The 143,582-nt window shown below is 39.4% G+C and overlaps 14 protein-coding genes across 14 annotated transcripts in view; 8 read left to right on the top strand and 6 right to left on the bottom strand.

Moving 5' to 3' along the window:
• K441DRAFT_707997 (putative mRNA-nucleus export ATPase) overlaps nt 1–2,579 on the bottom strand; it is an 8,794-nt gene extending 6,215 nt beyond the window's left edge. Inside the window, exons 1-5 of the mRNA XM_067653755.1 lie at nt 1,876–2,579; nt 1,513–1,801; nt 1,046–1,458; nt 564–987; nt 228–481 (exon numbers count right to left, since the gene is read on the bottom strand). Coding sequence (XP_067499520.1) covers nt 228–481; nt 564–987; nt 1,046–1,458; nt 1,513–1,801; nt 1,876–2,290 — 1,795 coding nt within the window. The 5' untranslated portion in view covers nt 2,291–2,579. The remainder of the gene's footprint in view (nt 1–227; nt 482–563; nt 988–1,045; nt 1,459–1,512; nt 1,802–1,875) is intronic.
• Nucleotides 2,580–2,592: 13 nt separating this feature from the next.
• K441DRAFT_666928 (citrate synthase-like protein) lies at nt 2,593–4,615 on the top strand. The gene is made up of 5 exons (XM_067649735.1): nt 2,593–2,916; nt 2,973–3,000; nt 3,064–3,220; nt 3,272–4,250; nt 4,353–4,615. The coding sequence occupies exons 1-5, from the start codon at nt 2,869–2,871 to the stop codon at nt 4,566–4,568; spliced, it is 1,428 nt and encodes a 475-aa protein (XP_067499519.1). The 5' UTR covers nt 2,593–2,868; the 3' UTR covers nt 4,569–4,615.
• Nucleotides 4,616–7,053: 2,438 nt separating this feature from the next.
• On the top strand, nt 7,054–10,362 carry K441DRAFT_666927 (glycoside hydrolase family 3 protein). Its single transcript, XM_067649734.1, has one exon. The coding sequence runs from the start codon at nt 7,197–7,199 to the stop codon at nt 10,164–10,166; it is 2,970 nt and encodes a 989-aa protein (XP_067499518.1). The 5' UTR covers nt 7,054–7,196; the 3' UTR covers nt 10,167–10,362.
• A 2,420-nt stretch (nt 10,363–12,782) lies between these two features.
• K441DRAFT_644035 (uncharacterized protein) lies at nt 12,783–14,363 on the top strand. The gene is made up of 5 exons (XM_067646742.1): nt 12,783–13,062; nt 13,127–13,273; nt 13,335–13,910; nt 13,964–14,091; nt 14,165–14,363. The coding sequence occupies exons 1-4, from the start codon at nt 12,884–12,886 to the stop codon at nt 14,013–14,015; spliced, it is 954 nt and encodes a 317-aa protein (XP_067499517.1). The 5' UTR covers nt 12,783–12,883; the 3' UTR covers nt 14,016–14,091; nt 14,165–14,363.
• Nucleotides 14,364–36,888: 22,525 nt separating this feature from the next.
• Nucleotides 36,889–38,788, top strand: K441DRAFT_699465 (HET-domain-containing protein). Its single transcript, XM_067653161.1, has 3 exons — nt 36,889–37,096; nt 37,264–37,396; nt 37,444–38,788. Exons 1-3 carry the CDS (start codon nt 36,898–36,900, stop codon nt 38,696–38,698), a joined length of 1,587 nt encoding a protein of 528 aa, XP_067499516.1. The 5' UTR covers nt 36,889–36,897; the 3' UTR covers nt 38,699–38,788.
• Nucleotides 38,789–40,450: 1,662 nt separating this feature from the next.
• K441DRAFT_644027 (isopropanol dehydrogenase) lies at nt 40,451–42,024 on the bottom strand. Its single transcript, XM_067646741.1, has one exon. It carries the CDS (start codon nt 41,868–41,870, stop codon nt 40,713–40,715), a length of 1,158 nt encoding a protein of 385 aa, XP_067499515.1. The 5' UTR covers nt 41,871–42,024; the 3' UTR covers nt 40,451–40,712.
• A 660-nt stretch (nt 42,025–42,684) lies between these two features.
• On the bottom strand, nt 42,685–44,582 carry K441DRAFT_265502 (uncharacterized protein). The gene is made up of 3 exons (XM_067640842.1): nt 44,157–44,582; nt 42,886–44,102; nt 42,685–42,808 (listed from the first exon to the last, which is right to left on the bottom strand). The coding sequence occupies exons 1-2, from the start codon at nt 44,475–44,477 to the stop codon at nt 42,993–42,995; spliced, it is 1,431 nt and encodes a 476-aa protein (XP_067499514.1). The 5' UTR covers nt 44,478–44,582; the 3' UTR covers nt 42,685–42,808; nt 42,886–42,992.
• A 1,975-nt stretch (nt 44,583–46,557) lies between these two features.
• On the top strand, nt 46,558–47,864 carry K441DRAFT_666922 (uncharacterized protein; the record flags this gene model as incomplete). Its single annotated transcript, XM_067649733.1, has 3 exons — nt 46,558–47,196; nt 47,251–47,316; nt 47,368–47,864. Coding segments are annotated over exons 1-3 (509 nt in total), but the record flags the coding sequence as incomplete, so codon positions are not given.
• A 474-nt stretch (nt 47,865–48,338) lies between these two features.
• K441DRAFT_666920 (uncharacterized protein) lies at nt 48,339–49,293 on the bottom strand. Its single transcript, XM_067649732.1, has 2 exons — nt 48,981–49,293; nt 48,339–48,924 (listed from the first exon to the last, which is right to left on the bottom strand). The coding sequence occupies exon 2, from the start codon at nt 48,821–48,823 to the stop codon at nt 48,668–48,670; it is 156 nt and encodes a 51-aa protein (XP_067499512.1). The 5' UTR covers nt 48,824–48,924; nt 48,981–49,293; the 3' UTR covers nt 48,339–48,667.
• An 8,308-nt stretch (nt 49,294–57,601) lies between these two features.
• Nucleotides 57,602–60,503, top strand: K441DRAFT_699461 (GMC oxidoreductase). Its single transcript, XM_067653160.1, has 2 exons — nt 57,602–58,147; nt 58,207–60,503. Exons 1-2 carry the CDS (start codon nt 58,083–58,085, stop codon nt 60,158–60,160), a joined length of 2,019 nt encoding a protein of 672 aa, XP_067499511.1. The 5' UTR covers nt 57,602–58,082; the 3' UTR covers nt 60,161–60,503.
• A 2,066-nt stretch (nt 60,504–62,569) lies between these two features.
• K441DRAFT_689716 (putative dynamin) lies at nt 62,570–64,876 on the bottom strand (the record flags this gene model as incomplete). The annotated part of the gene is made up of 3 exons (XM_067652326.1): nt 62,570–64,393; nt 64,465–64,728; nt 64,784–64,876. The coding sequence occupies 3 exons, from the start codon at nt 64,874–64,876 to the stop codon at nt 62,570–62,572; spliced, it is 2,181 nt and encodes a 726-aa protein (XP_067499510.1).
• A 25,475-nt stretch (nt 64,877–90,351) lies between these two features.
• K441DRAFT_581494 (uncharacterized protein) lies at nt 90,352–90,537 on the top strand (the record flags this gene model as incomplete). The annotated part of the gene is made up of 1 exon (XM_067644413.1): nt 90,352–90,537. A coding segment is annotated over one exon (186 nt), but the record flags the coding sequence as incomplete, so codon positions are not given.
• A 36,947-nt stretch (nt 90,538–127,484) lies between these two features.
• Nucleotides 127,485–128,848, top strand: K441DRAFT_707991 (uncharacterized protein; the record flags this gene model as incomplete). Its single annotated transcript, XM_067653754.1, has 2 exons — nt 127,485–128,679; nt 128,823–128,848. 2 exons carry the CDS (start codon nt 127,485–127,487, stop codon nt 128,846–128,848), a joined length of 1,221 nt encoding a protein of 406 aa, XP_067499508.1.
• Nucleotides 128,849–130,660: 1,812 nt separating this feature from the next.
• K441DRAFT_581541 (uncharacterized protein) lies at nt 130,661–132,733 on the bottom strand (the record flags this gene model as incomplete). Its single annotated transcript, XM_067644416.1, has 1 exon — nt 130,661–132,733. The coding sequence occupies one exon, from the start codon at nt 132,731–132,733 to the stop codon at nt 130,661–130,663; it is 2,073 nt and encodes a 690-aa protein (XP_067499507.1).
• Nucleotides 132,734–143,582: the final 10,849 nt, after the last annotated feature.

Below are 143,582 nucleotides of genomic sequence, written 5' to 3'. Positions count from 1 at the left end.
GGTGGGGCTGGCGGTGAATGAGAAGACTTCATCGATAAAGTTTCGGGTTGGTGCGGGAGTCAGACTATGTTTTCATGTGATTGGGTCTCCAGTGTTGCGAATGATACTTTATATGTACAAGTCTATTTAAAAGCCTGCAGTGTGCCACATGTTAGTGAGTGGCTTTTATTAAAAAATCCTATAGCGTGAGGTGCACATCGTGACGGATTTATATGGATTTGACGTACCAGCCTCAGTATTCCCCTCACCCATACTCTTACTGCCATTGCTCCCGCTCTGGATGGAGCCTAGGATACCGTCGATGTAACCTGCACCGCTCCATTTTTGGTGCGTTAAAACATCGCAACCAATTTCCTTCTCTCTCCGTTGGACTAAGTTTACGTATGCTAGCATACCATCCTCCTTGAATGCTTTAGAAAGCTCGCAGGAAATGGTCGCGGTAGAATGTAAGCCGGCCAATGAAATGAGCTGCAAGACAAATCTAAGATAATGTCAGCTCTTGGCAAAATATCATCCGTTGGAGAAGAAACACCTCTCAGTGTATTAATAATTGTGGTACTTACCCATGTTTGGCTAGATCCCAAACAAAGCTCTTCAGTGTTTGCTCTGAGAAACCTTGGCCCATCCAATTGAAGCTTGGGCTCAAATTATACACAAGCTTCTTGCCGGGCCATTTCTGTCTGATCTCGCCAGCAAACCCAGCTGCTTTCTCAACGCTTGGATCGGCCGTTTCGAGCCAAAGAAGATCTGCGTATGGCGCAAATTCTTTGGCTCGCTTTGTTGCTGCAGGGATACCCGCCTTGTAATGGTAAAATCCTTCGCGAGTGCGTGGTATATCCCAGTTGAAGTAAACAGGCTTCATCGTGTAGTTGTCAGCGATCTTTCGGCGCTTTAGCAGAGATAAATCCGGGTTCTGCTTAACAGTTGAAAGGTATGAATTAATGGACGATTGCGGTGCACCTTCAGCTTCGAGGTGTTTTACAACGGCTGCGCAGTGCGCGTAAGCCTAAGTCCTTGATATTTGTAATATGAGATAGATACTCACCTTCGTCAAAGGTGACAAGCTTATGCTTCTTTACCCATGCAGCCTCAAATTGGTCGACCTCCTTTCCTGGGGCTCCCTGCATCTCCATGTTCTGGAGTGTTTCGGCCAGCGGTTCCGTCTCTTCTGTTACGCCTGTAATAAACTCGTGGTCCCGGACATCAATGGCGCTGCTAATGAGTTTACCGCTTTCTGAGTCTGTTCGGGCAATGACTAGGTTCTCGCAGCCCATCAGGTCCCATTGAAATCGGGCCGCTACGAGGCGGTTAATATGGTCACCAACCGGTACCAGAACTTTCCCGGCAAGATGGCCGCATTTCTTGCCGCCGTGTAGTTGATCCTCAAAATGAACGGCTGCTGCGCCGTTTTCTGCGAAGAGTTTTGCGAGCTTGATGACTGCGGAGAGACCCCCATGGCTATGAAAATTTATTAATCACCAATTTGTCGAGAGTCACTAGTGTTAGACTTACCCAGTGTCACCATCTGCAATTATTGGTCGCATGTAGTCAATATATGGAGCCTTGGCACGCTCCTCTGCGCTTATCTTTCTCCGATTGTCCCAATTCTTGCGATCATGGAGCTGTTGTGCCTTGAAAAGTCGTTGTACTTGATTTGGTACTGTATTATATGGGTAATCACCGAAATCAGCAGACACCTCGTTCGTTGTAGTCAATACTGATGAGCAGGCCCAGCCGGACACATATAACACCTCCTGGTTCGGAGCCTGCTGGGTCATTTGCACAGGATCAATCGCACCCACTACAGCGAGAAAAGTATTGAATTAGTTTTTGGATATTCTACTGGACTAGCATCGGAGAAAACAAGAGACGCACTTGTATGAACGGGCTCCATCTTCGCTGCCCGCTCCTCAAACAAGTTGAACAGCTTCCGTGCCATCAGCGAGCTAGGGTATGTTTGTTGTAAAGATCCTCGCTTGCTGACAACGCCTTCCGCAGAGTATGGCCTTTTAATTCCATTATACCGCGCAGATGCCCACCATTCCTTCACCTGTTGTACCTGCGCATCGAAAAGGGCGTCTTCGGCTTCACCAGCTTTCGAAGCGGTTGGGAGGAGCTGGTAGGAGTCGGCTGGAAGAGCTGAGGACACGGGAGGATCTACTGGTTTAAGGGAGGAGCTCGACATGCGGTATGCTGTGGTAGAGAGGGGTCGTAGGAGTGCCGGTGTTGCATTCGCGATCTTCAATGACCGACTTTGCCAGGCGACTGCTCGTGATACTGTTCGTAACATAACGCCTAAAACCTGAGAATAGCGGATCTAGAGTGTCAGAGGAGAAAGTCGAAGACTAATATGCAATAAATATGAAGGCAAATATTTGTAACCCTTAAGATTATTAGCTCTCAATTGCAGCTTTCACGCCGGGTATCTCTCGGGACTAGGAATTGCCGCTTCACTGATCACGTTTCCCAGACCGACGAAGTCTGGCTCGTGTCTCCAAAACCCCGAAACGTCGGTAGGCGTGGGATGGCGGAGTTTTGATGAGAACTCGGAGGTCTCAGTCGACTCCCACATGTTGTCACGATGGCTTTTGGCGAGGATAACTTTCTCTTCCGCCTGGCCGCCATCGGACCGAGGGTAGTTATCTGCCTTAGCCCGTTTGCGAATTACCGAGCTTGTTGGCGCTGTTCGCGCATCAGCGGACCGTTCAGTCGATTGTGAAATCCTATGCCTGAGTCTGCTATCTCTGTCTTATAAGCAATTGGCTATCTGGTAGCTTCGTTGAGACCTCTGCTTCTGCATAGAGCGAAAGAGAGCTTCCTACTCGCGAAAGAAATCCCACCGCTTCTACCCCACAATAAGATTCGGTCATGGCATTGAATGCGCGAATAGCTTCGAGAGCTCTCAGAGCTCTCAGGGTAGGTTTTGCAGATGCAAAAAATTTATATATATTTGGAGCTAACAGCATTAACAGCCTTCTGCCGTGGGGCCTCGAGCTTCTGGTACGTTGGTTGGAATGGTACCTGCCTGTGGCAATGCACCGCTAATCTGATTCGGTTTTGCAGTTCAAGCTTGCAGTTACTCATCGTCTTCCGAACCAGACCTCAAGGAGACCTTCAAAAAGGCCATTCCTGCGAAGCGGGAGCTGCTGAAGAAGGTCAAAAGTCATGTCAACAAGCCACTTGGTGAAGTAAAGGTTGAGAACACGCTGGGCGGTATGAGGTGCGGACGTCAAGGTTCTTAAGCTTCAATTCAGCATTAACTCAATTGCAGAGGTCTGAAAGCTATGGTCTGGGAAGGCTCAGTGTTAGACGCCAATGAAGGTATTCGCTTCCAAGGCCGTACTATCAAGGATTGCCAGAAAGAACTTCCCAAGGGTACCTCTGGCACTGAAATGCTGCCGGAGGCAATGTTCTGGCTTCTCCTCACCGGAAAGGTTCCCTCAGTTGCACAGACGCGAGCTTTCTCGCGAGAACTCGCTGAGAAGGCGGGTATTCCAAAGTTTGTCGAGAAGATGTTGGACGATTTTCCAAAGGACCTTCATCCTATGACACAGTTCGCCTGTGCTGTCTCCGCTCTCAATTACGAGTCCAAGTTCGCCAAGGCATACGAAAAAGGCATGAACAAGGCCGATTACTGGGAACCTACCTTCGATGACTGTATTAGCCTGCTCGCGAAGCTTCCTACAATCGCTGCCAAGATCTACCAAAACGCTTACCGTGGCGGTGGTGCTCTCCCTGCTGAGGTTGACCTCAACCAGGATTGGGCATACAACTTCGCTGCTATGTTGGGCAAGCCAGGAAAGGAGAACGAAGGTTTCCAAGATCTTCTCCGTCTTTACCTTGCCCTTCACGGAGATCACGAAGGTGGAAATGTCTCTGCTCACGCAACGCACTTGGTTGGAAGTGCGCTCAGCGACCCCTTCCTCAGCTACAGTGCCGGTCTACAAGGTCTGGCTGGGCCTCTTCACGGTCTCGCTGCTCAGGAGGTACTCCGATTTATCCTTCAGATGCAGGAGGCTGTTGGCAACAACTTCTCTGAGTCGGATGTCAATGACTACCTCTGGAGAACCCTCAAATCTGGTCGTGTCATCCCCGGTTATGGTCATGCAGTGCTGAGGAAACCTGATCCCCGCTTCGAGGCCCTAATGGACTTTGCAAATGCCAGGCCCGAGATTGCAAAGAACCCGGTCTACCAGCTTGTCAAGAAGAACTCGGAAGTTGCCCCTAGTGTGCTTACAGAGCACGGAAAGGTAAGATATACTCCGTTCATCTAATCACCACCCCACTCCGTTCATCCACCATCAGTTCCTATCCATTACAACTACTTCCAATGCTAATCCCTTCTCCTTTAGACCAAGAACCCGTTTCCCAATGTAGATAGTTCGTCCGGTGTGCTCTTCCACCACTACGGTTTCAGGGAGACACTCTACTACACTGCAACATTTGGTGTCAGCCGTGGTCTTGGTCCTTTGGCACAGCTTATTTGGGATAGGGCGTTGGGTCTGCCAATTGAGAGACCTAAAAGCATCAATCTTGCTGGTATCCTGAAGCAGGTCGGGGGTGCGTGAGACATGAAGCGAATGATATCAATTTGTACATATACATAGAGCGTTGGATTCTTCAAAAGACTTGGATCAATGAGATATGATGAACTCTCTCGAACAAACATGGAATATACGGTGAGACGGTAGCCTGCCTAGTGTACGGAGGACGGCCCAGAAAGAAATTTCCCCTTCCTATTTGGGAAAAGCGCGGTTTTAGTGCCAAGACCCCACTAAAATATACTGAATTTTTGACTTTGAGCTTTGTAAAAGCAACTCTATGCTAACTTTTTAATAGAATCTACTCACTTAATTACTTATAATATCCTCTACATACCTTCTACTGTTTTCCCTACTGTTTTTAAGCCTAAAATGCCTTACTACGGCCTTGTAATGAGGGCGCAGGCCGTAGTAATAAAGGCTTTGGGTATACCCCTAAAACTAATTACTTAAATTACTGGGATTAGCGGTAGGCACATCCGTAACCTAGCAAAAAAGGCAGTAGAGAATAGTTGGAACGCAAATTGGGTCCTCCTTAATGACTACCTTAAAGATAAGCCCCGCATAGGGCGTACTAAAAAGATTACCCCCGATATTGAGCAGAGAGTCGTTAACGCCGTCACATACGATTATTACGGGCGTGAAAAAAGCAGTAAAAAAATCGCTCGCGAAATAGGTATCTCTGCGGCGTCCGTTTAAATTATACTTAAAAAGCACGGCTTCCGTAAAATAAAGCTAATAAGGAAGCCTGGATTAACTGCAGCTATCCCTTAACCCGTTAGCGTCCAACGAGAAGTGGTCCATGCGCGAACACCAGTTTTAAAACAACGCGTGCACCTAATTAAAAGCTTTGTATTTCTCAGTACGGGCGTTAAATTCAACTCGATTGATTGGCTAGCTCTTATCAATAACCGTTGGACGCGAATTAACGGGTTAAGGGATAAAGAATAAACGATATAGATTTGCACTGGCTTATTATTATTGGACGTTAGAAAATTGGAAGGCTGTAATTTGGTTAGATAAGACGAGCGTTGTTTTAGGCTACCGTTAAGGGGGCTATTAAGTATAGCGACGATTGAATGAGGCCTGTGTACGTAGCTGCGTATAAAAACGGTAGAAGGGGTACTCTAAGTTTATGTTTTGGGGTTGCTTTATATATAACTTTAAAGGCCCTTACTATATTTAGAAGCCCCAAATAAAGAAGAAATTTAATAAATTAAAATCTATTATTAAGATCTGGAATTAAGCTCTAGAGCTAGAGGTATATAAGGCCTAAAAGAAGAATTAAGTAGCTAAAAGGAGTTTATATAAACTATGTTATAAAAGGCAAATAGGCGGCGCTCCTACTAAATAGAAATTTACGGTGTTATATAGAGCTTTAACTTAATTAGATGGAGGTAAAATTAACTAGTAGCAATATTTAACGAATATTTTAATACTAAAACTTCTTCTGTTTACCTAGAGTCTTATATACTTAAATCCTAATATAATTATATAGGAAGATAAGGCTACTGCTTATATTATAAAGATTTACCAAACTTACTTTAACGCCTGTGAGATTTAACGTCTTCTTTAGCTAGGTAATTCGCCTAATCTAAATATAATTAAGCCCTGTTAGGGCTACCTAAAACGGATTACTATAAAAAGAGGCCTATTTATCTCCTACGCAGCTATAGAGAAGGCTTAGCTTAGAGCTTAGCAAGATCTTAAGCAGTAGCGAATTCAGCAGTAGATTAAGAGGATCCCTTACTATATTAAGAAGATTATAGAACTTAAAGGAGGTAATAATTATAGAGAGGGAGCAGATAAAAAGTAGCGAAGCCGGAAGCAGCTCCGTAAGGAAGCCAATTGTAAGCTCTCTATGATTGTTGAGGTGCTTAAAACGGGCTATGAGATATTGCGTAATTACTGTGGTCTACCTAACGCCTATTTATAATTCTTCTTACCTATATAGAGCCGTGAGGAAATTAAGGAGATTACTGAGGAAGACTGGTAAAAATTAGCTGATTTGGTTGTCCTAAATTAACGTCAGAACACTTAAGGCTTTGGCTTAATTATAGATCGACAGCTCTATAACCAGAGACTCCAAAGAAATGATCGTAATTAGGTAATTGAATGGGTAGAGAGCTAGGTAGTGAGCTAAGAACAATAGAGGCAACTAAGGCCTTAAAAACCTTGAAAGCCTATAGAATATAAGGTGCGGTGGAACGAGGTCAATTAGGTAAATGCTAGATACTAAAACACCACGTTTTGGAAGCTATATAGACAATATACTGGTATCAAAAGCTTCAATCAAGCTGATTGAGTTGATTTTGGTGGGGTCTTGGCACCAAAACCGCGCTTTTCCCAAATAGGAAGGGGAAATTTCTTTCTGGGCGGTCCTCCGTACCGAAAACTTCAACCATCTATTTTCAGATTTCAGCCAAGCCTCGCTTAGGGCTAGCGTAGATCCTCCAGGTTGATCCAGGGGCTGGAAAGCGCCAGCTGGATATCATTGGAGCTTGGACGTCTCAGACCACACGCAACTCCTGCTCCTGCTCTGGGTCTTCGACTCTGCTCCTCACGCTAGCTCATCATTACCACCGCTATCTCCTCCATCTTCCTTAATTGGTGCTGATTTCCCTCTCTGGTGAGATACCGTAGCAGGGAGGAAAGATGGCCGAGAGTTACGAGCTGCGAGGGAAATACTCAAAACTCGACGACCCAGAGCCCGACTCCCCCCTCCGCCGCTCCCTCGAGGACGCGTACCGATCCTCATCCGAAGAGGATCTCGACGAGTTCGACCCCCTAAACTACGATGCCGGGACGCTGAAACGCAAGAAGACACGCCGGTCACGCGGCGAGTCGTTGCGAGGAAAAGACACATATCCTTCGGAGAAAGCGAGCCAGAGGAGCGGCTGGAGAAGATGCTGTGTCCCGACCCGCCTGTGCTGCAGCCTCGTCCTACTGTTTGTGGCCGCCGTCGTGCTGCTGCTGAGTGCCGGCGGCATCTGGGTGTGGAAGACGGCGCCCTTGGACGGCCAGAGCCCGCCGTGGTATCCATCGCCGAAGGGCGGCATGGATGCCGCGTGGGAAGAGAGCTACAAGAAGGCGGCGGACCTGGTGCGGCAGATGACGTTGGTGGAGAAGGTCAATGTTACCACGGGCACTGGATGGAGCATGCAATTGTGCGTGGGTAATACAGGACCCGTGGCTAGATTGGGCTTTCCGAGCCTGTGTCTCCAGGATGGGCCGCTGGGTATCAGATTTGCGGATAACATTACAGCATTCCCGGCGGGTGTTACGGTGGGTGCGACGTGGAATAAAGAGTTGATGTATCAACGGGGCAAAGCACATGGACTGGAAGCTAGGTTAAAGGGCGTCAACATTATCCTAGGCCCCGCGATGGGCCCGATAGGTAGGATGCCTGCTGGCGGCAGGAATTGGGAAGGATTTGGTTCCGATCCCTATCTACAGGGCATCGCCGCCGCTCAAACGATTAAAGGCATCCAGGACGAGGGCGTCATGGCTACGGCAAAGCATTTCGTGGGCAATGAGCAAGAGCACTTCCGCCAGAGCTTGGAGTGGGGAACACCGAACGCCATATCGAGCAATATAGATGATCGCACCCTACACGAGCTTTACGCGTGGCCGTTTGCGGAGAGCGTCAGGGCTGGTGTAGCCAGTGTCATGTGCTCATACAACCAGGTCAACAATTCATATGCTTGTGGGAATAGCAAGCTCTTGAACGGCATCTTGAAAGACGAACTGGGATTCCAAGGATTCGTGCAGTCGGATTGGCTTGCACAAAGGAGTGGCGTTGCAAGTGCTCTAGCGGGACTCGACATGTCCATGCCTGGAGATGGACTGAAATGGGCTGATGGCAAGTCACTCTGGGGACCTCAGCTTACCAAGGCTGTCCTCAATAGTTCGGTTCCGATGGATCGACTCAATGATATGGTTACCCGTATTGTGGCTGCATGGTATCAAGTTGGGCAGGATGACAAAGAAACATGGCCAATGCCACCACCTGAGGGTGATGGAGGGCCAAACTTCTCTTCGTGGACCAATGAAAGGATTGGTCTCTTGCATCATGGCAGCGACGACAAGGCAACTGGGGTAGTCAATAAGTTCATCAACGTCCAGGGCGAAGGCGATGATTTCCATGGCAATATTGCACGAAAAATTGCTGCTGAAGGCACAGTCGTGGTCAAGAACGAGGACAACGTTCTACCGTTAAACCGTAACGGCTGGAGCGACAATGAGAAAGAGGGCAAAGAAATGAAATACCGCGTGGGTATTTTTGGTGAGGATGCACGCCCAAACCAGAACGGTCCCAACAGCTGCATAGACCGTGGTTGTAATGTTGGCACTCTCGCCTCAGGCTGGGGATCTGGAGCTGTTGAATTCCCATATCTCGTTGCACCTGTCGACGCTATCAGGAAAGCATTCAACGAGAACAGCACCTATGTGACGGATTGGCCTGCCAACAAGCTCCCTACCGAGCAAGAAGGGCTCCTTTATGATCAAGATTTGTGTATTGTCTTCGCGAATTCCGACTCTGGCGAAGGCTACATGCAGTCCGACGGGGTTCGTGGCGACCGCAACAATCTGTTCACGCAAAAAGGCGGTGACTACCTGATCAAGAAGGTTGCAGATGGTTGCGGCAACGGCACCGGCAGCACCATTGTCGTGATCCATGCAGTAGGACCAGTCATCCTCGAAGACTTTATCGAACTCCCTACCGTTAAAGCTGTCGTCTTAGCCCATCTTCCAGGCCAAGAAAGTGGAAATGCTCTCGTCGATATCCTCTTTGGCGACGTAAACCCCAGCGGCCGACTACCCTACACGATCGCGAAGAAAGAAGAAGACTATGGCCCAACTTCAAAGATTCTCACGTTTCCAAATGGCATGGCTCCTCAGCAAAACTTCACCGAAGGTATCTACATCGACTACCGTTACTTCGATAAATACAACGTCACCCCCCGGTACGAATTCGGCTACGGACTAAGCTACACAACCTTCCACCTCTCTTCCCTCCTCGTCAACCCTAAGTCCTTTAGAAAGACCCTTCTCCCAGCGCCCCGACCCCAAACCATCGACCCACCCAACTTCGACAACACGATTCCTGACCCGAAGACTGCGCTCGCGCCCAAGGGATTCCGCAAACTGACCAAATACATCTACCCCTACATCTCCTCTGTCTCTGACGTCAAAGTCGGCAAATACCCTTATCCACCGTCCTACGACTCTCCCGCCCCGCTCTCTCCCGCCGGTGGCGCTCAGGGCGGGAACCCGGACCTGTACACCATCCAAGCCGTTGTCACTTGCACTCTCACAAACACCGGGCCTGTCGATGGCGACGCTGTCGTCCAATTGTACATCTCCTACCCGGAGAACTACGTCGACGAGGAGACGGGCGAGCTGGTCGATTTCCCGGTTAGGGTGCTACGCGGGTTCCATAAGGTGCATGCGCAGGGCGAAAATGCTAGGAACCATAGAGCAGAGGTGAGGTTTGAGCTGACGAGGAAGGATCTTAGCTACTGGTGCTCCAGGAGGGGGAACTGGGTCATGCCGACGAAAGGGCAGTTCGTGATTGGTGTTGGGTTTTCGAGCAGGGATTTACCGCTTGTAGGGAAGTTTTAGTAGTTTTGCAGAGATGATAGTGGTGTAATATTGATTAAGAGAGGAAAAATGGATTGGGGGAGGTGGCGTTCTTGGTGTCTGCAAGGAGAAGGATACATTGGTATTCGGGCTCTTAATTCTAAGTTTTGCAAGGCGTTCTTGACAGTTCTTGTTGAAGAGATACACAGATATAGTAATACCGAACCCCTGGCCCCCCTTAACAACTTCGCCTGTCTCACGGTAACTGATCCTCCACCCTGCTTAATAGCGGCGTGGTTTCAGCATTCGGCTCACCGCCATACGGCAGCTTTGTTAAAACCCCTCCCTCGACCTTGTTCACCCGCCACGTCCCTGCTTCCTTAGCATCGTCAAAGAACCCTTGATTTTCCTCGAAGCTCCGTCCGCCGCTCTCGGGAGCCGTCTTTTTACTATAGGCAGAGGTTCTAGGACTAAACATATAGCTAGTAAGTATCTATATCCCAAATACCATACTATACTATACGTACGGATAGCCTACGTAGTTAGTATACTATATAATACTCTTCTATAACTACCGCACGGCAAGGAACTAACTATTTACTAAAGCGGGTATAAATAATTTTACCTAAATAATTTTTATAAGTAGGGGTCTATATATAGCAGTATAATGGCTTAGAGGTTAAGGAGTTCTTTAGTAGTTTTAGATAGTATATAAGATCTAATAGGAGGATATAGGAGGATATGCCCCTTTTTAGCCCCTTAGGGACTAAATACTCCCGCTATACTAAAGGCGGTATATAAGCAAATTACTAGATTCTTCTACTACCTCTTAGACCTTTTAAGATACTTTAAAAGTATAGTATAAAAGGTAGATATACTATAAAGGTAAATAGGTTAGGCGAAGGCGAAGCGCGTAAGACTAGCCAGAAGGTTATATTTAGGTTTTTCCCTTACTAGGGATTTTTCCTATAAATAGAAGGTAAAAACCTGTATAGACCTAGAAAAGGGACTAAATTGGGCAATAAATAGAACTAATAATAATAATAATATATTAGCCTTTTAATTAAGGGATAATTTAAATGGAAGCAACGATGGAAGGAGGCAGCGAAAACACAAGACGCAGCCACATGGAACACCCCATGGTCGATACCGACTCTCCCCCTATACAAAGGACTAATGAAGGCAGAATCTACAGCTGCCTTCCTACTACGGACGGAGATCCTAGGCCTAAACGCATGGCTAGCAAGCATCCACGTTCCAAATACTACACCTCAATGTACATGCGGATGGCCCGTTCAGTCAGTACGCCACATACTGCTATTCTGTAGCCACCGCTCAGCAAGGGACCAGTTACTCGCCAGCGCAGGCACAAACAATATTACCCAGATGCTCTCTACAAGTAGGGGCCTACAGGCAGCAGCAAAATGGCTTATAGGCCAAGGAATCCTCCAGCAGTTCCAAACAGCACACGAAATCCAACAGGAGGACACCAAAGGATACGCCCCATTCCAGCCCCTAAGGACTGGACACCCCCGCCTAGCCACAGGCGGCTCACTGGCGAATCGCCAGACCCTCTACCCCCCCTAGATCTTCCGACATACCCAGGAAGCATGGTACGCAAGGCAGACTTAAAAGACATAAAGCTATACTAGCTGGGCGAAGGCGGAACGCGTAGGACCAGCTAAAAGGAAATACTTAGGTTTTTCCCCTTACGGGGCTTTTTCCTATATAGAAAGGTAGCAGCCTGCATGGACCTGAAAAGGGACCGAATCGGGCAATAAATAGAATCAATAATAATAATTAAGGGATAATTATAAATTTTAAGCTGCTTTATAAGTAGTATTAGCTATAATTTATAATAAAAATATTATATACCTTAGCCTAACTAAACTAACAGACTTAGCTTGTATAAAATCTTATTTAATATTAATTTTAAAGCCTAACAAGTTAAGCAGTAAATTAACTTATTAAAGGATATTAAATAATAATAATTTCAATTATTATATTTATAAAGGTAAATAAAAAGCTTTATGTAAAAGTAATAATATAATTTAAGTATATTATATAAGGAGGCATTTTATAGGCTTAATAAGGTTAAAATTTTAATTTGAGGATTTTTTTTATAAAGTTAAATAGTTATATAATAATATACGCTAAAAAAATTATATTTAAGGCCATATAATTCAGTAATGCCTTAGTATTATTTAAAGAAATTATTAAATGGATTTTTAGTTAAATTTAAAGCGTTATAGTTAAATACTTGTACGAAGACGCGTCTTGGTGTTGGTGGTGTGCGGCGTTAAGTGTGCGGCGTTAAGTGTGCGGCGTTGAGTGGTGAAACACGTTAAAGAGATTTGACTGTGCACCATCCTGGCGCGTCCGGCTGAAAGGGCGTGTCGATCTTGGTTATCAAACGGCGGAGTTTATACCTTTTGAAGTAATACGCACGGCCATTTTAACATATATTTACCTTTTTTTAGATATACAGTAAATCTACCAATTTTGATTAACGTGATTAACGTGCAACCGGATGCACTAGGGTGGCTCGAGCCGGGGCTTATTACGATCGGGGGGGCTTAGTACGATTGAGGGGCTGTTACGTTACGCGCTAGTCGCAAACGCCACAGCCACCAAGCCATGGTCATGCTGCCGTCCTTTACTACTTCTATATTACTTCTCCTACGAGGCAATATGGATAAATCGGGTCGTGCTTGGACCTTAGAATACTGAGTCCTTGGCAACTTTAAGCTTTCAGTGATATGATTACTTTACGCCGAAAGGCGTTCGCTTCGTCGATTGCGCTCACCTTCTTCCTCCTTGTGATTCAGTTCAACTTTCGGCCTTTCACTGCTGACAGCTTTCGCTCCTTTATTAACGCAAGTTATTATGCAGAGGAGTTATTTCAAAATCAGCCAGTTTCCTCCATAACAACTCTCAGGTCTGCGATACGAAGACTATTTGCCCCTTCCCTTATGTTCACGTTAGTATTAATAAAATATCAGGCCTGAAATTGAGCCTGAACCTACCGCCACCGAAACACTTCTGGACATCGCTTTAGAAACCTCTCCGGCAATCGTCCCAGACAAGATTCTCGTAGTGGCGAGATTAAGACAGGAAAATACGAGTTGGGTCGACGAAAACTTCCCCGAGTAAGCTTTAAAGCTACATTCTCCTTTCTTTAACAACTTCTAACTAACCGGGCCACTGAAGCTGGCAGACTGCCATCTATACTGTCGATGATCCAGATGCGGCACTTCACACGAGCATGAACAAAGGCCATGAAGCAAACGCCTACCTTACTTATATTATAGACAACTACTTTAATCTCCCATCCACAATTGTATTCTTGCACAGTCATCAAAAACATAATCACGGATCACGCAATGTTAAAGACTTGGACTTTAATAACGTCGCAACTATTAAAGCTCTTAAGATTGATTTCATCCAGCGAACCGGCTATGCGAATCTACGATGTATTCTGAGTCCGGGATGTCCCGCAGAAATCCAACCGTTCCGACCGATTGAGGAATTAGATCCGCTGAGGCCACAGGAACGTGCCATGGTGGGTGCGTGGGCCGAACTCTTTGGGAATAATGATGTACCTAAGGTTATTGCTACGCCGTGCTGTGCGCAATTCGCTGTCTCAAGAGATCAAGTAATAAAGAGGTCGAGGGACGAGTATAAGAGGTTTTTAAAGTGGTTGCTGGATACGCCGCTAGATGACTTTACCTCTGGCAGAGTATTTGAGTATCTTTGGCATGTTATTTTCGGGAGAGAGCCTATATAGTAAGTCAAAAGTTATTAACTAGCGAAAAGAGTTTTGCTAATAGTTTTCAAAGCTGTCCTGATATGGAGCAATGCTATCAGGATGTATATGGGATGTTAACCTGAATGCTGTTGGACTGCATGAAGTTGTATTGTGGGCGAAAAGAGGCTTATATGCACGAGGGGGACCCCCTAACTAGAGGTAATCTCGATTATTTCCAACCTTTACACACCCCCTTCAGGTTTAACGAAGTTGGATCTGACAAAAAATGAAGCCGTAGGCCTTGCTTAAAAAAGGAAATATGTGTACAAAAGAGGGTGTAACAGAGTGCTAAAATGCGTGTGACCCGTGTTCTAAAGACAAAGGCTGTCTACCTATCCAAAGGCTCTGCCTAACCCGGTCCTCTTGTGCCAATGTGTCCACAAAGATCCTCCAAATCAAATTGTCCTTGTCGTAGTGTAGTCAATCCTCGTGTCTGCTGGTCGTATCGGTTCGTCGGTTTGCCTCGTTCGATGTAATGGATCTTCCAATTGCCCGGTTGCACAGCACTTCGTCTATATCAGTAATCTTTTTAGACTGGAGTGGAGTGGATCTGGCCTTGAATCCACTCCATCCAGCTAGTAAATTATTTTACTCCAAGAGCTCCTTGGAGCTCCAGTATATTTATATACTAAAAATAGCAATGCTTAACGTTAATATAATATTATAAAAGAATATAATAAAGGTAATATTAAGAAGAAATGACTAGAGAAGGCTAAAAGAGAAGAAAGAAAGAGGTAAGCAGAAGTAGATAAGTAGAGTGCCTTTATATAAACTAAGTCTGTTATTTACGGCTCTCTATAACTAATAGAAGTTAAAGGACTTTCGTTTATCTGGATTAGCTCCCGGTTTAGCTATAGCGTATTTTTAATATTTAAATGGAAGTCCCTTTGCAAACTAGTATCCTTACTAACCGTTTTTTAGATTGCCTACCTCTGTAACTCTTTAGGAGATTAATATAAACTACTTATACTACTTACGTATACTACTTAGCGGATTGTCCCTATACTACCGTATATAGGCTTCTAAGAATTTTATCGTTTCTATTTATTAAAATTGGTCACTTTCTTAGTATTTTACCTTAAGCTTCCTTATAAGCTCCGCCTAATTACTAGCTATAAATCTAGGCAGACTTCGGATCTATATCCCTATTTAGTAATTATAGTATTTTAAAAGACCTAATACTTCTCCTTACTTATTATATAATATTAAGTATATAGCTATTTATACTATCTAATAAACTATAACATATTTTATCTTATAAAGTAAGGAGTTTTAATAGTTCTTAGGGCTAGTATAATAATAATAATAATAATAATTCATTGCTTAACGTCCGATTTAGATCCCTATTAGGCCTACGCGGACTACTCCTTATATATATATAGGGAGAAAACTCTATTTAAGAAAACCCCGTAATCCATCTCCCTGCCTTTTAAGACTTGCCTATATAGCGCCTGCGAGGCGCCTATAAGTTACCTATAGTGCTCCTACTACCTTACTTTTTAACCTTTTTAGGAACTACTGCTGCCGTAATAAGCCTACGGACGCGCTAGTATTATAAACTTTACTCTACTACTATAGAGTTATTAGGGGGCGCCCGTTGCTCGCCCCCCTACCCTCTATTACTATTTCCCTTATAACCTAAAACTAGTTTAGTATATTTTAGCTAATAAGCCACTAGGTAACCGCCTTAAGGCCTTTTTATATTAAGAGTAGTGTATTATAGTTCTCTATACTAGCTACTAAAAGTATTACTTCTTAGTTGGTGTGTAAGGGGTATAATAGTATTATATACTTTAGTGTCTGTTTTAGCTAGCTATATTTATATCTTAGGCTACCTACTAGGACACCTACCTAGTAGAGCCAGTCTTTTAGTCCTATTATTTCTGTTCTTAAGAGTGTCGCTATTATATTTTCTGCCTTTATTAGGCCTTTTTAGAGCCCTAAAGTGTTTACCCCCTATAACGTTAACTATACTACGGCTTAGGTTCCTCTTACCTTAGTTAGCCTCTGTACCTTTAACTCCTATATACCTCTCTAGCGTTAGTCTAACCAGTATTATATTGCGGTAAATAGTTTCCTAGCGTTTTTTTATACTCTGCTTTAGCTCCTTTCTTTTTTTTACTATTATCTTTACTAGCCTCTTATACGTCTCCCTTCCTCCTCTATATAGGCCTAGGCCCTAAAGTAGCACTATTCTTCTTTTACTTTTTTTTACCTGTTTCTCTAATATATCTTCCCTACTTTAGGGTTATTAGTTTATTCTCCTATAGGGCGCCCTAGGGTCCCTCTATAGTTTATTTAGGCGTATCTTAATATACTTTATAACATTAAAGTTATGTTTATTTTAAGCCCTTTATATTGCAGCGGCTTTAATATATAGTTATAGGGGGGGAATATTAGCTTCCTTCTTAAGCAGTGCTATGGCCATTCTGTAACCGACTACCGGTACTATGCCAAAACGCCTGCGTATCACCTGCGTATCGACTGCGTATCACCTGCGTATTGACTGCGTATCACTTACATATCACGCTGTTTTAGTTACGAAGTAGTCTCCCCTTTCATCTTATTACCAACACCTTCCTTATGTATTTATATCACTTGATTTCCATAGAATTACAATTAAGTCGTTCTTGCAATTCTTCCACACTGCAAAGCTTATAGTTATGAGCCCGGATTAATCTACCTATTGCATCATCTGTTAAGCAGTCAATTTGCTACCTTATTTAAGAAGTCACTACTTCTACTACCTTTGCAAGTGTCTTAAGCTTCTTTATCTACTAAACGAACGGACGATCGACCTCGAACGACGACCGTACCCAATCGACGAACGAACTGACGAATCAAATCAAAAGTTCAAAACGTCAAAATAAGGTTCTGCCAAGACGCCAATTGGACCCTACCTGACCTGTCAAAATCCTAAAAATGACGACCACCAACGAATCAAAAGTTAACTTAATCCTCAACTAGCTATCTAACTGGATTTAATGGTTCTTTATTATCTAAGACACTGCTAAGACTAATAAGGTATGGCAGTACATCGACCCATCTAAGAAGAAAGATAAGCTTCTAACCCTGGAACTACTAAAACGACCTACACCTGCGAACGTACTACCCATTGCCACATCAATAGCTCAGCTAGACCAACGCCAGCTTACCGCCTACAATTAGCTTTACGCTAAATATAAGGACGACCTACGAATATACGAGAAGCAAGAACAGGCAATAAACGGTATTAATAACTACATCGTTTAATTGACATCGGTTGCCTACCTTCCTCTTATTAACGGCCTTAAAACGGTACACGAACGGTTACAAGCACTTAAGACTGCACTAGCCCCTACCACCTTAGGTTAAAAACATAAGGTCCTTAATTAATACACGGCTTTAAAATCCTATAATAAAAAGCAGAGTATTAAAAAATGGTTAAACAACTAGCGGAACGTCTATAAGCTTGCGGAGTAATTAGAGCTTCTAGACGTTTAGGGATTTAGGGCATACTACGATTTCGTTTAAGCAATTAAGCTAATCTCTTCTAGTTTTGTAGGAGCACTAGAAGTAGATCTTATTCGGAAGGAACGGAAGAACAAAGACGCCCCATTTATTATTAAACTAATTAAGGAATTTAAGGAGCACTACCGCATGTAGTAAGTATCTTCTACTGCTGCTGCTAATAGCTTTGTATTTATAACCCTATAAGGCAATTCAAATCCCAATTTAGACTCTAACGTTAATTCCAATTCTAATAGCAATCCAAATTCAAATTCGAGATTGTATAGGGAATGTATATGCGGCCTCAAACATTGATTTGGTGACTGCTACTATATTATTAAGCAGAAGCGCCCTTAAGGATAGAGACTAAGGCCAGATATCCAAAAGATAGTAGATAAGAAGATCTCGTCTATATCCTTAATTAGACGCGCAGTTAATCGGAATTGAAAAGAAGTATAGGAAGTAAAGGAGAATAATTAAAAGGACGTAGAATCTATAATTAATTTTGATTCTAAAGCCCTACCTTCTAAGACACCAACTAGTTATGCTGCCGTGTTTAGTACTAGTTAAATTCCGTTCGAGCTCCAGAACACCTAGATACTTAACCCTAGTGCAGATACCCACGTCTGCAATAACAAAGAAGACTTTACCTTCTCCTACCTAGCAGCAGAAGACGACTACCTAATTGCTAGCGGAAATTTTGAGAAAATATAAGCTTACGGAATAGTAACGATTACTGTTAATACACCTACTGGGAGCTCAAAAATGAAGCTATCCCATATAGCATTGGTACCCACCATATTTATAAATATCATAGCACTATTAAGAGCTACTGATAACGACATCTATTTCGACTTAGGACGAAACTTGCTATACCGTCTAGTAACTAGCAAGATAGTATGCTATGCGAAACGACTAGGGGGCCATTGGGCACTGATGTATAGAGAGCCTACGCCTTTAAATTCCCTAGACTTGACTCAATCAACCTTCTTAATAAGAAGATATTAACTAAGCAGAATGGCCCGTAAACCAGTCGGAGCTACAGCTACTAAATAGCATAAAATACTTGGCCATACAGGACCTGACGCTATTAAGCAGCTTCCTAAGTACGTTAATGGCGCAGAGCTTAAAGAGCTAATCGACGAATAAGTACCGCTTAAAGTTAAATGCGAAGTTTGCTTATTAGCAAAGCACACGCAGCAGATCTCTTAAAGACGAGAATATGAATTTCCAGCCACTCGACCATTCGAACGGCTCGCATTTGATATTATTAGCCTTGGAGAACCAGGCTATAACAGCAATAGATACGTGATGCACTTCTACTGCACGTATTCCAAATTTAATTTTGTATTTACCGCCAAAAATAAGGATAAAGCTACCATCCTACCTACCATCCGTAAGACCCACCGTTTAATTAAAATACGATTTTACTAGGACGTTATCTTCTTCTAGAGCGATGATAAACGAGCTTTTAGATAGACAGGAGACACCCTATAGACATGGTGCGTAGATAAAGGCATCACTTTCGAATGCCGAGCACTATATACTAAGGAACAAAATGGTGGAGCAGAACGATCTGGACGAACCCTTATGGAAAGGTCTAGAGCTATGCAGCTAGAAGCTTCCTTACCCCCATCTCTAGGACTAGAAGCCTTTCTTACTGCTGGCTACGCACTTAATCGAACCCCAAATAAGTAACTAGGGTGGAAAACTCCGTACGAGATCGCCTACAGCAAGACACTATTACTTACCTATATGCATGTATACGGTTGTAAGACCTATACGCTCGACAAACGAGTCAAAAAGGGAGATAAGCTAGGTCCTTGTGTAACGATTGGACACCTAGTCGGCTATAATTTGACTAATATCTATCAAATCTGGATTCTAAGTCTCTATAAAGTCATTTGAACCAGAGACGTTATATTTAATGAGACCTCGTTCTATAACCCTAAGGGTCAAGATATTGACTACCTACTAAGGGAAGCCTTAGAAGACACTATCCAGACGATCAGTCTACCAGAACCTCTCCACGAGGATAAATCTAAGGACGAATCTACCCTATATATAGTCAATCAAAGATCTACCTCGAATGCAGATTAAACGACTACACCTAAATCGAACGATTCGGTAGAGCCTCCTATAAAGGATACTAAGCAGTTACCAACTCCTAGCAGAACGGTATCTCTAGATCTGCTAGAAATAAACACTACACCGGGAGGACTTTAAGACGATATCTTGGATATAATTGAAACAGGTCCTACCTAGCTAAGCAGTTTAACAGAACCGTTAAATATAGCTTTATGAGCTAACGAAGTCTCGGCCAAACCTTTTGCCGACCTTATCCTACCAGAAGGATTAAAAAGAATTTAACGTTAAGCGTATGTAGCATCACTAGCTAATCTATCTACCCTATTTAGTTACTACGCTGGCTTTACCACAGGACTAGTAAAGGACATCGACCGAACTAGATCCTTATATCTATATCGGGACAATCTTCCTCCTAAACTAAAGAACCTTAAAGAACTAAGAAAGCATTCTTTAACTACTGGCTTTTAAAAGGCTATGGAAAAAGAATACAACGACCTGAAGCGCCGAGGGATATTTAAGACTGTACTAAAAGCAGAAGCAAGCAATAAGCAGATCCTTCTACTAAAATAGGTCTTTAAATATAAGCTTAATAGCGACGGTTATCTTTAAAAGCTAAAGGCTTGACTGTGTGTCCGCGGAGACTTATAGATTACTAAAGAAGAGACCTATGTAGCAACCCTAGCTACTCAAATATTCCGTGCCCTTATGGCTATAGCAGCCGCATTCGATTTGGAAATTTAATAGTATAACGCTATAAACGTATTTACAAATGCTAAGCTTAGTAAGCTAGTTTACTGCTACTGCCTAGAAGGATTTAAAGAAGACAGATATGTCCTAGAGCTACTTATAGCGCTATATAGATTAAAAATCTTACTACTACTTTAGTATAAAGAGCTCACCAGTACCCTAGCTAAATTTGGATTAAAATTAGTACTAGGTACCAACTGCCTATTTACTAATAAACGACTTATTGTCTTTTTCTACGTAGACAATATCGCCGTTCTATTTGCCAAAAAGGACCTTTAAAGACTTGAAGAATTTAAAGCCAAACTACTACACTAATACAAGATCCGTGCACTAGGAGACCTATAGTAGTTCCTAGGAATTTAAATCGAACGAGATCGACTAAGTTAAAAGCTCTGGCTTTGCCAAGATTCCTATATTAAAAAGATAGCCAATCGATTCAATATCTAACCAGGCAGATTTCCTAAGTTACTACTTCTTGCCGAAGAACTGATTCCGTCTAACTAGCAGGCGAACCCTTAAAGGACACTAGCCTACCAGTAACGAGTAGGGTCGCTTATATACCTTGCCGTATTTAGAAGACCTAATATTACTAAGATGCATTCTAAGCTGGCCGAATTCCTTACTAATCCAAATTAAAAGTACCTTGATGCAGCAAACTAAGCAATTGCCTACTGCCTTAGAACAAAATCTACAGCTATTAAATACTTAGGCGAAGTATTTGGAGCATATATATACTTTAGAAACCCCAAAGGAGAAGATGTTACCTTTTACGGAGCATCTAACGCAGCATTTGCGGACTATAAGGAGACTAGACGGAGCTCTTAAGGATATCTTTTTATGCTATTCGGAGGTCTAATTAATTGGAAAGCGACCCTATAGCGATCTGTTACTCGCTTAACTACTAAAGCAGAGCTTCTCTCCCTATCTACTACCGCAGTTAAAATCATTTGATAGCAACGATTCTTTAAGGCAATTGGCTTTAACTTAGAACGCGAATTTACCGTACTCTGCGATAATATGCCGACCGTATAACTCCTAAGACAGGATACACCAAAGCTTGACACCAAGCTTCGACATATTGACGTCCATCAGCACTGGCTGAGACAGGAAGTCCAAGATAAAAAGATCGATGTTTAATAGGTTCCTACGGCTAAAATGCCTGCCGACGGTCTTACTAAAATCTTACCTCATCAAAAGCACGAAGCATGGATAAAGTAGTTGAATTTGGTGGATATTTAACATTAGATCAATTAATTCGCAATATCCGCAATATCCGCGATATTCGCAATATCCGTCACAGTTACCCCATTCTTTTACTACTCCCAAATTGTATCTAAATTTCCTATTTTGGTATAGTTTTAACCTTTATTTTTCTACAGCTTTAACTGCACCGTTAAATCTGGGGGGGTGTGTAACCGACTACCGGTACTATGCCAAAACGCCTGCGTATTACCTGCGTATCGACTGCGTATCACCTGCGTATTAACTGCGTATCACTTACATATCACGCTGTTTTAGTTACAAAGTAGTCTCCCCTTTCATCTTATTACCAACACCTTCCTTATGTATTTATATCACTTGATTTCCATAGAATTACAATCAAGTCGTTCTTGCAATTCTTCCACACTGTAAAGCTTACACATTCGCTTATATCCGCCTATTATACTCTAAAGGCAGGCTGTTTAGACCTTTTAGAGTAGTTTAAGGAGTAACTTAGGGGGGCCTTTTTTAGATTCTCTAATGGCCCAAATACTAAACCTATACGTTATGGTTAGCTAGACAACTGCTATATATAATAGGCGTAACCTCTAAAAGTATAGGCCCTATATAGAGTTAACGATCCTAGATAATACGATGTACTATACTTAGCCCTTATAGGCCGCTCGCGTCGCATATACGCTCTACTAGAGCTTACTATCTACTTATACTCCTAATACCCTTAGGCCCTAAACTGGTTAACTCCTAAAGCCTTAGATACGGATTATATGCTAAAGATCTATAAATTGGTTATGTTTTTTTATAAAATGGATTAGCTAGTATTTCTCTAGTAAGAATTAGACTTTATATTGTTTTACCTATTCTATATAGGTATTATAAGCTTTCTCTAGCATTCTATAATTCTCTACGGCTAATAGCCCGTATATAATTAGGTTTATATTATTAATAAAGCCTATCCCCTAGGTCGCCCCTTCCTTAAAGGAGTTAAGTAGGTTGCTTATAAAGAAAAGGAAAAGTATAGGTAAGAGGGGTAATCCTTATAGTATTTCTGTTATAACTATAATAGGGGGGCTTTAGTATCCGCTAAAGACTAGTAATATTTCTTTCTAACCTATAAACCCTTAGATAAATTATATAATCTATTTTAAGAAGCCTTTTGCCCTAAGGATATATAGGAGACGTTTATAGGGTATATTATTATAGGCGCCATTAATGTCTAGGCTAAGCATTAATACTATAAAGTCCCTTCGCATCGCCTATATAGATTTAATAGTAGTAGCGAGTAGCGTAAGTGCTAATAGTGTTAAGCGGTTCTTTCTTGCCCCTATTTGGTTTTATAGTAGTAGGGCGTATTCCTTAGCCGTATCTACTATACGGTCCGCTATTACCTTTTTTAAGATCTTGCTAAGGGTGTTTTCTAAAGTAATAGGGCGGTAGCTTTTTAGGATTAAGTAATCTACTTTACCTTCTTTTTATAGGATAACCGTTGTTATAGATCTCCTAAGTCGTAGTTAGTAGTCTATAGTAGAGTATGCTCTAGCTATATCTATAAGCTAGGGTACTATAAGTAGTCTATAGGTCTTTAAGGCCTTATTTAGAATCCTATCTAGACCTAGTACTATATTATTTAAAAGGCGGCTAATAGTTCTAGCTATTTCCTCTATTGTTATATCGCTGTTGACCCATAGGCGAGTTACTAGTACTTTACCTATAATGTTACTAAGGTCTACTAGAGCCGGTTAGAGGAAGAACCTTTTTATAAAGATCTTTACCTTCTTATTATTATTATTAGTGGCCTATAATTCCCCTACTCTTTATAGGGGTAGTAGGTATAGGTCTTCTGCTAATTACCCTACCTTTTTCTTTACTTATTTTATTATAGCCTATAGGCCCTTATTATAGGGGAGGCTTAGGTTAAAAGTATACTTATTTATAAATCGTCTCTAGTTATTCCTTACTTCTTTTTTTAGGGTATTCTTTAACTAGTTTCTTATGTCTTTATATTGTCTTTTATCTTTAGGGTTATAGCTACTTAAGTATTTCCTTCTTACTTATTATTGGCTAGCTATAAGAACTGCGTATTATACGGACTATGCGTATTATATATAGGGGCCTAGTTTTAAGACCGGGCAGTGCTCTTTTAGTCTATTTTTAATTGCTGCCTAGATCCTTTCTAGTCTTTAGTTAATTTCCTTAGGGGTAGCTAGTAAGCCTTACTTATTAGTATTAGGTAGATTTCTTCTAGGTCTTAAAGTTGTTATTTAACTATATTAAGGAAACTATTTACCTTAACGTGTTCCACCACCGAGCGTATCACACCACCGGGCGCATCACTTCAAAGAACACCAAAAAGCCTAAATTTCAATCTTAAATATCTCAACCACTACTTAATAATATTTTCTAAAAATTTAAATATGGGCTTTTATATATATTAAAGTGTATATTATAATATTAAAGTATATAACTTAATTGTTATTATAATATAGAGTCTAGGGGCTAAAAATAGAGATATTTCGAAATATCTTAACAACTACTAAACTATATATTTTTATATTATAATAGGCACTAAAATAGGCATATTAGAGCCTATATTTAAATTTTTAGAAAATATTATTAAGTAGTGGTTGAGATATTTAAGTTTGAAATTTAGGCTTTTTGGTGTTCTTTAAAGTGATGCGCCCGGTGGTGTAATGCGCTCGGTAGTGGAACACGTTAAGCATCCTTATTATATATCTTTTACTATTTAGTTATACATTAATATCTAAATCTAGCTATATTTAGATAGGAATATAGTCTAAGGTAAGTACCTATTCTTTTTTAGGGTTATACCTTTTAAGTCTCTAGTATAGGCCTTCGTTTATAAATATAAGGTTAATTATACTTTTAGCGAATCCTTATTGCCATATAATTGCTCTAGGGGGAATAGCTAGCTTAAGGCCCTAGGTATCTATAGCTTTTAGTAGGCACTCTGCCTATTATTTAGTAGCGACGTAAATACCCCTCTACCGTAGGTAGTGGAGGTTTATATCTCCTAATAGGATAAACTCTATACCTTTAGTTTTAAGTAAGCTTATTACTAATATAATATTCTCTATTTATAGGACCCTTTTAACCCTAGGGTTATACATATTAATAATTTATACTAGTCCTCTATATATCTAAATTATTATAACTATAAGAGCCGCAATAGTAGCGAAACTAGCCTAAAAACCACTTAATAAAGCAACCCAATATCGGAATCCTATTCCCCGCACTAAGAAACCCTATAAAACCACGTCGCCCCTATCTAGAGTATAGGGGACGACGAAGGGGCGCAGGCTTCCCGCTAAAGTCACGAGAGTTATAACGCGCGGGAGCCAAACTATAAACTAGGTAGGTAATAACGCGAAAAGGACAGCTGCTAGCAATAGCAAAAACTAAAGGAAACACTTAAATAAATTAAAGACAATCTTATAAAAGAGGAGAAAAAAACTCTATAGCACTAGATACTTGCCTCTATTTAAGAGGCAATATAGTATATTAAAGCCCTTTTAACGCGTCTAGTTCCCCAGATAACCTAAGAATAAGAAACTAAGGCCTAGCTTAACCGAATTAAAGCGGGTATTAAGAAAATCTAAATAAAAAAACGCGTAAAGGAGGACCCCTAGGCCTAGGAGTTCCCCTAGTATAGGTTTAAACCTAGGCAGCTATTACTATATAGGCGGCCCGCACGGTAAACGCAGTTGCAGCACTATAGAGAGCGAGTATACGCGTCCGGCTTAAAGAGCCCCAGGGCTATAAACTAGGGGAGCTTTTTAAGACTATTTAGAGAATAATACTAAGCGTATACGCCGTACGCACCCTTAATAGTAGGGATATAGATGTCTATATCCCTTCCTAAATAATAAAGGACTAAATCCTAAATAGGCTAGACGCGCCAGGACTTAGAATACTAAGGAAAAATTACCTCCTAGAAATACTAGGAGTCCCGCTTAAGACCCTAATTAATAGTAAAAGGGATACAGATAATTTAGAATTAACTTAATCTATTTATAAAGCTATAAAGCGCCTTATATCTAGAATAGCTATTAACCGGATCTAATAGCTATACGACCCTAAAGCGTAGGTAAAACGCTAGGTAAACTCTAGTAGCGCCTAGAGAGAACCGGAGAAGACTAGGGGAATAATTATAATTAGCGTCCTAACCTAAGCAATTTAGCAAAAGATTATAAAAAGCGGGATAGTTATTAAATCCTAGCTTTTTAAGACTAGGCTATTTAAGAATAGCGTAATTATAAAGTAATACTACCGCTATAATTAATAGGGGCATATATAAAGCGTATGCGGAAAGTAAATAAAATATAGGCAATATATAGGACTATATAACACCACAGATTGCCCTAAGAAAAGGGTATCCTATATTAACTACGGTAAAGCCTATAAAGCATAGTAAAGAAAAGAGTATAGGACCTTTTAAAGCTACCTTAAAGGTATCCAAATAAAAAGGATAGCCCTCTTAACGCAGTTGCTCCGTATATAAGAAGCCGCAGAAATAATATACCAACCCTTAATACCAGGAAACCTTACAATTAGCACTAATAAGAAAAGAGGATAGGAAATATCTTATCTAGGAACCTAAGAATAACTACTTAAACGGGGACCAGGCAAACTATCTTTTATTAAAATAGTAAATAGAAACAGATTATAATTAAGGCTCCGGCTTTACGCTAATAGAGTAATAATAGTTAATAGCGAAAACAATAAGAAATAGAATATAGATATAAATAAGCCCACATCCACTTTAAATAAGTAAGTATATAATTATCTAGTATAACTATGGAAATGCAAACCAAGGGGCATATTGCCCCTTCTTTAACAGCGTTATACTGGCGGACTACTAGGTCCTTATAATCTAGGAGCCGGTATATAATAGATATACTAAATTAATATACTACCCTAGGGGATTTACACTTATATATAACGCTCTCCCTATAATAAAGGTCTGCTTTATAATTAGCCGGAATATTAATACCGCGTATTAGAAGCGTAGATAGTACGGCCCCTTTACTATAGCCCTTTAGGTACGCCTAAAGGGGCTAAAGGCTATAATTATTAATATTTATAACCCGCGCGAAGATAGCCCTTAGATTAGGGCATGGCCTAAGGTTAAAATAGCTATTAAAAAAGCTAAGGGAGAAATTATACTCTTAGGTAACTTTAACGCCCACTACCTAATATAGGGCGGAAAGTATATAGCTAATAAAGAGTAGGTAGAACGCCTTTTAGCCAAAACTAATGCTAAAGGCCTAGTACTCGCCACACTAAAAGAAGAGCCTATATAGAAAAGAGGGTAATAGGAGAGTATAATAGACCTTACGTTTATATCACTAGATCTATATAGAAAAGTTAACTTTTATAGTATAGTTAAGGAATAGGCCCTTATAAGAGACTATATACCAATCTACATCCAAATTAATAACGCTAGTTATCCGCTAGCGGAACGCTAGCGCCTTACCCTTAAGAAGCTAAACTTATAGGGCTTTCTCTAAAGCATTTAGGAGCTTAACTGGACCATATCTAAAGACCCCTTTTAAGCCCTTTAGGAAGGGATTAAGCAAGCACTTAAAAAAACACTGCCTATAAGCACAGCCTAGCCAGCAGGCCTATTAAGAATGGTCGCTATAAGCTATATAGCTCTACGCCAGCGCCTAATAGGCGCAATAACAGCTCTAAGCTTATAACAACCCCAAGGACTACTAAAGATATTTAGTATTAAACAATTAACTATAAAAAGAGACTAGGAGAGTTAGTTATAATAACTAAAAACGCTTTATTTATAAACTTACTAAAGATTAATTAAAACTATATAATAAGGGACTTTAGACTCTATTAAAATAGAGCAGAAAAGTAAGCGTAGTAAAGGCGGACCCCTATTTACTAGACCTTAGAAGGTCTACTAAGGATCCTTTAATAGATAATAATATTATAAAGGCTAATATCCTTACAGCTAAGTTCTTTTCTAAAACTAGAATAGCAGACCTTAGCGATATAGAGACAATAAGGGAATAAAATATGCTTAATATTAGCCCTACTATCTTAATAGAAGAAATCGGTAAGCTTATTAGGAGTCTTCTAAATAAAAAAGCCCTAGGGCTAGATAGTATACCAAATAAGGTCCTTAAAGTAGCTACCCTAGTTATTATAAAAGATTTAGCAGAAGTAGCTAGTCATTACTTTACCAGCGGAATAATACCAAAAAGCCTTAAAAAATCTATAACTATAGTGTTATATAAAGAAGGAAAGAAAGACTACTCTCTCCTAGGCAGCTATAGACTAATTACCCTTAAAAATACGCTAGTAAAAGTCCTAGAAAAGTATATAGCTAATATTATATCTAAGGCTGCGGAGGAGTATAGGCTACTTCTTTAAAACCAGATGGGAGCAAGGCGTAAATAATCTACACTATTAGCGGTAGGACTACTTAGCTCTTGCGTATAGATAGTATAGCAAACGTGTCGCGGGTATGTGGTGTTAATGCTAAGCCTAGACTTAGTAGGGGTATTTAACAACATCTCCCATAAAAGGCTCCTCTATATTCTAAAAAAAAAGGCTTTTTAAAGTAGCATATAGACTTTATATAAAGCTTCCTAATAGTATATAAAACCTATATTAAGTTTATAGAATATAAAAGTAACTAGATTTAGACATAGACAGGTATCCCCTAAGGGTCACCCTTATTACTAATCTTATTCCTCTTTTTTATATTAAAGCTATTAGAGGAATTCCAGCACCTTAACAATAGCATACTAGGGTTTGGCTTTATAGATAATACAAACCTTATTACCTAGGGGGACTCCATAGTAGAGAACTGTTAACAATTAAAGGCCGCCTATAACTACTGCACTATATAGGCAAATTGATATAGGGCGGCGTTCGCCCCTAAGAAGTACTAGCTTATACACTTTATAAGGTAATAGCGCCACGCCACCGTAGACCTTACGTCTACTATACGTATTACCAGCTATAAGACAGCCCCCTAGAAAACCAGCATATAAGTTCTAGGGATCTAAGTAAACCCTAAGCTCTAATAGAAAGAATAGGTTAAAAAGGCCGCGAGTAAGGGCTTAGTAGCCTTTAAAGCAATATTAAGGATCACCGCGTCTATATAGGGCCTATTAATACGCCGCTCACGCCTCCTATATATAGCCACCGTCTAACTAGCGATACTATATAGTACCTAAGTATAGGAAGTACAGGATGGCGGAACGCTAGCAAAAAGCTTACTTAAACTACTATAGAAAGTTTAGAACTAGTATCTCTATAGGGTTATAGGGGTATACCGGCAAATACTAATAGCTATAATAGAGAAGGAAGCGGCTATTCCCCTAATCTAACTCTATATTAAAACGACAGCCCTCTAAAGAGCTATTAAGACGGCCTCTAATAGGGTAAAAAAGGAATTAGTAGAGGCACTTAATAGTATCTGAAATATATTAGTAAAGCGCTAGTAAAAAACAAAACGGCTACTAGTACTATTAGAAGCGCTTAGGAAACGCGTAAAGGACCATAAAAATAAGATATAAGGCTTCCTCGCGTACTAGAAGGACTATATAGAGCGGGAAGCTATAATAAACCCCTATAAGCGTAGCCAGCGGAACGCCAGCAAAGCGTAGGCGGAGCGCCACTACCGTATAGGAGGTTACCAGCACCAAAGGCAGGTAACTACCTTTATCGCGAAATGGGCAGATTTAAAATAGCGATAACGGTAGTAGGTAAAGGCTAAAGACCGCACAGAAACTACGTAGAAGACCCTATAGGGGAAACCTATAATCCCATTATATAAAGGCCTAATAAAAGTAGAGGCTATAGCACTATTTCTTCTTTATATAGAGGTAATAGGGCTTAATATATAGCTTGTATCCGTTGGTGTACCAGCGGTTCTCCCACGGTGCGAATATAGCTAGATAAAATAAATAGTCCACTATATGCTGTTCCAGTGTCCACACTACTAAAGGGCGGACTTTATAGCAAAATACGCCTCTAAACGCCTTTAGGATGTTTTAAATAATAAAGAAAGCGCCTAAGCGGCAGCAAAATAGCTAGTATAATTAGGTACTTTACCCTAGTTTTAGGCAGTAAAGGTAATAGATATAGAGGATATAAGTAGATACTAGCCCTTTTAAAGCCTAAAGGACTAGTAAAAGAATAAGGGTAAAAGGATAAGGAAAGAAGGGGGTAGAGTAAGATTATCCGCGAAGCGCGGCTAGTTGGCTTAATATGCAGACTTAAAGGCAGGTAGAAGGCGAGCCGCTAGCGCTCCGATGTCGGAACACTACTATCTCTCCAGCGCGGCCCGAGGTGGGGTTTTCTCTAAGTTAGAGTTTTTCCTATAAAAGGTATTAGCCTGCGTAGACCCACTAGGGGGACCGGGACGGGCGGTAAATTAAATTTATTATTATTATTATTATAACTGTAATATCTAGATTAACTACCTATTATAACTATAAGGATAGGCTAATAGTTTTGCTAATTATAAAGCATACGCGTATAGCTGCTTTTAGTTTATATAGGAGCTAAAATCCTTAGGGGCAGTATATCGATTATATATAGGTATTATAGTACAGCTCTTATATAGTAAGGATATAGTATTTCTCTAGGTTTAGACTGTCTAGTAAGGGCCTTATAAGATAGTAGTTTATATTACTATAGTTATACTATATAATAGATAGGTGGCGGACCCCTAGTAAGAGTCCTTTATCTTTCTATTATTCCTCACTTCTTCTATTTTTACTTTCTCTAGGATATTTAAAACTTTTATCTCTTATATCTATACTTTAGTTACTACTTATTTTATATAGAGCTTTTTATTTTTATATCTTATATTTCTGCTAGCGCTTCTATATCTAAATCTATTATTATCTTCGGTTCTTCCCCTACTCTTACTAGTTAGCTATATACCCTTTAAGAGTTAGCTATAAATATTATATTTACCGCGTTAAGTCTAATTCTTAATTATCCCGGTCTTAAGCTTATTATAGCTGTCTATAGGGGTCTTCCTATAGGGCGTCCTCTCCCTTATATCTCCTATAACCCTTATAACCCTATATAGTCTAGTAATATTACGCGTCGTCGCTTTTAGCTTATTAAGGCTTAGGATAGCTAGCCTAGCCCCCTAGTATTAAAGGTAGGAAACGCTAAAAGGGTACCTGCGCCCCCTTAGCTTATTGCCTATTATTTCTATTTATATAATCTAGCGTACAGTTATTCCCGTAGCTGTTAAGCCCTTACCTTCTATCTCCTATATTTAATGCAGTCTTCTCTCTCCTATGCTTTATATATGCTTTAGTAGCAGTTTATACATTTTATTTAGTCTTAATTTAAGTAGTATCTTATATTATAGGGGCCTATATAATGGCCGTAGTATACCTATACTGCGCATATAGATTAAGTGTGCCCCTATTATACATAGTAATAGCATTATTTTAGGCGGAGTCTATAGTTATAGATCCTTACGTTATATATAAGGCTATTTATAATAATACCTTTTTAGATAAGGAGTTTTTATATTCTTAGTGTATATATACTAATAATAAGGGAGCTATACGTTTAACTAGTATTTCCCTAGCAAGTCTCTAGTAACCCTTATATTCTTTTATTATTCTTATTATATGCTTAGTTTATATTTTCCTATTAAAGCTATTAGATTTAGGTAATCTTAAGTCCTAGTATAAGGCGTTTCGTTTATTTTACTATCTTATATATAGTTGCTATATTATCTGCCTAGTATCCCTTTTTTACCCTAAGGCTTAGAGGAACCACTAGGACTTTAACTAGGTAATCTTTACGGAGTACTTTTATACTAATACGTTCTCCTAGCCTATCCCCTACCCTAATAGCTTATTCCTTTACCTATTGGTCCCTTAGGGTGACTCTAATATCTCCACTCCTAAGGTATTAGACTATAATAGCATTATAAACCTCTTTATAAATCTTTATAAGAACTTCTGTTTCTAACTATCCCCTAAGCCCCTCTACTTTTTCTATATTTAGTTATATTATAATTATATACCCGGATATTATCTTTAGGGGGGTAGGTTCCCTATACTATAAACGCGTAGCTATAGCGGCCTAAGTACGGTTCGCCGGTAAGGAGGGGTTTATTTATTTTTAATTTTACTTAACCGTTAAAGGATTTAATTAAGGGTTTACTAAAGGGGTGCCTAGGGTTTACCAGACTAGCGGAGCCATTCTACTAGCTATATTAGTTTATTATAGCTAATAGTTACTCCCCTATAACTATAGATACTAGACGCATCTAATAGGCTTTATATTTTGTTAGATGCCTTCTTAATAGAGGTCTTTCCGCTTTATGGTGTAGTATTCGCCCGTTCTTATTATGGAGGGCCATTGCTAGGCGTGGTTCTAGTGGATATGCGTAAGTGCGAACCACCGTCGTTTAATATATGCCTCCCCTATAATATATACATCTTAGGGGGATTCTCTAGGTGTTTTTTAGGGTTCTTTTAGTTGGTCTTAGTCTTTTTGGGCCAGGTGTAGTAAGAGCTCCGGCAGGTAGTTATATAGTAGAGTTTAACATTAGGGCTAGTATAAGCTAAACTATAATATAGATTTTATCTTAAGCCGTTAACTATTAGTTATTAGATAATATATTTAGAGCTTCCTTAGGAGCTTATAGGTAATCCTTACAGCTCTTATCCTTTATCTACTAAGGGTTATTAGCCCTAAATATTATAGGTAAACGCTATTGTAACGAAGCCTTGTAGCAAGAACTACGGTAGACTTATCAATAGGCTGGGTATATAGGTAAATAGAAAGTCAACAACATAATAACAACTGGTGGAGTGGTTGCCCAATAGATTAACTCTAATTGTATTCTGAGATTCACTACGAAGAAGAGAAACTACCTGTAGAGACCGTGTGTCTTTAAATACATAACTCCTCCCCATAGTAAAGGGTTTAGTATGTTGGTACGTCAGTACGTTGGTACGTCGCGTTCCCACGTTCCCACGTTCCCATGTTCCAAACTTGTAACGTGACCGCCTACGTGACTCGGCTACCCCTCGTCCCATGGCTCGATCGGTTCCAGCGCCTCCCGTGCTGTCTCAACCAACCCGTTTATGTCCGTTCTTAGTAGTCGCACTACTGTCGATATAAGGTCCGTAACAGCTATAGTAGGTCTGCTTATATAACTACCTAAGGTAAGGGTATTTTAGGTAACTATTCTAGCGGGACCTTAATAGGTATATACTATAGCTAGTTTACTTATATAGCTATATCCCTAATAGAAGGTATCTACTTCTTAATGCTTAAGGGGGGGTCTCCCTAGGAGAGTATAGTGTCTTTATTATCTACTACCACTAGGTTTTAATACGTTTGTCTATTTTAGCCTACTATTATATTACGTAGTAATTCCTTACGGAGTGCCTTTAAGGCTGCTGTTAATATAATCTAGATAACTTAAAAGATAATAAAGCTAAGCTAGAATAGAAAGCTTTTAAGGATAGATCTAATCTTATATACTTACGACCTTACTTAGTATTGTGGGAGGGTACGGTGTCTCTTAGATGGAAAGTCATAGTTCTGTTAGTCTGTCGGTCTGTCAGTCGGTCACAATTAGTTATAATCAAGCAGTAAGAAGGAAAGAAAAGAGTGTATTGAAGGAAAATTGTGTGTCTGTTGGTTTTGCCCAAGTTGTTAAAGACTCTGGGGCTCTAGACCGATCTATATAACTATGGAAGGCCTAGGCTCTCCCGAAGCTATACCCAATCTAGATGTTAAATCCAGGAGGCCAAATCACACCACTATAGTATTATACCCTTTAAAGGGTAGTACTAACTTCCTTTGCCACTAGATGCCTTAGATTTTATTCCTATCTAATTAATTAGCCCTTAGCTTATTATCTCTGCATCTTTAATAAAGCTCTAGCTATGCTCGTGCGCGAGTAGTAGAAATTAGGTATTTTTAACCGCCGGTTAAAGTTATCTAATTAGCTTACTAGTTCGCTTAACGTCCTTATATAACTTTTTAAGATACTTCTCTTATACCATTTTGCTTCTTATTGCTACTCTTTAGCCTATATATTAAGTCTAGCTATTATATCTTTTTCCGTAGTTTTTCTATTTAGGGTCTACCTGGTTTCCTTTACTGTCTAATACTGCCTACTTTTCTACTTCTACTATCTTGTCTATCTGGCTAGCAGTTCTTCTACAGTTATAGTATATTCCTATATATCTTCTATGTATATAGCACTGGACTTCTAATTTAAAGAGCTTGCTGTTATCCTGTAATGTGTTCCGCCTTCACGTAGCCATATCGGCCAAAAAGACAGCAGTACTCGCGAATCTATCGCGACTATGGCGGGATCTAATATATATACTCTTAAATATCTTTATATAGAATGCTATAAAGTATATAGGAGGGTACGGTCTCTTTGTTAGATAGAAAGTTATAGTGTTATTAGTTTGTCGGTCGGTTAGTTAGTTAGTTAGTTAGTTAGTTAGTTAGTTAGTTAGTTAGTTAGTTAGTTAGTAAGTTAGTCAGTTAGTCGGTTAGTTAGTTATAAAAGCCATTTCAAAGATGACGTTACAAGCGGGTCAGAAGTGGATAATGCTAAGCTTTTTTTCTTTTCCTAGTCTAGGTGCCTGGACAGGGGTCTTAACGATTAAATCTTATCGCGATTAGATCCGATTATGGTCTTATTAATAAGAATTCCAGAATCGCGATAATTGAATCGCGATCGCGATTATTCTTGGCATTCCTATAATAAAATTCTAACCCCAATATCCTTACATTTTAAGTTCTATTTGTATAAAATAGCTTCTGACTTAGATTTATCCCTTCTTACTCTATTAATTACATCCTTAAGAACCTAACACTCTCGTAAAAAGATATCTCCAGTCTATAAATATTGCCGTAACCTATATAAGGATAAACTAAAGAGAAAGAATGGGCGGTTATTATACTACTGCAGGATCTATCTAGACGAAATAGAAGAGAACGGTTATCCCTTAATAACTAACCTTTAGAACTATCTTTTTAGCAAGCATTAAATTAAATATAATGCTCGGGAAAATTGTATAAAAGGAGAAACATATTAACAGCTTGCTGAACTCTATACTAAAGTAATAGAGTTAGACGTTTATATAACTAAGATTAAATCTATAGTCCTAAAGAAGATCCTAAATAAGGATATTCTAAACTAGGCACTTNTGAATTTAATTNTNGTATNAAACCTCCCCTTTAGTANAGTATAATNGCCAGAATTCNATNTTCTNTATAGAGCCTTAAATCCAGAATTAATTAAGCTTAGTATCCTTCTAACAGCGCCTGTAATAGTTATTTCATATATTAAGGAATTATTTATAGACTAGAAGGATGTTGTATAAAAGAAGCTATAGTTAGCCCTTACTTAGATTTACATCTTAATTAATATCTAGATATCTCCAAATAATTACCTCCTTCTTATAATCTGCGCTTACTTTATAGATAACTAAGAAGAGCTAAGAAAATCTCTTTTTACTCTTTATATAGTTTTAGGATATAGTAGAGATAACTAATAGGATACTTTTCTTTTAGTCCTCTAGAAATATGGGATTATATATAAACTTAGAGCTCTTATTATAGATAATTCTGGAATAAATAATACTCTCTATTATACGATCTCTAATTTTATAGCTCTTTAAAATATTTATTAGGATCCATCTATCCAATAAATTTGTTGCTAAGGGTATATTATTAACTTTGCTATCTAGGACTTTCTTTTTTAAGGAGTAATTAATATTTCTATAATTAAGTTATATAAAGAAGATAAGATAAACGGAATAGATCTTAATAAGAAGAAAAGAAAGAAGAAAGAGTAGACTTTTTAAGCCATAGGAGTACTTAGAAAGCTCTATAATATTGCCGTCTATAGCTATACTTCTATGGATTATACGGCTAAGTTTAAGCAAATTATTAGAAGGATAATTCCGCTAGATAATTATATAAGATGGAATTCCTAGTTTAGCCTTCTTAATATAGCGCTTAAAGTGGAGTTAAAAGTTAATAAGTACGTAAAGAAGAACCTAAAAGCTCTTAGGATAATATACTTTTGCTATAGGACTAGGTAAACCTTTATATAATCCACTCCTTTCTAAAACTTTTCTATTAAGCGACCCTTAAGATATAAGGTAATTCCGTACGAATTAATTAAGTTCTCCTTACTATAGATATTCTTCTTATATATATTAAGCGTGCTTTTATTACCTATAAGAAGAATAAAGACTTAGTTGCTCGAATTTAACGTTACTGGGAAAAGTATACTTTATACTACCAGTATACGGATAATTTACCCCTCTATACTGCCGCACTTGTCCTCTATTCTACCTATTATATAAAATATATTAAAGCGAACTAGAAGAAGGCCTAGCAGACGCTAGCTTTATAAAAGGTTAAAGAGTTTTAGGAGCAATATAAAGAGACTTATTAAGCCAAAATATTATATAATTATATTAAAAGCAATCTTCTCTAAGAACAGGAGCCTCTTAATAAGTACGATTAAATTCTAAAAGGGCTTAGAAATAATATTAGAGCGAATAAAGATAAAGATAAGTATAATAATTACTATTCTAAAGTATCGTACAATATTTAAAGCTAGCTAGTACTTTAGTAGTAGTACTAGGATTAGCAACAAAAGAGATGGTCCCTTCTTTTATAATTTATAATTAAAATTCTTTTAATTCCTACTATAAGCGATAAGCCAGAGAGGGTATTTTCTGGAGGATGTTGTATAATTATATAGGAAAGAATATTACTTAGACTAGAGAATATTAAAAGAACTAAGTGTTTAAAAAGCTAGTATAAAAGTAGTATCTTAAAAGGGTAGAAACAAACCTCTATATAAGGTAATATTTAGGAAGGCTTTTAAGAATAGTCCTTATAGCTTTAAGTTACTAGCAGGCAACTTCTAACGCTAAGGACGGCAGAAAACGGCAGGGTAGGTGGAAACGAGGTATTATAGGTGAGCTCCGTGATAGCTGTATATATATAGATTAGTATAAATACTCAGGCAAGGGTCTTATTAATAAAATAGCTATGGCTTAACTGTGGCTTAGCTGTGTGGCTTAACGATTATCGCGATTCTACGCACGATTCTTAGCGATTACGATTATTTTATCGATAAGAATCCCGTGATCGTTAAGACCCCTGTGCCTGGATATACCCCCTGTCGACCTCAACATATTCATGAGGGAAATAGAGACAATCCTACCTTCGGCCCCACGCAGATGGAAATACTAAGACGATGAAAGAATGCCGTTAGCGCAAGATCCTCCACAAGGATCCACAGAAAGTCTGCGCCTCTGCGACCTATGCGATAGCATTCCACCAAACATTTTAGATCTCAATCATGGCCACCAGCATCATTCCAGCCTCAAACTCCTCAGCATGTCTGCAGGGAAAGATAACTACTGTCATCTCTGCCAGATGATGTGGGAGTCCATCACTGCCAAGAAGCAGAGATTTAACCTGGGCAATGATCCCATCTTGTCTGAAGAATGGCCAGTAAGAATCTACGCGGTGCGAGCGACAGGCGGCGAATCCTGGCGCGGATACGAAGCTATTGAACTTCGATGTGGTGATCGAAGTAATGGTCAAAAATGATTCCACCTGGTGGACTGATCCTCCATGGTCTAAACCTGGGACTCGCGGAGCTACTTATCCTATTGTGAGTCGTATCTATCTCCACAAGGGAGATCAATGGAGCCCGCTGGTTTATACAGATGTTGGCTTGGATGATACATCGCCCTCCAGTATGGATTGTGCTTCTCGATGGATTGAGAACTGCCTATCCTCTCACGGACACAACATGGGAAGAGATGAAGAAAGAGAGCTGCCAACACGAGTCATTGACGTCACCCCATCACTCCCATGCCCAAAGCTTAAGGTATTTGGGAGATTATGTAAAGAAATGACTAACTATACGGCACTAAGTTACTGTTGGGGTCAATCAAAGACTACTATCACTACAATTCATAATTTACGAGAGCACATAGAAGCGGGGTTTAGTTACGATCTACTTCCGAAGACTATACAGCATGCCATTTCCATTACTCGCAGCATTGGCGTTTGCTATTTATGGGTTGATGCGCTTTGTATCCTTCAAGGAAGCGAAGACGAGGCTCGGGCGGACTGGCAAACGGAATCATCCCGAATGGCTGCAGTTTATGGCAACGCATATGTTACTATCATTGCTGCAGACTCCGCCAGTAGTGATAGCGGTATCCTAAGGAAACGATCTATCATTCCGGAGCCCAGGGTCAGTCATGATGGCTTCATAAAAAGGAGAATTTACTCCGCATTCAGAACGACGAACCTTTTAGAAACAGCAAGTTCTACGCCGAATATCTGGGCCACCCGAGCCTGGACTTTGCAAGAGATGGTTCTTTCGAGAAGAGCTCTCTTCTACACAGATCAGAAAAAGTACTGGAAATGCGAGCATGGATTAATCGGCGAGGATGGGAAGCTAGCCAGGTTTACCCCAACTCATCTACTCACCCAAAATCGTATGCAACAGGACTGGCACTTTGTTGTAGAGGAGTATGCTAAACGTCGGCTCACAAACGGCGCTGACAAATTACCCGCTCTGTCTGGTCTTGCCAGTCTTTATCATTGGAGAAAGTCGACTCCATACCTCGCAGGGCTGTGGACCGCTACCCTGCTAAGTGATCTTTTATGGAGAACCGAGATTTCGGCCGATTTGATGCCTCATCACACTCAGAGTTACCGTGCTCCGTCCTGGAGTTGGGCATCCATCAATGGCCCAATAGACTACGATCTTTGTCTCACCAAGAATAAGGGCAACCTCAATGAAGCAGAGGTAATATCCGCAGTATTGGTTCCATACGGACTAGATCCGTTTGGACAAGTCAGTGCTGGCTCTCTAAAGCTACGAGGAAAGCTTAGACAAATAACTAGACTAGTCATTGACAGATACCACAGTGCTGGCGATGCGTTTTCAGGGGAGGATAATCTCGGCCGTGTGTATGTTGATCAAAAGAAGAGATGGGAGGATCTTGAAGAAATCCAATACCCCTGTTCACTCTTTCTAATTAAAGATGGCGCCGGACTTCTCATCGCGCCTACTGAGAGTGGCCCTGCAGAATTTAGACGGCTTGGAGTTTTTTATGGGCGAAAACTATCCAGAATGTTGGAAAATTGGGAGGTTGTGACCGTCACCATTGTATGACGGGATACTCTATATCCTACCTATGAGGCCTCGTGGTTCAACAATCTCGAAGTGGTCAAGATAGGCTCCGAAGAAAGCATCAATAACAGCCTCAGAATTTCTGCTCAACGCTTAGTCTCACTAATAAATTTATTGTCTAGTGATACACTATCGTTACACACATGATAACGATCAGCCCCTACAAACCACACCAAACCATAACATCAGATCCCAGTCTGCCGTCCAAAGGATCCAGCGCTTTCAACCTGCCCATCTGACTACCTTCCATGCTACATTAGCTCCCTTTAATAGAAACCATCCAATGAAGTCATTTTTGAACCACCACAAGACATAACCAAGCTGTCCGTAGGTGCAGCCAAGACGACTTCGATCCCACTTACAATGTTGACAAAACTTCATGTAAGTTGACGATGTCCTCCCATAAGCCTTTGCATAGTCGCTCCTGCAACTTCGGAAGCCACCAGAACTGCGTCAAGAATACCCGAATATCTTCCTGGTTCTTTTTGTCTAGTTTGAGGGTTATGCTGGCTGCTTGAGCAATGAACGTGCGCTGTGGCAGCCCAGCCGCAGTGACCCCAGCCATGAATAGCATCCACAGTTTCAGATTTATCCAGGAGCAATCATCTTTAATATGTGAGCGTAGAGATTCTTTGACGTGGTTAAAGAGAGCCTGGCGATTTTGGTGGATTTTAACGAATTTTAGCCGTAACGCCATGTCCAACTTTTTATATATTATCCCTTGGCCCGTCAGCGTCCAACGAGTAAGTGGTCCGTGCGCGAACACCAGTTTCGAAATAACGCGTGCACCTACCTACCACAATGCAAAATACAGTTTTGCAGGAAAGATAGTGCTAGTAACTTCATATCGAGCGACTTAACTCCTAAAACCAGGCGTGTATATTAAATTACTACAAAATAAAGGCCCTACACCCCCCAGTACAGGCGTTAAATCCAGCACAATTGATTGGCTAGTTCTTATCGATAACCGTTGGACGCGAATTGACGGGTCAAGGGATAGCTATAATATAGTTATTAGATGCGAAAGACAGAGATACTAAAGAGATTCTACCTTATGGTATTTTTAAGATAACTAGACGCTGAAAAAGAGACAAGATACAGCAGTAAAAGAGGCGACTTTTGGTATATTTTAGTGCTCGGCTACCACCAAGCTGGCTGTACAGCGTAGAAATAAGCGGCCGATATTGGCACGTGTGCAACCACTAAAAATCGACTATTTTTTAAGATATATTACTACTCTAATACTTTATTGTTTGCCTATTACGTTAGGTTTAAGTAGAGTTTAAAGAGAGAATTCGAGTCTAACTGCGCTTAGCATATTCGTAAGGTCTCGAACGATTAATTAAGGAATAGGGATTCCGAGCCTTTGAGAGAAGAGCTTCGCCTAGATAACTCCGCAACGTTGTGGCGTCTTTGGGTGCCCTGTTGATTCTAGAAGGTCGGGAGGAGGTGTAAAAGGACGCGCGCGCGATTTTCGAGTTCTAATTGGAGGCATTTTGTCGTAGAATGGTAAAGATATTAAGTAAATAAGAAGGTAAACAATCGTCGATTTGTGGTTGCGCACGTGCCAATATCGGCCGCTTATTTCTACGCGTACAGGCTGGGACCATAAGTTCTCACTCTCGGTGGAAAAATTATTTGGATAAGGAGCAGTATGCCCGTGCACAATAATCCACCTGGGGTCTGATTTATGAGATAATCTAGAGGTTTTATTTTAAAATTTAGAGGGGTATACGGAACAGTATACACGTGTTCCCATCCCGTAACTGAATTCTACTACGGAGCCTCTGATTTATGATACGAGGATGAGTCACGTGGATACCTGCCGGACCTTGCGTTTTGGGTCCGTGAGGAATCGGAGCAGTTTCTCCTAGGATTGGGTCTCTGTGCTTCAACCACGGCGCATCGAAATCACAAGAGAAGAGAATTTGTGCCAACACATTTCCTATCAACCTGACCGCACTCAACCATTCCATGCTGCATGGAAAGATTAAGCTCACGGAGTCAAGATTACAAGTCGAGACCACCCAGGATTCTGTTCCGCGGTAGTCAAGGCTTGTTCGAATTGATCAAGCCCAAATTTTCCCGCCACTTTCACACCTAATTTCTCTCCTAGCGGCACGATTCCAGATTCGGTCATACGAATCAATTGCTCAAAGGAATGCTGGTCAGATATGAATCGACCTTTAATCTGAATGTTGTTGAACATGACGTAGCCGTATGGAATACCGACATTTGAAAAGATTGCTCCCATGAATACGGCTCTGCCACCAGCACTCAAAGCCAACACGCAGGAAGTAATGTGTGTAGATGACGCTGCTGTCGGCGGCGACCAATCGATGTGCGCCTGACTTCCCTTCCCTTGCGACGATGCGTCTTTGATAGCCTTCGTGTCTGCCTGGACATCGCCTTTCAAAACGACCGACGTAAACCGTCCCGTCTTGCTATGGAAGTCCTCTAACTCTTTTAGGGCGGCCTTGTTTCTGGCCACTGCGATGACGCGTGCTCCCAATGCCAGGGCCATAGCCACGCTAATACCACTGAATCCGCCAGTTGCAGGCGCAACGATTACTGTCTCGCTGGGTTGCACGTTGATTTCAGACAATCCACTGAGTGTCAAGACCAACGAGCAAATTGAAACCATACCGGGAATTGAGTAACCGAAATCACCAATCAAACGCTGTTCATCTAGCGGAAACGTATTCTCTAGCGGAACTTTGGCGTACTCCGCGAAGAAACCGTTCCTCCACTCGCCATCCATCAGTTTGGCACTGGGGTTCCCAGGCTGACCACCGCGCATTCTCATGAGGATATTTACGCCTGGGTCGTCTCTCGCCTTAATGAAGAAATCGAGATACACCAGTTGGCCTGGCTTCAGAGACACGGCATCAGGGCCGACGGCTGCCACACGACCGATGGCGCTAGACCCGGGCGTCAGAGGGGAAGAGAGCGGGAAAGGAACCTTGCCGGTAATGAGACCTCTTGTGTCTTTGGAAAGACGAGCGGCAAGGACGCGGACAATAGCCTGGCCAGGCTGAACTTCAGGAGTTGGAACGGTTGTGAGCTCTGGAGGCTCCGTATGAGAATTCAAGACGAGTGCTTTGTGTTGCGACATTTTGGATCTGTTTGTGCTGAATAGATATTGAAGTCTCATGAAGGGGGGAATAGTTGCTGCTGTGCTTAGTACTCAACGATCAGGAGGGGCTTTCTTATACCATACGTCCGGAGAAGAAATGAGCCCTATCTCCGTTTATGTCTGGCCTCTACGCGTCATTCTCATTACAAGGCCGCACGACAATGACGGATGTGCTGGGCTGCTGGATAGAAAGGAAGACGAGACTAGTCTGAAAATGGAAATTTCCATACTTGGACTAGTCATACGAGGATCAGTTGCTTGACATCAAGCTTACCAGAGCTGTACACGCATCCCATTTTGCTAGTGTTCAGAATCTCAAAAGATAGAAAGCTGTCGTAGAATATTCAAAATTTATCTTAAAGTGTACATGTGCCTTCATGACTCTAAAGTTTACTCTCGAAAACCGGAGACGTCAGGTAGTTGAATTCTCAATCGGTCGTCCGTATTCTATTTCGAAGTGCGACTGCCTGGGAATCAGCATCACATCTCCTTGCGTGATTTGCGGCAACGCGAAATGCTCCAGGCTTAGCCAGTTCCCGAAACACGTTGAAAACGTCAACGACTTTCATGTAGCTCGGGTTTACATATTAGAGCAGAGCTGAAAGCCGAGAAAGCTATATATTATAATCGGCTTTCTTAAATACAAACACAGTCTCATGTCAATCAGCGTCTCTCGACCGGGGACAGATCCATGTATCACGCTAAGAATGCTGGGCCTAACCACTGCGATCATTGTTCGGAGATCGGCGCCTCGAGAAATGTCAGGCTTGGATGGATGATTTTAGGGTAGCCCGTAGAAGTGGTGGTGTGCGAAAGGTGTATATATATAAGTTCGGTTTCCTTGGCGTCGTCAATGAATAGCTATACAGTAAGGTATTGGTAGATTGTTTCGGTGGACCTGGTCCGTACGGGTCCCGAGTTTCACCGCAAATCGTTTGGATAATGGTTAGAGGTACCTGAAAGCTATTAGGGAAAGGATTGAGAGAAAATTATGTGTGAGTCGAGGCCTTTTCCTGACTATTGAGTAGCGTACCTTATGAATCCACTCCGCTGATGTTTTATCGCAGTTTAGTCTAAGTGCACTATTTGCCCTACTTGGGTATTCTGCTAGGGCCTAGGCACTAGGCATGTGCGAGTCATCTATCGAAGTGGTCGATACCTGCTTCGAAGAACATCATACTCCTCAGCACTTCTGTGATCCGTTAATAATGGGTAGTGCCAGGTGGGCGCTTTCCGAGGGGGAGGAAAAGGATCTTCTAAACCAAGGCTCTCGTCAGGCGAAGTAGGATTTTTCCCTCGATGGTAGGGATACGGCTCCCGTCCAGAACCCGGTACAAAATCCGGTTCGGAAGCTTTCACAAGCTCGGCGAGGCTTGATTTGCGTCTGCCGTCATTTATTTCTCTAATAAGCGCTTGTGGACTGACCACCTCCTCCCTTACATTGTGCGATGTTACTGAGGTTGTTTCGGAAACGGTATTTGTAACTGATCCTGTAAATTTGGCTGCGGTGAAGTTATTCCACCCAGTAGAATCTAAAGCTAGGGGTTTTCTGTCAGGATCGTCGCCATCGACCTTCCCACTCGCACTCGTGAGTACGGTATTCCTGGGCATCGAAAGAAGCTGTAGTCCTCCAGCAATTTTCGAGTCGATCTTACGACGTTGACGATGTTCATATGCATTATGCATTCCAGCGAGATCAGGTGGGCTTTCTTGATGGGTTGTAACTACGTCAAATACAGACGAAATTGGAGATTGGAGGATCTCGCCACCTAGACAAGTTATGGATGGGTCTAAGGTTGCGCCTGATGTCCGGCCATGGTCGTAGGAAGTATCAATGCTCCCACGTAACAAGGTCTTATAATCGGGGTAGCTTGCAGTTCTCGAAGGATAACGTACTTGAGTCGCATGCATGCCAGAGGCCGCTGGCCAAGAAGGGCTTTCATGCTCTGGTGAATGCTCTTCTGGGTTTTCCGGCGCGCTACGTGATGCATCTGAGGATTCTACTCCATTTTCCCTTTTAGCCCTCCCTTCCTTTTTGGCTTTTTGAGCTTCGAAAAAAGCCTTTCCTGTCCTCTCTTTACGTTTCTCATTTGGGGGCCGTTTTTTCTTCCTTTTCTTCTCCTTGGATGGAAGATCAGAGCTAGGAGCGGCAGATCGTTCGTCTTGAGGAACTAAACACGCTCTCTCCATTTCGTTGCACAAGGCGTTGTCAATGTGAGAGTCTTGCACTGTTACCTCCTCGGTGGACTCCTAAATCGAGTTCATCAATATAATCCGATATGTTCAAACCTGGGCAAAACTGACAGATACACCTCTCTCGATTGTCGATTCCTGCTCGTCTACCGTGTCTAGTCCCTCACTAGGGCTTAAAAGTAGCCTCTCGTCCGAACGTTTACGTCTGATTAGCGGCACATAGGAGTCTGAAGATACCACACAACATCCAAGACTAGCGGTGCCGAAAAGTGCGTTACCGGTTGACGGGAGTCGATTAGGAATTAGCAAAATTGGTGTTGGTTCCGTGCCGCCGCTTGTTGCACCCTTCTGACGTTCTTCGGCCAAGAGTTCCATGGCGCGCCAGTTCGGGCGTGTGCGCTCAACAAAATAAGCTTTACAACCTCCTAACATACGACGGAGTTCTTGAAAGCATTTCGCTGATGTGAGAAGACGAAGGGAGAAATTAGCTTTCTAATAAGGCTGAAAATCAGGGGCTTCAAATAAGTTAATCAATAATGCTTCAGCCTTGCGAGCAGGCTGGCTAAAGCTGAACATTGATCCGCTAAGGACTCTGAGCGGCAACCACACATGGTATGGTCTGTCTATTTGAGCAGCTCTGCTGATGTGCGAGCTCTGTTCATTTTTCCTGCTATGCCTGAGGTCGCTTATGTGTGCTATCTTTCAGAGGCGAATGTCCCTTTGTTTCAAGCTTTTTACATTTATTCATTATACTCCACGTAATTATTCTAGCTTGCAATACAGCCATAGCATAACGAATTGAAAGCCTCGTTTACTTAATATACAATACCGAATTAACGTTTACGAGGACAACTAATTTCCAATTGTACCCACTATTGCACTTGAGAAGTTTTTGGTGGAGCTGATTGATACATATCCTATGCTCAAATAACTTCTGAAATGGATACATGTCTGTCTATATCAACTCATCCGAGAAAATCCTCTGAAAATCGTTTGCTGAGCATTATAATATGACCCCCAGACGTCCGAGCGTTAAGGAACGCTCTTTCAATCCATCCCATGTACAGATCTTCGGCTTTGAGTCATTCTCAACTCTTAGCATTCCTGTTCAGATGGTACTTCGTTCGGGATCCCGCGACACTGCTTCCCACTGCCAGCGATTACAGCCAGCGTCAACCCGACATTCAAAAAGAAAGGGAATGCAATGAGTACTTGCTCAGCACCAGTCAATTTGAAGTGGTTCAACCATGCTTCAAGGGAAGTCATTCCCATACAAAACAACAGCGCCATAGACCCTAGCTGCCGCCGCTGCCAATATAGTATCATTGCGACCGTCGTGTATGTAGCCACGGAAAGGGCAAAGACTGGAAAGGCATAGGTTCGGTCGGAAAATCCAGTGCAGCGAGTAATGTGCTTTTGAGCAAAGAGCAGAGTTAGCGAAGAATTCTGATCAATATATCGAGGATTAGACCGCCTTCGGTACGCTCGACGAACTTACAGTCTGCCATACTTTGAATGTGACAGTAGACTCCAGGTTAAGGGCAAGGAAACACGTTCCCATTAGGAAACCAGATATCCAGAGTGCAAGCAGTTGAATCGTGCTTGTTACGCATGTGTGCAGGCTTCGGATGTTAGAATTAATTGAGGGTCTTGATAATCCGCGCACGAGACAGGCACTTTGCTGAACTGCTAAACCGTTAACGTCAGCATGGGTTTTCCAATGTAAACTTAGTACACTGACAGAATTCTAGTTCCTTGATGGATTTTTCAGACATCTTGTAATTATTTGACTGATGAAGAAATGAGGTTTGTATCCCTTATGATATATGAACGTAGAGAGGCTCAGCTCCAGTGCTCAGCCCCCTCTGTGTTGGATTTCGCACGTTGATTTGCTCGCTTCCAACTTTAAAACTTGGCAGGTTTCAGTAGGGCAACAGGCAGACGCCCTTCGGTTTCCACCCACGTGATCTTCCTGGGCCTAAATAAATTGCATACACTAGTTTCTGCCATTTTATTACGTCGTACCTTTTTAGCGAAACTAGGAGAACTTCCAGAACCTTCTCCGCCCTAGCCCCAGTGCCAGCACAGTCTTGGCTTCAATTCAGGCAACGCCAGTGCGTTGCCGCAGTGTTTGGATTCTGTCAAACGATGGGCTACCTTGCTCTGCCATCCACAGGCGTTGCTAGAAGCCATCCGCAGTGTTCGGATTCTGTCAAACGATGGTTACCCTGCTCTACTATCACAGACTTTGTTGGTCGCCGAGTATCCGAAGGACTTACCCCGAACCGACGGCTTCTGATCAAATTTGAATTGAATTTCCACACGGAGGCAAAAGTGAACCAGCCTATCTCAATGTCTTCCCTGATATCCTGGGTGTTCCATCGTTCTAGCGTTCCAGTGTTTGAGTATTCGAGTATTCGAGTATTCTTACCACGATAAATCTCTACAACCCGAGCCTATTGTGGCTCTATGCAGTGGGTAGGGGGCGTTGGACGCCTCTAGCACTGTTCCTGTTTGCGGGCCCGCGTGATTGGCGGGAGCTCTGCACCAGCATTTGCCACTCCTCCCCACTCGCACCGCTTCTGAACATTACACTCCACGCTTTGCAAGCTTCCTCTCAAGTGTAGCATCGGAATTGCCAGTCACTATTACAACACAGTCCCACAGCCGTTTCTCAAGTCAAGAGCCCCCTTCGCTCTTCTGTACGTCATTAGACACTTGCACTGAACGCTTCGCATCATCATTCCTGTGGCTCCCACAACGCCAACCTAATCGACACCAATTTCCCCTCCATCACTACACCAGACAACTCCGTAGTATCTCTTTACCTCAAATACTTTCCTCTTACATCTCCAGCGCACCCGTCTGCTACTTCGACGCTTGCTACAACCATTTATCGGCCGAGAAGCCAAATCCACCCCCCCCAACACGAATCCTTACGGGCATAGCAAATATCCATCGGCTGGCTTCCCCCTAATCCTCCCGACATGTCTCGCCAACGCTTTCTAACCTTTTTGTTGTCAATTTTTCTGTGGTCCATGATGGTCTTTGCTCCGGTCGAGTTTGTGTTAGGCACGGCAATCAACCTCCATTCTGCGGACGAAAAAATCTGGGGACTTCAGTTTGGTGATGTTCAAATTCTATTCAACATGTAAGTCCTAGTAGAACAATGATGGCCACCTCATCGATTGACATTATGTGCTAGAGCTCTTGCCAGCTGGCTCTTTTCCGCTTTTATGATCTTCATTTACGCGTGTTTCAAGGGAGCCAGGTAAGGAATACAGCTACTGCCCAGACAGATGATGAGACTGACTCGTTCTAGATACGGCGTGTGGTACGCTTTCTGCATCCTCATCGCCTTCTATCTCTGCGGACCAGCTATTCGAGCCGACCCCACAACCTCCCGCCTTTTGCTTCCCACAACGATTGACTTCGGAGTCATCTTTGGCATAGGCCTCGATGAAATGACGGGCGGACATGGCCTAGACACTCTCCTCAAGCTCCTCCTCTTCATGCGAGGGCGTGGAGCAGATGGCCAGGATCTAGAAATGGGAAGCGTCAATCCAGCAGGTGCCAACGATCCTAGCAGTGGCAGCGGTGAATAAACCGTGGCAGTGTACGACATTTGTTCTCATCGTGATGGAAAAAAGAGACGATGAGCTGTATATTTGTTTTTAGAAGCATTGGAGTACTTAAATAGCAAGAGTACGCAACGTCAGCTCGACAGCAGGATGCAGTCAACCTTCAGGTTCGTAGCTCCTTGCAGCCAGCGAAGTTGCGTCCCTGCCTCGGATAGACACGGATCTAGTAGATGGTCAGCAGACGTCTCATGACGGTCAGCGATATCTACCTTATAATATCATTGCATTTTGGTTTGCATATACTTCGCAGATAAATGTTACCCACGGGGTGACTCAATGACATGAGTTAATAATGCGTACTTTCGACAAAGAACCACATTTGATAACCCAACCAGAGTGTCTCACTGGCCTAGGAAGAATCTCTCTTTATAAGCTTTGTCATTGAACAACAAAGACCTGACCTCAAATGTTGGAAACTTTTTCATCTCGGCGGGAAGAAAAGTGGGGCAGATGTCATCGTTCCATCTGACCATTGAGCAAACACCACTCTTTAGTTGCTCTCCTGCTAAGCCACAACGACCTGCTAATGCATTGCCGCCTTTACCCCCCCCCCCCTCCCCCTAGGTAGCCTATACTGAAAGACACCAGGAATTTTTTTTTTTTGTAATAGTGCTTCCTATAGGGAAGTAATAAAGCCATCCATTTAATTAAATAAGGTGAGAACGACCCATTTCCCAACCAATGCTCCAGGCAACAAGGCCATGGTTAAAAGGTAATGCTTGCATTGCTTGATTCATCTATCTAGGAAAGGCTAGTGGCTATATAGTACAATATCGAGGAGGCTGGCTTTACTAGCCTCCTTACGCCACCAGAAGGCCGATTCTCAACAGCCATCAGCTACTCACAACTAGAAGCCTGAATCACTATGGCAGATAATTCGGGAAGCTCTTCAGCTTACTAGGAGTACTAAGAAAAGGATATCCGCCCCGCCGCCCCGCCGCCACAATCGCCTCTCTTCCTTCCACTTCCAGCTCCCATCTTTCACCTTGCCCCTCCATTCCACACAAACCCACTCTTCACGGCCCTGGGGAACAGTTCTTGTAATCTCTCCCAAATCGACTCTCCGCCGCTGTTTAGGTCATCCCAAGCCGGGCAATCCAGGCTGAGTAGTGGCGCAGCAAGAGCTTTTGTGATCATCTCCAAAGGCACATCAAGCGTAGAGAAGAGGTCTGAGAGAATGTTTGGGCTGGCAAACTTGACAATTTGGAAGGCAAAGCAAAGCAGATTGTTGTTCTCAAGTAAGGTGCCACTCTGTGTACTCCCAAAAAGAGAGAAAAGGAATAACTGTGTTAAGATCCACATGATAGACAAAGGGATGAATAAGAATCTGCCGCTAAAAGAAATCAGAGCAGCTTCAGAAATGAGTGAGGGACAAGCCAGCTAGGTGGTGTTGGCCTCAGAAGAATGAGGCACATGCGAATCTACCCTTGAGAAGCTTCGATCCTGATAACATAAAGTCAAGCAATGGCCCTCCGGCGGGTCAACCGCATCAGCATAGTATGTGATGTCTAGAAGACTCGGCTTACTATATTGTGTGGGAAAGCCCGAGCAGTTGCTAATCTCTGCAGAATGGACACTTTTGAGATTTTTCTGTTCCATAGACGGGGCTTCGGAATTCTGATCCTCGAGATGTTTAGGGAATAAAGGAGTTCTCTGGGCTCGCGTAGCTATGCTGAACCCTGTGAACGACAGCCGTTGAGATGGTGGCTTACATGCAGGGTTGGAACGGCTCTTGAGGCGGCGTAATATTGTATATGTTTCAGGATTTAGTACCTGCATCATAGGTGATATACGTTAAAATTAAGAGCTTCTAAGTGGATATCCCACGTCTAATGAACTGAATCTATTAGCAAAGTGGGAACAGTGGACAAGCTAAACTTGGTCAGGACCAGGAAAGGTATTTCGATCGACGTGAGAGATTCTATACCTAGTAATTTGGAACAATATGAGCTGCAGAGACAAACATGGGGCATCATCCTTGTCAGTTGTCCGTTGTGTGCCTAACGAAAACAAGCAAAGGCGGCTGAACCGTTGGAGCCATCAATTCCCGAACGTGGGCGCCATTGCCGGTGCGATGCATGAGACTTCGGGTGGTAGTTAGCAAATCTTACAGCAAAAAACATAGGTGTTTTAAATGAAGAACTGTTACGATGCTAGTAGATAGCCTAGATATTGCATGGATGGACCTTTTCGAAAGCAGTGTAAGAGATGGATGGATCGAGATTAGATCGGGATCCATCAATCCACTGATCCACGCCTAATCCATTAGTGGCGTGGATATGGATCTAGATCCAATAGTTATCCATTTATGGCGTTGTTGAGGCAACGCCGTAATGCATTAATTACTGCACTAACTATTAGATGGCGTAAAAGGGGTAAGCTGGTAAGAAAGCAGTAAAAATAATAAAGTCTCTTACCTCTTATTCTTATTATTACTATTAACTATGCCTCTAAAGCTAAGAAAGAAGAAGGCTGTTGCTAAACTACCTTTACTACCTCTACTACTACCACCTCCCTTAAACGTACCTCTATACCTTTAGCTATAAGATAGCCCTACCTAGCAGCCTTACCGCCGTACCGCCTGGTCTCCTAACTTATTAGATATAGTAGTAAGGCTAAAAGATTAAGTCTTTAATATAACCAAGCCCGATTAATCTATTATAATTTAAATAACGCTAACGCCTGATCCCAATATACTTAAGATCTTAACTTTTATAATAGCTCTAATATTTAATATGTTTAGCGCTAATTAGTCTACTAAAGCGCGCGCTAGCGAGGCTCCTCCTAAAGATAAAAGTTAGTTTAATTAGTTCTAGGTTAACTAGAACAGATTACCTAGCTATATTATCCTAATCTCTAAAGGTAATAGTAAGCTCTCCTCCCTAATCTAGCGGCTAGGTGTACTAATAGAGAACTATAAAACTAGCGACCGGTGGTAGCTCTGTAAGGAGTGTTATTATAAGTATAGTATTAAGGCCTACTCCTAGAATACCTATAAAGGAAGCTCTAATATTATAAAGCATATTTAAGTGGTCTATAGTTATATATTTAATAAGAAGGGTAAGGAGGTGCCGTATACGTTAAAGTTAATCTTTATACTTAAAGGTCTTAATATAAATAATCCCTGGGAGCAGTAGGTTCTTAATAAGTTAGCGCGTGCGTTTAATAAGAAGACGTTTAGGCGACTTCTTTTTTAATAGATTATTTATAATAACGTGTCTTTTAGGCAAGTTAATAGGCCGGTCTTTTATAAGTTTATTAAATATCTATCGCCTTAAGCAGCAGAATATATACCTAGTAGATAGTTAGTTAGATCTTAGATTATTAAGGGCTATATTTACTATAAGGCGGCAGTAAAGAGAGAGCTATAACGCGCAGTTAGTAAAATTTATCTATCTTTTAACCTATAGATATTAGGCAACCTTCTTTCGCTTAATAGTATTATTACCTACTTTCTTAATAAAGATTTTAAGCCTTAAGTAACTCTTCTTGCTATTCTAGAGCAGACTAGCTTATATACTGGCGTTAATATTATAGAAGGCGTAATTGCCGTAATTAAAGACTTTAGCATTAAGAATAAGTAGATTAGGTATTTTATGCTAGATAACGCGGCTAATAATAATATAGCGATAACGGCCATTATAAAGAAGTTTAACTTTAATCCAATTAAGCGCTGGCTACATTATTTAGGCTATATTATTAATATTATTACCCGCTACCTCTTATACAGCTATAACCTAGATTTATTTAAAGCGGAGAATATAATACCTAAGAATATAAAAGTGTAGTTATAGACGTAGAGGAAGCAAGGACTAGTTAATAAAGCTTATAACTTAATTATATAGGTATATACGAGCCCTTAAAGAAGACATTAGTGGTATAAAAGTAAGTAGTTCTAAAAGTACAAATTAGTTAATAGTACTAATAAATTATTAGGTTAGAAGATATATCTCCAGAGTATCCTCCTAGAGGACTAATAGGATATAATAATAACCTAAGACCTCTCCTGATCTAACGTTACCCGCTAGAATAATACTTATAAGGAATTCTATACACTAAATTAGCTTCACGCGCTATTTAAAGACTTTATATAATTAGAGTAGTAACGCGTAAAATAACTAAAAGAGAGGCTAGAATCTACTTGGCTAGAAGACTAGGATAACGCTTAGAATATAATCTTTAAAAATATACTTACTATAGATAATTAGGAGGTTCTAATATAGTATAAAAATTTACTTAAACTATGCTAGGTTATAACTATAGACCTATAAGGCCAACTAGGCGATAGTAAGTTATATAGGCTAGTTAATATTTAGTAGGATATTAAATATATTACTAAAGAACTTACCTCTATATATAAACGCTTTAAATCCGCACCGCCCTTATTAATTAAAGGAGAATAGTATTTTGCTATATAAATTAAGTTCGCACTTAATAAGGCTTAACGGTACTATATAAAAATTAATAAGTTAGCAGCCTATATTGCCGCAGTTATCCTCTATCTTAGATATAATTAGTAGTACATAGAAGCTTAGTAGGAGCATAAGAAGACTTAAATTACGTCTGCCCGTAAATTAGTTAAATATCTATAGCTTATAGACTATAAGTCATAGCCTATCTTAGAAGCTCTATCCCTAGAGAAGAAGAAGCCTAGGCGTGAGCTTAATATTATAGAGGCCTATAGGATAAAAGGTCTTTAAAAGAGCGGCTATTAATGTTATTCTGCTGCCGTATAGGATAAATATAATTGCTATTATACGTAGAATTAAGTTAAAGATTGCGAGACCCTAATTAAGTGGTAGAGAACTATTAGCTGTGAATAGTACCCGCACCTTACTTAAATGGCTATTAATCTCCTATTAATTCCAGCTATAAGCGATAAGCTAAAATATATCTTTAGCCGTCTTAGCTAGATAGTTATAAAACGCTATAACTACCTTAAGTAGAGTACAATCTAGGTAACTTTATATCTCTACTTCTAGGATAAGAATAAGATTATTAATTTAAGACTTAATATAACTCTACTTAAGCCTATAAAGTTAACTTCTCTAGAGTTAATTAGGTCTAAGAGGCGGAGGTTATTAATTTAAGTAATCCTTACAAGTGCCGCTAAGGCGCTAGTAGTAAGCGAGTTAATAGTGATTTTCTATACTGGGTATAGAAAATCCTAATTAGTTAGTAGAAGCTAGGGTCCATAGGTTATAATAAAACTTAGTAGATAGTTATAGTAGAACTTGGTGGATAGTTATAGTAGAACTTAGTAGATACTTAGTAGATAGTTACAGTAGAACTTAGTAGATAGTTATAGTGGAACTTAGTGGACAGTTACGGTAGAACTTAGTGGACAGTTATAGTGGAACTTAATAGATAGTTACGGTGGAAATTGGTAGATAGTTACGGTAGAACTTAGTAGATAGTTGCGGTGGAACTTAATAGATAGTTGTGGTAGAACTTAGTGGACAGTAGAACTTAGTAGATAGTTACGGTGGAACTTAGTGGACAGTAGAACTTAGTAGATAGTTGCGGTGGAACTTAGTGGACAGTTGCGGTGGAAATTAGTGGACAGTTACGGTAGAACTCGGTGGACAGTTATGGTAGAACTTGGTAGATAGTTATAGTGGAACTTAGTGGATAGTAGAACTTAGTGGATAGTTGCGGTGGAACTTAGTGGATAGTGGAACTTAGTGGATAGTTGCGGTGGAACTCGGTGGATAACTGCGGTAGAGCTTAGTAAATAGCTGTAGTTATATAACTTGAAGATTATAATAAAAGCTATACTGTGCCGTTATATAATATGAGTGGCGAAAATCGCCAGAATTAGCTTAATATACGGCAAAATTGAAGCCTAGGCCCTAGGTAACCTATTAAGAATGGATAAAGTTTGGATCTCGATCCAGATCCAATGGATTTAATGGATTTGGATTTAGATCTAGATCTAATCCATCCATCTCTTACACTGTTCGAAAGCTTGGATTTCTTAGAGCGGACACTGCAAATGATGCAATTCATGATAGTAATACCTTAGGGCAGGCATCATACTGACGCCTAAGGGGTGGCGAAGTTGACACCGATGCGGACCGCTAGTAAGAGTGCTACTCATGGTACCGGTTTCTGGAGAAGTCTCCAACCTCACCGCCTGTGGGAGGGCCGGTGATGCTCTAAAACAGTTAGAGGCGGCTCATGAGCACAATGCCCAAATTCGAATTATGCTGAACAAGCCGATTTCATGAGCGGCAAGTCTCCATGAATATTTGGACCATGTTGACCTTTATAAAATATTACACTAGTGAAAAAGGTCATTCTCGTCCTTTAGTACAATTACTGATATCTGAATAAACTTTAATCTAGCTTTGCATTTGCATAGCTGAGTGCACAAAATATATCTTCCTACTGAACAGAATATTTCGGAAAATTTTCATGCTGGATCCATGTCTTAGAGTTTCCACGTTGGTTTTCCAGGTTCACAAGTGGAACGAAATCCGAATTGTCGCTCTTCGGTTTGGAAGACACGGAATTGATGATCTTTGAGTTACTGCCAGTGGCTGACTTACGTGTCGACTGTTTGGAATCTCCAGTTTGGGTGAACATCGTCCAGCGCCAGCTATGCACGAGAGCTCGCAACGCTGGCATACACGAGCAGATGATACTTACGTGTATCTCGACGGTGCTCTAATATCTAAGAGGCACATAATCCCCTTTAGCTGTCAGTTTCTCGTTGGAGGGGTGGGGTTTCATCAAAACTTACGTGCGAGATTTTGTGTATTCCCGAACTGGATGAGAGATTTCAACCGGAGAACGCTGACGACGGTAATGCCAGTGTGGCCAACAGGCAGCGTTCAGCGAGCGATGATGCCTTCCGCTGACTGACTGTGGTCAATCAAGCCGCTCGCTGGACGCTCGCTGGAAATGTACATACGCTGACTGCAGAGCTGACAGCGCGCTTATCCTAATTGGGTAATTTATATAAATCTAATAGAGTTACAGTTAAATTTTAGGTTTTTGGCAGCACCTCTATATATATAAATATTGACGTTATCCGAAAATTAACCTTAAATAGTATCTAAATATTATTGGATTTAATTAGTACGCCGCGTGGGCTTTAAAGTAGGTATTTGCACCGGCAGTAACGTTAGTAGTAGGAATCTAGGTTAGGTGGTTAAGCGGGCTCTATTTTAAAATTAGACTTTATTAAGGGATAAGCTTTAATAGATCTACCTATCTTAGCTAGTGTTTTTACCGCTATATTTAACTTATAGTTAAGTTAGTATTTAAATTTATTAGCTAAGGCGTAGTTAAGGCACTGTTAAAGCCAATACAGTTAATTAAGCTACTTAGTAGAAGGCCTTTAAGAAGCTACTACTTCTAATATTAATCTACTTTAATTGTGTTGGTATTTATAATAACTAGTAAGCCTGCCGTGCTTACCTAGGAAAAGATTCTTTCAGTTAATTGGGAATTAGGAATATATAGCTATAGTTCTAGCCAGCTGGTAGAGGCTCTCGTTATATAGAGTTGTTCTACTTATTTAGTTTATATATGTCTTTAATTATAAGGGGAGTACAAGTAGTAAATCGCAAGGTCTATAAGCTTTATGGACGTAAATTAAGAATTAAATAAGGAAGGAGTAATTAGAGGAAGAAGCTCTACTATATTTCTAGTAGGAAATATAAGGTCCCGTTGTATTTTCCTATTGTAATAAAGGCTGGCATTTAGTGGACAAAACGCGTATATAGACGCGACGGGGAATTTAGAGAAAACTATATAATTTAGTATAAATATCCCNGGGTTTCCCACCTAAATTTTAACCGGAGATCCGAAGATCCTCAACTTCTACAAAAGGCTTCAAAATACCACCAAATTGATCCTTCCTTACCACTTAAGCAGCGAGCTGTTAGCGCGCTGCATAAATATACGCTGACTGGCTGTTGTAACTATGTATGCTGACTGACTGCTTACATCAGCAGCGAGCTGTCAGCGACGCTGCCAGCGACGCTGCCTGTTGGCCACACTGGGTAATGCTTGGAAGGCTCAGTAACTTTTGCCAAATTTGACAAGAGTGTTAGTGAACTTACAAGAATCCAACGCCGGACATGAGCATGATTTGCATTTTCATCCTGAAAGACAGGGCTAATTTTGCTAGTTGTGGCATTGGTAGGAGAATGGCGAAAAGGTCAAGGAAGATGTTGATTGCGGAAGCGGCCCAGCTTTGCGCATTGGCATTGTTGCAAGTGCCTTTATGTTCACCATCCCACCGTTTCCGTGAAAATGGAATAGGCCGGCACTAGAAAATAGATATAAGGGCGAAGGTGATGATGTACCCGACACGGCAAGCCATAATTTCGTATACCACTCTTCTAAAATTTCGTTCTGGAAATATGCGAAGATAGGAGAAGAGGATGGAGAATTTTATCAAGGCTAGAGAAGCAAAATATAGAGATCCGTCGAAGTAATAAATCTAAGAACTGTCAGGATGGGTAAAATGATATTTCCATATCCAGGCTCGACTCACATATAGTACATGCGTTATATCTTCGAAAGGGACGGCCTAGATATCTTTATATTATTGGAATCATGGCAGGTGAATATCGTCCTGTGTAAGGACCTATTTCACATACCTTTACTAAGTCTATAGTCGGCTAAGACAAGAGACAGTCCGGAGAGCGGGATTACGAGTAACTTGATTCCAAGCAGTGGGCATGTGAAGATTCAGACGAAGACCGACTCAACGTGCCATAGTTCTAATAATAGTCCAGTCATCTAGACCAAACTCACCGCCACCGGCTCCAGGCCCTCTTGCCAATAATCGCAGCGAAACTGGCAAAAGATCTAATGCACCTCTAACGATACCGGTGATCAAAACTGCCTTCATCCTGTTCCTTACTGGAGCACCGTAGGCTGTTTCGGAAGCATTCTTTGTTGCTGTTCAAATTAGCAAATGGCCCATAAAAGCCGAATTAATGGGCTACTTTGATGAAGATGAAAATTAGGGAACTTACTCAGTGATTCCTTCACCGTACACCCAACCTGAACGTATTCTCATATCCGTATATTTGAGTCTGCGTTTGTACAAATGCAAGCTTGACCCGTGAAGGAACATGAAGACTCTAGAATCAGTTTCATCATGCATTCCAACTACGTTTCACTAGCGTAAGAATGCAACTGGTGCTGCTAAAAAGCCGTCACCGCGTAGCTGGGGAATGACGACAATGCGGAACTCTGCTCTACGGGTTCTGATTTTGCCAAAGGAGACATAGCAGCTATCCAGACCGTGATATCGAAGAATAGCTTCATGTTTGCAAAAAATAAGACAACGTGAGGGAACTTAAAAAGACATCACCAAAGAATGCTACGACGGATCATTCAGGAAAGCAAGGAGCAATATAAATTATGAGGTTTCAGAGACGAAGCGACGACAATTCAAGAGCTCTCATCGGCTGTGATTATCATAACGCTACAGTAAAGAGCAATTTTTGACAGGATGGGAACGGCATAGTTGAGCATTCTAGGGTCAGTGGAATGGGATTATAGACTCCAGGGTAACAATCTACAACCTCGTTCTGCACTGTGAACTTGCGAGGAAGAGGCCTGCACCAGCAAGCTCTACGAAAGAGCCGCAGCCGAGTCATTATCAAGTCCCTGCTTGAGTATCTCAAACAAGTGACCATCAATGAGACAGCCTTGGAAGAGGTTATGAGAACATTGGGGGAAAACTACCTGGAAGAAACTCCAAGAGTTGACGCGGCTTAGGTTAAAAACAGAGGCTGCAGTTCTTGGCCATAGTGGTCAGCGCTGCGCCGGACCGATGTCCCCAAAAATTCCCTAGCTTGCGGATAAATGCTTCCAAGCGACCCGGCCCTTTGCGCAATCCCCTGCCACAAATGGCGGTCATCACCACTGAAGGAATCGTGTCTTCACCTCATATCATCGCCGATTCTTTGCAACCTCTCTGATCACCAAAGCGCTTTGTGCAGTGAGCACATCCACTGCATACACTGCGTATATCATGGGACCATGTTTTCACGTTTTACAGCTCCTCTTACCCCGAGCATTCCCGATGGCTGATCAAAATGCCAAACACTAGAGTGCCTGCCTCATTGGTCATGGCTCTAGCTGTGCTATTTCACCTCGTGGCAAGCGGCGCTGAAGTACCACTATTCTGGAAAGGATTGTCACAGCAGGATGACCGCGTCTTGTGGTTCTTTTAGCCATCATTTGAGAAACCGGTACTTCCAGCGGGCCCTTATTTAATCCCCTCCTGGAAATCGGCTTGCCGCCACTTTTATAACTTTCCTTCATTCTACTGTTACACTCAAAGCAGTCATTTGTTGAAAACCCATTGCCCTTTTCACTCTCTTTTCTTCCTTGAGTCCGGCTCCTCCGGAACTCTTATCCGGAAATGCTCTTCAAACGGGTATTAGGCCATATAGTCGCCTTCGCTGCTTCAGCAGATTCTCTAGCCAAGTGAGTGGGATCCTGTTATCCACCAAAACATTGTATAATATCACTCATGATACATTTAGTCGAAGGGATGAGTCTGATAGCACAAGCCTTGGGAGCTACGAATACATTGTAGTTGGATCAGGACCCGGAGGCGGGCCCTTGGCTGCCAGACTAGCGATCGCTGGGTTTAAAGTCCTTTTGATTGATGCTGGAAATGATGAAGGAAGCGCGCTGCAATACCAAGTACCCGCTTTGCAACTTCAATCAACCGAATATGAACCTATGCGATGGGATTACTTTGTGAACCACTATTCGGACCAGGCACGACAAGAAAAGAACTCGCAGATGACATGGAGAACTCCTTCAGGCGAATTATTTGTTGGGCCAAATGCTGCCACCGGAACAGGCACACCTCCCCCCGGATCGACACCTCTTGGCATTTTATATCCACGTGCAGGCACTCTGGGTGGTTGTAGCGCTCATAACGCACTAATTACGATTTACCCTCATGAGAGTGATTGGACGAACATTGCTACGATTACTGGAGATGGCTCTTGGGCCCCGGATAAGATGAGGCAGTATTTCGAACGCCTCGAGCGGTGTCGATACCTTCCGAACTATGTTGTTGGTCATGGTTTTAACGGGTGGCATGGCACTGCTCTCACTGATTTGACGCTTGTTATTGAGGACCGGAAGCTCCTATCATTGATCATTGCCGCTGCAACTGCAATGGGCAAAAGCCTACTAGGGAAGCTGGTTCAGACGGTCGCAGGCCTAGGCGAGGTTTTGCTTCGGGATATCAATGCCGATACTCCACTCCGCGATTCAACGCAAGGGCTTTACCAAGTGCCACTTGCAATGGATAACCACCATCGGAATGGCGCTCGCGAATTCATCCTTGCTACTGCAAATGCGACAAACCCCGATGGGTCACGAAAATATCATTTGGATATCCAGCTTGAGATGCTCGTGACCCGTGTTAGATTCGACGAAACAGGAGCCAAGCCAAAAGCTATTGGAGTAGATTTTCTCCAGGGTAAAAGTTTATATCGGGCAGACCCCCGAGCAAGTGCCACAACATCGGGAGGGACTCCCGGCGGTGTCAATGCCACTCGAGAGGTCATCATTTCAACTGGCGCTTTTAATACGCCACAGCTTCTGAAGTTAAGTGGAATTGGCCCGAAAGCAGAGCTGGAGAAATTTAACATACCCGTCGTGGTTGACCTTCCTGGTGTCGGGACCAATCTCCAAGATCGTTATGAGAATACTGTCGTTGGCAAGACAACCAGTGACTTCGTTATCACCTCTCGATGCACTTTCTTACGAACCCAGCCAGATCCATGCCTAGAGCAATGGGAGGACAATGTCATTCTAAAGGGTATTTACGGCAGCGGCGGCATCGCCATTACGGTTGTCAAGAATTCTAGCGTCTCCGCTGGTGATCCAGATCTCCTCATCTCTGGTGCCCCCGTATACTTCACAGGATATTATCCAGGCTACTCCGACTTCTCTTTAAGTGATGCCCGTCACTGGGCATGGATCGTGCTCAAAGCACACTCTCGCAACAATGCTGGAACAGTAGCCCTCCGGTCATCCGACCCGCGTGATATGCCTCTCATCAACTTCAACTCCTTCGATACTGGCATTACTGCAGATGGTGCAGACCAGAAGGATTTACAAGCAGTTTACGAAGCCATGGAGTATTCACGCAGCATCTTTAAAAACCTGATTCCGCTTGACGGAGCCTTCACAGAGGTCTGGCCGGGGCCGAATGTGACTACTGAGGCTGGCATGAAAGACTTCATCAAAAAAGAGGCATGGGGTCATCATGCGTCTTGTACATGCCCCATCGGTGCTGACAACGACCCAATGGCCGTGCTGGACTCCAGCTTCCGTGTCCGTGGGGTGGACAGCTTGCGTATTGTGGACGCATCTGTCTTCCCGAAGATCCCTGGCTTTTATATCGTGGTTCCTATCTACATGATTAGTGAGAAGGCTTCGGATGTCATTATTGCGGACGCGAAGGCTGCGTAAACTGAATGCGGAGGAAATGTTAAGGATCTAGAGCATGCATCTGAGCCAGAGATCAGGTTATCAGATTAGACTGCTAACCACCAGATAACTAAAATAAAGGACTATGTTTATATAATACTCAAGCTATATTTATGCTTTCGCTGCTCTGCTGAGATTCTTCCTCCCCCGCCAGTGGCAGTGTATGGCGTTTAAGAAAATAGCGATACTCTATAATGTTGGTTTATATTTATCCCCTTCGATAAGCTCTCAGCGTCGTCTTCCAGGTAAACTCCACACCACACCTTGGGCAATGGAACTTAGTCGCCGTACCAGATTTATCCCCTTAATTCCGTAGGAGGTTGCGAAGCGGTTGCGAAGTGACGGCCGTTGCAGCCATGCTCCCAGCATTAAGGCTTTAGCCTCCGGTTACAGGGTTGAATTTGGTAGCTATCGGTTATTGCTGCTGCCGCTATACTAAGGGAATTGCTCGATATATGCGGCAGGTGCGTCCATGTGCTTGGTCATGGAGGGAAAGGCGCTTGCCTTTAGTTACCTCTAGTTGGCTCCTAGCCATTTGATATGTGGTCCTCTGTCTGCCTATACTCCGTGTTAGTTTCGGGAATTGTGATGCGGGCGGAAATCACACTGTGGATAAGTCGATGTATATTAAAGCCCGCTTGGACTTTATGATAACTCCAATGGCACTGCTAAGCTTTTGCAAATAGTCATGTGGGCTTGCATCCAGCGGCTGGCATAGGCTGCTTAGAGATGTTGGTAAGAGCTCGGCTGCTGGTAAAATTGGAGTGCCGGCTGTTCCTGTTTTCTAGGCAATGATTGTACTAGAGCGACCTCCAAGGCATCTCCTGGCGATGTGCTTTAATGCAGTTCCGCTAAATGGTGGGTTCGCTGGTGCTGGATTTCGGGGCACGGCTCGAGATAAACCCTCCCGAGTCGCCCGCCGAACTAGAGGACGTGGGCCGCGTAATGGCATGAAATAAGGAATATGTCACATAGCAGCCTAAGAGGTCAGCACACAATGCATAAAAACTGTGTTCTCAGCCCCAACCTATGTGAAATACATGCATTTGCACACCTCTAATCCTTGCTCTTGGTAGCACGGAGGTTCCCTAGTATCACTCGGTGACTACGCGGTTACAGGTATATGAGATGAGGCGGAGGTAATGCAAAGCTGCGCGTGTGTGTAATGTAAATGTTCTGAAGAGTTTCTTTGCATGGCCCCTTATCAACACCGCCTTGTGACCTTGAATGTGGATCAGCGTCCTCCCCGTCACCGCCATAAGTCCGTATCCAGAATTCATGCATAAAGAGATGTCGGTCAGAAAGGCAGTCATCTAGAGTTCTTGCATAACGAAGACCCATATGCTTCATCGACAAAGATGACGGTGCTGTCAACCTATAAAATACGTCCTATTTGGCTTCGCCAGAAGGATCGGTCTTTTTGAGCCAATTGGGCGTTCGACAGGTGCCTTGAAGCTACTGACAGGAGCATGTGCGGATATACCAACCCGCATCACATCGCGTGAAACACATCCGCTCACTTATCAAGGGTGCGCGGGCCTGACCGGGAAATTCTGCCAAAGCTGATTAATGAGTTCCCTAATGGCTAGCCCGAGCTATAGGTCCTCGCGAATCAATATGCTGCATTGCCTTACTCATTGACAAGTCTAGAGACAACAGTTTGGGCATCAGAGCCTTTGCTATGCCTATTATGACTCCCTACCCCATGCGTGTATGAACTTCGCCCTGATGGTTGAGTCCCCGTCGTCTGTTGCATGATGGTAGGCCGCAGTCACTGGCATGGCTAATCCTGTGTTCCTGTGTTCATGATAACCACTTTGTTTTATCCCGAGTGGCGGTGCTATCGAGCGGGATGTGTCCTGGTGCAGCTGAAGGAGTCCTATACATACGACCGGCATAAACTTGGCACTTCGTGCTTGATATGCCGTCCCATTTCCACTCCTTCAATGTCAAGCACTCTGACGGAATGAGTGCACATCAGGTCTGGGGCATAATTTAATGACCCAAGCTCAATCTATTGAGGTCCCTTTGCACTTGTAGGTGTAGCAATGGCATGTGTTGCCTGGCCCTTTCTTCAAGGTGATGCTCAGAGAGGCCATGCACACAAAGGCACGGCCAACGAACGACTCGCAGTGGGAACAGGATGAAAGTCGACCAAGGGCTAGATGAAGTTATGTCCGTGCTAAAGGAGCTCAGGGCACGAGTATCAGGAGGGCCGAGTGCTGAAATATGCTGTTACGCAATGTACACGTAGAAGATCCACTGATTCATCAGAGAGACCTGAATTGGCAGTTTTGCACATATCACTGAGTATTGAATTGCACGATCTAGCCATCCCTGGGCTTACCGCAATAGAAGATGCGGGCCCGGTCGCACACATACTGCGAAGTACTACGTCCTCAATATCTGCATAGCAGCTTCCAGATCCTGAATCTTCCTTGTCAAGACTGCCCGCCGTTCCTTGGTGATTGGGGACTCTCCTGCCATTGCCTCCAACTGTTCAGCTTCCAACATGATCACCCACTCCTGGCTGAAGACAGTGAGAGGACTCATTGGTCCAGTTAACAGGTGGTGATCAACAGCTTGCTGGTAAACATTGTCTACGAATCGTTTTCGTGCGACCTTGTAATAGGACAATAAGATATCATGTATTTCTTCCTTAGCGTGTTCCGCATTACTCTTGTTCCTGGTAGTGTTTTTGACGGAGTCGAGATCGACTATCAGATTATCGGACGAATAGACAGAGCTATTATAACTGTTACGTTTGAGTTCGTTTCGAGCTTCTCCATGTAACATTTCCGCCGTCCGATTGCCACGGGCAACCTGAAGGTTCTCGTTAAAATAATGGTTCACTGTGTATGGTCTTTTCTCTCTCTCCATGGACACGAGGAACATCGCTTGGTCTATCGCCGCTTTATACCTTATAAGCACCTCACCGAGAATAGATGACCATACTTCCTCGCGAACCTGCATATCGGTACAAAGTATGTCCAGGGTAGTAATCATGAAACGGTGAATGACCACAATGACATGGCTCACGTACGCCTTGGTCATATGGGCCCATTTGCTTGACTGCTCTTTAAAGGCGCTTGAGAGGATGGTTCCACCAAATGTACCTAGGTCTAAGCCACGAGATCGCAGGTAAAGACGCTCAGTCCACTCCATAATGCCGCTTTTGGGGTCATCAATTTGACAGTCCTTGCTGACAATGTTTTCGAGGACAGTGAACTCCTCAAGGTTAATATCTTCAACAAATTTGCCCGTTTGTTCTGCATGTTCGTCGGCGGAAGAATCGCATGCCTCGCTTTCGGCGTCCTCGTCACTATTTGGCGGCGTTGATCTGGAGATCTCAAAAGAATGGACGTGTGCCTTCCGCTCAAAATCGTAGTTAAACATTTCTGTTAAATTGACCACGTACGTGATGAGCCTGAGTTCCTCCTTTTCTTCGAACATGGGATGTCTCGAGTAATGAGCGCTTAGGGCAGCATCAACCAGCTCCTGGAAACGTCGGGCGATGGTGCTCAAGAATAATCGTTGGTCTCTCTCCGTCTGACGGGCTGGACCGAGGCCTTCTAGTTCTGTACGACAATCAGATAACTGCTTGCTGACTTCCTTGCGTAGTTCTGGAAATCCCTTGCGCGCGATTTGACTTAAAAGCTCGCTCAGTCTTGCCTTCAACGCCTGCACACCGAGACGGTCCCTCGACAGGCTGTTCCAGGGCGCGTCCCGAAACATTTGCTCCGCAGCCCCATAGTTGAAGGCGTCATCATTATCTGCGCCGCGGTTTCGGACGACATAGTATCCAAGCATAAGCGGCCTTCTCTTTCCCAAAACTAGGTTACAAACAGCGACTTTCGCACTCTGCTCCGTCACCAAATCCGGCTTCGTTAATATGCCTAAAGTGCGCTCTCCGGGCTTATCACAGTCCTCAGCGAATGTGAGAATTTCTTGGGTGGCGATATCCACGTTGCTCGGGAGTACGGCAAGGATGATGGTGCGATTATTTTCGATGTACTTCTTGACCATGTTTTGCACAAGCTGAACGTCGCCCCTAGTCGTAACTCCCTCGGTGGGGTTGCGAAAGATGCCCGGAACATCAATGACTGTAAGGTAGTCTTCATCAGGACCACATATCTCAATTTTTAGGACATCCTCGCTGAAAACTGTCCCTTCGCTCGAGCAAATGTCAGTCCGAATTCCCATTCGAGTATTGGCCTGTTATGACGGTTAATAAATGATCCTAACCGTCTTCCTAGTCTAATTGATTTTGGGAAAGTGAAACCAACCTCTTTCAAAATTTGTGGGAATTGAGCGCGGAAACCTTTCGGGGATAGAATCTCTGGATGATAACCGCGCAGATGTCTTTTGTGCGCATTGGAAGCGTGAGGGCCTGGAATAATAGTGACCTCCACCCGAGGATCGGGGTCACGGCGAGATGTTATTTGTGTCGCATAGCGTGTGCAAAGCTCCAGATTGCGAGGAAACGGAATGTTTGTCAAGCTCTCCAACACAGATGATTTACCGGAACTTTGATCTCCGACGACAACGAGCTATAAGTAGATTTATTTGAGATAAGAACAAGAGCGTGAGCGTGAGCAAGCTTACCTGGGGCAGTGCAACATGTTGGCCGACATTTTTCTCGCGGAGCTGGTCTATCTTGCGCAGCAAAACTGGGCTCGCCAGATGGTCTATGGTCATGTTGAGCTGGATTTCCGAATTCAGGAGTAGAATCGAATTTCTGAGAGAGTTCCGATGAGATTTTAAGGAACCAAAGTATAATTTCAGATATTGCGCTCACACGACCGTGCTCTTCAACCGTCTCGGATGCCTGTACCGCTCTCTTTCCTTGGCCAATTTACGAAAGTGCTTTTTACAGTCCAGATGTCTGTACGTAATTGTGTTCTTTACGCTTGCTGAGACTTATTGGTTGACGATCGCAAACTACTGTCGCCATTCTGGTGATGGCGCCCACTCTGAATGGAATCCATACTTCGTCTATTGGTTAAGCTTTCGGGTGTGTGAACGGAGCCCATGTAATCTTAATACTATTAGCTCTTCCCCATGTAAAATGATCGTAAATGCCACGTACCTTAGCGTCACGCCACGCTTGAGCACATAGCACACAGGCCCACTCAGCGGTCGCCGTTCATCAAAGCAAAATACGCCGGGCTCGACGTCATCATCTCATCATACAGACGTGGACCGGCCTTGGGATGTGAACTGCCCAGCCAGAGACCAGGCACATGTGCCCTCTCACTATGCATGGAACCGTAGGAAATCGAGTGCCCGCTAAAAATACAGGGTACTTTATTATTTGCCAATCTTTATACCAGCATTGGTATTGTTATCCCTTGCAACATCGGTTTTCATCCTAAGAATCTGACCAATCAGAACACGGGACCCCCCTGGGCGGCTTGGGGGAGTATTTTCGCAATCCGAGTTGGAGGAACGTTATATTAATCCTTCTTGACAAGATCTGCGTCAATTCTGGCACGTTTTCGAGGCATGGTGGTGGTGCAATTGACGGTTGATTATATTTGAAAACGGGTGCCTCAACGTTGCAAGGGTAATCAAGTGCCGTCTGCCGCCAATAGGGTTACTTAGGACTCTTAAGGCGGTAAGCGAGGATCTGTTCAGTAGTGCTTTAGTAGTACGGCAGTGGGAGCTGTGTAAGTCTAGAAGGGGCGTTGGTTTAATTAAGAAGTGTGTTCTACTGCCCTGGTGTATATAATAAGTTGTATTTAGTTAATGTGGTTGATGGCATACGAATCTGAGGTATTATCCCTTCCGCTGGTGGCGTCTTACGAAAGATGGACCGTGCACGAACACCAGAATCAAAAGTACGCGTATAATCACGGAGCCTTGATCCTATTGATTCTGTTGGCCAGCATTATCGGGATAGAGGAGGTTGGGGTTGGTAAAGAAGTAACAACTAGGGCTTCGGTTAGACTTCCCGGCTACAATCGGCACTCCGCGCGTTCTCTTAAGAACATCCCTTGTCAAACTACAATATAACGACATCAGACCTTGCTAATTACTCAAGTTGAAATCATTGCAAAAATTTATATCTATAACTAACGCTCTTGTAGCTGCCTCTTGTTCACAACTAACCCAAACTCACTCATCCACTCACTCTCTATTTAACTAGGACAGTTCCATTTCTCACAATGTCTTACGTAGGCGGCCAATCCTACGAAGCCGATCCCCGTTGGACGGCCGTCGACTACTACAGCTTCCCCCATCTACACCCGCCGCCCTCGCCAACTCCGAGAAGCACGGCCTGCCCAACATGGCCGTCTCGCCATCTCAAGGCAAACTCCTAATGCTGCAAGCCGGCTGCCGCGCACACAGAACGTGCTAGAGTTGGGACGCTGGGCGGCTACCCGAGCATTGGCTGGCGTCCGCGAGCCCAGACATCCGCGTCACAACGGTAGATGGACGAGCGGCACGCGGCGATCGCGCGGGAAAATCTGGTGGCGGCGGGCGTGGCCGAGCGCGTTGAGGTGATCGTGGGGGCCGGGCTGGATGTGCTGCCGAATCTTGTGAAGGAGGTGCAGAGCGGCGCGCGCGGGAAGTTTGGCCTCGTCTTCATCGGTACTGACAAACAGAATAATTTGGCGTATGTTGATTATGCGCTTGGCATGTGCGTGCAAGGCGCGTGTATTATCGTTGATAAGGTGGTGCGTAAGGGAATGCTTGCTGATTTAAACACGACGGATTCCAGGATCCTGGGAGCTAGGAAGGTTGTAGACAGAGTAGGCGAAAATAAAATCTTATCTAATAAGATCGATAAATTATCGTGATTTTTCCTTATTGATAATTATCGCTTTTATTTTAATAATTTCTTAGCATTCCCCCACTTAGACCGATACTAAAAAATTCTCTACTTCTTATAAATTATTGTATAAACTATGGCTTTAGAAGCAGACTCCTCTCTTCTTATAAGTACTCTTAACTTAATTAACACTTTAAGCATAAAAGAGGTAGGTTAGAAAAGATCCCTAATTTATAAGCACTCTTATAAACTAGATAAAAGCGAGCTAATATCTAACTTAAAGAAACGGAAATATATCTACTATAAATACTATATATATAGTGTAATATCAACAACTAACCTTTAGAATTACTTAAAGTTAAAGTATAGAATTGTTATTAAGATAATATAAAGTCATACAAAAGTATTAACAAGTTAGAAGTTAGAGGAACTTTATAAGTAAGTAGCAGCTAAAAATAAGACGGACGACTTTAATTCCTATATACTTAAGAAAGTCCTTAATAAGGAAGTTATCGACCAGGCTCTTATAAATTTAATTATTATATAAAACCTTCTATTTTAGGCTATTAAGTAGCTAAAGTTCTATGTTTTCTGCTAGGCTCTTAACTAAGCGTTAGATGGATATCTTATAATAACTTATTTAGAAGTTAGCTAGATAATTAATTAGTTATTCTAGTTATAAAAGGATGTTATATAAAAATAAGTTTAGTTAGTATTAACAAATATTCACCTCTTTATTAATATCTAGACCTTTTTAAATAACTATCTTCTTCTAGTAATTTGCGCCCACTTTATTAATAACTAGGGGAAGCGGATAAAAGCTCTTCTTACTCTTTATATGGTAGCTACTTATAGCAGAGAAGAGCAATAGATTACTCTCCTTTTAGTGCTATAGGAGTATAGGATTCTTTAAAAGCTTAGAGCTATCATTGCTAATAACTTTACGATAAATAATACCCTCTATTATATAATAAGTAAATACCTTTAGGAGAAAGAGAATATTAAGTGGAATTCTACCTATTAACGAATCCGGTTCTAGGGTTATATTATTAATCTAGCCGTATAGGCCTTTCTCTTTAAGGGTATTTTTAATATTAAGAATATTAAGTTATATAAAAGGGATAAAGTAGAAGAAAGGGAGATAAGCTAGGGAAATAAGAAGAAGGAAGAGGTGTTTTAAGTAATAGGCTTACTTAGAAAGCTTTATAATATTATTATATACTCCCGCGCCTTAGCTGGTTATATAAAGGACTTTAAAGCTTATATAGGATAAAGGATTCTGCTTAATAATCGTATAAGATAAAATAGCTGGTTTTAGATACTAAAGATTACACTTAAGAAGGAGTTAGAAATTAATAAGTATATAAAGGCTAACTTTAATAAGCTTAAAGAGGACTATCTTTCTTTATAAGAGTGGGAAAGGCTTTCCTTTAACCGTTTTACTGCGCAACTTTAGAAATATAAGGAGATAAAGCAACGCTAAATTATGTACTCTTTACTATAGATATCCTTATTAAGCATATAGAGATAGCTCTTATATATCTACTTTTCCTCCTTTTTAAATTTAACTAATACTGTATAATAGGACGAGAACTAGTTAAATAAAGATTTTATAAGCCAAATTTAATATACTTAGGCTAAGTTTAATAAATACTACTAAAGAATAGACAACTCGCCTCTTTACGCTGCTATACTTATTCTTTATCCTACTTGTTATACAACATATATTAAATATAGTAGAAGAAAGAGTAGCAAAGGACTATACTTCTAAAGGTTAAAAAGCTTTAGGAGACGTACCGAAACTTAGAGAAAACCCTCTCCTCTTTTACTATTCCGTTGTATAAGAAGAAATCTCTAAAAGAGCTAATAGATCTTAATATATTTAATTAAATTATAAGGGAGTTTAATAAGAAAACCATTTAACTAAAGAGCTAGGATAAGTATAATAATTACTGCAATAAGGTACTATATAATATTAAAATTACTTCGCTTTAGTGGTGGTCTTAGAAGCAATATTAGAAGCGCTAGCTATAGCTTTTAGCTTTTATAATAGAGATTCTTTTAATTCTAGCTATAAGTAACAAACCAGAAAGAGTTTTTTTAGGAGGGCGTTGTATGGTATTATAGAATAGAATATAGCTTGGATTACAGAATATTAAGAAGACGGAGTATATAAAGAGCTAGCACCGGAGTGGGATTTTAAGAGAAGAACGTGGCTAAATTTATTCCTTTTTTATATATTAGGGGTATAGGTTCTAAATTTTCCTAAGTTATATAATATTTATCGAAATCAGGACAATAATTATATAATGATATGATAAGATAACGATAATTTTATCAAAGCTTATCGCTTAATTTTCGCCTACACTGGTTGTAGAGGAGGTGGGGAAGGATGAGAGATTAGATAGAGTGGTACTTCAGACGGTTGGTGAGAAGAGCTACGATGGGTTTTTGATGGCTATTGCGAAATAGCCCATTAATTATGTAAGTCTTTTAAAGGCGCAGTTTGCTTGATACCGCAAAATCTTAAGCCTTTGAGCGCAGCATTCCAGACTCCCCTTTAGGATACCACTGTGATTGAGCTTCACTACCCGCACCTAATTCGATAAATAGATTATTCCCGTATGCATATCGTTTACGGCGGCTTGTAAGGCTACTAATGGAGGAACATAGAATATAATCGTTAGAACCTTGATTATGTGAGCTTAGCGAGAACTCATTGGATTGAACTGAACTGAAACTTGCGGCCATTTATATATTGCGCTCCTATGACCTAATACATTCATCCTCCACTGAAGAGTACTACGTAATTATGGAATACAGATGTTTTATGAGGTCTTCTTGGGATATTACTAAGGAAATGGCCCGCCTGGCCATATCGAAGTTTGCTTTTGAAACCTTGACCTCGAATGCTAATTTCAAAAGACATCCCTAGATAGAGAAACTTCTAGATATCTTGCGTCCATGCTAGGGGGCTGTGTTTCGTGAATATATTGAATGCCTTTGTTCTAACTTTCCCTAACAGGTGTTGTTTTCCACAATTTCCACAATTTCAGTATCTCTATACCCTGCGCTAGGGCGAAAACGGGTGGACTTTACGTCGCGAATAGACGCGTCGGGGTTTGGATATACACGCTTCTCTCGCGTGAGACCTGTCGATCTAATGCAGATCAGAAAAAGATGAGGAAGATTCTGTCTATTTAAACTATAAAGAAAAGAAACTAGGAAGGTATAGGTAATAAGGGGGGTACAGGCAACAGAAATAGTGTAAGTCATAGGGTAATAGGCAACTGGAACAGGAACAGGGTAATCGGCAAAATCCGACCTGGATTAACAAGACTATTTATAGAGAAGTTTATCAATCTTCGCCGGGGAGTACAAGAAGAGGCAAGAAAAGAACAAAATAAAAATCCTGCGAGTCTCCGTGAAGGTCTTCACATAGTCATTTCCAATACTAGAAAAGAATCGAGTTAAGAATTAAGGCCTGCAGGCCTATTATTCAAGAAGCGAGTATCGGAAAGAAGGGTCTACGCTCGCGGAGAAGCAGTGTTTTTTATCTATATTTAATATTAATATAAGACTGTGTTAATATTGATATTGAACCGTCAACTTATATTGATATTTTATTAAATATTGAATATTAGGTCAAGCCTCTATATAAAACTAAAGTACGTAATAAAATAGGATCCGTACACAAGCGTGTTATCTTATAAATTAGACCCCGGAGAGAAATTGCGCCACGACGTAGCTAAGGGCTAGCGCTACGCTTATGGACCTTACCCTAGTCCTATAGACTCCTAGACCAATTAGATTACACTGAGAGGAATTTCTCCCTAAGGGTCTAAGAGCTTATAGGCGCCCTTTGTATACGAACTTAATGTTTCTTATTAGGTAACAATTCTTCTTTTTTACTACTATATCTCAACCCTTTTATAACGTCTAGTTATTATAAAAATACTATAAGGTAAGATCTCTTTAGATTCTCTATTTATTATATTATAACCACGTTATAGCCATATTATAATATGGGCAGTCGGTTGTATTTTCGTTGGTCGCATTTTTATTAGTTGTATTTTATTATCGGTCGCAATCTTACCTTACTACTATACCTTATATACTTCTCTACGTTTAATTGTCTCTAAAATACTATAAGCTAAAAGCTCTTTTTCTTCTCTATCGCCTCTATATTACAGCGATATTGTAGCTTTATTCTACAAGAAGTTAGATATAGGTAGTCGGTTAATTTTTATTGCAATCTTACCTTACTGCTAAAACTTATATACTTCTCTAGGTCTAATTATCTCTAAAACACTACGAGGTAAAAGCTCTTTATCTTCTCTATCGCCTCTATATTGTGGCGATATTATAGCTCTATTATATAAAAAGTTGGATATAGATAGTTAGTTAAGTTTTAGTGAAGATTCCGTTAAGAATCTAACTTACGTTTTACGACGATATATCTCACCCCTTAGTATTATAGATATAGGGTTATAGTATATATTTATAAAGATATAATTACCTAAAGAATCTATTATATTAAACATATATATTATAACTATTGTATTAGGATATTGTTGGAATGTATATATTGGAATGTATGGACAGGTTGCGTAGTTGTGTGTCCCTAATTAGTCATCCTTATGGTGACTCATCAACCCCCCCCTATTTAGGCACTGCGATCCTTACGATCCTCTGCGAAGGAAAGACACGAATGAATTAAGAACCTGTTACCTTATATTGCAATTGCAGTACCCCCCCGGGTGATACCGACACTGATCAGTGGATATCACAGATCAGCTAGGTGTTATTACGAAGAGAGACGATACGCGATCGCTCCTACCAAGGCCCGTCGATCTTGTCGCGTTTGCTAAGGAGAACCCTTCCTACCAAGGCCCTGGGAACTTAAAGAACCGACTCCTACCAAGGCTTCGTTCGGTTCGCGTCCATCACGCAAAACAACCACTTGAGAGACAACACGCGATCGCTCCTACCAAGGCCCGTCGATCTTGTCGCGTTTGCTAAGGAGAACCCTTCCTACCAAGGCCCTGGGAACTTAAAGAACCGACTCCTACCAAGGCTTTGTTTGGTTCGCGTCTATTACGCAAATTAACCACTTGATAAGGAGAACCCTTCCTACCAAGGCCCTGGGAACTCAAAGAACTGGCTCCTACTAAGGCTTTATCCGGTTCGCGTCCACCACGCAAATCAATACCTAGTACGACCTCTTTACTAAGCGCTAGTACACTATAGCAACCTAGCAGCGTTAGTAGCACCTACCTACCTATAATCCCGACACCGTTTGCTACCTTACAGATCTGCCACGTTGAAAATTACGTCAACAGCACGCCCTAAACGCCAGCGTATCCCCTTCCTTCCTACGGCCTTTGTAAGCCACAAACACCACGATTTACACTAGTTAATTATATCCGATATAGGAATTTAACATCCGGACTGGGGCAACGGGATTACCCTAACTAATGAGACTACCGCAAAAGATATCACCAACTACATTGACTTTAAAAATTAATAAGTATACTAAGCGTAACTTTAAGGATAAAAGCTTATGGGAATCATACCAAGAGGACTTTGATAATTTCGAGGTATAGACATTTAAGGACGCTTACAGGTCCGCAATTAAGGAACTTAAACAACTACTCTAACGTAATGGAGTATGGGTCTTTAACAAAAAGAGCAAGTTAGTACCATAAGCACTGTACAATGTCGCCCACGAGGATGACCCTACGGAATGGTTAGATGAAGAAATTAAGCTATACATTAATAATAAAGGACCCTTTAATTCGTACGTTATTAACCGCTGTCTTAAATTACGTTTATCAACCCCCTTAATGTCACCTACCCTAACCCCAGCTGTCTTAAATGACCTCCCTACGGCCGAGCCCCCCTCACCCATAAACGTCACGGCTCCCCTAACGAACGTTATAGCTCCCCCTACAAACGCCACGGCTCTCTCTACAAACGTTACAGCTTCCCCTATAAACGCCGCAGCTCCTTCTACAAAAGTTATAGCCACCATTAATTACGGCAGAGACTTAGTAACCCTAGTAAAGATGTACATAGAGGAAAGCAAATACAGCGAAGAGGATGACAACTTCGACCGCAAGCTTACGATTTTTAACGACCTTTGTGATAGAGTTGGTATACCGCAAGAGGCAAAGATTAAAGGCTTTCCGATAATGCTATATGGTATTGCTCTTAACTTCTACTATAAGAATAAGGCAACCTATACCACCTTTAACAGCATCTGTAACGCTATACGCAACCACTTTAAAGGACTAGAATACAAGCGTGGAGTTCTAACAAAGTGGAACGCTATAACTCTTAAGATAGTAATGATAAAGAGCGAGGGCAAGTCTACAGAGGACTGCCTACAGCTACTGCTCAACAACCTCCGTCATTTACAGCATGGTCTCAACGCTAACCTCCATAATGACGATTTCCTACATAATAAGCTCATCGTCGCTTGTTAAGACGTCGCTGCTTGCTAGGTAGCTTGCTCGAACCCGCCTACTATACTTACTGGCCTCATAAACAGCCTATAATTATTAATCGTCACTTATAAGAAGATTAATGGTACTATAGGATAACCTGCCAATGTGTTCTTACAGCTTACAGAACAGCCTACGGACGTGTTCTTTACTGACCGTCGCTACTACTGACCGATATCCCGACCAAGTTTATTAAATAATTATTACGGTAATAATGCTAGGACGTGCTTCGTGTGTAAGAAAGGAGACTGTTAGTTAACTAAGTACACTAAGGAAGAACGTAACAAAGCAAGAGAAGGATTTAAGAGATATGTCCACCAGTACCTCGCGGACAATGATATCAACGATGACTTTAACAAGGACATAGTTCCAACTATCACTAGCGGTAATTTCTTCTACGACGACTATGGTATTGAACACTTTATGACTTTAAATAGACTAATACTAATTAAAACCGCTAAGAATATGGTTATGTCTATAAACAACAATGCCTTTGCCTATAGCCTTACTGGTAGTACGGAACCTAGTAGTACGGAACCTAGTGGTACGAAATCTGAAAACCTTACTCTTAATATTAACTTCCTTAACTATTATTTTGACGACGACGGATAGGACTATAGATACTTAGATACTCCTACAACACCTTCCGTAATATTTACGATATCCGCAATATCCGCAATATCCGCAGCAATATCCGCAATATCCGTAACAATATCCGTAATATCCGTAACAATATCCGCAACGCCTACAATACCTAAGATATCCGCGATTCCTGCCCTAAGTACCTGTTGACCTATATACTTCTCCTTTATACTTTCTTACCTTCTTTCCCTTTTTGTAAATGTCGCCAGTGTTGGAATGTATATATTGGAATGTATGGACAGGTTGCGTAGTTGTGTGTCCCTAATTAGTCATCCTTATGGTGACTCATCAACCCCCCCCTATTTAGGCACTGCAATCCTTACGATCCTCTGCGAAGGAAAGACACGAATGAATTAAGAACCTGTTACCTTATATTGCAATTACAGTACCCCCCCGGGTGATACCGACAGATATAGCTTATAGAAATACATAAAATTCGATTTTTAAAACATTTATTTCGCACTAAAGCAACGCCTATAAGCTCTTAGACACTTTATAGAAGATTTTATTAGGTAATAGGGATACGTAGGGGGCTATAATTAGTGCGCTATTCTAATTAGTCTAGGAGTTAGTAGGAGTTAGTGGAGGGTTTATGCGTTATCCTATATTATAGAATAAATCTTCTGCGGAGCGTCTGATTTATAAGATAACAAATATATATAGGCATTTAGACTCTACCCCTCGCCTCTTCCCCCCCTTTACCTACCTCTCTCCCTACCTCTCTCCCCTTTACTATATATTCTATAACTATTTCCTACCTATTTCCTATACTACTATCTATAGTATATCCTATATAACTATATAAAATAGTAAAATACTTCTATACTTATATAAAATATTTAATACTTAATATATTAAATATTCACACTTTTCGCATTAATATTAAATATGGATAAAAACACTATAGAGAAGAGATCTATAACTTAGATAGGTTGTTATTAGTATGCTTTAACAACGTGCAGAATATATATATCACAATAATATATACTATACGGTGTTGTAAATAGATGTTATCTCTTTAATACGAAGAAGGGTAAGGAACTTAAGGTTCCTTACCACGCTAGTGCCGCGGTAACACGTGACGGTAACTTGCCTTATATAACGGCAACTTGCTATACGTGGCGGCAATTTGCCTCCTATTGCAATGCAATATATTCTAGCTATACTAGGAGTACTTTAGAAAATGCGGAGGACTAGTATCCTATAACTGTGTAGTTTAAAAATCCATATATACACTTCTCTTTCCTTTTTTCCTTCCTTCCTTCCTTCCTTCCTTACCCTATGCCTTTATATTAGTGCTATTGTCAGTAGCACGTTCTACCTATTCTACTGTCTTTAACTTAATTCGGTTTATGTTAATAAGTCGCTTAAGAGCTAATAATGGTTTACTTTTAGTTATAGCGTCTGTAGGGTTACTGTCTCTATCGATCTACTTAACTTTAGCTATTTTGCGTCTTTTATATAACTAATATAGGCATATAACATCAATTATAAGTCTCTTCTCCTATATAGTTCCTAGTTTAACGAGGCATTTATAAATCAACTTTAAATCAGTGTAAAGAATAAGCGGTAGGCTAATATTAAGTTGCAATTCAACTATGGCCTTAATTATAGCGCTAATATTAAAACTATGGGCTATAGCATATAATTTAGAGACTAGTACGCTTCTAGTAATTCTCTTACACTTAACTAAGGACCAGTGGACGATGTTTATCTTATTTAATAAGTTTGCTAGTACTAAGATGTATTTAATCTGTAAAGAGAGATCCTTATTATTTGTAAATAAGGAATTAGTAAATATAAGTAGTTATAATATCTCTATATCGAGTTTAACAAAGTTTAAACCTCTTATTAGGTTCTTAATTTGCCACTAAATCCTCTTATTAAGTAGTTTTGTGTCTTTCTTATTAGGGTTAATTACCTAGGCAGCGTAGGATAAATTAAAAAAAGTTTTAGGCTGGCATACGGACGCAATATAAGCTCCTCTTACTTATTAGGCGATGTATTAGTTCTTAAGTATAAGTACTATGTAAATAGTGCCTCTAAAACTAGTTATTATAATAGCTTCCTTAATATTAATAAGGGTCAAGTTCTAGTATTAGCGCTTTTGCGTAAGCGTAATTATATAATCCTATTATCGGATAATACCTCCATTAAACTTAATTAGGTGTTTTAGCGTAAGTTATTTACATTCCTTAGTTAAGAACTTAGCTTTTTTAATCTTCTCCTATTCTAAAGCTGTAAAGACTAAGTTAGCTAGTAGGAGGGTGTTATTAGTCTATAAACTAACTATTCCAAAATTTATAGGGTTGTTAAGGTGGAGTAAGCAGGGGTTATAAGTAGATTGGCTTATATTTAGTTCTTTAATATAGTAGTTATAGTAAGTCTTAAACTAATAATTACCTACCTTAGGAATGCCGTATAAAGGTCTAATAACCTTTAAAATTGTGCCTTATAAGACTTTAAGTACTATACTAAGTTTAAGAGGTGCCCTAATATAGAAGTCTCAATTTAGTCTTATAGCTAATTATATATAGGCCTATAAAATATCTTATAAGTAGAGATATGTGCTATTATTCTAAGTTATAGCCGTAATATAGAGAATAAGGCGTTGGCTAACTCGTTAGATTATAGGTAATTAGGTTAATACAAGGTCTTTTTCTAGGTTATTATATACCTATATAACTAGTCTTAACTTCTTAAAGGCTTTATTAAAACTGGGGTTTTTAATCTTGTTAACAAATCTAGAGTTAAATACTCTGTTGCTTTATAGTATGTCTTTAGGGTTAACTAGTTTAAAAACTCCTTTCTTAAGTAATCCCTTAATTTCCTTTTAGCGTAATACTATAAACTAATTAGACTTTATAAGTTAATTATTGTCCTTATCTTATAGATATATTAAAATGTTCGCGGTATTAGCTTTAATAGGGTACTTATATGGTCTACCTCTTCTACGCTTAACGGGTTAAGGTCTAGGCTTAGTTTAAGGTAGGGGTTTAGGTTTAGTTTAAGGTAGGGGTTTAGGCTTAGTTTAAGGTGGTTCGCTTTTATTATCTTTTAGTTACGTATTCTTTGTAATCTTAGGGTTTACTAGATATAGTTTTATAACCATACTATAGAAGTTAGTGGGTCTGTAGGGAAGTTATATAGTATAGGTCTTATTTTTAATACTAAGTAGGTTGTGCGGACTAGACTAGTAGCTAGGTTAGCCTATAGATCCTTCTCTCTATATTAATATAGGTGAGTTAAGTAGTAGGTTATAGATTGCAGTTATTTTGGGTCCGTTGCGCATGTTAAGGGCATCTACTACTTAGCGCTCAGCTTTAAGCTTCTTAACTTCTTCTATAGCCTTTTTAAGAGCTACTGCTTATTATATAACTGTAGGGTTAGGTACGTCGGATTCCACCATACGTAGGTAAGCTCCAAATACTAGTAAGGTGGGTATAAGACCATTAGGGCCTGCGGAATTATTAATTACTTTAAAAGCCATTTACAGGGCTATATCTTTACTAATATCTGGCAGTTTTATAGTAATGATATGGTATATGCGACGGAGGGGGCTATAGTAGCGTTCTACCATTCTAACTGAATTGTGGGCTTTAATAGGTATACTTCTTATAACTGTTCCAAATATTATAGCGTATTATTTAAATTCCTTACTTATAAAATTCTTGCCTATATTATATATAATAATATTAGGAGGTCCTAGGTATGTATTAATCCAGTATATTTATAATACATCCTATATATGCTTAGCGCTGATATTTTACAGCTATCTGCTAGCTTAAAATTATATTCCTTTATTAACAATATACAAAAGGGGTGCGCTATTAATATACATAATATCAACTATAATTAAATAGTTAAAATCGATATTATTATATAAGGTAAATCTGAATCTACTAGGCGACTTTCTATATTTTTAATAATGGTGGTAGTAGTGTATAAGATAATCTAAGGTCTTGCTGTTAATATTATACCCTAAGCGTTTAAGTATTCGTATAAGACGCTCAGCTAAAGGGTGGCTAAAACGGTAATATAGTTGCTTCAATTCTACGTCGGTAAGGTAGTAGGGGTTTTATTTAAATAACTTAGTTAAATAAGTACATAGGGATGTGTTCTAAAGTAGGAAAGGGTGGCTAAAGCAATATACGATGGGTACTTCGCTCTAAGGGGTGATTAGCATATTTTTTAGGTTGTTATAGTACACTTATAGGTAATCTATATCTGCTAAGTAAAGTAAAAATAGGGTGTCGACCTTAATAATATGAAACTCGATTATGCTAATTAGGGTAATTACTTTAGCTAATCCGATTAATGAGGTTAATTTAATGCTAAACTATACGTTAACCATGCCTTGTGTAGTGGTATTAAGCTATACATTAGTATTGAGTCTCTAGAATGCTAAGAATTGGCTATATCTTACTATAGATCGTTTAGATGCTCCTATGTTAATTATTATACCTAGAAACTTGTCTGCAGTATAGCGGGACGTAAATATAGTTATATTATAGGTAAAGGGGTCCTAGTCGGTTATAAGAGGTACTATATTATCTATAGTTATAACCAAATGGCCAAAGGCTTTATTAGCTAGGGTGGCGGCTATAGAAATTGCTTTCTACTGTTCTACTTGGCTAAGGGAGGTATAGTAGTAATTAATATTTAGTTGTGAGTTCTTGTTAGTTGCCTTATAATTTGCATTAATAGTTAGTGCTTAAAAAGCTTTCTTAAGCTCTTCTTCTAAGTTAGTATTGTTATCCTCGTAATCTATAATATATTAGTTAAGTTATTTCTTAAATTAGTTATCGAATTTGCTAAACCTATCTCTATTAGCAGTTCTAAACTTAGCTTTAGACTCTTCTTACTCCTCCTTAGTATGTCTCTATAAGCGATATCCTTCCCTATTATATATAAAGCAACGTAGTTTCTTTTGGTTGCGGTTATATGGAGGGTTATTACGGTTGCTGCGGTCGTAGTTATTATCTCTTTTATAGAACCGTTGGTCTATAAAGAAGGCTTATATCTTCTCTATATACTCTTTCTTATATACTATAATAGACGATTAAAGTTTATTAATAAGGGCTCTAAGGTTGTCCGGTGGGTTAGAGACTATATATCTATATACTAGGATTCCCTAGTAAGAAGTGACGATTTTGTTATAAAGGAAGTCTATAGTTTATAAGGTAGGTTTAAGGCTATACTATAGTTAACGAAGTCTATAGATTAACAATTGGAGACATTCGCTTGTTAACTTGTCTATATTTCCTGCTATTACTATTATAAGTATAATGGTATTATACTCGTCTAGGTTCTTGCGTTAAAATCCTAGTCCTTTAAAGAAATTTTAAAGGTGCTTGCAAGCTTTAGTAAATAGTAAGTAAGATAGTTAGTTTATATAGAAGTGGTCCAAAGCTAGTCCTTTTAGCATAGTAGGGAATGCCTTAAGGTAGGCTTCTTAGGGTACGTCTGCTTAATTATAGATGTTATAAAATATTATTAATTTATAGTTAAGGCTTTTGTTTATGCCACCGTATTTCTACTCCTCTATATATATCTTAGCTGTATTCGCAATTTCCTTACTATAGCTAGTTATAGTAATATTAGGACGCCAAGGTCCTTAGGGTATATAGTAACATAATAACAGTAACAGGATGCAAAGAGTATCTAGTTCTTAATGAAGTAGAACTGTAAAACTGAATTCTACTATTCTCTAATACGGGGCGACTACGTTTTGTAGGCGCCTCGCCTGCGCCTCACCTACGCTAAGCCGGTTACGGCCAGTACGTCTTTATAGCCTAACAATTACCCCCCCCTTCTTAAGCGGCTATCCTTAGCCGACGCTATTATACAATAGGAGTGCTATTATTGCCCTTCTCTAAATAAAAAGTTTTTAACAAATTTAAGTAAATTAGATAATGTAATAATAGGGCAATATAATAATAGGATAATATAATAATAGGACCTTGTAGAGATCTATAAAGGTAGGAGTTCCTACCTAAGTAGGACATTAGATTTCCCTTCCAATTCCATTTTAATTTATTTAGCCTACAACTCGCCTTCTTTATGACTTCTAATTAATTATAAATCGCAAGCGCTAAGCTGTTGGTTCGCCTGCTTGCGAGTCTTCTGTAAGTATTCTTTATACTAGCTTATAGCTATTGCTAACCCTACTAGGCGCCGTTAAAGCTCCTATACCGCTTATAAGCCGCTTTCCTAGCTTTACTAGAACTAATCTACCTCCGTTACGCTAAGCGTATAGCCACTACTAGGCGGGCTACCTGCGGTAAGTAGGCTAACTGCAATTACGGGTACTACCAATAACTAAATAAGTCGTGCCAATTAGTACGTCTAAGTGCGTTAGTTTAGGTTCTGATAGCTAATAGACTAGGTCCCTAAGGCCTTCTATAGCCGCCTAAATAAGCTACTTGCCCTTATTAATAGGGCTAAGTGCTAGTGGGTTGCTGGCGGAGATACGGCTAACCTTAATACTCGCGTTACTGCTGTCTAGAAGTCTTTTACAAAGGATATTAAGGTCTTAGTACGCACCGGCGCCAAGCATGGTCTCCGCTAGCGCCTAAAGGGCAAAGACTTTCCTTTACTTTAAGTGCAGGAATTACAAGCCATCCGTCGTACTCTTAAAGGAATTCTTAATATAATACGCGCTTTAGTACATATTGTAGCGTAGGTGTTTCGCCGTTATAGCGTATACTAATAGTACTTATAGGCCAATATGCCTTCTATTGTAAGGGATAAGGAGGATAAGGGTAAGGGGGATAAGGAGGAGGAGGAGGAGGAGGAGGATAAGGAGGAGGAGGAGGAGGAGGATAAGGAAGGAGGGGAGGAGAGGGAGAATTCGTTGGAGCTGTAGAGTATCTATATTTCTATCGGCGTGCTGCTATCGCTCCGCCGTCTTTCCGTCATCGCCCTACTGGTAGGGCGTAATCCTAGTTATAATTTAAAAGTTTTTTATTCTCCCACCTACTTTCTTTTCTATTTGCCCCTTAGGGTAAAGTAACTATTATACGTCTCCTTTACGTCCTTATTAATGTCCTCTACTGGGACCTATTTATTATATTCTTCTAGCTAGCCTTTCTACTTAACTAGGTACTATAGGGTCTAGTTATATCCCCTCCTTCTACGTACTTCTTCTACCTCATATCGGTCCTCTTAGTCCGCTTAATTGTTTAGCTTAATAGGCCCTAGTAGAGGGTCTTTAGTAGTGCCCTTACGTTGTTTATATAGCTCTAGTAAGCTAATATAAAACACTAGGTGGATATAGTAAGACGTAGGTAGATATAGTTAGTATACTTACTTTCTAACTAGTTTGGCTATACTAAAAGGTCCAATAAAGCGTGCTATAAGTTTCTTACTTAGCCTTTTTAGTTTAAGGTTCTTAGTTAATAGCAAGACTAGATCCCCTACTTTGTATACCTATAGTTAGTGATAACGATTATAGTATTTCGCCTACGCCTCGGCGGCGTGCTCCTAGCGTTTCGCCAGCGCTTCACGTTTAAGGAATATTCTTTTAATTCTTTTAAAGGCGGCTAGAATAGAACTACTATCGTCTGCTTTAATCTTGTATTTTAAATATAGGTAAAACCCGTAGCAGGTATAGAACGGGCTTATACCCATTATGCTATATTTAGCATTATTATAGGCGAATTCGGCTAGTAATAAGAGGCCTACCTAGTTACTTTGCTTTTTATTACAGAATATATAGAGGTAATACTCTAGGGTTTAGTTCTGGCGTTCTATTTACCCGTCCGTTTACGGGTAAAAGGCCGTACTTAGCCTACGTTTTATCTTCGTAGTAAAGCATAGCTCTAACTAGAACTTACTAGTAAAGATACTACTACAATTAGATATAATCCCCCTAGGGACTCCAAAACGGCGTACTACTTTATTAAGGAAGAGGTCCGCAAGTTCGGTTATAGTAATAGTTTTTACTATAGGCAGATATAAGGCCATCTTAGTATAGCGGTCGACTATTATATATATTGCGTTATACACCTTATTGCCTTATTTGCTAGGCGGTAGGCCTGTAATAAAGTCTATTATAATCTCCTACTACAGCTGGTCCGGGTAAGGCAGCGCTTAGAGCTCGCTATAAGGGCGATATTAAAGCGCATATATACGCTAGCATAGATTATAGGTAGAGATGTAGTTTATAACGTCCGTAGTTATACTAGGCTAGTAGTACTTACGTAAGAGTAGATCTAAAGTCTTTTTCTTACCGAAGTAGCCAGCTAGGGCATTATCGTGGTGGATCTGTAGGAGCTCTATATAAACTATTAGGTCTAGGGGTATATATAACCTCCCGCGGTAATAAAGTAGTCTATTAGAATTAAACTGCCACACTAGCTTCAAGCGGGTGCGTTAACAGCGTCTCGCCGTATCTACGCTATTGCTGCGCTTTTATAGCATAAAGTTATCTTTAGTCTAAAGTCCTTTAATAAGCTTAATAACTGTTTCCGTACTGGACTTATAAGCACTCTCTTAAGTACTAGCTTCTCTAACTTAGGTCCTTATTATACGCTGCTTAACAGTATACGTGTAGGTTGCCTAGTTGAACCGTAATACTATATAGCCTAGGCGTACCGCCGTCAGGTCGCTGGCTTATAGCCGTAGAAATAACACCTCTATAGAAGGCTCGCTTTCCTATATACCTAATAGGACTTTTACTTTAGGTTAGTGGCCCCATATTCCTAAAGTCCTTTAGAGTAATAGTAGTATAGTGTTTTCTTCTAGCGGACCCCCTACGCCTAGGAGTCGCCTTAACGGCGCGTCTACGGGGTTCGTTTTTCCCGCCCTATGCTTAATAATAAAGTCATAGGCAGCTAATACTATAGCCTATCTAGCTTGCCATCTATTAAGGGCTTTTACTTTTATAAAACCCTTTAGATTATTATGGTCTATAAGCACTTTTAGGCGGCTTAATAGCCCTTTAATATAGTGTCTCTAATGCTTAAAAGCCTCTATAATAGCTAGTAGCTCCTAATTATAGGTCTTATAATTACGTTCTACTGGCGAAAGCTTCCTAGACTAAAAGGCTATTAGATACCAAAGGCCATTTTTAAATAGCTATAATATAATTGCTGCTAGGCCTTATATAGAGGCATTAGTCTCTAACTAGGTCGGTAAGCTCGGCGTATAGTGTCGTAAAAGCGGCGCCGTTGTAAAGGCATTGCAGAGCCGGCGTATTGCCTACTCCGCCTCTTCTGGCCAACTAAAAGGCCCAGCTTTATGGCCGTTCTTTACTCCCTTAAGGAGATTAGTAATAGGCTTTGTAATAGCAGAGTACTTATAAATAAACTAGTAATAGAAGTTGGTAAAACCTAGGAAGACCTAGACATTCCTATAGGATTAAGGGCTCTTCTACTTAGTAATGGCTTCTACCTAGCTAGAATCTATTGCTACGCCTTTAGGACTAATAATATATCCTAGGAACTTAACCTCTTATACGCTAAACCTATACTTCTTAAGGTTTGTATATAGTTAATATTACCGCAACCTACGTAGTACTTCTAGTACGTGGCGCTAGTGTTCCTCTAGATTTTCTAAGAAAATTAGAATATTATTAAGGTAGACTATATAGAAGATATCTACTAGTCCTAATAAGACTTAATTAATATAGCCCTAAAAGGTCACTGGTCCGTTGGTTAACCTAAAAGGCAAAACTAAATACTTAAAGTAGCCGTAACGCGTACGGAACGCCGTCTTTTACTTATCGCCCCGATGGATATAAAGACGGTAGTATATATTTATTAGGTCTAACTTAGTAAAGATCTTAAAACCTGCTAAGCGGTCTAAGGTCTTACTAATTAATAGTAGTACGAGATAATTCTTAATCGTTACCTTATTAAGGCCTCTATAGTCTATATAAAGCTACAGCTTCCTGTCTTTTTTAGGTATAAATAGGTAGGTGCCCCTACGGGACTAGTACTTAGTTAGATCTAACCTTTAGCTAAGGCGTTGTCTAAGTACTCCCTTAGTACCTCTAGCTCCTTAACTAAAAGGTTATAAAGCGGTCTATACGGGACCTCCTATCCCTCTTCTAGGTCAATAGCATAGTCGCCCTAGTAGTATTGGGGTAGCTTTCCTGCTTCCTTATATAAGAAGATATTACTAGCTTTTTTTAACTGTGGGGGAAGAACCGGTAAGCTGCCGTCGTTTTATTTGCTAGGCATTAATCTAGTAATTACTAGGGCGAAGACCCTAGATTCCCTCTAGAGAGACTCCGCGAAACTCTTAGGGGTTTATAGTAATAGGGATAAGCCGTCTAGCTTCTATTACTACGCCTTTACCCTATAGTTAATAAGAAGTCGGGCCTTCTTTAACCCCGGTATACCTAGGGTAATAGTAGGGGATGCGTTAGCCATTCTATAGTAGATAAGGGTTACTTCCCTAATCCTACCCTAGCTGTCCTTTATTTATAATGGTACCTTATAGGCTTTATAGTAATATACCTAAGTTTTATTTAACTAGGAGTAGGTAGGAAATTCTATGTCTAGTATTTTAAAGTTATACTTTATTACAAATCGCTAATTAATTACATTTACTTTGGCGCCGAGATTAAGCATTACTAAGGTCTCCTTCTAAGTCTGCTAGGATAGGACTTCTCCTAAGATAGTAATAGCTTCCTTATAATCTAGTAGTAGCTTACGCCCTACGGGTATAAGGGGCTCTAAGGGCGCCTACCTTTTCCTAGCGTAGAGATAGCGTTTACGCTGCTTGGTGGCGGCTGCTGTTGCTATTACTACTCCGGGCATTGTCGCCACCAATATCCTAGCTTACTATAATTTTTATAGTTTCCTTTAGGCTAAGTCGAACCCCTAGCGGTATTACTTTGCTCCACCGTTAAGTCGCTAGCGGTGGTTTTAGAGTCTGTTCTCCCTAAGTTACCTAACTAGGTAGTCTTTATATTTAAGTTTACGGCGCGCCTATTGCTTCTACCCTATAGGGCGCTTACACTCTTCTAGTTTTCCTCTAATAGGGCAGCTAGGGAAACTAGCTGGTCTTAAGTTTAAGGGAATTCTTAATAGTTGGTAATAGCAACCCGTAGCTCTAGCCGTAGCTTCGCGAATAGATATATTATTAGATGCTTTATATTATAAGGAGGGTTTATTTACGCTTTTAAGGAGGTTAGGTAAGCAGCAAACTCATTTACTAGTTAATTAGTTTGCTATATTACCCTTAAATAGGTTAGGGCTATATAGAGTTCTTAATTAATAGGACTTTTAATCTGGTTAAGTAGGAATTCTATAAGCTCCTCCTAGGTAAACTGCGTGTTTAGGTGGTTATCTTTATACTACAGCTAAAGGGTTCGGTTGGTCCCCTTTATATATTATATAGTAAACGCAACTTTAGTATCCTTATCCGCGAAGCCGTCGTACTCTAAGCGGAACGCTAGCTTTAAGCTATTATAGAAGTCTTAGTGCTCTTATATAGTCTTGCCATAATATAGAGCAATCTTCTTTATTTTAACGGCCCGTTTTAATAAAGCGCCTATTATATTAGTAGCCTTCTACTTAAGGTTTAGACGTATTTGGCTACTATCTAAGTACTCTAATAGGATAGTTTAAGGTTATAGATCTGGGTTAGGAATAGGAGTTAACGTTACCTCGCCGCGTTAACGCCGTCTTAGTACTTCCACCTCTTCCCTAAGTAAGTATAGTTTTCTTTACTCTAGGAGTTGTAGCTTCTCGTTTTCTAGCCGTTGTATTTCTTTCTATATATCCCCTTTATCTATAGCTTCCGGTTCTATTTAGGACAATATAGGTTCGCCTATATTATCCTAGGGCTAATCCCTAGGCTTAGTAGTACGCACTACGCTAGTACGCCCGCGTCTCGCTATTAGGTTAATAGGCTGCGATATAATTAATAAATATAGGTCGTCTTCTTAACAGAGGGTTACTGCTATGTAGTCGTGGCCTTCGCAGACCGCTGTGTTGTTAGGCCACTACCCCTAAAAAGGGATGAGAATTTAGTACTGTTAGGACGCTAAGGTCCTTAGGGTATGTAGTAATATAACAACAGTAACGGGATATAAAGAGTATCTGGTTCTTAATGAAGTAGAACTATAAAACTAAATTCTGCTATTCTCTAATATGGGGCGACTACGTTTTATAGGCGCCTTGCCTGCGCCTCGCCTACGCTAAGCCGGTTATAGCTAGTGCGTCTCTATGGCCTAATAAGTAATAGGGCGGTTCTCCTTATCTGTAGATTGTACGTAGAGTTACTATATTATTATTGCGGGTTAAGGCGTAGTAGATAGTGTAAAAGTAGACGTAGTTGTAGAATAAGGTATAATAGATAATATAAAGGTAGAGGTAGTTAGTGTACCAGTTAGTTGGGTTGCGGTAGCTTTAGCTTATTATTACTTCTTTAAGGTACCCTCTGTTATGTATACCTTAATTAATCTTAATAGCGTCGGTCCGTACTTATTATTAGCTAATTTAATTATCTCTCTACTCTATTTAGTTTAGTCTTCTTCTTATACTATATTGTATAAAGACTAAGGGAGTGTTTTATTTTGTTTATAGTTAATATTAACCTATACTCCTTTAATATTTAGGCAGTTATATAATTACTAAAGCTAGTATAAGGGGATTTATATAAAGATATTAACCGTAAAGTCCTTAAAATCTCCCTGGAATAATTCCTAGAGTGTTAAGTTAAGCTAGTTATATATCTCTGTATATAGGTACATCTTATATTATAGGTAGTTAGTTAGTTTATCTTTAGAGGCTTTTATTAGGTTAATCCTATTTTCCTATTTAGCTACTTCTTCCTCCTAATCTTTCTCTATTCCTAATATCTTGTTTATTATATATTGTTTAAGTAAGTAAGGGTAAAGGTAAGGGTGTTTAAAAGGTAAAGGTAGGGGAACGGTTAAGGAGGCGGTTAAGAAGGCGGTTGAGGAAATGGTTTAAGTTAATTAAGTAGGGTAAAGTGCTCTACGTAGTAGTCTTCTAAAATAAATAGAACAAGATGTCTAGAAGTCGTTGTAAATACCAGATAAGTACTCCTAGGTGGTTTCTCTTCTTCTCTTTAACTAAAATAGGCTGATATAAAAGGTAGATAAGTATAACTATCTTCCAATCTACTATAAGGTGGACAGTATAACTATCTTCTAAGCTATCTACGTGTTTTCTAATCTATACGCGCTTACTAATTAGTATTAGTATTATGGGAGGGTGCGACCTCTCTAAGATAGGAAAGTCACAGTGCCGTCGGTCGGTTAGTCGGTCGGTCAGTCAGTTAGTCAGTTAGTTAGTAAGAAAGAAAGAAAAGAGTGTATTTCCGGTAACTGGTAGAGTTGTAATATATATAATAGAGGAAAGAAGGAAGGAAGCCGAAGGCTCTATAAATACAGAAAAATGCCAAGGCACTAGGCGTCGTCTAATCTACACTACCACAGTATGCTTTAATAACGTGCAGAATATATATATCACAATAATATGTACTATACGGTGTTATAGATAGATATTGTCTTTTTAATACGAAGAAGGGTAAGGAACTTAAGGTTCCTTACTACGCTAGTGCCGCGGTGACACGTGACGGCAACTTGCCTTACGTAACGGCAACTTGCCACACGTGGCGGCAATTTACCTCCTATTGCAATGCAATATATTCTAGCTACAGTTGTAGATGCCGCCAAAGTGGTAAAAGTAAGTTATTTATAAGTAACTTTAATACGATAAACACTCCTATTCTTTCGTTATATAGCGTAATATTAGTAAAATTAGTAGAGCCACTGGATTTTAAAAGGTGAGTAAGTTCTAATAAGAGATACAATATGTATTTGTTTGCTAGATATACTAACTAAATTAGTAGAAGAGAACGCTTTATTATTAATTATAGAAGACCTTCTTTAGGCTAGCGTGCTATACCACACTATCCGGTATTATATTTTTAATAGTAATAATATTTATAGGGCTATAGCCTAGAATCTTCTACTTTTATATAGCGAGGAATAGTATATAAGCGTTATAGACTAGTTTCTTAACCTTCTTAGTTAGCTAATGTCATGGCACTGACCTAATACGTTATTATAACTTAGTGTTGTTATAACACGAGCACAGACCTAACCCCTAAGCGACGTGTATATATACCGCCTCACCTCCTATATAGATCCTTACACGACATCGTTTGTCAATAATATACAGTCACCTCGTACCTCGTACCTTAACAGTCAGCACGTACTATAACAGCTAATACTAAGTAAAAGTTAATTAGAGGAGAGCTAGGACTTGTAGGATAATTTAAATGTTTCTCTACTTATTAAATAAAGGCTACTTATATGTTTCTGCTAACCTAGCCGTTATATATTTTTCTTAAAAATTCTATAAATGCGCTAAAGTAAGGGAGAAAAATAAGAGCTCTTATAATTTTAAGAGTCTACTACATTATATAACTATATACAACTTATATTAAATAGATTAATTCTAAATAGATATGGAAATATATATAGGAAGGACGTGGTTTAATTAAATGTTTAGAGCCTTAGTCCTATTAGTTAAAGCTAAAGTTAAGAGGTAATATGGTGGAAATAAATAAGTAGGGCTTATTATAAGAAGCGAGTTAATTGGCCACGTATATTTGTATTTAAAATAGGTATAGTAGGAGCTAAACCTGTAAATAAATAGATATATAACTTTAGGCTGCAGCACTATTTTAATAGAATGATATTTAACTCGTTTTTAGTATATAGTTTAGGCTTTTATATAGTGACCGAAAGTGGCCAGTCCTAGTAGGCTAGCTTTATTTAGTAGTACAAAGCGGGGACTACAAAATGGGTTAGACGCTCCCCCTATTAGTATATCTATTAGAATAAGCGAGCCCTAAAGAGTATATAGGGGCTAAGTTATTTTGCTTACCTAACTAGCAGGGGGGGAGGCATATAACCATTTTATAGTCCCCCCTTATAGCTTAATTTTACTTTAAGTAATACTAATCCTAATAACGGCTTAGGATTGCACTTATATCTCTAGCTCTCTCTTCTTTAATTATACGCTATACTAGTCTGCCGTCCCGTTACTCTTTTATTAACTCTATATAATAAGTCTTAGAAGGTCCTAATCTATACCCCTAAGATCCTAAATAGCGTAGTTTTTAATAAGCGAAAATCCAGCCAATAAAATATTGGTATTTGTTAATATTTGCAGTACAGTAAAGCCGCGTTTTAACGTTCTCTTGGTACACCGTTCTTCTACGGTATAACGGTCAATAGCCATGAACAGTTGATTTTACTATGAGGTTTATAAGGCTTACGTTCAAATTTGATACGCCGTTATGTTCAAAGCTCTCTCATACAAGAACGGTATAGCGCGAGATATTTTGGTGTTGAAAACCCTATTTTTAGAAGCATTAACCCTTACTCTTAAGCCTATAAACCAGCACGGCAGCCATTAATATTTATTAATTTAACACCCCTCTTGCCCTATATAATGGCGAAGCGTAAGGATAACCCTAAGCGCCTCCGCCGCTATGGTGTTTTAGAGCGTAAAAGGCAGCAAATCCGGGTATACTGCCGCGAGAACCCTAGAAAACCTTAGAGAGACACTGCTCGCTTTTTTACTAATTAATTTTAACGCCTTATTTGACAGTCTATTATATCAGACTCTTTAAAGCCTAAATATAAGTACCTTAATTCACTAGTCCTTTAACGCGGCAAGGAGGGCTTTAAGAGGCGTAGAGCTCCTAACAATCCTAACCTTAAAGAAGCGCTATTTAAATGGCAATAGCGGATGCAGGCCGCTAATATACTCGTTACCGGCGACTTTATTTAGGCTATAGCAATAAAGCTTTAGAATACAATGGCGTGTTATTAGGGTTAACAACAGCCTAGCTTCTTAAGCGGTTAGGTTAATAACTTTAAGAAAAGGAATTAAATATTAAGACGGAAACTATATAGTAAGGCTAGGTTAGCAGATATAGAGGGCGCTAAAAAGCGCATATAGGAGCTTAGGGTTATGGTAGATGCGTACCTAAATTAAGACGTCTACAATATGGATAAGGTAGGGCTTTTCTATAAGGCCACGCCGGATATAGGACTTGTAACTATAGGGTAATTAGGCACCAAAAAGCAGAAGGAGTGTATTATAACCGTCTACTGCAGCAACGCAGACGGCAGCTATATTGTACCCCTATGGATCATTAGAAGAGCAAAGAATCCTTAATATTTTGGCACGCAGCGTAGCAACCTTAGGGGCCTTAACTTCGCCTAGAGGTTTAACAAAAAGGCCTAGATAACGGCGTTAATATTCCTTAATTATATTAAGTGGTTTAATGGCTTAATAGGCGGCAGGAAGGTCCTCCTACTTATTAATTCCGCTCCTGGCTATACTAGGGGTATGTTTACAATATTAGAGCGCGCTAGCTTGCTTAACACTAGGGTTAAATTCCTACCTAAAAATGTTACCTCTCTCTATTAGCCTTTAGATTAGGGTATAATTCGAACCTTTAAAGCCTATTACCACCGCTACTGGCTATCCTATATGGTAAATTAGGTGGAACAAGATAGGAACCCCCTTAAGATAATAAACGTACTTAGGGCCGTTTAGTGGGCTATTGCAGTATGGTATAAAATTAGCCCTTAAACCGTAATGAATTGCTTTACGCATTTAACGATATTTAGACCCCGTAAGGGCCCCTAGGGTATGCTAAGCGGGTATAGCGAGCCTTAGCTTGAGGCCGAACTAAAGGTGTATTTACAGCAGCTTAGCCAAGTAGGGCAAATTAGGCAATTAATTCCTATTAGGGACTTCATTAATATAAATAGGGAGGACGCTTTAATAGAGCCTAAGGCCTCTACATTATAGGAAGCAATTAAGGCCTTAATTGTCGCTTTATATGACGCGCCAGATAATAAAGAAAGCGATGAGGAGGTTAAGCCATAAGTTATTAAGCTTGATGAGGCTTTAAATGCACTAAAGCGCCTTAAGCTCTATAAGGGGCAGTAAGAGGGTGGTGATGAGACTCTAATTACAGCTCTTATAAAGGTAGAGAGAGTAATTTGAGGCCGTTAAGCTGCGCGAGTAAGGCAGATAACTATTACGAGCTTCTTTAAGTAGTTATGGATAGAGAGAAGAGTTGATTTAGCTCCTTGCAGCGATTAATAAGTGAGCTCGCAATATAACGTTTCCATACGGCATAACGTTCAAACCCCCTACTACCGAGCTGAACGGTATAACGAGGTTTTACTGTATTAATATTAAAATATTGGCAATAATTTAGAGAAAATTATTAGTATAGATTAGCAGTTTTATAATATAGTTATATAATAGCGCGCCTTTATACAATCTTTTAATATTAACCCTTTACTTTAACTAACTTTACCTTACTAATAATAATAATAATAGTAATAATAATATATATATATTATCTAGGGAGATTATATAAAGCTAATATTAACTTAGGGCTCTTATTCTCTATAACGCTGCCGCCGCTACTACTGCCTTTACTGGCGCTAATACTAACCCTATCCTTATTATAGGATAATATAGTTTATAAGTGAGCTAGCAATATAAGCGAGCTAGTAACCCTACTAACTTTTTATAACGCGTTACCTTTTTACTACTATAGGTCTACTAGCTACTATTTAATTGCCTTATAATGAAGTAAATGTTAGTATGCTTTAACAACGTGCAGAATACATATATTACAATGATATATACTATACGGTGTTATAGATAGATCTTGTCTTTTTAATACAAAGAAGGGTGAGGAACTTAAGGTTCCTTACTACGCTAGTGCCGCGGCGACACGTGATGGCAACTTGCCTTATATAACGGCAACTTGCCACATATAATGGCAGCTTGCTACNCATGACGGCAATTTACCTCCTATTGCAATGCAACATATTCTAGCTACATTGGGAGTACTTTTAAAACGCGAAGAATTAGTATTATAAAAATCCGTATATATACTTCTTCTTCCTTCCTTACTTCCTTGCCCTATGCTTTTAAACTAGTGCTATTACTAGTAGCACGTTCTACCTATTCTACTATCTTTAACTTAATTTGGTTTGTGTTAATAAGTCGCTTAAGGGCTAATAATGGTTTGCTTTTAGTTATAGCGTCTATAGGGTTGCTGTCTCCATCAATCCACTTAACCTTAGCTATTTCGCGTCTTTTATATAACTGGTGTAGGCATATAATATTAATTATAAGTCTCTTCTCTTGTGTAGTTCCTAGCTTAATAAGGCATTTATAAATTAACTTAGAATCAGTATAAAGGATAAGCGGTAGGCTAATGTTAAGTTACAATTCGACTATGGCCTTAATTGCAGCGCCGATGTTAAAACTATAGGCTATAGCATGTAATTCGGAGGCTAGTACACTTCTAGTGATTCTTTTGCACTTGACTAAGGACTAGTAGACGATGTTTGCCTTATTTAATAAGTCTGCTAGTATTAGGATATATCCAATCTGTAATAAGAAGTCCTTATTATTTATAAATAAGGAATTAGTGAATATAAGTAGTTATAATGTTTCTATGTTGAGTTTAATAAAGCTTAAACCTCTTATTGGGTTCTCAATTTGCCACTAAATCCTCTTATTAAGCAGTTTTGCGTCTTTCTTATTAGGGTTAATTACTTAGGCAGCATAGGATAAATTAAAAGAGGCTTTAGGTTGGCATACGGACGCAATATAGGCTCCTCTTGCTTATTAGGCGATATATTGGTCCTTGGGTATAAGTACTATACAGATAGTACCTCTGGAGCTAGTTGTTATAACAGCTTCCTTAATATTAACAAGGGTTAAGTTCTAGTATTAGCGCTCCTATATAAGCGTAATTACATAATCCTATTATTGGATAATACCTCCATTAAACTTAATTGGGTGCTCCGGCGTAAGTTGCTCGCGTTCCTTAGTTAGGAATTTGGCTTTTTTAATCTTCTCCTATTCTAAAGCTGCAAAAACTAGGTTGGCCAATAGGAGGGTATTATTAGTCTATAGACCAACTATTCCGAAGTTTATAGGGTTATTAAGGTAAAGTAGGCAGGGGTTATAAGTGGATTGGTTTATGTTTAGTTCTTTAATATAGTGGTTATAGTAAGTCTTAAACTAATAATTGCCTGCCTTAGGAATGCCGTATAAAGGTCTAATAACCTTTAGGATTATACCTTATAAGACTCTAAATGCTATACTAAGTTTAAGAGGTGCTCTAATATAAAAGTCTTAATTTAGTTTCGTAGCTAATTATATATAAGCCTATAAAATATCTTATAAGTAGAGATGTTTACCATTATTCTAAGTTATAGCTGTAATACAGAGGATAAGGCGTTAGCTGACTTATTAAATTGTAGGTGATTGGGTTAGTACGAGGTCTTTCTCTAGGTCGTTATATACCTATATAATTAGTCTTAACTTCTTAAAGGCTTTATTAGTGCTAGGGTTCTTAATCTCGTTAACAAATCTAGAGTTAAATACTCTATTACTTTGCGGTATATCTTTAGGGTTAACCAGTTTAAAAACTCCTTTCTTAAGTAATCCCTTAATTTCCTTCTAGCGTAATACTACAAACTAATTAGAATTTATAAGTTAATTATTATCCTCATCTTGTAGATATATTAAGATATTCGCGGTATTCGCTTTAATAGGGTACTTATGTGGTCTACCTCTTCCACACTTAACAGGTTAAGGTCCAGGCTTAGTTTAAGGTAGGGGTTTAGGTTTAGTTTAAGGTAGGGGTTCAGGCTTAGTTTAGGGTAGTTCGCTTTTATCATCTTCTAGCTACGTATCCTTTGTAATCTCAGGGTCTACTAAATATGGTTTCACAACCGTGCTGCGGAAGTTAGTGGGTCTATAGGGGAGTTATATAGTATAGGTCTTATTTTTAATACTAAGTAGGTTATACGGACCAGACCAGTAACTACCAATACGGGTGAGTTAAGTGGTAGTTTATGAATCGCGGTTATCTTGGGTCTATTGCGCATATTAAGGGCATTTACCACTTAGCGCTTAGCTCTAAGCTTCTTAACTTCTTCTATAGCCTTTTTAAGAGCTATTGCTCGTTATGTAACCGTAGGATTAGGTGCGTCGGATTTCACTATACGTGGGTAAGCTCCAAATACTAGTAAGGTGGGTATGAGACCGTCAGGGCCTGCGGAATCGTTGATTGCTTTGAAAGCTATTTATAGGGCTATGTCCTTACTAATGTCCGGTAGTTCTGTGGTAATGATATGGTATATGCGACGGAGGGGGCCATAGTAGCGTTCTACCATTCCGACTAAATTATGGGCTTTGACAGGTACGCTTCTTATAGTTGTTCCAAATATTATAGCGTATTATTTGAATTCCTTACTTATAAAGTTCTTGCCTGCATTATATATAATAATATCAGGGGGTCCTAGGTATATGTTGATCTAGTATATTCGTAATACGTCCTATATATATTTGGCGCTAATATTTTACAGCTATCTACCAGTTTAAAATCGTGTTCCTTTATTAACAATATATAGAAGAGGAGCGCTATTAATATACATAATATTAACTATAATTAAATAGTTAAAATTAATATTATTATATAAGGTAAATCTGAATCTACCAGGCGACTTTCCATATTTTTGATAATAGTGGCAGTAGCGTATAAGATAATCTAAGATCTTACTATTAATATTATGTCCTAAGCGTTTAAGTATTCATATAAGACGCTTAACTAAAGGGTGGCCAAAACGGCGATATAGTCGTTTTAATTCTACGTCGGTAAGGTAGTAGGGGTTTTGTTTAAAGGACTTAATTAAATAAGTATATAGGGATGTATTCTAAAGTAGGAAAGGGTAGCCAAAGCGATATACAATGGGTACTTCGCTCCGAGGGGTAATTAGCATATTTTTTAGGTTGTTATAGTATACTTATAGGTGGTTTATATCTGCCAAGCAAAGCAAAAATAGGGTGTCGACCTTAACAATATAAAACTCAATTATGCTAATTAGGGTAGTTACTTTAGCTAATCTAATTGATAAGGTTAATCTAATGCCGAACTATACGTTAACCATGCCTTATATGGTAGTATTAAGCTATACATCAGTATTAAGTCTCTGAAATGCCAAGAATTGGCCATATCCTGCTATGGATCGTTTAGATGCTCCTATGTTAATTATTATGCCTATAAACTTATCTACAGTATAGCGAGACGTAGATATAGTTGCATTGTAGGTAAAGGAGTCTTAGTTAGTTATAAGAGGTTTTATATTGTCTATAGTTATAACCAAATAGCTAAAGGCTTTATCAGCTAGGGTAGCGGCCATAGAAATCGCTTTCTGCTATTCCACTTGGCCGAGGGAGGTATAGTAGTAATCAATATTTAGTTATAAGTTCTTATCAGTTGCCTCATAACTTACATTAATAGTTAGTGCTTAAAAAGCTTCCTTAAGCTCTTCTTCTAAGTTGGTATCGTTATCCTTATAATCTATAATATATTAGTTAAGTTATTTCTCAAATTAGTTGTTAAATTTGCTAAACCTGTCTCTATTAGCAGTTCTAAACTTAGCTTTAGACTCTTCTTACTCCTCCTTAGTATATCTCTATAAGCGATATCCTTCCCTATTACATATAAAGTAACGTAGTTTCTTTCGGTTGCGGTTATACGGAGGGTTATTACGGTTACTATAGTTATAGTTATTATCTCTTTTATAGAACCGTCGGTCTATAAAGAAGGCTTATATCTTCTCCGTATGCTCTTTCTTATATGCTATAATAGACGATTAAAGTTTATTAATAAGGGCTCTAAGGTTATCCGGTAGGTTAGAGACTGTATATCTATATACTGGTATTCCCTAGCAAGAAGTAACGATTTTATTATAAAGGAAGTCTATAGTTTATAAGGTAGGTCTAAGGCCATGCTATAGTTAATAAAGTCTATAGATTAACAATTGGAGACATTTGCTTATTAACTTGTCTATATTTCCTACTATTACTTTTATAAGTATAATGGTGTTCCACTCGTCTAGGTTCTTATGTTAAAATCCTAGTCCTTTAAAGAAATTCCAAAGGTGCTCGCAAGTTTTGGCAAATAGTAGGTGGGATAGTTAGTTTGTGTAGAAGTGGTCTAAAGCTAGTCCTTTTAGCATAGTAGGGAATGCCTTAAGGTAGGCTTCTTGGGGTACGTCCGCTTAATTACAGATATTATAGAATATTATTAATTTATAGTTAAGGCTTTCGTTCATGCCACCGTATTTCTACTCCTCTATATATATCTTAGCTGCATTCACAATTTCCTTACTATAGCCGGTTACAGTAATAGGGCGGTTCTCCTTATCTGTAGATTATACGTGGAGTTACTATATTATTATTACGGGTTAAGGCATAGCAGATAGTATAAAAGTAGACATAGTTATAGATTAAGGTATAATAGATAGTGTAAAGGTAGAGGTAGTCGGTATACCAATTAGTTAGGTTATAGTAGTTTTAGCTTATTATTACTCCTCTAAGGTACCCTCTATTATATATACCTTAATCAATCTTAATAGCGTCGGTCCGTACTTATTATTAGCTAATTTAATTATCTCTTTACTCTATTTAGTTTGGTTTTCTTCTTATACTATATTATATAAAGACTAAGGGAGTGTTTTATTTTATTTATGGTTAATATTAACCTATACTCCTCTAATATTTAGGCAATTATATAGTTACTAAAGCCAGTATAAGGGGATTTATGTAAAGATATCAACCGTAAAGTCCTTAAAATCTCCCTGGAATAATTTTTAGAGTGTTAAGTCTAGCTAGTTATATATCTCTATGTATAGGTACATCTTACATCGTAGGTAGTTAGTTAGGTCGTCCTTAGAGGCTTCCATTAGGTTAATTCTATCTTCCCATTTAGCTGCTTCTTCCTCCTAGTCTTTCTCTGTTCCTAATATCTTATATCTTATATATTATTTAGGTAGGTAAGGGTGTTCGTAGGGTAAAGGTAGGGGAGCGGTTAAGGAGGCGGTTAAGGAGGTTTAAGGGGGCGGTTGAGTAGGATAAGGTATTTTACGCAGTGGTCCTCTGGAATAGATAGAACGAGATATCTAGAAGTTGTTATAGATACCAGATAAGTACTTTTAGGTAGTTTCTCTTCTTCTCTTTAACTGAAATAGGCTGATATAAAAGGTAGATAAGTATAACTATCTTCTAATCTACTGCAAGGTGGACAGTATAACTGTCTTCTAAGCTATCTACGTGTTTCCTAATCTATACGCGCTTACTAATTAGTATTAGTATGCTTTAACAACATGTAGAATATATATATTACAATAATATGTACTATACGGTGTTGTAGATGGATCTTGTCTTTTTAATACGAAGAAGGGTGAGGAACTTAAGGTTCCTTACCACGCTAGTGCCGCGGCGACATGTGATGGCAACTTGCCTCACATAACGGCAACTTGCCACACGTAACGGCAGCTTGCCGCACGTGACGGCAATTTGCCTCCTATTGCAATGCAACATATTCTAGCTACAGTAAATATTAACATTACTATTTAAGCTATTAATTAAGACTAAATCTAATGCGAATACCGCGCTGCCTTAATGTATAACGTCCCCTAATTAATACTCTATAACTAACGCGCCGGAATTACTATATAACGCAATTATAAGCCTAATTTAAAGAAACTTATAAAGCTAGGAGAGGAGGTGATTGTAAGGTATATACTAGAGCTAAATTCGCGAGGATTTGCGCCTATACTAGGTGCTATAAGATATAGTAGATAAGCTGCTTACTAAGCGCGGCACTAGCTACGTTAGTAAGTAGTGGCCTAAAAACTTTGTTAATTAAACAGATAGCCTTATAACACGATTTAACTAACCCTATAATTAATAGCAAGCTCTATATAAGGATCCTAAGGTTATTAAGCCCTAGTTTAAGCTTATAACGCGCACTAAGGTTATATATAGTATCTGCGACGAGGATATATATAACTTTAATAAGAGTAGCTTTATAATGGGCAAGATATTATTATAGTTAGTTATTACTAGCTTAGAGCGACGTAGTAGGCTAAAGGGGATTTAGCCAGGTAATTATAAGTAGGTTATAGTAATTTAGGGAATTAATACTGCTGGGTAGGTAAACCCGCCCTTTATTATCTTTATAGGTAAATACTACCTCTTTACCTAGTATTAGGAGAATATACTACGCGACTAGGCTATTACTATAAGTAAAAACGGCTAGACTACTAATAAGCTTAGAGTTAACTAGCTAAAGCACTTTATTACGTATATAAAGGATTATAGAGTAGGCGCGTGGTAGCTGCTTATTATTAACGGCTATAAGAGCTATAACTTGCTTAAATTCTAGGAGCTCTGTAAGGAGAATAAAATCTATACTCTCTATATGCCGCCTTATTTATCACACCTCTTACAGCCGCTTAACGTTAGCTGTTTCTCGCCATTAAAGTGTATATATAGAGCTTAGATTAGCAGCCTAATCCGTAGTAGTATTAACCATATTATAAAGCTTAAATTCTTACTAGCCTTTTACGCAGCCTATTAACAGTTAATTATAAAGGATAATATCTGCGTAAGCTTTAGAGGCGCTGGCCTAGTCCTATATAATCTAGATATAATACTCTTAAAGCTTAATATAAGGCCTTATACGCCGCCACTACTAGCTATATTAGAGGCTTTATAGGAGTCTTAAATATTAAGCAACGCGCGCAAGCTAGGCGCTTAGTTTTTTTTTTTTTTTTTTTTTTTTAGGTCCGTTGTATTATACTACGTACAATACTGCGCATGCAGCCTCTAGGCTATGGCGCTATAGTTCTATATACATAAATCCTTTCTAGGCAGCTTAGTATATACTAGTAGCTATGTCCTAGTAGTTTATAAACCCCTAAATTAGGAGTTTATAGTTTCCTAGTAAAATACTAAGATACTACAACTACTAGGGAATGAGAAAATGGTAAGAAAAACTATAAGAAATCCTAACCCCTGTCCCTGTCCTTTTGCAATTTATTTCTGTCCTTTTGCTCTCTAATATCATTTTAAGAGCCTAGTAGGAGTTGCCTCCTTCTAGAATCCTATCTGTTTTTATTCTTCCATAGAATCTTCTTCGCGTACTAGTTTAGCAGCTTTAAGAGTCTCGCAGTCTTTACTATTAGCAAAGTGTTTTTCTTTACAATTAATGCAAAGAGGGTAGTATGCTGGCAAGGCTTGCCTGTTATTATACAGGTAGAACAGGAATGGTCTTTAGATAAATGTGCAGCCGCACAGTATCTACAGGCCCTAGTAGAGCACCTGTCTCCTATATGGCCAAATTTTTGGCAACTCGTACACTGCGTAGTAGGAGAGACTTCGAGGTATTTTACTACCTTAGTAGCTGTACCTGCAATTGATATCTCTTTTTGCTTAAGGATTTCTTGTCTTTTTTCTTCGTTTTCTATAGTAAAAACTATAGAGCCGAATCTGGTCTGTGGATCGTGTCTTTTTACACTAGATAAGATCCATCTAGGTAGTCCTTGTATCCTTATAGGATTAAAGGTCTCAATTTCTTCTTTTAGAAGCTTAGAGCCTCCCTTCTCTCTAGGAAAGGTAGGGTAGGAACCCCATGGGCTATAATTTGAACCCATGGTTCTAGTTTTTGTTCTCTTTGAAAAGTAAAGCAATTATGCCAGATTTCCTTGTATTTAACTAGGAAATCCGCATTATACCTCTTCCGTAGTTGTAAGAAGAATATTTTGTTTTCCTTTAGTTCTAGCTATGGATGCTAAAACAGGTTTTTCTACTTGCAGTTTTGATGCAAATAGTTAATTGACTTTGTTTCGTATAGAGAAGGTATCTAGAGGTGGTCCTTTTGGTCTGTAATAAGGACTAGCTTCCTTTCTTATAGCTGCTTTTCTTACTTCTAGTAGAAGTAGAAGGGGTAGGAGATAGTGTTAGTAAGGAGGGCAGGGGACGAGGAAGGGAGGTTCTTCTTTAGTCTCTCTGCGTAGGTTTCCTTAGTAGGAGCTACCTCCTTACGGAGAGCTCTTACTTCTTCGACTAATCCTTGTAGGATATCTTTTGCCTTTTCTTTTCCTTTTATAAAGGGATTTTCTCCTACTAGAATACTCCGTGTATAGTCCTCTAGCTGTTTAACTTGTTCTTTTTCTTCTCTTTTTTCTTCTTTCTAGCCCTTTATAGGCCTGTATTAGGCTTTCTAGGGCCTTTTGTAGGTGTTGTTTAGGAGAAAGGGGAGGAAAGATATACTAGGTATACCAGCCGTAAAAGTTATTAATTTTGTTGTCTTTTTTGCAGGTTTTTGGTTTTCTTTTCAGTAGAAGACTGAGGATGTCCTCTTTTTTCTCCTGTCCCAAATAGGCCAGGAGAAGGAGAAGGGGCAGAAAAAGTGAATGTAGTCGTAGACTCATTATCACTTATTTCTATAGGAGGTTTTTTTTTATGCCTATTAGACTTTGGCATCTTATAGGGGGGTTTCCCTTTCTCCTTACTAATCCTACTAGAAGATTTCTGGGGAGATTAGGCTAAAAGGGAGTAGAAAGACTAGCCCCTATTGGTATTAGTATTGGTGGTAGTAGTAGTGGTTTTGGTATTCCTATCCGTGCCTCGCTTATAAGCTAGGACCACCCCTAAAGAAAATTTTCTGTTAGGATAAGGGGGTAAAATGACAAATAAATCCACCTCTAGCTCGCTAGGCGGTAGGAATTAGGTCTTGAAAGTTGGAAAATCAATTGTTTTTGATGGTAAGATGGGTATGCGTAAGTTTTAGAGTGTGGCGCTACCTTTTGGTAAGGTTGCATGTGCGGTAAAGGTTTTCAGGCGCTTAGTTAACACTTATATATAATCGGATTTAAAGGCATTAAGATTCTTCTCCTACGTCAATTATTTACTTAGTTAATCAGCTTGCTAAAGGCGCTAAGATAATAGCGCATTTACTAGTACTGCTACGCAATTAGGTCTCTACTTTTTAGAAGGTAAATAAGGTAGCTATAGTATGTAAAAAGCGCAAAAGGAAGCGGACCTAAAAGGAAGGCACCTTAATAAAGGTAGAGGGAGAGGAGATTATTACTTAAAAGGAGGTAAAGAAGCAGCAGAAGAGCAAAAGGAATTAAATTAAGAGGGAATTACGTTAGGAAAATAGGAGGGTAGTAGGGGCTAGCCCGGGGCCATTTTCGCTAAATCCGCTGATCTGCTTATATATACTTCTTTACACTAGCCCAGGGCCATATTAGCAATATTAGCAATATTAGTAACATTGGTAATATTATTTAAAAAAAATTCTAATAGTTATAATATTTTCTATAATTCTAATAGCTATAATATTTCCTATAACCGTAATATTTATATAGAAATTTAAAATTTAAAATTTAGGTATTAAACAATTAATTAAGATAAGCGGGAAGCCTCTTGTAAAGGCTCTAAATCGTTAATTAGCGGTATTCCTAACGATTTACTAGCTGTATATTAATTTCCTAACTAGGCCTAGTGCCTACCTATCCTATCTATCCTACCTATCCTACCTATCCTACTTATCCTACCTATCCTTATAACGGAACCTTATAGTAGGAACTACGGTGGGTTCTATTAATAGGCTAGGTGTGTAGGAAATGCAAAGACAAATAGTTAACAACGAAATAATAACTGGTGGAGTGGTTGCCTAACAGATTAACTCTAATTATATTCTAAGAATTACTACGAGAAAGGAACTATCTAGGTAGGGATTAAGGGTCCTTAAATATATAACCGTGCTCCTAAGAAAGTTATTGCTCTATCTACTCTGTCTATTCTATTCGCTCTATTATAGATCTCGCAGATTATATAGATTACACAGATTACATTACGTAACTCTGCTTACTATTTCTCGTCATATAGTTCTACGGGTTCCATCCTAGACTGTGCTTAAATTAACTAACTAGCTTCCTCCGACTTTTCTCTAAGTAGTTATAATATTATACTTAAAGCGTCCGTAACACCATCTCCCTCCTTTTTATCTTTATCCTTAAAGATACCTAGTATCTCTAAGTCGTTTACTAGAGGTGTAATGTCCGTCTAATTAATTTGGTTAATATTGTTACTTATAATGCCTAAAGCACCTTCTTCTTCTTTAACAGCTCGCCGGTCTCGTACCGTTACTGCAATATTATCTCTTAGTGAAATAATGCTATCTCTATATTCTCGTTGTTCAAAAGAGGGGTTAGTTTATATTGCATTAGCGAATCCTTTATCTTAATAACCCTCTTTTTATTCGGAGTGCACTAAAGCAAACGTTTAATCGTCTTGCGATATTTATTTTACTTCTAACGCTAAATATACGCGTCCTATAACTCTTAATAGTCTTTAAGTTCCCTAAGTAATTTGTTATAGGGTTTCGTGTTTAATATACTGCTATAAAGCTTAATAGTAACCTAGCGTAGGCCCTTATAGAGCTTAAGCGTTCTTAGGATGCGGAACAAAAGGCTCTAAATGCTCACATCGCGGCGTCTACCCGTCTTCTTTATCTTAAGAAAGTTCGCAAAAAGGTTTATTTTAAGGAGTAAAAACTTATAAAATAAGGTCTATAGGAACTGGGTAATAAGAGAACTAACTCTCCTCCTATAGTGAGGGGAACAACTCCAAGTAGTTCGGCAGTCGCTTTTTCTGGGTCCCCCTTAGGTAACTCGTTCTTTGGCGATTTTCCTTTATTACTGTTACCTAACCTTTTCTCTTCCGATACTCCTATACCTTTCCTATAGCGTTCTTTAAATTCTCTAGTGGTTCCTAGGTAGTCTCAGTGTAGCCTATTTACTTAACTTTATACTATATTTTATTGTCGACGTCCTTATAACTAATAATCCTTAAAACTTACTATTTGTCTTCTTCCTATCCTCTATATATGTCTGCTTTGTAAACTAGTGGCTTAATATTTCTATATACTAGCTCTAGTATCGCAATATGCTATATAGGGTAGATCTTTATCTTAGCTAATAGGTTTAACTTAAATATAACCAATGAAATTTTCTATATAATTTTAAAAGGTCCTAGTCTAACGTAATCTAACTTCTTGCTTAGTTGTTAACTCTTAAAATTTTTATATAGTAGCCATACTTTATCTCCCTCCTTAAGATCTGGTCCCTTAGATCTCTTAGCGTTATAGTACTTTTTCATTCTTTACTGTACCACCTTTACTATTTCCGTAAGGTTTGCATAAAGATTTATTAATATCTCCATTCTTTACTTAGCTATACTACTCGTTTTCTTTACTTAATGTGGCGATAATAAGGTCCTTAGCTTATATCTATAATTCGCCTTAAATAATAACGTACCCATTTCTTTTTGTGGTGTTATATTATATATAAACTATATAACTAGTAATAATAATACCTAATTATTCTGTATATAATTAATATAATGCCTTAAATACTGTTCTAGTGTCTAGTTTAATCTTTTTATTTAACCGTCTGTCTGCGGATAATATATAGTGGAAGTTACTACTTAAACTCCTTATTCCACTAAGAATACCTCCTAAAATGCTGCTATAAATCTTAGATTTTTATCTAATATGATTTTGCCTAGTACTCCGTATCTTATAAATACTTCTTTAATATAGATTCTAGCAATATCTTTCACTAAGATTTCTTCCGTGTATATTATAAAGTATCCCCACTTTATAAGCTTGTCTACTATTACTAAGATTACGTTATAATCTTATCCAGTAATAGGATCTCTTAACTTTAGTAACTTAATAATAAAGTCCTATAATATAACCTCCCATAGTCTCTTTAGTGTTTTAATAGGTTATAGCCCTTTATATAGCTTATGTCTTATTAGTTTATTTCTTTAGCAATCTAAATACTCCTTAGTAACCTTTCTAGCTATCCTCTAAATTCCGTTAATAATATACTCCTCCTAAAGTCTTAATACTAAGCCTATAGCTCCATTATATCCTTATATTAGTCCCTTATAGAAGTCCTCTACGAACTTATCTACTATACTTCTTAGGATATACTTTACTTCTCGATTTTTATATATATCCGACTATAGATCTTCTAGTTGTGCCTTTAGAATTCTTTATACCTAAAAGCTTTCTAGTATCTTATAGACCTTCTATAACTTACCCTCTTAAGTTACTATAATCTTTAGATGGTTGTACCTAATTAGTCTATCTGTGTCTTTTTATAGTAAAGCCCCTATTGGCTTATCATTATTTTATAGTTTAGCTTTTCTGCTTAGAGTATCTACTCGTGCATTCTCTATACCCTTAGTATACTAAATCTTAAAATAGTATTTTATAAGCATCTCTGCCCATCTAACCTATCTTTAGTTAAGTTCCTTTATTATTAGGAATTCTATTAGGTTCTTATAATCCGTTTTAACTATAAATAGTTCCTTTATGCCTTATAAGAATGCTCTCTATTTCTTTAGTACTGTAATTATACCTAATAACTCCTTATTATAGATGTTATAGTTCAGTTCTGGTAGTGTTATCTTCCAACTATAGTATGCCACTAGGTGCCATCCATTCTTATATTTCTATAGAAAGCACGCTCCTAATATATAGTCTAATATATCCGTTTCTATAACCGTCTCTAGTCCTAGTTAATAGATTTTAAGAACTGGCTCTTAGGTAAACAACTCTTTAACTTTCCTAAAGAGTTCTTACTATTCCTCTCCCTATACCTATAGTTCTTCTTTCTTTATTAATTGTGTAAATGGTTTAATATCTTTTAACTACTGCGCTATAAACCTTCTGCAGTAATTGCAAAACCCTAAAAATAACCTTAACTATATAATGTTCTTTAGTTCTTGCTAATTTACTATAGCTTTAATCTTCTTTAGATCTATACTAAGTTGGCCTAGTTTAATAATAAATTTAATAAAATTGGTCTTCCTAGTGAAGAACTTATATTTCTTAATTACTACTAGCATCTATTCTTCTTATAGTCTCTTTAAGACCCATTTAACGTATTCTCCGTGTTCTTCCTTAGTTATTAAGTAGATAATAATGTCGTTAAGGTATACTATAACAAATTTATCTAAGTGTTCTTTTAATACATTGTTAATATACTTCTAGAATATTGCTAGTGCGTTTATAAGCCTAAATTGTATAACTAATGGTTTATATAGTCCTTCCTTTAACCTAAAGGCTGCCTTCCATTTATTGCCTTTCTTAATTCTAATTTAATAGTACGCCTATCTTAGATCTATCTTCGTAAAGATTTACGCATTACTAATCCTATTTTAGATTTCGCTAATTAAGGGTAAAGGATACCTATCCTTTCTGGTAATGCTGTTTAACTATCTATAGTTAATGCACAGCCTTAGTTTGCTATTCTTTTTTAGTACGAATAGTACTGGATAACCTGCTAATAACTGCGATGGTCTAATATATCCCTTTTATAAGTTTTCTTAGATAAACTCTTTTAGTGCTTTTTTTTCTTCTTTGGTAAGCTTATAGATTGGAAAGAACCTTAAACTTATTCCTTCTTTTAATTCTATCTTATAGCCCTATACTATATACTTTAATAGCTTTTTACTTTCTGGTAACTATAGTTTCTTACTATACTTATGGTATCTCTTTAGTACATAACTTAATCCCTTATTAGTCTCTTTATATATTGCTCCGACTTAGTACTATACTAACTTAGTTTATTATCGTATCTTACGGCGTTAAGTATTCTTAATATTAACTTAACCTATAATCTAATTAATCCTTGGATTGTATTCCTATAACTAAGGTATTCCTAATACTGCCTTATTATTCTCTAATGGTAATATATTAAAAGACATCTTAATTTATCTCCCTTTAATAGTTATCTAAATTGGTCCTATTTTAAGATTAATAATGCCTCCTCTGTAGGCTATTAGATCTCCTAAAATTGTTACTAATAGGTAAGGATGTTCCTTCTATCTATATAATAACCCCATTTTTTTAACTGCTATTAGCGAGATATAGTTCCTTATTGCTCCACTATCTATTAGTGCCTTAAACTATTAATCTTACCATTTAACTTATAAATTTAGGTGTTATCCTTAAATTCCTTTAAGGGTCTAAGGCTCTACTACTGGTTCCCTCTGGTCTTGTAGGCCTCTACTTTTCCCAACTATTAGCTACTAGATCCTATTTATACTTGGTCTAACTTAGGCCAATACTTAGTTTATTTTTTATCTTTAACATACTATAGATAGGTGTTCTCTAGATATTCCCACTATTATCATCTATCTAGGTATTCTTCCGTAAGAAATCTTCCTAGTTAAAGTATTAAATTCCCTTATTCCTAAATTTCTACTAGGTGCTAATTATATATATACTTAGCATTTCAATATTTTACCTTATCCGTTATCTAATATATCCTTATTAGATACTTCCGATTTTTATCCTTTGGTGCTCTATATATATTGCACGTATTATCCACATATGCTATCTATAATAGTATATAGTGCGCTTAATATCTTAGGTTAACTCTTAGCTCGTCTTTATCCTTAAGTTTAAACCTTTCTTATATTAATCTAAGTGTTATAATTTCGTTTGTAGGTATTAAGATACGCCTCTTACTTCTCTAGTCCTCTAATTGCTCCTCTAGATCTTTTAATATTATAATTAAGGCTCCCTTAATATAAGTTATAGCCTTCTCTATAATCGGGTGGTCTTGGATAACTTTTTTATCTAACTACATATAGAAATCTTCCCACTCGTTATTATGTCGTTGCCTATACCACTTTTAGTATAGCTGCTTAAGTATATACGGCTTATCCGTAAGAAAATATCTCTTTATTACTACGTCGTAACAGCCTTTAGTATATCATTCCTCAAACCTAGTAAGAATCCCTAGATCCTCTTCTTATTCCAGTTTAGTAAGCCACTTAGCTCTTAGTATACCTATTCTCGGCCTATTAGTAATTCTTTATACTAGCACTCTGTCCCTTATACGTCCTAATATACTAGATTTTTTTATCTAGTTTCTGTTCTTGCTATAAGGTAATTCTTGCTTTAAATTCCTCCATAGTTTCTTTTATATTACGTCTTATAAGTAAATCCTTAAAGTCCCTTTGCTTCTTAATCTTGGTATTAACTTTTTAATCTTTAGGCCAAATACTATATTCCCCTAGTAAGTCTTCTAGGTCTATATATCTGTCTCTTAGTCTAATTACTGTTTGCGCTGTAGATTCTTTAATCTATAAAGAAGCTTCTTACCTCTTACTTATAGGTGTTCTAATTTGTTCTCCGAATTCTTAATCCCTTAGATTCTTTAATCCTAAGCTCGCTTCTAACTTAAGCTTAGCTCCTACCTTAGTTTAACTAAGCGTCCGTAGTGTTCTTATCTCGTCTTAAGAGTCTTAAATCTCACTTATCTTATTTTAAGAATCTTATACCGTTAGGAATTCTTATCCTAAGCTTATTTATATATTTCTGAATTAAGCTGCTGCCCTACTCTATTGGTTTTCGTCTATTATAGGTCCTTAGGTATGCCTTATCTCACTTTAAAAATCTTAGTCATCTCTTATCTTGTCTTAAGAATCTTAAGCCTTTAGCCTTTTGCCTTTATTAAGTAGTGAGCTAGCACTAGCAGTCGTCTACTTACTTAATTGCTTATAGATATTACTCCTTCCGTCTTATAAAGCGATGGATGCTGTATCTAACGGTGTTATAATACCCGTTACTAAACCTTGCTCTATAGCGGTCTTAGTCTCTACTTTTATTATATTATTAAGGTTTAAATACCCCTAGTTGGTTCCTTTACTATCCTTATTACTATTAATTAATAAGTACTCTAACTCCATTATTATTATTACTAATCATTATCCGTATATTACTATAATATCCTAATCTAGCTTATAGAGTTAATCTTATTCTTTATCTAACTTTATAGTTTCTTTAAGTCCTCTTAACTCTGGCTCTTATAGCTAATAGCTTGCACTATACTTAGCGTCTTTATAAATTTGGTATGCGTTATTATAACAAAACGCAAAACTTTTAACTAAACACTCTTTTGTTCCTTATAGTACACTATCATCCCTCTATATATATATATTATATACTATTAGTCTGGTTCCCTTTATTATATAGTAACTCTAACTATCTTTGCAATCCCTTACGAAGTAACCTTGTTTTCCGCAATTTATATAAGCTCCGTCTCTAAACTATTAACTTTATTATAGAGTCCGCCTAAACATCTTCTGCTATTAAGATCCCTAGTTTAGCCTCTACTCCTTAGTTCTGTAATTACTAGATCTTTAACCTTTAGGTTTTTATAGCTTCTTACTCCATCTCTTATAGGCTTCTTTAGTACTACTTAGGTCCATTAGCTCTGCGCTATACCATAGTTTCTAACTTAGCTTTAGTTATTGCGTGCTTTACGTCTTATACAACTATAGAACTCTATCCTAACCTCTCTTGGTCTATTCCCTTTAGTAGATCCTATTATTAATCTTTATCGCTTAATCTATTAGTTCCCTTAGGGTATCCGCATCTTCTATTAAAATAATTGCGTCCTAGACTTTAGCCTTAAGTCCCTATTTATACTATGCTATAAGCGCCCTGTTATTCCACTTAACTTATATTACTAATATTTAAAACTGCGTTATATACTTAATTGCTAACGTTCGCTACGTAATATCTTAGAGTTTTCTTTCTACCGTGGTTACTGCCTCTAGGTCTTTAAATATTTACGTAAGTCGCTCTATAAATCCGTTCTAGCTTAAAAACATAAACTATACCTCTTGGTTCGTAGTTGTTATTCCATTTACTTGTATCTCTATAAGGTAAGGCTTAAACCATTTAAGTGCTCTTCCTAATAAGAATAACCCTACATACGCTATTTAATCTATAAGTATCGCCAGCTTTGCTCCCTCTTGCGCAACCTTAAAATGTATTTATATAAGGAATCCTTTAAGCTTCAATCTCTCTCCTAAGAATCTTTTAATTGATAGTAACTTAACCTTTACTGCGCCTATCCTATTAATTCTTTATTTAAGTGCTGCGTTATTCTCTGTTAACTGGTCAACTATTTCTTATAACTGTCCTACCGTTACAGGTTACTGCAAGTCAGTATCCGCCATACTGGTGTCACCCCCTAACCTTAACGTAGTTGCCGCCGTCAATAGTGTTGTAGTGGCTGCTTTTAGTGGTATGTTGTTTAACTCTTTATATTTAATACCGTAACTATAGTAGTAATTATATAATAGAACCTTGTAGTAGGAACTACGGTGGGTTCTATTAATAGGCTAAATGTGTAGGAAATATAAAGATAAATAGTTAACAACGAAATAATAACTGGTGGAGTAGTTGCCTAATAGATTAACTCTAATTATATTCTAAGAATTACTACAAGGAAGGAACTATCTAGGTAGGGACTAAGGGTCCTTAAATACATAACCGTACTCCTAAGAAAGTTGTTGCTCTATCTGCTCTATCTACTCTATTTACTCTGTTATAGATCTCGCAGATTATATAGATTATATAGATTACATCACGTGACTCTGCTTACTATTCCTCGTTATATGGTTCCACGGGTTCCATCCTAGACCGTGCTTGAATTAACTAACTAGCTTCCTCCGACTCTTCTCCAAGTAGTTGTAACATTGTACTTAAAGCGTCCGTAACAATCCTACCTATCCTACCTATTTTACCTATCCTGCCTATCCTACCTATCCTACTTATCCTACCTATCCTACCTATCCTACCTATCCTACTTATCCTATATATCCTATATATCCTACCTATCCTACCTATCCTACTATCCTACCTATTTATACCTACCTATCTGTCCCTACCTATCGTGCCTATCTATACCTACCTATCTCTGCCTATTATACCTACTTATCCCTACCTATTATGCCTACCTGTCTATACCTACCTATCTATATCTATAATTTGGGTAAAAGGTCGGCCCGATTAAAGGCTCTGCTTAATTTAATTACGATTAATTATATTAATTTAAATCGTTCTCTATAGGCGTTCGCTAGCTATATATTTAAACAGTAGTCGTTAGGGTGCCTACCTAGGAGGCCTTAATTTGATTTGATTTAGTAATAGGCTAATATTAAGGCTCCGGCTATTCAATCGATCGATTAAATTAATCGTAGTATTCGCTAGCTAGTTAATTAAACGGTCGTTATCTGGTTCTAGTAACGGTCGTTTAGTTTTAACGACAGTTGTCTAGTTTTAGCTACAGTCCTCCCTAGGTAGGGAGAATATAAGAAAGGAAGGGTAGAAAATAAGGAGGTATTTAGGTATATAAGGGGTATATAAAGACACGTAGAGGATATTAGGAATATAGTGGGGACCTAATAGCACTGTGGGCTAGGAGCGCTATTAGGACAATTAAGGAAAATTAAAGTTAGAGCCTACTAGGAGGCCTTTAGGATTTTAATACCCTAATAGCAATAAACGTAATAATAGTAATAATATTTATTTTATAGCTATAAGCTAGTATAATACTAGTATATAGCTCTAGGGCTTAGCTAATATAGCAAAAAGCTGGCGTAGAGCTTTAGGGGGTTAGTTAATATGGCGGAAAGCTAGCGTAGAGCTCTAGAGGGTTAGCTAATATAGCGGAAAGCTAGCCCTGGGCCCTAGGGGGTTAGCTAATATGGCGGAGAGCTAGCCCTGGGCCCTAAAAACACTTTTAGCAAAACTAAATTTCGTGCGCTACCTTCTGTTTTCCTAACGCTAGGTATAAGCCGGTAGGCTTTTATATGCTATACGCGCTATAAGGAGCTAGGGCACAACTTATATATATATAAGAAGGATATTATAGATACTACTTAACCTAGAATAGCTATTATATTTATAGTATTTTATTGCGTTAATAATTTATATAGCTGTAAATGTATAAAAGGTTAGTGGGGCTGCTAGCTCGCTTATATTGCTAGCTTGCTTATAAACCACATTAGCAGTAGTTAGCTCCCTAGTATTATAGTCCGCAGAGCCGTATATTACTAGCCCTTCTAAGGTAGGATATAGAATTCGTATAAGGCGCAATCTCCTTTTATTAAATAGCTTTGCACTAGCCTTTATATATTAACGCCATCCTTATATAATTATAGGGTTAAGTAGTAGGTAACCTATATACTATATACCTTAACGCTTACCTAGGCTACTGCCCGTTCCTATTATATTATTAGATACTTAGGCACTTTAGCGGAATATATAGGAATTATAAATAGCGTAACTATATATCCCGCTACTCCGTATAAGGCGAGGATAGAAATAATAATAGTAGATCTCTACGCCTACTATAAGGCTTAGTAATAATAATAAGGACAGTACGGCAGCAGTACTGTTATTAATTAATAATAAGCTTAGGGCTACGGCCTAAAATATAATTATTCTCATATAAAGTATATACGAACTTTTATTTAGAATATATTAGCATATATCTAGATATTGGGATTATTAGTAGTTATATAAGATTTATAGCTTAACATACTATATAAGCTAAGTAGTTATCTTATATAATAAAACCAAAACAGATTAGGGATATAGATAATTAAGATAGATACTATTAAATTAAAGCTTTATATAAGAAATGGGTTAAATAACCTTAAATAAGAGCTTAGTTCGCTGCTACTATTTTAAATATTCTACTCTTTTAAGACTCTTAATACCTATTTATATCCTCTTCTATAAAATTATATAACGCGCTCCGTTAGGAAAACTGTAGAGTAGTAGGGCCTGTTTTGCGCTTATATATGTTCGCGAAATGCGCCTAGGGTCGGCCCCGCGCTAGCCCTACGCCATTTTAGCCAGCTCCGGGCGCATTTAGCTGGCATATATAAGCGCAAAACAGGCCTGACCACTCTATAGTTTTCCTAACGTCCTAAAAAAGATCGTTCTAGTTTATTACTTATTACTAGAATTAATAGAATAGTAATAGCTAGTAGTAATAGTCGTGGCCATTATATACGCTATTGCACTTAGCACTACTATTTAAGAGTAAAAAGCTTTCTGTTCGTACTAACTTAATAGCATAAGTGAGTCGTATCCCGGGGCACGAAATACGTATAGTATTGTATGCTCTTTGGGATAGTGGTAACTGTCGATTATATAAAGCAGACTATGTGGTCTATATACTAATGCACCTCCCCCCTAATTAGTTAGTGCTTCATAAGTGCACCAGACGCGTAAGCGAGTGGTTAGTACACTAAACGCGTAAACGCGTACCTGGTGTACCGAACGCGTAAGCACGCGATCAGTACAGCAGGTGCTGTAATTATACACTGGCGGTACTTAAAAAATGAAACCACCTGTGTACAGCCTCCGTAATTGCTTTAATAAAACTATAAAATACAAAGGAAAATACATAGGAAATCTCCCCAAGGTGCCGTCTAGGCTACTTTCCAAACGGTGCCCCAAGCTAGCCGTAAGTCCTACTTACGGTCCGTAAGTCAGATCTTAAGGGCCGCTAAGGCGCTAGTGCTAAGCGAGCTAATGGCGATTTTCCATCCCGGGGATGGAAAATTGTGATTAGTCAGTTTAACTACCCTATAGAATTCGGCAGGTCACGTGAGTCCACCAAGTTCCACCGTAGCTTTCCACCGTTTTCCACCTATACCGTATAACGAGCCGTACGGCCTTCCAACGGGCCGTAGACGTACTATAGATGCTCCGTTAGTCCCGTTCTACCTATTCTATAACTTCTAGGTTAAGCCTATTTGTATTAATTAGGGTTTTAAGGGCTTAACACGGCTTTGCCTTAGTTATAGCGTCTACTAGGTTATTTCCGCCGCTGATCCATTTAACCTCCGTAATCTCGCGTCGTTTATAGGCCTAATATAAGCACATTAGGTCGACCATAAGCCTCTTCTCTTATGTTGTACCTAGTTTAACTAGGCAGTTATAGAGGGACTTTAAATCGGTGTATAAAACTAGGGGTAATTACTCTAGTTATAGAATCTTCTGGACCATTAATTTAATTGCGGCTGCTATATTAAAGCTATGGGCTAGTATATATAGTTTAGAAGCTAGTATACTTTAGGTTACTTATTTACACTTAATTAAAGACTAGTATAGTATATTTACGTCCTAATTGCGGTCCGTAAGTACGATTATAAAGCCGATTTATAATAATAGGTCTTTATTATTGGCGAAGGAGGCGTCCGTAAATACTAGTAGGCTAAGGGAGTTTAGGTCTAGTAGTATAAAGGTAAGTCCCCTTACTGCATTATTAATTTGCCACTAAATGCGCTTATTAAGCTGCTTAATATTTTCTTCTTATGGGTCTATTGCCTGGGCCGTAAAGGATAAGTTATAGGCAGATTTAGGTTGGCAGACTATAGCAATATAGGCGCCTCTTGCACGCTGTGCAGCGTATTAGTCCTTTATATTTATAGTCTTATAGGTCTCTNNNCGGGAACTAGTAAGGTCCGTAGGCTTTACTATAATAGGCTTTAGGTTTTAAGCTTGGCGTTCCTAAGTTAGCTAGATTAAATTACCCTTTTATGTAATTAAGCCTCCGTTAAACTTAATTGGAGTCTACTTAGTTAACTACTCTCGCGGCTTTACTAGGAACTTAGCTTCTTAGAGTTTAGTCTCTTTAGTATCCGCAAAAGTCTAGTCCGCTAAAAAGAGAGTATTATTTGTTTAGAGTCTAATAATACTAAGGCCGTTTAATGGGGTATATAGGAGGCAGGGGTTGTAGGTTAACTATTCCATTTTAAGTTTACTAACGTAGTGCTAGTAGTATATCTTAAACTAATGGTTTCTGGCTTCTGGTACTTTATAAAGAGGTTTTACAACCTATAAAATTATTCCTAGTTATAGGTTAAGCTCGCGGGGTAGTTATATAAAGATGTCCCTACTTAGGTAGATATTAAACTGCACGTAGGCTTATAAGATATCCCGTAAGTATAGGGCTACGGGCTTAGTTTGCTGTAGTCTAGGCGTAAGTATAAGTATAATCCGTTAACTAACTCGTTAAATTATGGGCGATTGCGTAAGGACTAAGTCCTTTCCCTAGTCGTTATAAGCTTATATAATAAGCCTTAACTTTTTAAAGGCTTTATTAGTACTAGGGTGCTTAATTTCGTTAATAAAGCGTAAGTTAAATATACGGACGCCTTGCGGAACGTCTTTCTCCGTTATAACCGCAAAGACGCCCTTCTTAAGTAGTCCGTTAATCTCTTTGCGTTATAAGTCCGTAAAAGGGGTTTTCTATACTAGAACTGATATATCCATAGGCGGAGATTGCCTTGCGGATATTCCTGCGGAGGTCAGGTAATTTTCTGTTATAGTGTTCTTAGTTATGGGGTGCTTTTAGGGGCGTCCTTGACCACGCTTTATAGTAGGTTTAGTAGGTTTCTAGGGGACTTCTAAGGTAGGCAGGGGTGCTTCTAGTTTATTTGGTTCGGCGGGTGCTTTTGGTTTGTCTGGTTTAATAGGTGCTTCCAGTTCGTCTGGCTTAACGTTATAGGTGTTTTTAGGCTAAAAGTAGGGTTTTACGGACGTGCTTCTAAAGCTAGTTGGCCCGCTAGGGAGTTATACGCAGCACGTCTCGTTTTCTATGGCTAGTAGGCAATAAGGTCTATTCCAATTGCCGCTTTTACGCCATATAAGGACTTTAGAGTTAAGCGGGAGGTCGTGTACTGGGGTTATATTAGGTCCGTTGCGGTAGTATAGGGCGTTATTAATAGTTTGTTTAGCCCGTAGCTTAACTATCTCGGCTATTGCCTTCCGTATTACGGCTGCTTGTTCTATAATAGACGGGGTAGGAGAATCTAGTTTACTTATCCTTAGGTAGGCTCCGTAGACCAAGAGGGTAGGTACTAGTCTGTCTAGGCCAGCAGTGTCATTAATAGCTTTTACGGCCATCTGTAGAGCCAGTTCCTTTTAGATGTCCTTGTATTCGTCCGTAATAATCTAGTAAGCTCTCTATAAGGCTAGGTAAGCTCGCTTAATAAGCCCAACTAACTAATGCGCCTTAACTGGAACGGCTTTTATTAATATAGCTATAGCCGTAGCATACTGCTAGAATTCCTTGCTAATGAAGTTTCTACCGGCGTCGTGGGTAATATACTGTGGGGGTCCGACGTATATATTAATCCAGTAGGTCCATAAAATATCCTAGGTATGCTTTATAGATATATTTTATAACTAACGGGCGGCTTAATAACGGGTTGCCTTATTAATTATATATAGTACTAGGCTGCCGTTAATATACATAATGTCTATGTATACTAAGTAGTTAAAGTTAAGATCCTTATAAAGGGTAAACTTAAATTAGCCTAGAGAACGTCCGTATTTCTGGCAGTAGGAGCAGTATTTAGTTAGGTGGTTAATTGCCTTCCTGTTAATATTGTTGTGTCTAGAGCGTTCAAGGACTCTATATAGCTTTTCAGCTAATAGGTGGCCGAAACGGCAGTACAGGCGGTGGATTTCCGTACTGGTGAGGTAGCATGGGTTATAGTCAAAAGATTCCTAAATGTACGTCCGTAAGGCCTCTCCCTATATAAGGAATGGGTATCTAAATCGTCGTGTAATTGGTAGGGTAATATACTTACTTCCTAGGGTAGTTATAGGGCCAATTAGGGTGTCCGTAACGTTATTATAGTATACCTATAACCTATCTATATCTATAAGGCAAAGTAGGAAAGGGGTGTCTGCTTTTACTACGTGGAAGTTAACTAGGCTAATTGGAGTCTTAACTGCTACTAATCCGATTAATACAGTTAAGCTAATGCTAAATTGGACGGTTACGGCCCTAGTTTACGTAATATTAATATCCGTATTATTATTTATGGTGGTCCTATATACGAGGTATTGTCTATAGCCTGCGGTAGACTTTTTAGAGGCACCTATATTAATTATAACACCATAGAATTCCTTAGGGGTATAGCGTTCTGTAGTAATATATATAAATAGGTCCTGCTTATAATCTATAACGTTTATAATAGGGGTACTTACGGAATAGTTTTTAGGCGCAACTAAGTGTATAAAGGAACGGTTGGCTAATACGGTTGTAATATTAAAGGCTTAGCTATCCGTAAAAGGTCTAAAAGTAGTTAGGAATGTTTCTAAGGTCTCTTATTCCTAAGCGTCTAAGTTAAAGTCAATTATAAGGGCTTCTATTAACTTATTAGGGGGCTCTTCTACTTCCTCTCCTTTATATTCCAAAATAAACTAGCTAATACGGCTATTAAGTCTCTTTTTGGACTTATTACGTTCTTCCTAGGTATGCCTTATAGACTAATATCCTTCCTTACCGCATACAAAGCACTTCTGGCTGGTCCGTCTGCGGGGGTATGTTTTTATACGGAAGTTGCTACGGGGGTTATGGGTAGGACTTAGTTAGTACAGGTACTACTAGCGGTAGCGGCGGTCCGTAAAGTAGACGTCTAAGTCTGTTTACGGATATTAAATATCTATAGTAAAGGCTTAAGTGCTGCCTAGTGGGTTTAAGACTTCGTATATTATAATAGAGGAGTATAGATTATTGATAAGGCCAGCTAAGGTGTTTGTAGGCTTATAATAGGCGTACTTATAGGGCTCTACTTCCTAGTAGGCCGTAATAAGTTTGTTATACAGGAAGTTGTCTATTTAAAGCTTAGCGTTAAGGCCGTGCTATAGGTGCTAGAGGTCTTTAATAAGAATTTGCAGGCACTCTATAGTCGATTTTTTAGTATTCTTGTTAATTACGGTCCGTAGCTTAGTCGCATTCCATTAGGTAAGGATATTACGCTTATATTCTAGTCCTTTAAAGTAGTTATAGGTAGCTTCGTATAGCTTATTAAAGGGAACACTAAGGGGGTTACTCTTAAGGTTAGTATAGTAGTGGTTAAGTGCTAGGCCGCGTAGCATAGTAGAGTAGGCTTAGCTAAACTCTTATTTAGGAATATCAGCCTTTTAGTAAAGGTCCGTAAAGATAGTTAGTTTAAAGTTAAAATTATCGTTTTTACCGCTGTACTTAGATTCGTTGGTATAGAGCTTGGCCAGGTTAGCTAGTTCCTTACCGTAGGTCTTCACTTAGGTGCGTTACAGATCTATAACTTGTGGATTTATAGCTTGCGGATATATAGCTTGCGGATATATAGTTTGCGGATATATAGCTTGCAGATCTATAACTTAGGCAGGTTGCGGATCTATAGCTTGCGGATCTGTGGCTTGCGGATATATAGTTTATAGATATATAGTTTACGGATATATGGCTTATAGATCTATAACTTAAATAACAGAAGGGGTTTGGTCCGTATTTTAGGTTACGGGGGTATTACGGTCTGTAACTTAAATACTAGGTATACTTTAGCCAGTAAGATTAATTCCAAAATCGCTTGGGTTTATAGAACGAATTTGGTTAAGTAGGTTAGGTATAAGGCTAGTAATACTATTAAGTTTGGGAGAAGCAGAGAGATTATTTATAGCTTTAACCTAGTTTAGGATTTTCTCTTTAGTCTATTCCGTTTAGTCCTCCTTCTATATTATGTTGTATAAGGACCGTACAATAGTAACTCGTTTATCCTTTTTAACCCATATACCTTAGTGACGTAAAAGGGTTCGTAGGTTATAGATGGTAGTAGGGTTATAAGCCTTAAGAATAGCTTCCGTAAAGTCCGCAAAGTCTTCCTTATATTACTCCTATAGGTTATTATTTAGAAGCTTATAGTGTCCGTATTTAAGGATTTTGAAATTAATATAGTTGTTAACATTGTCTGTAGACGTAAGGTCAACTCCTTAGCTCTACTTCTTTTAACCTTCGCTAATTTGCTTGCTTATATCTGCCATATTATATAGCGTTGTATATCTATATAAGCTGTAGCGGGTCGTAGTAGCTTATAGCGGGTGGAGGAGGTCTTGTAACGGTCCGTAAAATCAATTAGCGGGTCCGTAACAGTTTAAGGGGTCTTATAATAGTCCATAAAGGTAATTAATGGGTCCATAACGGTTTGTAGAAGGGTAGGGGTCTCCGTAAGGGGTCCGAAAAGAGGTCGGGGGTATTAAGGGAGGGTGTAGTAGGAATAGGGGTTTAAGGTTCAAAGAGGGTTAAGAATAGGGGGTTCCGTAAAGGTCTATATTCGCGTCTATAACTTCTAGTAAACCGTACTAAGACTTAAATAAGTATACAGAGTTGGTGATAGTCCGTAATCCCTAACTTCTGACCTTTTAGTAGGTCGTACTAGGAGTCTAAATAGGTGGTTGCTGTCGTATGTATCGCTCAGGGGGAGGTGTTAAGTGATTGCTGATCTGTGCGCGCTTACTGATCAGTGTTCGTACTAACTTAATAGCACGAGTGAGTTGTATCCCGGGGCACGAAATACGTATAGTATTATATGCTCTTTGGGATAGTGGTAACTGTCGATTGTATAAAGCAGACTACGTGGACTATATACTAATGCACCTCCCCCCTAATTAGTTAGTGCTTTATAAGTGCACCAGACGCGTAAGCGAGTGGTTAGTGCACTGAACGCGTAAACGCGTACCTGGTGTACCGAACGCGTAAGCACACGATCGGTACAGCAGGTGCTGTAATTATACACTTTCTAATTTAACTTAGAGGATTAATAATATAGTTATTATTATTTATTTTAGCTTTAAGGTTAAGTAAGCTTATTAAAATCTTTAATAATTAAATTATATAAATCTAATTTTTATTTAGTAAAGGCTTACCTATATAGTAAAACTAATAGCTAAGTAGAAAGAGTCTTTAGCGTAAAAGCTTATAATTAGTAATCCTCCTAAAGTCCTTTAACCTTTTTAAGTATAGCTCTTTACTACTTTTTTTTCCTAATTTACTTAGATATAAAAATGTCTATTTAAAGCGAAGTCACGCCTTCCCTCCGAATAGCAACATTAATATCTATCACAATCAGCCTTTTAGCTTTTCGCTTTCCCACCCTCTACCCTATAAATAGATTTTGCAGCCTCTTAGGCTTGCGGTAGGCCTAAGGGGGGCAATAAGTATGTAATTATCTACTACTGCTTAAGATAGTAGGGAACCTACTATGCAATACAGCAGGCTGAGATAATTACCCTCTCCTCGGGCCTACACCCCCAATTAATACATTATTTAGAATATATCTCTATCTCTACGAGCAAGTAAATAGATACCTTATATAATATTTAGGATAAAAAAATTACCGCAGTATATAACGGGGATTTATTAAACACATTTTATCTAATTTAAATCCTTTTACTAAAGTAGCTATTATTCTTATAGTGTTCTTATTATATAATATTAGAAAAACTTTTAAAAGTAAAGAGAATTCTTATAAAACTCTACTTAAAATACTTTATAAGAATATCTATTTAAAAAGAACGCTTAAGATTATTATATTATACCCCTAAGGCAGGGGGGCGAGCAACGGGTGCCCCCTGTTGACTCTATAGTAGTAGAGTAAAGTTTGCGATACTAGCGCGTCCGTAGGCTTGTTACGGCAGCAGTGGTTCCCAAGGAGGTCAAAAAGTAAGGTAGCAGGAGTACCACAGGTGACTCGCAGGCGCCTCGCAGGCGCCTCGTAGGCGAGTCCCAAAAGGCGGGGAGATGGATCACGGGGTTTTCTCAAATAGAGTTTTCTCCCCACATGTATATAAGGAGTAGTCCGCGTAGGCCCAATAGGGATCCGAATCGGACGTTAAGCAATGAATTATTATTATTATTATTATACCCCTAAGTTTTTAATATTAACCTTTTAAAAATCTAGAGAAAGTTATATATTATATAAAGTAAAGTCTAATTCTATAGAGTTAAGAAATCTTCGCCTAAGGTCTTAGTATACTTCTTTATATAAAGATTAATTACTAACTTATACTTTAAGGCAACCTAAAGCATTTAATGCTAGCTATTTTAACTTATATAATTATCTAATAGAATTTTTCTTTAAGTAAGAGTAAGAAAGTCTTTTATATGGCTAGGTAAGCTTTAAGTATATATAATAATATTATAGAGTTTACCTAGTGCACTAAGAGCTTAAAATTGGCTACTTCTAGAGTTTAGGTTAACTTAAAGTCCTCTTTTATCCTTAATATTATATAATATAAGCTTATTTTCTCAAATTAAGTCTTAAAAGAGGAAGTCTTTAATAGTAAAGTAGATAATATAGCTATTATACTAGATTTATTAATGTATAGAGTTCTACTCTATATTATATTTTTAGATTTTTTATTTTTATTTTTATTTTTTATATCCATTATATTATACTACGTATAATACTATACATGCAGCCTCTAGGCTATGGCGCTATAGCTTTATATATATAAATCCTTTCTAAGCAGCTTAATATATACTAGTAACTATGGCCTAATAGTTTATAAATCCCTAAACTAGGGGTTTACAGCTTCTTAGTAAAACACTAAGTTGCTAGCAACTATTAGGTAATAAAAACACGGTAGAAAAAACTATAAGAAATAATAGATCCCAACGCCTATCCCTATCCTTTTGTAATTTATTTCTAGATTTTTGCTCTCTAATATCTGTTACTAGGAGCCTAGTAGGAGCTACCTCCTTCTAAAGATCCTACTACTTTTAGCTACTTTTTAGTAGCTATTTCTGTTCTGTCTAAGAATAGGAAAAGTGCCTTTCTTTCTTTCCTTGTATAAAATAACTTTTTTAGAGAGAGAGAAGAGCTTAGTTGCTTTTGCATTTTCTTTTTCTCTTCCCTATATAAGCTGCAGTTTAGTAGTAAATGCTTAGGGGTCTATAGAGCGTTGCATTCCCTAAAGCATTTACTATTTCTAGATTATATAATATAGGACGTTGTTTATAGATATATTATTAGTAAGCGTATTAATATTATTTAACTACTTTATATCGCGGAGCTATATATAGAGGTATTAAAGTTAATTACGGATTTTTGTATAAATAGGGCCCTTTTATATTTCTAAGTAGATATTATACTTAGTTCTTAGGTAATTTTTAAAAGTTTATAGTGGATTTTAAGTAATATATAATATTTATAGTATTTACACCTTATTCTCTTATAGTATATATTCTTATTTTTATTTAGAGCCTAAGTATATATCTATAAATTAGAAGTTTACTAACTCCTCTATATTAAAGGAGTTTAGTATAAATATAAAAAGTAATAAGTCTACTTTAGAAGCCTTAATATTTAAATAATCTATCTATATAATATTAAGGTTAAATTTTTTTTAAGGGGTGCTAAGGGGATCTGCAAATATTATAAATATCGCTAATACTTGCCAATACTCGCTAATATCGACTAGCGCTAATATCGATTAACCTAATTAGAAATATTAGTATTCGAGGCTTAGCTAATTATTAGTTAGCGAAAAAATTACGTGTTCAGCCAGCCACCTATAGGATATTCGCGTATGTCTATAGCGCTATTAGCGCTAAGCTGTAAACATACGCGTATTAAGAGCCGCCTGCTAATTAAGCTACTGATTGACGCCGACTATAGGGTAATTAGGGCCATTAGGGCCCAAATATATATAGAAAAGTCCTCCCTATATAATCCTTGATCGTAGTAGTACGTCTACTATTATACCTACTATATAAGATGGCGCTGACTAGCCGTATAGAGATTAATATCACTAATAATGCCGAATTACGCGTTAACGCGTAGTATGTCCTTACCCTTACGCGTAACGCTAGGCCTAAGAATATATTTTTAGCGTATAACCCAAAGCAGAAAGAGTTTAAGGTAAGAAGGGCATAGTTTCCCCCTCCTACTAAAAATATCGCGTTTTGCGGCTAACGCGTTGTCTAGCTCTAGGCCTTCTATAAACAAAAGTAGTACTATAATAGTAATACCGTTACGGAGGATAAGCTATTTCTCTTCCTTATTAAGGAGGTTATAGGCTAGCCCTTAAAAGGGAAGAGCTATAAAGCCAATATTAACATACCCTAAGAGGAGACGCAGCTCTTATAGCGGTTAGTTTACGGCTATATTACCACTTTAATAGACCTCTATTAGATGCAGAAAGCTATAGGGATAAATAGCTACCCGTCTCCGCGGGAGGATAGCGTTAAAGAGTACCTAAAGACGCTATAGCGGAGGGACGCGTAGCGCGAGAAAGAGCAGTTCGCCGACAAGGGTAGAGACACCCTCCTTAACGGCTATACTGAGGACGAGTTTTAAAACGTCTGCCGTAAGCTCTAGGCTAGGGGCGCTGCCTTATTACTAGAGTGCTACTTCCGCACGCTTATTAATATCCTACTAGGCTACTATATGCTTACCCGCGGTAGTAATAGACGCTCCACTAAGATCTTAAATTTATTTACCTTTAAGTTTAAGGGCGAAGGCCCTATACGCTATATACCCTTAATATTTACTATACGCGTAGGCAAGTAGAACTAGTATAGCCGCCTTAAGACTATTAGGGCCCTACGAAACAGAAAGCCGCTCATTTATATACTTAGTAGGCTAGCTTTCTATCTTCTATACCACTGGGATCTTAGTATAAAGCCATTTTTAGATTTTAGTAGGCGCTTAGTATAGTATAATATACGCCTAATTAAAAGTAGTATAAGGAACCGTAAGGCGGCCCTCTTATATAACTTATAGCAAGATTAGGTTATAAAGGTCTTCTAGTATATTAGCGTCTTCTTAGAGAAGAAGATATATATTAGGTAGAGCGCTAACGCTAAGACGGTGGAGCTAAAGGGGGTTAGCGAGGACTAGATTTAGCGCGCTAGGAGGTAAAACTAAGAGCAGATAGTAGGCTATTACTTAAACTCTCTCCCATAAGAGTTTATAAGGTTAATAGTAAAATACCCCTTATAAATAGGCTGCTTTAAAATCCGCTATATGGGTATTATACCGCCTAACGTACTACTATTAATAATATGGCCCGAACTAGACAAATAGAAGGGCCGTTTTAGCCTATAGCTATACTAAATTAATGACCTTGCCGCTATAGGGGTTATAAACCTTCTTTTTTACCTCCGCAAGGTTATTCTATAGGACTTAATAGCCCTCTATAAGATGTTCCTAAGCTATTTAGTATAAAGCTACCCTATTTTTTAGTATAAGGCGTATAAAGCCTTCGCGTAGGAGCTGGAGCCCTGCCTATAGGAAGAAGAGGGGAGCCTAAACTAGCTATTAATTCTCTACTAGGCTATACTACTCCTTACTAACTAACTAAAGGCTCTATATACTGAAAATAAGTAGATAGCTAGCGAGGTTAAGGGCTTATTAGACTATTTAGATAAGTCTTAGTAGGCCTAGTCCTTATAACTTTAATTACTAATGTCTAGCGGCCTTATATTTTAACTAGAAGCCCCTTTAGCTATAGCTATAGTAGCAGTAGCGGTAATAGCTATATAGCCTTAGGGCCGGTCTACTAACCCCCCACGTCCGCCTATAGAAGCGGCCCCTTTAGCTCTATCTATTACGGGATTTAGCAGATATATATCCGCCTAGGTAAGTGCTATAGGCTCTCCTTCCTATATAGCTTCGTCGCCACCGCCGCCGTAGCTATAGCTATAGCCGCAGCCGTAGCTAGAGCTATAGTCCTAGCTAGAGCTAAGGTCTAAGTCTCTACCTATATACTATATAAGCCGCGCGGTAAACTCTATATAGGCCCTTTAGTGTAAGTAGACTAAAGGGCTAGGAGGTAACCCCTTTATAGCAGCGCTAAATTCTAAATAGGGTAGTAGATAGCGGGCTAGTCAGTAAAAGGAGGTCTAATAGTACTCCCTACGGCTTAAGGTTATTAAGGAGATTAAGCGGGTTACGTAGGCCTAGAAGGTTAGCGAGGAAATAGCTATATAGTAGGTTAATCTACAGTAGGAGCAGGTGCAGTGCTTACTAGATTAGCTTTATAAACGGCTTTAAGCGGATAGAAAAGCTTTAAAATAGTTATATATATTATCTATATCTAACTTCTAATAAGATACTAAGGGGTCCTATTATAGCCTTCGTCTATAGCCCCCTAGGGGCTTATTTTAGTGCGATATAAGTTTAATAGGGTGCTTTGGGGTACTTATATAATGGCGGCGCGCAACTTAAAACGCGAATATCTCCATTAACCTACGGCCGATTCTTACCATTCTAGTATAAATAAAAAGCGCTTAGTAGGCTCTACGCATAGCGCTTAACAGGTATTAAGAGTGCGGTGTCGCTAGCGATTAAAAATTAACTATGGACATACTATTAGTATTCGAGGCTTGGCTAATTGTCGGTCAGTGAAAAAATTACGTGTTTAGCTAGCCACCTATAGGATATTCGCGTATGTCCACAGCGCCACTAGCGCCAAGCTGTGGATATACGCGTATTAAGAGCCGCCTGCTAATCGAGCCGCTGATCGACGCCGACTATAGGGTAATTAGGGCCATTAGGGCCCAAATATATATAGAAAAGTCCTCCCTACGTAATCCTCAATCGCGGCAGCACGTCTGCTATTATACCTACTATATAAGATGGCGCTAACTAGCCGCGTAGAGATTAATATCGCTAATAATACCGAATTACGCGCTAACGCGTAGCATGTCCTTACCCTTACGCGTAACGCTAGGCCTAAGAATATATCTTTAGCGTATAACCTAAAGCAGAAAGAGTTTAAGGTAAAAAGGGCATAGTTTCCCCCTTTTACTAAAAGCATCGCGCCTTACGGCTAATATGTCGTCCAGCTCTAGGCCTTCTATAAATAAAAGTAGTACTATAACAGCGATACCGTTATAGAGGATAAGCTACTTTTTTTTTTCGTTAAGGAGGTTGCGGGCCAGCCCTTAAAAGGGAAGAGCTGTAAAGCCGATATTAACGTACCCTAAGAGAAGACGCGGCTCTTATGGCGGTTAGTTCGCGGCTATATTACCACTTTAATAGACCTTTATTAGATGCAGAAAGCTATAGGGATAAATAGCCACCCGTTTCCGCGAGAGGATAGCATTAAAGAGTACCTAAAGACGCTATAGTAGAGGAACGCACAACGCGAGAAAGAGCAGTTCGCTAATAAGGGTAAAGATACCCTTTTTAACGGCTATACCGAGGATAAGTTTTAAAACGTCTGCTATAAGCTCTAGGCTAGGGGCGCCGCCTTATTACTAGAGTGCTACTTTTATATACTTATTAATATCCTACTAGGCTACTATATACTTACCCACGGCGGTAATAAACGCTCCACCGAGATCTTAAATCTATTTACCTTTAAGTTTAAGGGCGAAGGCCCTATACGCTATATACCCTTAATATTTACTACACATATAGGTAAGTAGAACCAGTATAGCCGCCTTAAGACTATTAGGGCCCTACGGAATAGAAAGCCGCTCGTTTATATACTTAGTAGGCTAGCTTTCTATCTCTTATACCGCTAGGATTTTAGTATGGAGCCGTTTCTAGATTTTAGTAGGCGCTTAGTATAGTATAATATACGCCTAATTAAGAGCAGTACGAGGAACTATAAGGCGGCCCTCTTATATAACTTATAGTAAGATTAGGTTATAAAGGCCTTTTAGTATATCGGCGTCTTCTTAGAGAAGAAGACGCATATTAGGCGGAGCGCTAGCGCTAAGACGGCAGAGCTAAAGGGGGTTAGTAAGGACCAGATTCGGCACACTAGGAGGTAAAACTAAGAGCAAATAGTAGGCTATTACTTAAACTCTTTCCTATAAGAGTTTATAAGGTTAATAGTAGGACACCCCTTATAAATAGGCTGCTTTAAAATCCGCCGTATGGGTATTACGCCGCCTAATATACTGCTATTAATAATATGGCCCAAACTGGATAAATAGAAGGGCCGTTTTAGCCTATAGCCACACTAGATTAATAACCTCGCCGCTATAGGGGTTATAAACCTTCTCTTTTACCTCTATAAGGTTATTCTATAGGACTTAGTAACCCTCCACAAGATATTCCTAAGCTATCCAGTATAGAGCCACCCTATTTTTTAGCATAAGGCGTATAAAGCCTTCGCGTAGGAGCTAGAGCCCTACCTATAGGAAGAAGAGGGGAGCCCAAACTAGCTGTTAATTCTCTACTAGGCTATACCACTCCTTACTAGCTAACTAAAGGCTCTATATACCAAAAATAAGTAGATAGCTAGTGAGGTTTAAGGGCTTATTAGACTATCTAGATAAGTCCTAGTAGGCCTAGTCCTTATAGCTTTAATTACTAACATCCGGCGGCCTTATATTTTGACTAAAAGCCCCTTTAGCTATAGCTGCGGTAGTAGTAGCGGCAGTAGCTATATAGCCTTAGGGCCGGTTTACTAACCCCCTACGTCCGCCTATAAAAGCGGCCCCTTTAGTTCTATCTATTACGGGATCTAATAGATATACGTCCGCCTGGGTAAGCGCTATAGGCTCTCCTTCCTATATAGCTTTACCACTACCGCCGCCGCAGCTATAGCTGCAGTCGTAGCTATAGCTAGAGCCGTAGTCCTAGCTAGAGCTAAGGTCTAAGTCTCCACCTATATACTATATAAGCCACGCGGTAAACTCTATACGGGCTTTTTAGTGTAAGTGGACCGAAGGGCTAGGAGGTAACCCCTCCGTAGTAGCGCTAGATTCTAAATAGGGCAGTAGATAACGGGCTGGTTGGCAAAAGGAGGTCCAATAGTACTCCCTACGGCTTAAGGTTATTAAGGAGATTAAGCGGGTCGCGTAGGCCCAGAAGGTCAGTAAGGAAGTAGCTATATAGTAGGTTAATCTACGGCAGGAGCAGATATAGTACTTACTAGATTAGCTTTATAAACGGCTTTAAGCAGGTAGAAAAGCTTTAAAATAGTTATATATATTATCTATATCTGACTTCTAATAAGATACTAAGGGGTCCTATTATAGCCTTCGTCTATAGCCCCCTAGGGGCTCATTTTAGTGCGATATAAGTTTGATGGGGTGCTTTGGGGTACTCGTACGATGGCGGCGCGCAACTTAAAACGCGAATATCTCTATTAACCTACGGCCGATTCTTACCATTCTAGTGCGAGTAGAAAGCGCTTAGCAGGCTCTACGCATAGCGCTCGACAGGTGTTGAGAGTGCGGTGTCGCTAGCGATCAAAAATCGACTGTGGATATGGGGTAATATTGAAAACCACGCTGATCCCGAATGGCAGCTCACGAAACCGCACTATTCTACCTTCCGTAGCGTGTCTGTTTCTTCCGACCATTCCGCAAGCTGAAAAGCTAATTAATTTACGTAACGTACTCGCCGGTTCTATCTAGCCGCTACACTGTTGTCTGGACCGCACCAGTACTGATGGGCTGAGACGCGGCAATAGTACTGCTACCAACAGTTGTACCTCCCCCTGCACCCTGTTTCACCACTGAAACCTGTAAAACCTGACCTGCGGCATTGAAAATGATATTGACCAGCGCATTAAGAGGCGAGTATGAATACGTTATCTGAACGTCACCGTTTGATAGAGTCTTGCTTATGCCCGTGTCCGTCATGTTGGTCAGATGCTTCCTGCCGCACAAGCAAAGGAAGGAATCAGGCTAGATAAAAGCTGCTCATTAAGATGGCGGATTTTCGTCGCTATCTCTCCAGGCCCTGGACTTTCATCTCCCGCAAGATTGAAGCCTAGCTGCAATTACTTTTAGCTCCTCTATCGTGTCTCTAGATCGCCTGGTTTAACTTCAACGATGGCATCTACTACCATAGCCGAGATCTCTCGCCTAGATCTTCAAGACCTCAGTACTCCTCCTGTGGCGTCAATCACTGGCGTCAAGCACCTGTCCTCCTACAACTGGATTGAGGCACCCACGCCCACCATTGCTGTCCCGGGCAGTCCACCTCTTTGGTCCGCTCCAAGATTTCCTCGACAGCTGAAAAAGGACTCTGGCCTCATCTACATCGCCCAAAATGCAGCTCGCCATCCGGACAGTCCGCTTGAACCCCTATTTCGCGCGTTGTACATCGCAAATCCTTTATTCGACATCCGCTCGATTGATGTCGTAACCGACCGAAACAATATCCGTAAACTCCTTTCATTTATCAACCCCGGCTCAACTAGAAACGGACTCGAAACATTCACCATCAATATCGAGGTTACAAAAAACACTGCGATATTCTCTCGCGAGGAGACCGCGACCCACGAGTTTATCGGACCACATGAATTCAGGGGCTTTGGTCACGAATTTGAGAAGGTATACACTACTAGCCAGATCAGCGGCAGCACTGGACATCACAGAATTATCTCATACCGCTTCGGTGATTTGAGCTTCATCGTCCGCCATGAAACGGACGGATATGTAGATGCTGATACAAGGATACCTTCTTCCAATAGCAAAGAGCCAGAAAATGACAGTCTCTCCAGCATGCTGGGATCCCTGTCTCTATCCCCGACCAACAGGCCCCCTAATACCACTCCTAATACCACTCTTGCTGGGTCCAAATTGACAATTAAAGAAGAAGGCCGGGTGGTACCGATCGGGTCAACCCTTGAAATCAAAACACGTGTCTTCCATAAGCCTCTTAAGATTCAGGAGGTCGCACCGCAGCTCTGGGTATCTCAAACCCCTAAGCTCGTGCGAGCTTACCACCACAAGGGTACGTTTCAGGGACCAGAAATTGAAGATGTAGCGGCTGAGATCAGGAGATGGGAGGGAGGCAACCAGAGGGATCTGAGGAAATTAGCTGCACTGATTAGCAAAATCCTCAATGTGGTGAAGGGATGTGGTGGAAATGCTATCGTCAAATATGATGAAAAGAGGGATAAATTGGTAGTTCGGAAGGTTGACAGAAAAAAGATGCTGCCAAAGGACTTGTATTCCAAATGGGACGATAAGGACAATTCCGAAGCGGAGACTAATACGGATCATGACGCAGGAGCTGAGAGTGCTGTAAAGCCTGTCGACAGAGTGGAGACAAAAGCAGATGGCAAGAGCATTGTATTTGGTCCAGGGGACACGAAGGGCAAACGTGAAAGCGCAGCGACCTGCCAATAGTCTTAACTAGTAGGCATGCTGTAAGCTTTGCAGTGTGTGGAATTGAACGAGCAACTTGATTGTAAATCTATGGAAATCAAGTGGTATAAATACATGAAAATAGACCCCTAACTCCGAAGCCCATAACTCATTTCCAACGTATCTGAGACATACGAGGGTAGTGCTGACGCAGGTGAAACAGGGTAATATGCAAGGTCCGGTAGTCGGTTACACATGCCATTTATCGTGTAAGAACAGTCTGTTTGTACAGTCAAATCTCCTTAACACGATATTGGGTATATAACGATATCATTTATATTACGATTTGCACCCTTGATTAATACTTTTTTGGTGTAATATTACGATAATCTGACTTTTTACGATATCGTTAAGCACTTACCACCAATATCGGTATAACCAGTAGAGGATTTGTGTGGGAGAGGGCCCTATTTGGTGGACGTCCTAATCCTTTTTAGGTATTAAGCTCCTCTTTTTCCTGCTTATTCACCCAACGCGTGGCTCTTGATATAACGATACCATTAGTATTACGATACGCTTGGCCGAACGAACGGTATCGTACTAAGGAGATTTGACTGTAGTCGATTGCTCTATCCTAAACGGTGAAACCCTGGAAATCATGGGGGATCACCCCGAATACAGTATCTCTGGTCGACCACCGTGTCCTTGGCGTGCGCCTCACTTTTCTGAGAGTCCTTAGGAGGAGACGGGTAGAGTGCTTGCCAAGAGTTGCAGCAAGGACCGTGCGTCGAGAATTTCTGGAATGCAAAAAGCGGAAGCCGATCCTGCCAGCGACTGTACAGTGGGTGACTCGTAAGAGGCGGTACCGGGTGCAGTAGTGCCCCATGACTATAATTTCCACGCATTATCACATCTCGAAAACAAATTCAGCGGCATCTGCGTCCTTGAGAGAATTTCGCTAAGTACACAGTTGACAGTTTGATTGATGGGGCTGGCCGGGGATTCCGGAAATGAGGAAAGGAGAACAGCGGCCGTGGAAGGGCAAGGAGGGGAAAGGATAGGCGCGACAACGCAGAAATCATAGGCAAGGAAGTCCAACGCTAGAAGACGTGTCGACCGGGAGGAATTGTATTGGCAAGGGAGATTTTTATGGAGATAAATGAGATCTGTCCTTGACCAGGCATTAAAATAATATATTGAAATATACCCTCCGTAAGAGAAGAACGGCAACCAAGCGCAAATAACATACTAGAGACCATCTGTGTTTGGATAAGTGGCAGGTATTCTTCTTAGTTGCTGTGCCATGAATTTCCCCAAAGAGCGGATTGCGGGGGTACGGTACTGTCAAGGATGAAAGCTTGATTCCACGAAACAGACCGGGAAAGTTTAAACCAAGTTCTTTGACCTCGACTCCAGTAAAAATTCCCCATCACATTGAGCGCATGCATGAGAATCAAGATTTGAGAGGGAGAAATGAGTGCGGGTGACCATACATGCAGAGCAAATATTGAATTAACAGCCTCTGAATCCGACATATCATGTTTTGGGTAAAACCGTAGAACGATAGCGCGAACCAGGTTTTCTGACTAGCTTAGGGGTAGTTACACAGGGGCTACTGCGGATGTGGATTATTATTTCGCCGGGAGATCAAGATCGGTGATGGACCGGAAATATTGGGAAGATGACTGCGTGGGAGTTCTCTATATATTGTTCTACGCAGCGTACCTGGCAATTGAGCCAGTTACTCGCTTACTGTACCTTTTGTGGGTTTGTCTGGCCCAGGTGGCGTAGACGCTGTCGCCTTACAAGTATACTAATTAAACTTACTATAAATTCAGCTTTATTTAATATAAAAGTTAATTCCTATAATTAAATAATTAAATAAATATCTTTTTATAGCTAAAAAAACATAGTTATAGTAAATGGGTTGTATTAAATAGACGGTTGCCAGTATCGGTAGTACCTCTACCGGTGAACTTGTTATTAGAGAGGCGAAGTGCAATAAGACTGAATTTTGCGTGACGGGCGAGTGCCCGGACATGACTGCTCTCGGAAATGGACTGGGCCTGGACGACACCGGCAACTACCACAATGCGAATAGTGGCATGTAGGTCGCGGACGTGTTGCACGAACTGCACAACCGTCTTGCCGCTGTTCACCACCGAATCTACCAGCACTACGGTGAGCTGCCCTTGCAGATGATGGAGCATGATGTCGTCGGAACGGCTGGCGTGGACGAACATGGCGAGCGGGAAGGCGTCATTGACGCCGAGGGCCATGGCTTCTCCGCCGCGCATCAGCGCCACGATCGATGTCTGCTGCTCGTGGAAAAGTCGATAGCCGATTGTGTGATTACCTTGGACATGTGGAATCGGGTACTCTTCGACGCCAATCAAGTCGGCTAAGAACTCGGTCGCCAGGTACCATCCGACAAGGCGATGGGCTTCCCTCAGGACTGGGCCAGCCACCGTTGCATCGCGCGTTGGCGTCATGAGTAGCTTGGCCGCGTTCCTGTCTGTTGCATGAAGGACTTGGAAACCAGCATATCGAGTGCGGCGGCAGAGGACAGAATGGACAAACTTGTACTCCATAAGCTGGATCAGGGGAAGCCTAATACTATCCAATCGTGGTGACGCATTGCTAGGCAGCACAGCTTGGCGCGCCCGAAGACCGTCATTATCAATGGCATTCATCAAGGCCGCGTCCATGGTCTTGCTCCTGGTGTGTTCCTCGCCAACCACGACGATGGCTTGATCTGCCTTGGCCAACATGTCTAAGTCCAGCAGACTATCTCCGAACGCCCAAACATACATCTGGTGGGCATCCCGCAAACGGGCGACCAAGGCGGCTTTCACTGCAGCTGTAACGACGAAGCCGTCTGCGATGCGTCCCCCGCCAATGACTTTCACCGTCTTAGACAGACCTTCTCTCTCCAGCACCTTGTCCCAGACGCGACGTAGCCCACAGCTAACAACCACCGCGCCAACATGTTCTTGTTCTGCTATCAGTTGCAGCAGGGACACAAACTCGGGATGCATAATCACCGCCGATGCCACGTCTTGGCAGATGGCATCAAACTCTTGATCGTCGGCCGTCTCTTCATACAGCAATGCGGCCTGGCGAAAGGCAGTATACGAGTAACCCAGTGGGCTGCTAAACAACGTCTTCAACGTACATTCTTCGCCCCTCGACATCTGAGAGTTGGAGACCCTCTTCCAAAACAACGCACCAGTATCCTCTGCTGCCAACGTCCTATCGGCGTCCATGACCAGTACAGTCTCCAGCTGGCCTTGGCCAGCGACAAGCGCCTCGTCCAGTCTGCTTTCGGCCTGAGACAGGTTGTAATTCTCGGTATGATACCGAAAATCGCGTAGCAGCGTCGAGACTTTGTTCAGCAACGTTGGATGCTCGGATACGAGTGAGAACAAAATGCTATGATTGCGGCAGAGACGGCGCAGCTGGGTCTTTTCGGCTTGCTGCCACTTGCGTAAATGAGTGACCGATGTAGACGGACGACTTCTTTCCGTGTCGTCCAGATGACGTTGCACGACGACCTCGGCAGGAACGTCCAAGTAGAGTATGTGCGTGAATGTGTCTAGGTCATTTTGAGTATATACTGGCCGTCCAGCTTCCTCCCCCTCAAGCCAGAACATGAAATGTCCAGCGACAACTGCAACTTGTCCGCTGTCGGCGCATTTCTTTCTAATCGTATCGATAGCAAGCTGGCGCCATTGCACCTTCTCTTGCTCCTTCATCTTCTGGAATGCGTCGAGACCGCCGGGAACAACAGTGGCAATTATCTTGGAGCCTTCGTAAAACGCAAAATGCTCTTGTCCAAGTTCTTGCTTCAGCTGGTTCAGCAGAAACGTCTTGCCGGAGCCGGGAACTCCATATAGACCGACAACTACTGCTTTGTCGTTGGAAGCAGACCGAGTTTCAGAGGCTGTCGATTGATTCAGCTGAGGACCTGTCGTTAGGCCCGGCATGTCACTTGATGCGTTCTCGGAGTTGGTAGGCATCATAATAACCTCCTGAGTCCGCTGGGAAGGGTAGGTGGGAGATTGTTGAGACTCAGTTTAATAATTAACAAGATATTCCACTATCAAATGCAGCAAGTGTAAGGTGAGATGGAGGGTCGGTGTAACTCTACGATGCTGTAGTTGCCTAGTGCCCGCTTCACCGACAACAGAGTGTCTACCTTGTGGTGTAACCAGAGGCTTGCTGCGGCAGCCTGTTAAAAGGCTTGATCGGGCTCGTATGCGTATCTAAAATCCACTAATTTAAAATATATAATTTACTTACTATAATAGATTTTTGTCAGCTGAAACCACAGTAGATAGCTATATAGCTGCGAGGTACAGTCACTGAGCCGCACGTGACCCTAATACCCTACGTCGATATTCGCGAATATCTACGGCGCCACCTGCAGCAAAGTTGTGGATATATTCGAATATCTTACCCCCCCTCCCCCCCGGTGATTGAGCCGCTGGTGCGCGCGTACCATCGGCCCACCGGGCCAGCCATGCGCCTATGTATTTACCCTATGCGGAAAGGTTACTTATCTGCTTGCTGAGCGGCCGGTAGGTATACTTTCTCTATCTCTCTTCCTCTGTCTGCGCCTGTGTGTATATAAAAAAAAATAGAATCCCCCTCCAAAATTCTAACTCTACTAGTAGTGTTCTATCTTAAAAATGGTGTTAATTAGTTGTGTAGAGATTAACGTTGCAAATGATGCCAAACTATGCACTAATGCTCGCCCTTATGTGTGCTGAGAGGCCTAAAAATACGTCTTTAGCATATGAGCTGAAGCAGAAAGAGTTTACGGTAGGTAGGTGCTTTAAGGAGCAGTATACTTATAGCTAATGCGTGCCTCTACCGGGGCCTCTTCCTAGGTCTCTTGCAAGCAGAAGCGGTACGATAACAGCAATACTGTTACGGAGGAGAAGCTGCTCCTTTTTCTCATCGAGGAGGTTATGGGCCGACCACTAAAAGCGAAAAGCCGTAAGGCCGGCGACGGCGCGCCTCATAAGTGATAGGCATCACTTCACCCCGCCACGCTAAAAACTCGCTAATTATCGCTTAATTTGGCCCACCACCAAAAAAGTTAACCTCACCTATAACTACTTTGCAACGGCTTTTAAATTAACACCTACCATTAAAATACGTTTTAAATACATTTAATTAATTAATTTCTATTATTTAAATACGTTGCGAAAGTAATATAACTGCAGTAAAGGCGTTGAGAGATAGTATAAATAAACCCTAAATAAACTTTAAATAGGATTTTAAAGTAAGATTTAAACGTTATTATAATAGGGTTCCTCTAAAAGATACCTTAAACTAGGTAAGCTTATAGGCTGCCCTTTCTTTAAAAAGACTAGGGAAAAGATAATAATTAAGGTAAATACTTTTAAATATATTAGTAATATATTTTAATTAGTTATAGGATAGTATAGAGCTTACTAAAGTTATTATTATATACAGTAAAATCTTTTATAGGGCTTAGCTGGGAAACTTAGATAAGGGCTATAGGGTATATTATAAACATATTTATAACGTATTTAAATATACCTCCCTTATAAAACTATAACAGCTAATATATCTAGAATGTATTTAAACTACTAGCGCCTTATATACCTATATTAAAAAGGATTATAGTATTAGGTAAAACCTAAGTAGATAGTTATATAGCCGCAAGGTATAGGCGACCCTAGGGCAACCTAGGGGTAACTTGCCTATAAGGCACGTGCTCTATATATACTTAGGGAAAACCCTTCCTACCTTATACATAGACTTCTCCTTTTCCCTTAAGGATTTGTCTCTGTCTATACAATATACCCATTATTCTATTATTAGGCTCCCTATCCACATCCTTACCTTATATTTAAATCCTTACCAATCCCCTTAGGAGGATAGCCGGTTTAATTTTTCTATAATGCCTCTAAAAAGAAAACCAACGCCTATACCTAATAGTAATACGCTAGCAATGCAATTGCAGAACGCTTTAGGATTTAGTATAGACGAAACCGCTAGAAGCATACTAGTAGCATCTAAGCTATTTTCTAAATCTTAAAACGATTAGATATTTATAAATACTAAAGACTAGTTTAACTTATATACCTAAGCTTAATAGGAGCTTAGTAAGGTTACTAGCGTCCTACCTAATACCGCTAATATAAAGGAGCTAGATAAGCTAGCTAAGAAAATAGCTAACTTATAAAGTATTATTAATTTAATAAAGCCCTCCCGTTACCTCTCTAGTAAAGAGTATAAGTTATATAGCGAACGCATACGCTAATTAAATCTTAATACCCTAGTTAAGAAGTTACTACCTAATATTAGCGGTACTACTTAACAGCATTTTAACCGGTAGATTACTGTAATTAAAAACTAATTTAAGGTTAATAACGCTAACTACAACTATAAGCGACGCACGCGCTAGGCCATTAAAGGTCTTATAAAAGAAAAGACAATCGCCTAACTAGTTTATCGCCGGTTAGGCACTAAGGATAAAGGTCCTCTACTATAAGATAAGTTTAAGACTATAGTCTAAGACTAGATTAGGAACCCTACAGTAAAACGCTTTAATAATGCTATAATATACTATATAGCTATTATAAAGGAGAACTAGAGGTTTAACGTCTTCCTAGCCCATATATATAGCTTAGAGGACCTCTTCTCTTATACCCCTTTTATTAATCCTAAATAATAGATAAACTTTTAGTTCTTATGTCTCCTAGCCTACCTATAAGTGAAGCTCTTCCGCCAGAACTTCGCCTAACGGGTAAAAACCACTAAAGACCTCTTTAACAAAATCCGCTGTATAGAGCAATTACTTAATACTATAAAGCTCGCGGAAGATCGCATAAGTAGTAGCGGCAAATTATCGCGTATAAAGCGTGGTCGCAGCATAGGCTTTATAGACTTAGGCTTAGGGAACAGAACCCAAAAAGGGCGACGCATTTTTAAGTAAACTCCTAAGGAGACCACCTAAAAGCTAGATGGCTTAGGGGACCCCTTAGACGCTAGTGCTATGTAGGCAAGTTAAAGGACCGTAGGCGGCCACTATAAGGAATACTAGAAGCAGGCTAATAAAGAGAAGTTAGCTCGGCCTTTAGAAAACCTAAAGCCCTAGTAGCGTATCTCTTTTAACTATAACTAGGGCCTAATATAAAGGGAAAGAAGAAACGTATTATAGTATATATTATAATAGATACGCCCTAGGGCGAAGTCCGCCTATATACTTTATACAATAATAGGTGCTAAATTAACCTTATTAATTAAGATATTGTCTATAGGTTTAACCTACCTATACGCTACGCGCTACGTTTACATAAACCTATTATACATTTCCTTAATAGCAGCCAGATAATAATCTGGGATGCTTATAATCTAATAGTTACTACTAGCAACTCCTAGGGTACCTCTCGCACTATTAGCCCGTAGACCTTTTAGGGCGGCTTATTTAATGGTTATAATATAGTTTTTAGATAGGATTAGCTTCCATTCTAAACAGTTTATTTAGGGTACTTTAGACCCTAGACGCCTTTAGATAGTTACCCTTAATACTTTCCTAGTAGATATTAAGGCTGGCGAAACAGTCTATTCACTATAGCTAAAAAAACTCCTTCTTTACGCCGGTCGTAAACATAATAGAGGACCTATTATTACTAGTAGCGAGTACCTATATAGACCCTTTAGATGTAGAGATACCGGTTATAAATATAGTAGAGGACCTACTATTACTGGCAGTGAGTACCTATAGAGATCCTCTAGTGCTAGCGCAGATTACCTATATATAAGGGGGAGGTAATTAAAACCCTAAAACTATTAAGTATACTATAGCAGAGCTATATATACTCTCTATATAAGTACACCTATAAAACGCATATTAGCTATACCCTTCTCTTTACTAGCTCCCGGAAGTACACTACTATATAATAGTCGCTTTAACCTCTATAGCCCCTAGCCTGCTAGACGTATATAAGGAGGAAATTAATATCTTCTCTAATAAGCTAGTAAGTATACTACCGTAGAACTCTAAGTACGACCACATAATTAACTTAAAAGAAGGTAAGACGCTACTATAAATACCCCTCTATAACCTCTTATAGAAAGAGTTATAGATCTTATAAAAGTACCTAGACAGTACTCTTAAAAAGGGCTAGATTAGGCCTAGTAAGTCGCCTACTAGAGCGCCTATCTTCTTTATGCTAAAAGCAGACGGTATAATACGGCTATGCGTTAACTATAGACGCCTAAATAAGATCACGATTAAAAATCGGTACCCCCTACCGCTAGTCGGCGAACTCTTTAATAGGCTTAGCTATGCGAAGATATTTATAAAGCTAGATCTTTATAATACGTACTATAGGATTTATATTAAAAAGGGAGATAAATAGAAGACTGCATTTAAAATACGCTACGGTCACTTTAAGTACCTAGTAATGCCCTTTAGTTTTACTAACGCCCCTATAACATTCTAGAGCTATATTTATAAAGCTCTAGAAACCCTAGTAGATACTATCTATATAGTTTACCTAGATAATATTTTTATCTACTTAAATAATAAGGATAAGTACGTTAAGCACGTTAAGTAGGTACTGCGACAGCTCCGCGCTTAGGGCCTATATACTAAACTATTAAAATATATCTTTTATACTAAGAACGTTAAGTTCCTGGGCTTTATTATTACCCCTAGAGGTATTATAATAGACCTTAACTGTGTAAAAGCTATTAAGGAATGGCCTAAGCCTAAGTCTTATAGGGATATCTAGGTCTTTCTTAGCTTTACTAACTTCTATAGGCGATTTATCTGAAACTACTTAGATACTATATACCCCCTATATATATATCTTATATAGGCATATTATAACCCAACATTAGATAGGAAGAAGAAGAAAAAGCGTAAGTTAAAAGGGCCTACTAAATGGTATCAACCTTAGTCCTGGCCTAATAACGCACAGTAGGCATTCCGTAAACTATACGCTATATTTATATAAGCTCCTCTACTTCGCCACTTTAACCCTAATTTACCCCTAATAGTAATTACTAATCCCTCTAACTATACCTATAGCGGTATACTTCTACAGCCTTTAGGGTAAGAAGATTAACTCCACTAGTACCTAATCGCTTATTAGCCTAGAAGTATAGTATAATATATATAATAAAGAACTACTTACTATAGTGTAATACTTTAAAATATAGCGCTATTACCTTAAATATGCCGCGTATATAACGCGCGTGCTCTATAATTATAATAATTTTAGGTACTTTATAACTACTAAAAGCTTATCTGCTCGCTAGGCCTAGTATACTAAAAAACTAGCTAAATTTAATTTTAAGATTAAATATAAGCTAGGTAAAGCAAATCCCGCTAATATACTATCTTAGCGCCTAAATTATACTAAAAGCTTTAAAGATAGCAGTAAGAGGATACTCCTTAATGCTATGCTGCCTATATTATAGCAAAAGTTATAAGTTATAGGCCTTGTGGGCGGCCCTAGTGCTATTATACTATACTAGCGAGTAGTATACGTATAGTATGCAAGCGACCCTTATAAACTTAGCGCTGGCGGACTAAAGCGTCCTACTATTCTCTTTAAAACTACTTTAACTGGCCTAATGGCGCTTAACCCTAGGGAAGACCCCTTAGCCTAGGCTATGGTCCCCTATAATAACCTAGTAAGTCACCTATATATTATATATTACTTTACTAGCACTAACTTTACGTAGAGTCTCGTGCCATGGTAAGAGGTAGTAATAGCTACTTTAGCTAAAACGGCGTTTATAAAACACCCCCCTAAGTTACTAGTTAATTTTATTTATAGAGTATAAAAAAGGGATGCCTTTATACGCTTTATATATAATTAGTTAACCTAAAAATAAGTTCTTACCGGTAATAAGGACTATATTATTAATAATTAAGAACTTCTAAAGTAAAATAATAAGGTCTAGGTGCCGAATTATATACTCTTATAATAAGAGATCCTTAAGCGGAATTATAACAATCCTATAGGCGGCTATTATAGTTTTAACTATACCTTTAAGGTAATCGCGCGAAAGTATACTTAGAACAGCCTTACCTAAAACCTTTATAAATACCTAGATAATTATAATACCTACTAACACTCTAAATCGCGCCGCTATAAACCCTATAGTAAGCTATAGCCTCTCTAGATCCCCACCCGAGCCTAGCGGCATTATTTACTTAACTTTATTATGGATTTCCTAGAGTCTAAGACTCCTAATAGCGTAGAGTATAACTCTATCCTTATCCTTATAGACCATTTTATAAAGCTAGTACGCTACTATCTAGTGTGTAAGATAATTAATGCTACGTAGCTCGCAGAACTCTTATTTAGAGTCTTTATATAAATAGGGCCTCTAGATAATATTGTCTCTAATAGGGTAGTATATTTATAAGCAAGTACTAGAGCATTATATACTACTATCTCCGCGTTTAACGTAAACTTAGTACTATATTTTACTTATAAATAGATAGTTAGACGGAGCGTTAGAACTAGGAGCTTAAAATATACCTATATATATTTACAAACTAGGAATAGTCTAATTAGGCCTCCCTACTTAAAGAAGTAGCCTTTACCTATAACTCTAAGGTCTATACTATAATAAAGCGTTCCCCTATTAAGCTCGCCTATAGCTAGCTACTAAACGTCCTAGATAGAGTCCTAAATAGCATCTAAGACGCCTAGTAAGGTGGGGAGGGGTCTAAGTTAACAAATATTTAACTCGTAGAGACGTATTTATAACGCCTGCGCCTTATATATAAGGCAGCAGCGGCGTCGATAATACATACCTAAAAGCTTTAGGTAAAATACTATAATCGTTACCACCTAGCTAAGCACTTCGCCATTAGTAAATAAGTCCTACTCTCCTCCAAAAACATCTATATAAAACATCCCTATAAAAAGCTTAACTATAAGTTTATAGGACTATTTTAGATTCTAGAGTATATAGGGCAGCAAGTATATAAGCTAGAGCTTCTACCTACTATAGTACGGCTCTACCCAGTCTTCTATATCTCCCTACTAGAGCCATATAGGTTACACCCTAGGTTTTAACCCCTGGCAGTAAAAGAGCTTAAGGAAGGCAGCTGGGAAGTAGAAGTAATTATCGCCTACTAAAATCATACTAAATAACCGTAGTACCTTATTAAATAGCTAGGATGGCTAAATAAGTATAATAAATAAAAATACAAGATAGAACTTAAGAATTATTAATAACTATTAAATAAGTACCGTAAGCGGAACACCCTAGCCTTATAGCTAAAGCGCAGGCAAAAAGTAAGCGCCGCTATTAAAATATAACCTATATTAAAGCGAAGTAGAGGATATCCTAAAGGATTAAAGAATAAGCAATAATTGCTATAAGAACTACGGCATATATATAGGGTAAAGTTTTAATTTATTAATATTTTACGCCTGTTTATAACCAGGGTCTATTTAACTAGGGTCTATAACCTACTAGTAACCCACTAATAATAACCTATACTAATAACTTATACTATTCTACGTATATGCTATATAGATAACGCGCAAGGCTAAAGTATAGGTTAGCGGTAGATTTAACGGGCATATAGCCTTACTGTCCTAAACCTAGCTATATATAAGTAACCTATAACCTACCTACAAAATATATACGGTGCTACGCTAGTATAGCGTAAGGCTAAAGTAGGGTTAGCGGTAGGTTTAATAGGTATATAGCCTTACTGTCTATAAATCTGGCTATATGCAAATAACCTATAACTAACCCACGAGGTACTAGCGACCTGCCTATATAAGTAAACTTTTAGAATACTTCTAGTCTACTAAATTTAGGCGACAGTATTAAGCTCCACTAGCCCTACCTATTAAATAAACTAATTAGGATTTTCTATACTAGGTATATAAAATTATTACTAGCTTAGTTAAATGCGGGGGAGTCTTAGTAAGGCAAATCTAACTAATTAGACAACTTTAACCGCTAGTTAAAGTTCCTTAATATCTTCGCGCCGCGTATATATACTACCCGTCTCTTTATATACAAAATTAAAACACTCTTTCCCCTCTAAATTTTTTCCTTACTAAGGTTTTTTATTGGGGTTTATTAAGGCTTAAGTATATAAAGGATTGGGAACAGCCCTTTTTAAAGGGGGGGGTATTATTAGGTAAAATCTAAGTAGATAATTATATAGCCGTAAGGCATGTGCTCTACACGTGCCTAGGGAAAACCCTTCCTACCTCGCATATAGACTCCTCCTTTTCCCTTAAGGATTTGTCTCTGTCTATATAATATACCCATTATTCTATTATTAGACTCCCTATCTACATCCTTACCTTATATATAGCCTTACTTTTAAACCTGCCGGTATTACTAGAAAGCTATTTATTAGTAAGATTTAGGTAGTAAAGAGTATATATATTTATTTAGATTGTATTTATAATATATTACTAGTAATTATAGCCTTCTTTAACAGCCTTATAAAACTCTATAATACTATTATCTCTACTATTATAGAGAAATAAACACGTTTAAATCTTATTTTAGAGTTTTACCTCCTAGCCTTTACTACTTACTACCGCTACCATTAATTTATCTCTCTTACTAACCATAATAACTTTCCCTAACGCTCTAATACTAAAGATATAGTTACACCCCTAGCTAAGAAAAATCCCCTTAAGCTTGTGTATAACCTTAAGCTATTCTAAATATATCTAAAATATATTCTAAACTTAAAGCTAGTAAAACCAAAAAGCCTTTTAAGCCTCTAGAGGTGCTAGTTAGACTAGCTTATAATATTAAAACATATTTTAAACATATTTTAAAGACTAATATATAGCCTAGAGGATATCCAGAACTTAATAACGTAGTTATTTATACTTTATATACTAAGTCTAGAAAAACTAAGGTAGGGTAGGTGTTAGGTAACGAAGTCACCTTATCTATATATATTGTTCCGTATAGCTATGCCTAGCATTAAGCCAGTTACTCGCTTACCTTTTATAGGTTTATATGTGGCTAAGTGGTGCGGAGCTTGCCATCTCATAGTAGGTGTTTTATTTATATTTTAAACATATTTTCAACTATTTTTAATTTAACTATAACCTTATAAATCGCCTTATTAAGGGGTCTAGACTACCGTCTCCTTATATAGTTTACTAGACTACTAGATTAATTAGTATATATATTATATTAACTCCATTTCTAGCACGTTCTAAATTACTTTAAATTGCCTACCTATATAACTATAAAGCATTTCTTTACTACAATTTTGTATAAACCTAAAATGGATAATAAAAATAAAAATAAGACGGCTTAGGGATAGGATTAGAATAGGATTAAAATATTTTTATTTTTATTACTAGAAAATATTTTAGTAATAGAGTTATAATAGGATTGGAATTTACTTAAAATAGAATTGGAAAATAAAATCGGAATACACTTGGAATATATTTGTAATGCTCTATATAGGTAATATCTATTAATTAGCCTAATATATTATCTAAAATAACGTAACAATTTAACTAAAATTAAATAAATTATTATTATTCATTGCTTAATATCCGATTTAGATCCCTATTAGGCCTATATAGACTACTCCTTATATATATAGAGAGAAAACTCTATTTAAGAACCCCCTATAATCTATCTCTTTGTCTTTTAGAACTTGCTTACTTGGCGCCTATTAGTTACCTATAGTGCTCTACTACCTTTTTAACCCTTTTAGGAACTACTACTGCCGTAATAAGCCTACGGATACGCTAGTATCGCAAACTTTGCTCTAATACTATAGAGTTATTAAGGGGCGCCTATTGCTCGCCCCTTTGCCTTTTATTGCTATTTCCTTATAACCTAGAATTAGTTTAGTATATTTTAGCTAATACGCTACTAGGTAACCGCCTTAAGACCTTTTTACGTTAAGAGTAGTGTATTATAGTTCTCTATGCTAGCTACTAAAAGTATTACTTTTTAGTTAGTGTATAAGAGGTATAACAGTATTACGTATTTTAGTGTTTATCTTAGCCAGGTATATTTATACCTTAGGCTACCTACTAAGACACCTACTTAGTATAGCCAATCTTTTAGTCATATTATTCCTATCCTTAAGAGTATTACCCTTAGATTTTCTACCTTTATTAGGCCTTCTTAGAGCCCTTAGGTATTTACCTCCTATAGTATTAACTATACTATAGCTTAGGTTCCTCTTACCTAAGTTAATATTAAAACGCTAAGGCCCTAAGGGTATATAGTAATATAACAATAGTAGCGGAATATAATAGGTGTCTGTACGAGTAGAGGTTATAAATATTGTTATTAGATGAATGGCGTAGAGCGTATGCAGTAGGGGCTGTATACGTAACGTAGGTTACCTGACTGCCTACGGCCCAATAGATAGCCCGACCTTTACTACCCCTTTCTTTCTCTTTTGGTAGACGACGACAGACACAAATAAACCAAGAAACAGTTACCTTATATTGCAATTGCAGTACCCCCCGGGTGATACCGACAATAGGTATTTAGTTCTTAATAAAGTAGAACTATAAAGCTAAATTCTACTATTCTCTAGTGCGGAGCAACTACGTTTTATAGGCGCATTGCCTACGTTAAGCCAGTTACGGCAAGTGCCTCTCTATAGCCTAATAATTGCCCCCCCCTTCTTAAGCGGCTATTCTTAGCCGGCGCTATTATATAATAGTAGTGTTATTATTATCCTTTACTAAATAAGAAATGTGCAGTATAATATAACATAATTAGATAATAGGATAATAGGATAATAGGATAATAGGATAATAGAACGCTAGGGTCTATAGAGACCTATAAAGGTAGAAGTCC

The sequence above is a fragment of the Cenococcum geophilum genome, assembly GCF_001692895.1.
Source record: "Cenococcum geophilum 1.58 unplaced genomic scaffold K441scaffold_51, whole genome shotgun sequence".
NCBI lineage: Eukaryota > Fungi > Ascomycota > Dothideomycetes > Gloniales > Gloniaceae > Cenococcum > Cenococcum geophilum.
This window is presented reverse-complemented; position numbering and strand designations above follow the sequence as displayed.

Excerpts from the sequence above, each read along its gene's own strand:
- K441DRAFT_666928 (XM_067649735.1), top strand. The coding sequence starts at position 2,869 with ATGGCATTGAATGCGCGAATAGCTTCGAGAGCTCTCAGAGCTCTCAGG. Across the intron at positions 3,001-3,063 it reads CGTGGGGCCTCGAGCTTCTG|TTCAAGCTTGCAGTTACTCA; the intron begins GTACGTTGGTTG and ends TCGGTTTTGCAG. Across the intron at positions 4,251-4,352 it reads TGCTTACAGAGCACGGAAAG|ACCAAGAACCCGTTTCCCAA; the intron begins GTAAGATATACT and ends CTTCTCCTTTAG.
- K441DRAFT_666927 (XM_067649734.1), top strand. The coding sequence starts at position 7,197 with ATGGCCGAGAGTTACGAGCTGCGAGGGAAATACTCAAAACTCGACGAC.
- K441DRAFT_644035 (XM_067646742.1), top strand. The coding sequence starts at position 12,884 with ATGATTACTTTACGCCGAAAGGCGTTCGCTTCGTCGATTGCGCTCACC. Across the intron at positions 13,274-13,334 it reads GTCGACGAAAACTTCCCCGA|CTGGCAGACTGCCATCTATA; the intron begins GTAAGCTTTAAA and ends GGGCCACTGAAG. Across the intron at positions 13,911-13,963 it reads TTCGGGAGAGAGCCTATATA|CTGTCCTGATATGGAGCAAT; the intron begins GTAAGTCAAAAG and ends TAGTTTTCAAAG.
- K441DRAFT_699465 (XM_067653161.1), top strand. The coding sequence starts at position 36,898 with ATGTCTGCAGGGAAAGATAACTACTGTCATCTCTGCCAGATGATGTGG. Across the intron at positions 37,097-37,263 it reads ACTTCGATGTGGTGATCGAA|TATGGATTGTGCTTCTCGAT; the intron begins GTAATGGTCAAA and ends ATCGCCCTCCAG. Across the intron at positions 37,397-37,443 it reads TCCCATGCCCAAAGCTTAAG|TTACTGTTGGGGTCAATCAA; the intron begins GTATTTGGGAGA and ends TACGGCACTAAG.
- K441DRAFT_644027 (XM_067646741.1), bottom strand. The coding sequence starts at position 41,870 with ATGAGACTTCAATATCTATTCAGCACAAACAGATCCAAAATGTCGCAA.
- K441DRAFT_265502 (XM_067640842.1), bottom strand. The coding sequence starts at position 44,477 with ATGTTAGGAGGTTGTAAAGCTTATTTTGTTGAGCGCACACGCCCGAAC. Across the intron at positions 44,103-44,156 it reads CAATCGAGAGAGGTGTATCT|GAGTCCACCGAGGAGGTAAC; the intron begins GTCAGTTTTGCC and ends AACTCGATTTAG.
- K441DRAFT_666920 (XM_067649732.1), bottom strand. The coding sequence starts at position 48,823 with ATGATCACAAAAGCTCTTGCTGCGCCACTACTCAGCCTGGATTGCCCG.
- K441DRAFT_699461 (XM_067653160.1), top strand. The coding sequence starts at position 58,083 with ATGCTCTTCAAACGGGTATTAGGCCATATAGTCGCCTTCGCTGCTTCA. Across the intron at positions 58,148-58,206 it reads TCAGCAGATTCTCTAGCCAA|TCGAAGGGATGAGTCTGATA; the intron begins GTGAGTGGGATC and ends TGATACATTTAG.